The sequence below is a fragment of the Lupinus angustifolius genome, chromosome LG18 (assembly GCF_001865875.1).
Source record: "Lupinus angustifolius cultivar Tanjil chromosome LG18, LupAngTanjil_v1.0, whole genome shotgun sequence".
In the NCBI taxonomy this organism is placed as follows: Eukaryota; Viridiplantae; Streptophyta; class Magnoliopsida; order Fabales; family Fabaceae; genus Lupinus; species Lupinus angustifolius.
In genome coordinates, this window is record NC_032026.1 from 15,181,401 (window position 1) to 15,296,535 (window position 115,135).

A 115,135-nucleotide genomic window follows, 5' to 3' on the forward strand; every position below is an offset into this window, starting at 1 on the left:
TATATATATATATATATATATATATATATATATATATATATATATATATATATATATATATATATATATATATATATATATATATATATATATATATATATATATATATATATATATATATATAATATAAGGTCTAATGAGTAAGTTTTTTTAGTTAGGTACATCTTAGCATTATATATTATCAAAGTTGGACAAAAACACAGCTTAATATTTATGTTAATATTATTGAGTAGTATTAAAAATGATATTTTTGTAAGTTACTATTCTAAAAATTAAAAAATATGAAATTATTATTGTCTCAGCCCTCCATCTTCTCCCCTTTCAGTCACCATCTCAAGCAAAATTGTAAGAAAAAATAAAAAAAAATTAATATATATATTGTTGGTGTAAAGTTTTTTATACACACAATATATTATCTACATTGAGAGTCTATAATACTAAATATATGAATTATGAATGATGTATTAATAATGTAAGAAACAATTACATTAAGAATGTATACATATTAATCATTAAAAAAATAGCTCGTGATGTTAAAATAAAATGTAAGAAACGATTTCTTAAAATAAATCCATCTTCTATTGTGCAATAAGATTAGGAATGGCAACGGGGCGGGGGTGAGTTTGCACATACCCAAACTTGAAACCAAAATTCAAAATCTGAACCAAATTCAACGGGTTGAAAATAAAAATATAATCTCCGAACCTGTCGAGTTTCTGCTAACCCGAACCCGAAAAAAACCCAAAAATTATAAAGTATTAAGGAAACTATGATATTATTTTCGTGTAATTTTTTCTAACATTTATATTTTCTCTTGTATTATTTCATTTATTTTATATTTGAAAATCTAATAGTATATAAAGTAAAATTAGAAATTAAAAATAATGGGCACATGATAGAAATTTCGATTTTAAATTGAATTACATTACTCCGGGACAAATTCGGGTTAGGGTCTTTGCTATACCAAACTGGACCCGAAATTTAAACCCAGGTAAAACCCGAACCCAATCACATCGAGTTTCCCCTGCTAAATTTGGGTGCTGTTCAGGCGGGTACCCATGTGTTCGGTTTTTATTGTCCTCCCTAAATAAGATTAGCCAATTTATGTGCTTAACATTTTGTGCAATTTAATTAAAGATAATAAAATATCTCTTTATATCATAATATAATTTATTTCCTTTACTTGGTAAAATATGACATGTGTACTGTTTTGTTTAATTTTATAAATATTTTTATAAAAAATAATTAAATGTGACACATATCTTAATTTTATTAGATGAAGGGGATAACTTATTTCCCCATACAAATAGTTAAATTATTCTATATATATATATTCAGATGATGAAATAGAATAGGTGTGGAAGTAGAGGAGAGCTGAGGGACAAGGCACACATGGTCATTAAATTTGGGGCCATAACGGCTATAACTGTGAGGTAAACTGTAGGTATAGAAATTGAATGTAAGAATAAGATTAAATACGGTCGTGTCACTCATATTGCTCATGTCCATTTACGTACACGTGGGTCACAGAGATATATTGCGAGGACAATGTAAATAAATATTTACATTTTTTCAAAAATACAATAAAGTTCTTGCTTCACACTTTCTTTCTCATTTTAGTTGCATTTCTACGCTCTATCCAAATTTCATACATTGTGTGCTTGCTTAGGTGTAGGTCTTTTTTTGGAATAATATGGATTACTGAAAATGAAAATGAAAATGATGCTAACATTTTTCTGTGATAATGATAGAAGGGTTGAAGGGCTCCTTGCGCTCCTCATACACATTTTATTTATTAATAAAATATATACAAAATATTCTCTTCATTTTTTATTTTGGATAAAGAGAACAAGTATCACTATCAACTATGAAAAATAATTTTTAAGCGTATCTAATTTTTGACAATTTTAACATTACTAATTATATTAACTAACTCTCTAAATTCACATAAAAATAAATTTAATTATACAAACAAAAGATACCTTAATAGAAAATAGAAGAATGTCAGATTGAGTAGTACAATTAGGCAAGATGGATATCAATATTACCCCAATTGAGAAAGACATAAAAGGGGATGATTCCACTTTGAATATTTTCTAAGAGAGAAATAGAATTAACAAATTAATATATTATATATCATTCATGTTACTATTTTTATTTAAGAATAAATAATAGTTAACAAGTAAGTAAAAATTGATGTGTGGAATTTTTAAAAACTCTTATATTATCAATAAATATTAAACCCTATAATTAAATTACTTTGCTATTTTAGTGAATGTTTGTATGTTTTGATCAAATTAAAGGTTACATAACATTATAATTACAATCCCTTTAAATCAAAGGTGATATATCTGTAAAGTAATGTTCCCGTGAGGATTAATAAAGTGAATGGACAAGGGAAGTTGATATCTAACCTTAGTTTAAAGAGTGGGCACAGAAAGCTATAATATATTTTCTAATTTCTTATGGTTTAGGTTTTGGGTGCCACTCATTGCCTTCATTATATGGCTGACAATTAACTTTATTCTGAAAGTGCTTTTTTCTAGTACACTTTAATTGAGAGTGAGCGCGCTGATTGAAGCACTATAGTCCAACCGTGGCCCAATTAAATTAGACAGTAATTCCACGCAAGAAAAGTGCTTTTCTGCTGCTGTTTTTCCCGTTTCAGCCACGCTTTCCAAGTAGACCAATTCCGTTGGTCCGTGGATCCCATGCACCACGTTAAGGTAATCTTCACTATCAACGATAATGATTAGGGATTTTGGGTAAACTTATTTGAAATAAATTATTAAAACATAGTTATTTAATTGGAAAATTCTAACTGTAACTTTTAAGAATCAAACTTGCAGTTTTTTTTATTATCAACGGTGTTAGTTCAATTAGTACATGATTCCTCTTAACTAAAGTTTCGGATCCGAGTCTTGGAAAAAATATCCGTCAAAAAAGTTAGTTTCATATACCTGCAGATATTCCCAGCTCGGATATAATTGCCTTCAGTACGAGTATAACTATGGGAAACCAATATGGTGGGCTAACATTAGACCAATTTCTTATTTGTGTGCTATTGTACATAAATGACTCTGGCTATTATTCTTTTGCCCCGTTTTATCTTCACCTTTTTAGTTTGAAGCTTTCATCCGATTAATGTTCCTAACAAAATAATGGACCTTTTAATATTAGTAACAATTAGCATTTCATAAACCAAATATACAAAAAAAAAATACAAACTAATGGACTTTTTAAGACGGGGATATATTTGTAACGATAGGGACAAAAACCTCGAATAATTTATTGACAATAATTAAAATGTCCCTAAAATCAGTTCTAAAAAGGCCAATTTAATCATTTTTAATTTTTTTTTCTAATACCATTTAAGTTTTCTCATTTTGTAGTGTCAAAAAAATGTTTCTTAAAAGTTTGGGCACAAATTTAGTTTCTTTTTTCCTTCTAATATTAAATCATCAAAACAAAAAGGATGTCTTATATTTCTTTAGAAACTAATACAAAAATCAACTAAAAAATTATGGATAGACAAGATTCAATGTCAAAGCTACAACACTATATAGGCAGGTAGTGGATCCAACACTAAATAAAGAAATTCCACCAAAAGAAATTTTTCAGCAAAATTGGAATGAGTAGTTTATAAGCCTCATCATGGTTGCAATCCAAACAGCCATAAATCTTCAAGTTCTGTGCAATTTCATCATGATGCTGGTCAGTGTAAAGAGAGAGAAAGGCTTGAGAACAAAAGCAAATTGAAGAATCTCACCAAGGTTCTGGAGCAGTTAATTGATTGTGTTCAAAACGAGATGAGAAATTTAAGGTGTGTGAAGGCTTCAGGGGAATGATTCCATTCATGTCCAAGACATGTTTGTTATGTTAGTGCTGAAATGGTCCTCTTATTTTCTAAAAGCATCTATCTCCCTTTCTAGGTTAGAGATTAGAGTCAGAGTCAGAAGTGTTATTTTCTAAAGGACCCCCCCTCTCTATCTCTTTGCACTTTTTAAAGTTACCAACTTTTGTGGCATATGGCTTTTCCTACTTTTTTAAAGTCGTGAGAAAATATTGATCCCATGTACAAATCACAATTCAGCTATGGGTGTCTACTTGCTTATGTTCCCACACTTTGGTTTGAAAGTTGAAATTTTTTGCCTTACCTTGATGTCTTCATCGAGTTTTAAACGGACTCTATGGTGCCATGGGTCATTAATGGAGTGGTCAATAGGGTCAAGGGCTCAAGGTGGACCTCATGATTTAATGATGAGCACTTACATAAGTTCTCATATTGCCACAAAGAATGGGGATCAAGTGTCCCCAAATAGTAATATATAAGATTAGTTCACACATCATACACATATAATAGGAGTTATAAGATGGTGAAGAGAGAACATAAGGAATGAAGTGTAGGAGGTTGTAGGTTCAAGTCCCACCATCAATAAAAAGAAGAAGAGTTATAAGATGGTTTGATGGCGAGTGTGAAGAATGTTGAGGGTGAAGAGTTTCATCCACTACAAAAATATTAACTTAATTAATAATTTTACATAGTATACATACATATAATTTTAAACTCTACAATATAACTTACAGGTTAGAGGAGGAGTCTCTTCCATAAATAAATAAAAAGTTCCCCAAAGAGTTTATGTATAAAACGAGTGAGTAATGATGTATGTAAATTACCCACACAAAAAACACTGATAGTGTATACATATATCTTTTAGTTCCATGATGATCTCAACATACTCGGCTAAAGCCTAAAAGTAACTCTATTATCTTGGAATTGGACTTATGCAATTATTACTCTCAATTCAAATTCAGGTGATCATTACAAACTCACAATGTAGGTATCAGAAATGTTTGTATCATTAGATATCAACCTGTTATTGAGAATATTATTTTAATATTTTAAAAATAATGCCCTAAACTGGTTATAAATAGAAAAGAAAGATGAAGTTATAGAAGAAGAAAGATTCACATGATCGGATCATCTTTTGTTTTTAATTAATTGGAGTAAGCTTTTGGGTCTATTGTCACTATCTTTCGCTTTATCAACGGAATCTCATATAAATATATTTAGTTTGCATAATTATTTGTTTTTGGCTTTTTGATATAGGCCTAGGACTTTTGGTGATTATTTGGCTATAATTAGCCAACCGATCAATATCAGAAACTGAACTTATCTACTTGTAAGTTGTAACAATATTCCAAATAATGCCTAATAATAAGTTGGCAAATTTCTACAACCAAATAATAGTCCTAATAATAAGCTGTGTATGCTAAGTATTGAAAATGCTATGACGAGCTAGCCATTCGATTCAATTTATGATACATTTATTGACCTAGTAACAGCAGAAAATGCAGAACATACACAGTATGAGATGATTGAGGAGCAGTAGGGTAGTGCGTGGACTTTTGTGCACTCTCATTCATTACAATTTGCAAGTGCGTTGTAGTACTGGTGAAGGAAGAAGAAGACAGATGCTAACTACAGAAGGTTCAGAAACTAACACAATACGCGCGATCCAATTCTCTGATGATGCTCAACTTTGGCATCATTATTAATGCTCAGGTTCTGTTCCTCTCCATCTTTTTAATTACTTATTTTATTAACCGTATTATTTAATTTCAACTATTTTATTTTAGATGTACACAGATATGACTTTATGTCAGAACTAGTCTATTGAATTTAGTTTTTTTCTTAATAGAAAATAAGTATACTATAGTAGAGGTGATCATGATATGTGAACATTAGAAAGTTACTCGTGATTGATTTGTTCCATTTTCATGAAAATATATCAACATGGGGTAAGATTAATTTTCTTATATGCAAGCAGAGGAAGAAAGAATGAGAAGATGGAGATAGAGATGAGAATAGAAACATTATGAAGTGCTTTCAGATGGTGTGTCGCCGTCAAAGCAGACGTAAAAACTGTAAGCACGTTACTGCTAGTTATGCCACGCTCTTACATTCCAACGCGTGGTGTCGACCATCAACTACTGAAAAAGATAGAACAACTATGCAAAATTGCAAATTGACATAAAAGCTAAAATTCATCAAATTATACATGACTTTTAGTTTCTTAGTTCACATTTTCAAATTTATATATCACATGGCCGTATTAAATTTAATTATTGTCATATGTACTAATGATATATTCTATAAAAGCCTCCTACACTGAAAGAAATTAACATATATAACTTATAAATCAATCATTTAACTTGAAGAGAAAAAGAGATACAAATAAGTGAGTTGGTTCAAAAGTGAATACATGAAATGAGGATCTACTATCCCATTTTTTTACATCTTATTATGTCCCGAACTAATTGAAAGTTGACAACTATTTATGAAAAAAAATTAATATTTTCATACTATTTGATGTGATATGATTGGTTTGAAAGAAACGAACACTCCAACACATGGTAAGTGTAATAGGACCAATCCCAAAAAGAGTGGAGCCCACAAAGTATGAAAGTGGACATTGGATTCCAAAATTTGTCGCCACCAAAGCAAGCCATGGTTTGGAAAATCGACCAGTCATCGTGAAATGGGCTTGGCCGCATTTTAGGCTGGGGGACCCTTAAGTCAATTATAAAAATGAAACGCAGTGATGTTCACGAAGCCTCGCTTAACTCACAGTGACTCGCAGCACCAATTTTATATTCAGAATATTGTCGTTTAGTGTTGCCATGCCATGCTAATACTGCTATTGATTTGACGCATGAAAGAAGATACTCAGCATTATACCCTTTCGGTTTTCAATGGGAAATTGTCTTCAAGCCAACACAGGTTTTGATTTGTTTCTCTTTTGTCTTCCTCTCATTTTATTCTGCAATTTAATTCATTTCTCGTTATCATGTACATTTTTAATTATATCTTTCTTTCGTTATTTTTTGTTGAATATTACTATTTTTTAGTATATGTTATTATTAGGTGTTGAGGTAATATAATATATGACCACATGGTGATACAGACAACAACTAAACGACGTTTTTTCATGCGTGAAGCAACAAAACGACATTGCCGTGATAAGGCTGAGATACATTCATGCATTCAGTAAAATATTTATATTATATTGCATATACTAAACCAGAATGCAAGGCAGAGAAAAACGGCGTTGTTCTTGTTGTGTGTTTCAGCGTGCACATGCAAGCCTTTTGAATTGAACAACTTTACAATCATTGTCTTTTTAAGAGCTCAAAATAATATGCAGATTCATTAGCATATTTTAACATTGGGGCATCTTTTCCTCACTCTCTAAAGTTTGTTTTGAAACTTGAAAGTGAAGAATAAGCATTGGGTTGATCTAGATGAAATGGGCCCGAGTTGTATAAGTATGTGGTCATAGGTTTGATTAGTCTATATCATTATCAATTGAGAAAGAATTTGGGAAATAAAACTAAAAGGGTGGAACAAAAGTCAAGAGTATGTATGTTTTACATCACGGATTGACATTTTTATATACTTTGATTTAGGACTATATGTGGCTTGGTTTGGTTAGATTTTTAAGGGAAAATAAAACCACGGTAAACAATACCAGTTGATTTGATTAAATGTCATTTAGATCTCCAAGTCCAAACTAGCTTGTAGTTGATTCAGTTGGTTTGGGTAGGTATATTGGTTCTAATTTCTAAACATACACAAAAATAGAGTTGAAAAGTTCCATAATTATAATAAATAAGAACTCATAATATGTGTTGGAGATTCGGAACACAAATATAAAACATAATAAACATAGATAAGATAATGATTAAACAACATAGAGTGCAAAACAGAGGAAAACGAAATGCATAGCATTAAACGTAAACTAACAGAAGAAGTTCATACTATCATTTGTGTTGAAGTGTTGGTAACGCGAAAGAAAAGGAAATACGAGCTTGCCGATATAGAAAATAGCAATAAAATTCATACTATCGATAGTTTCACCATGTAAAGGTAGAGTTTATGTGTGTAACTTTTAAAAAACAATTGAGTTCAAATTTTATATTTTACGGATCCAAAAACTTTTCTCCCTTGATTTAGTTGCTCACACGGGCCACAATTTGGGCCCAAATGTCAACTTATTTCCATCTTCATATTTTACTTTTTTTTCTTCTCTTTTTTTCGTCACATGAAGTAAACATGTTTCGGTGCAGTTATCTCGATCACTTTCTAGCGTAACCAATCTCTTATTTAATATGAAGTATATATACTATCTATATTACTCAACATTGCAAATTTCCATGTTTAGCAAAGGCTTGCAGCACAGATTCTTCAGTATGTCGAGGGGATTTCCTTAATTTGTATTGCGGATCAGGGCCCTCATTTTATGCATTTTAATCAACCATGGAAGCTCAAGTTCAAACAGATTTAGAATAATTTTTTTATGCTACAAAAACTAGAATGAGAGGGGGAGCTTTGATGGTTCCTTCCTCTGGCATACATTAATGTGATTTTCTTGTGTAAATCATCCTCCAAGGTAGGTTTTTTTTATATCACTGACAGTGACTTTCTTTTTCATGTGCCTAATAAATTTTACAGAACCAATGTTGAGTATGGGCAGCATCAATTATGTTATATGGAATGACAATTGGACAGTTGTGGCGGAAGATGGATCTTTCAGCACAGTTTGAACACACCATAATGATAATCCCTGATGGGGTTGAAACTATGACTCAATGCTGATAGATGCAACTGTGAATTTTTATGGATAACCCACCTAATGAACCTTTATTATTGAAGCACTTCCAGATCAAAAAGATCATGCTGGAAATCACCTCAAAGAAGAAAATAAGTACTCGCTGAAGGAGGAGCTCCATTTTTGTTGATATTGTCTCTTCTCTCTTGTATTGCTTCTGCACTCTGCAGTTTATTTTATACCATCTTCCGTGCCCCAATTAATAATTGATATTTAAGCTAGTTCTGTAAAGCAAAGACTAAATTCATATTTGAAGTGAAAAAAAAATTCTCTGTGGTACCCATGATACATATTCTTTACATTGGCGTTATTTTATGAGGACAAGATGAGAAGAGAGAGTTTTCATTTTTCCCAGTCCAATTTGAATTTTCTTTTTCTCTTGTTTGGTAATAGAAGGGTAAGAATTGGAATTTAAAAATATAATTTCGCCTTTACTTGCTCAATCAAATCAAAGAATTAGAAAAACATATAATAACATAAAGTCTTGTTCTATGTGCGCTTAGATATGTCAAAATCGGCTACCGAGATGGGTTCGGGCTAGCCTACATCGGGATTGGGTTAACCTACATTGGGGTTGGATTAAATCGGGTTGGACTAAAAAGCTCATATACAATTTATGCATATCAAATTGTAGCCAAAATCCGCCCCAAGTGAGTTGAGGGTTGTGGTGGAGCAGCCCGTATAATATTAAAAAAATTATTTAAATTTTAACTTATTTAATATATTTATAATTTGATATTAATGTATAACTTTTTAACACACTTCCTATGCCTAATACAACCAAACTTGTAGATTTAATGTCTTGATTTTGAGTTAAGACGTGAAGTTCACATATATAATTTTTAACGTAACTCATTTATTGAATATCTCATTTTTATTTGACTCACTCTATAACACAATATAATTTAGAATTTATTATAATATATAAACATTTAGACACTACCAAATATATTATCCTTTGTATGTTCTTTATCAACACTTTTATTATGAACTATTATATTAAATTTGGTTGTGTGAATTCTCTACGAGAAAAATTATGTTTCTTTTAGTTTTGTTGCAAAAATTATTTTCTTTGTAAATATTTATGGTATAGACATTACTCTATTTTTTATTCAAAGTTCATAAAATAATATTTATTATCTATTTTTTTTATTATAAATTATTTTGTAAAATAATTTTTACATAAGGCTTATTACCAAGCCAAAGGTTCCAAAAATAAAATTAAAAAATAAGGAAAAGCGGGTAGCCCGAGCTCGCCCGGGTAAGCCCGTCCCAAGCTCGGTTTTCATACAGCTCGGGCAGAGCGGGCTAAAAAGCCCGGACGCAATAAAAAGCGTCTAACATAATACTTAAGCCCTATAAATTTTCGGGCTTTGGCGGACTGGCCCAACCAGGCAGGTCCATTTTGACACCTCTATATGCGCTACCGTGCTAGCACGTATCCAGAAAATTTACACAGATGGTATAGTTTGACCACCTAACTACCATTATAGTATAGATTTTAAATTATTTACGGAAATAGTGTAACTTTAGCGGAATTGTGGATGCCATCCACGAGTTTGGAGAAGTCGTGAACCAGAAATGCGACTCCCTAGGGAAGTCGTGATTCCCATGCACCAGTTCCACTTTTTAGAAGTCATGTTCCTTAAATACGATTCACATTGTTCCAAAAAAATGGAACTCGTACATGGGAAACACGACTTCCTTGGAGAGTCACATTGCTGGTCCACGACTTCTCCAAACTCATGAATAACATCCACGATTCCCCTAAAAGTTGCACTACTAGTAATTAGGTTCGCCTAATATCCTTATTTTTCTTTTTTAAAATTATATTATGGTTATTATTTTAATTAAATTTTAAAATTAAGGAAGTGTTCCACAAAAAATATTTGATTATTCAAAATTCCAGTTTGAAAATAGTAATTAGATCTATACTTGAAAGGCAAATTTATTCTGGTAGTATAGTTTGACTTTAAAATTATCGTAGTAGTGTAACTTTATTTTTATTTATCAAAGTAGTATACTTTTGTTGAAAACGCCTACCACATTGCCGATTTGTATTTTTTTCCCGATCCCACCAAAATCGGCAGTGGAGTTTGTTTTTTTTATTAAGTTTTTTAGTAATGGGCAGCCATGGTGGAGTTTTCCACTTTTATTTATATTTTATTTTAGGTTGACAAAATCGGCATCAACAAAAGAGTTTTCAATTTGTTTAAATTTTTTTCCCGCTAAAGAACTCGACAATCTTGTAGGAGTTTTCATTTTGTTTCATTTTTAGTGTTTTTACTATTTTTAGTAGTTTTACTCGAACACCCTGATCAACAACAATAATTCATTAAAGCTTTTTAGGATCTATGAATGATATCATTGTCATTAAACCAAAAAACTTTAAAATATAACACTAACAATATTTAACTAACCATTTATTTGGATAAGAATTTGATGAATGATATCATTGTCATTAAACCAAAGTCAACTGATCTGTTCCAAATTTGCTTATTTGTTAACTCCTCTGTCTTGGGTTCTGACTTCTTTGCCTCTCCACTCATTCTTCATTCATGTTACAGCACCGCCACTACAGACGGCTGATTTATTTTATTATTTTAATAAGATTTAATTAACTTCATACTTTAAGATACTATTTTCATTTTCTTGAACAATCAATTTCATATTCTAAAAAATAGTATCAGAAAACGAAAAGTATTTGGTATTTTACTTTTTTAGAGAAAAAGAGAATTAGGAAAGAAGAGTCACAGCTTCTTCTGGTTTGGTTTTCAAAGCTGAGCTCTTTCTTGTGTACCCTTTCTCTCACTTGTTCTGTTTACAGAATAGCAATGGTAGAGGACACGTGTTTCTTCTGCAAGGTATTACATTTTCCAAATCACTCTCTTTCTAATGCTCCTCTTATTTTTTAACAATGTGCTTCTTCTTTTACTTCCCTCAAACAATTTTTTTGCCTCCCATTGTATAAATGTTGCAACTTTGAAGCAAAATAGGGACTTTTCTCTCTTTTCTAATTTGTTCCCTTGTGTTTAATCTTGGTTGTTTATCCTCAACTGTGACTGAAATAGGGGGAAATGGTCAATAGGGTTTAAAGAAGAATGATTTGAGATAGGGGAAGAAGAATTAGTGACAATGTTATTATGCTATGAAAAATGAATCCATTTAGCTACTGTATATGCTTCGATCTGAGTTATTATATGAGTTTGGGGGGTTCATTCTTCATCATCATGTATATGTTTATTATCAGTCATCAAGGGTTTATGGGGTTGTATATGTCAGCTCTGGCTGAGCTATAGTGAGGACCAAAAGTTCAAACCTTGGCGAAATCGATTGTTAGGACTTGGGAGTGAGTTCTTATTGTCACATTGCCATACAGGTTAATGTTATAGCATTCAATGAGATACCGTAACTGTGTGTCAATTGTGTTGGCTGAGTGCTGGCCTCAATGGAAATAAAAGGGCAGTTCAATGCGCAAGGCTCCCATATGATGGATTCCGGGGAGGGTAGAGACACATGCTGCCTTAATTGCTTTGAACTGAATCTTACCATCATGACAAGACTTACCGTCGTCTTATTGGAACTAATACTTATAAAAGGTGTCTACTAATATCTTTATATAGCTAGGTTAATATCTAACTGCTTTATTAATTTGTGTGTGTGTGGTGGTGGGGGGGGTAGTTCTAATTACTCAATATAAATTTTAGTAGTCTCCTAAATGTCCTTTCCGATTCATGTTTTGATTTTTTCCGCCGGTTTATGCATTTGAAGCCCTTCCTAGCATTGAAAGTTGCCCCATTATTGGCATTCTAGTAATTTAGCTCTTTCCTCATACTTGGGTTGCAGGATATTCTTGTGGTAAAGCCTCTAAAGAAATCACGAATGTTATTAAGAACAGCAGTCTTAATGTTTTCAATGGCCTGCAGCATTTTTATCTTCTCAGAATGTCTAAAGCAGATAAGCACCCACGCTAGGACTAAATTTTTGGAGTTGAATGTCATTGAGTTTGACCACCTAACTACCATTATAGTATAGATTTTAAATTATTTACGGAAATAGTGTAACTTTAGCGGAATTGTGGATGCCATCCACGAGTTTGGAGAAGTCGTGAACCAGAAATGCGACTCCCTAGGGAAGTCGTGATTCCCATGCACCAGTTCCACTTTTTAGAAGTCATGTTCCTTAAATACGATTCACATTGTTCCAAAAAAATGGAACTCGTACATGGGAAACACGACTTCCTTGGAGAGTCACATTGCTGGTCCACGACTTCTCCAAACTCATGAATAACATCCACGATTCCCCTAAAAGTTGCACTACTAGTAATTAGGTTCGCCTAATATCCTTATTTTTCTTTTTTAAAATTATATTATGGTTATTATTTTAATTAAATTTTAAAATTAAGGAAGTGTTCCACAAAAAATATTTGATTATTCAAAATTCCAGTTTGAAAATAGTAATTAGATCTATACTTGAAAGGCAAATTTATTCTGGTAGTATAGTTTGACTTTAAAATTATCGTAGTAGTGTAACTTTATTTTTATTTATCAAAGTAGTATACTTTTGTTGAAAACGCCTACCACATTGCCGATTTGTATTTTTTTCCCGATCCCACCAAAATCGGCAGTGGAGTTTGTTTTTTTTATTAAGTTTTTTAGTAATGGGCAGCCATGGTGGAGTTTTCCACTTTTATTTATATTTTATTTTAGGTTGACAAAATCGGCATCAACAAAAGAGTTTTCAATTTGTTTAAATTTTTTTCCCGCTAAAGAACTCGACAATCTTGTAGGAGTTTTCATTTTGTTTCATTTTTAGTGTTTTTACTATTTTTAGTAGTTTTACTCGAACACCCTGATCAACAACAATAATTCATTAAAGCTTTTTAGGATCTATGAATGATATCATTGTCATTAAACCAAAAAACTTTAAAATATAACACTAACAATATTTAACTAACCATTTATTTGGATAAGAATTTGATGAATGATATCATTGTCATTAAACCAAAGTCAACTGATCTGTTCCAAATTTGCTTATTTGTTAACTCCTCTGTCTTGGGTTCTGACTTCTTTGCCTCTCCACTCATTCTTCATTCATGTTACAGCACCGCCACTACAGACGGCTGATTTATTTTATTATTTTAATAAGATTTAATTAACTTCATACTTTAAGATACTATTTTCATTTTCTTGAACAATCAATTTCATATTCTAAAAAATAGTATCAGAAAACGAAAAGTATTTGGTATTTTACTTTTTTAGAGAAAAAGAGAATTAGGAAAGAAGAGTCACAGCTTCTTCTGGTTTGGTTTTCAAAGCTGAGCTCTTTCTTGTGTACCCTTTCTCTCACTTGTTCTGTTTACAGAATAGCAATGGTAGAGGACACGTGTTTCTTCTGCAAGGTATTACATTTTCCAAATCACTCTCTTTCTAATGCTCCTCTTATTTTTTAACAATGTGCTTCTTCTTTTACTTCCCTCAAACAATTTTTTTGCCTCCCATTGTATAAATGTTGCAACTTTGAAGCAAAATAGGGACTTTTCTCTCTTTTCTAATTTGTTCCCTTGTGTTTAATCTTGGTTGTTTATCCTCAACTGTGACTGAAATAGGGGGAAATGGTCAATAGGGTTTAAAGAAGAATGATTTGAGATAGGGGAAGAAGAATTAGTGACAATGTTATTATGCTATGAAAAATGAATCCATTTAGCTACTGTATATGCTTCGATCTGAGTTATTATATGAGTTTGGGGGGTTCATTCTTCATCATCATGTATATGTTTATTATCAGTCATCAAGGGTTTATGGGGTTGTATATGTCAGCTCTGGCTGAGCTATAGTGAGGACCAAAAGTTCAAACCTTGGCGAAATCGATTGTTAGGACTTGGGAGTGAGTTCTTATTGTCACATTGCCATACAGGTTAATGTTATAGCATTCAATGAGATACCGTAACTGTGTGTCAATTGTGTTGGCTGAGTGCTGGCCTCAATGGAAATAAAAGGGCAGTTCAATGCGCAAGGCTCCCATATGATGGATTCCGGGGAGGGTAGAGACACATGCTGCCTTAATTGCTTTGAACTGAATCTTACCATCATGACAAGACTTACCGTCGTCTTATTGGAACTAATACTTATAAAAGGTGTCTACTAATATCTTTATATAGCTAGGTTAATATCTAACTGCTTTATTAATTTGTGTGTGTGTGGTGGTGGGGGGGGTAGTTCTAATTACTCAATATAAATTTTAGTAGTCTCCTAAATGTCCTTTCCGATTCATGTTTTGATTTTTTCCGCCGGTTTATGCATTTGAAGCCCTTCCTAGCATTGAAAGTTGCCCCATTATTGGCATTCTAGTAATTTAGCTCTTTCCTCATACTTGGGTTGCAGGATATTCTTGTGGTAAAGCCTCTAAAGAAATCACGAATGTTATTAAGAACAGCAGTCTTAATGTTTTCAATGGCCTGCAGCATTTTTATCTTCTCAGAATGTCTAAAGCAGATAAGCACCCACGCTAGGACTAAATTTTTGGAGTTGAATGTCATTGAGAAGCCTTCTCAGAGTATAGTGATTCCTTACCTACATTATCCTGAACCTGTATCCTTTAGCAGGTAATGACAAGTTTCTGTTAATCATTATCAGTTGGCTTTGATTAGGACTTGCTGATTTCCTTGTTCATTGCCAGGAAGGAATGTGCTCGTAATCCTGTACTATTCTTTGTCATATTGTCAAATCAGAGATCAGGCAGTGGGTGGTTCGAGACCCTTTTGAATAGCCACATTAATGTTAGCTCAAATGGAGAGATATTTTCTGTTATCAGGAGAAGGAAAAATGCTTCTTCAATTTTACATACTTTAGATAAAGTTTACAATTTGGACTGGCTCAATAGTGCTTCGAAGAATGAGTGCTCTGCTGCAGTTGGCTTAAAGTGGATGCTTAATCAGGTACAAGTTTGTTTGTTAAGTTCTCTTCAACATGTCGTCAACACACTTACCCACACATTTATTGTTGTTAATGTCAGTCCAAAGGCTTATGGAATTTTGTGGCCTTTCTGCAGAAGAGTTCGTTATGAGACTTTGCTTCATTATATAGTCTCTAGGGATTGTTTAAATTTTATTCTGTTGTGTTTATGCATTAAGTTTTGTAGTTGTACATATATTTGTGTGAGTGATTCTCTAGTTTTTCATTGAACTTTTCAAAAGTCATTCCCTCCTACCACCTCAAATCGATACTGGCATATCACATGTCAATCATAAAATTAGTTCTGGACCTTAACTGACAGATTAAAACTAAAGAATGTCTCTGAAGTTCTCTCGAGCTTCTGTTTTTTGTTATAGATGATTCAACACTAAGTAGAAAAAACATGGTTATGATTATTTACATGGGTTTTGTTACCCTCAGACCTTAGGGCTGAGTTTAAGGAACCCAGAAATGGAAATGCTACCTAGGGAACTGATGTATTTAAAAAAGTAAAAGCTGATGTACTTAGTTTTCAAACACAGCATATCCCTTAATGGTTTTTTAAACTCAGCCCCAAGGGTTGAGGATAGCAAAATCCTTTATATATTAGCCGGCATAATATCTAGTTATTTTTTTGTGTTCGGGAGGATTTATTATCCTCTTATAACTTTCTCCCTTCTATTCAAATAATTTCTTTTTTCTCACCAAAAAAGTATTAGAAGGCATAGTCACCCTCTGCATTAGGCTTAGTCCACAGTGTAATTAAACACCATGTACAGACTTCCTTATGTTTCTGATGGAGCATTCAAGTAAGTTAACCTGAGGATGCTTAGCTTCAGGGACACATTTTCTTACCCAGTCTCATGAATAAATCATGCCTCTCATTTTATCACTGCAAGTTGTGATAATTGACTAAAATAGAGCGACATTAACATAGAACAACAGCCAATCTTTTTTCCACTGAGTGGGGTCGGCTACATGGATCAAACAAAGCCATGATGTTATATCATAAATCATGTCCATAGATAAACTATTGACCTCTTCTGGTTGGACATTAACATAAACCTGCGAAATTTGCAGTGCAAGTATTATGTTTGATATGACCAGTTACAAGTTTTACCAGAAGGAAATGAAATAAATTCAATTGTAATATTAATAAGTAAATCATAATAAGATGGGGGTACAATATCATGTAAGTATGGTTAAAGATCTGTGTCAATATCCTTCCTAAAGTACAACAAATATAGCTACTTGCAAATGGAATGGAGGTCGAAAAATTTATTCTCAAAATTTCCTCACTTGCGTATCAGAATTGGTTGAATTTGGCGTGTTGTAGTCCCCTCCTTTTCTGTTCACACCCATCAGGATCATGTTGATGTTAGTTCCGAGTATTATGAGTTAGTACAAATCAAGACATTCTCTGGTTCTATGCAGGGATTACTGGAGCACCATAAGGAAATAGCAGAGTACTTTGACCATAAACGAGTTTCTATTATATTTCTTTTTCGGAGAAACTTACTACGCAGGATGGTATCACTTCTTGCCAACTCCTATGATCGTTACGCAAAGCTATTGAATGGAACTCATAAGTCGCACGTACACTCTGCAGAGGAGGTATCTCCATCCCTCTTTCCTTTAATTTCTCTCAAGTGAATAAAATGTAACTCATTTTTCATTTCTTTTAGGCTGACATTCTTTCAAAATACAAGCCTACCATAAATACTACATCGTTGCTGGATGACTTGAAGGATATGGAGATGAGAGCTGCAAAGGTTTTAGAATACTTCAACAGCACTCGGCATATAATCCTGTACTATGAGGATCTTGTGAGGAATCCCAATGTAAGGGTCCTAAATCTTTCACTAAAGCTTCAATAAATTTTCTTTCCAAATGTAATGCAATCACCATTTATGATTGGTAAATGATATATCCTCCTACCCACAATAAAGTGACATATGTCAAAAGATGATACCTTATTTGTTGATGATTGGTTTCCAAGTGACGTCTGTTACATTTTTGTGGGTAAGAAGATTAGTAGGAGGATATAGCATTACTCCTAAAGGGGTATACTATTTTTCCCAAATTTTACCAATGAAATTCTATCTTTTGTAGATTCCACATCTTTCCCAAAAAAGTTGTGCACTTTGAAGTTTGAACTATATATAAAGAGGGAAATGTTAACCAACGCCCTAGTTAAGGATTCAAAAATAGAAAATATGCGTTGAAAAGTGGTACACTCAATTATTTGAAAGTTCAAGCATTGCACTATAAAAACTGTCTTTATCTCTTAAGTTTACATTCCTTAACAAGTAAAGAGAAAGTGAGAAAAGAGGGAACGAGAAAACAGTGCAAGTAAATGAGAGAATCTGATAATTATAATTGCATTAATGAGAATTGTTGATAGTTCATTAAGTTTACAGTACTTATATCTCAGTACATTCAATGATTCCAGCTGGAACTAAGGTTGAGTACATTCAGTTGGGATTTCTAACTAATTTACAACTAACTGCCACATCTTCATAACTAACTGCCACATCTTCATAACTAACTAATAACAATGCATATTCAGCACCTAGCTTATAAGGGTACATGTAGAAGAGCCTGTTTTATTTCCTCTTAGGTTTCACTTTTCAAAACATCATATGGGGTTTACTGTTTGTGTTTCTTGCAGATGCTAAAAGATGTTCAACAGTTTTTAGGATTGCCACAGATGGAGTTAACGAGTCGTCAGGTTAAGATACATAGAGGACCCTTGTCAGATCACATACAGAACTGGGATGATGTTAACAAGGCGCTGAAAGGAACCGTTTATGAAAGTTTCCTTGAAGCTGACTATTAGTCCTAACCGTTGGAAAGTTGTAAATAACAACTTCACTGATCTTTCCGTGGCAAAGCCTCGGGCGTTTGAAGTTTGAAGGTTTTGGTTTTGGTTCTGGTTTGGGAACACTTACTCGGTGTTCCGATTCCAATTTTGGTGACCCGCACCACCTTCTAATTAAATGAACTCATTTTGATAGTGCCTTCTGTTCATTGCAGTAGTTTGTTCTAATTTTCTTTGTTGAGTAAACATGTATATGCCATTAATTGGCACCTTATTACTTTTAAGTAAAGATGAGCATTTGTTTCACACTCAAAATGATTCAATGAAGCCAATCAGTTTTCAGCAATTATTATAATCACTTGGATGGAATATTTCTCCATGAAGCTATTTATTTCACTAATACATATTAATCAAATTTGGTGTTAACAATATATATGACATTGATTTCTTGAAGACGAGTTGTGAAATTTGATGTAACCCGGTGGATACCTGTCATGTCATAGTACTGGGAAGTATAAAAAATATTTACACTGTCAGTGTATACATATTAAATCTAAATTTAAAAGTATAATAGTAATATTGTTTAAATCTCAAGGGAAAATGCAACGAAGGTTAATAACTAGGGGGATTCTTTGTTTAAATGTTGTGTTTAATATACTAAGAAGTGTTGGTTTTTGGTATCAATATTCTTAAGACAGTGGTTAACAGGAACTTAATAATAACTAATTCAGTTGCAATAACTGACAAATCTAAGGAAGGGTATTTTAGCATTGCACGTGCCTACTGTAAAAAGCTGCACTGACGGCCCAAGCAACTTGCAACTACAGCACAAAAACAATGAAAGTAGCAAGATGTTATTTAAACATTAGTGTAATATACTAACATTTATATCTGTAAAAATTTATACAGAGTCACTATATTATTTATTACTCATTTGAATTATTATTTTTTAATAGACAATAATAATTAGATATAAATAGTAAATGATATAGTGACAATATATATATTTTATTTAAACATTAGGACTACCGTACATGATTTACATTATGCGTTGTTTTGTGTGTTAAAATATATTTTATCGGAGACATTGAAAGTTGCAATCTAGTTGGAAAGCCCAGGTTTCTGAAATTTGTCTCCCGAATTTTCCTTTTCAAGTAATTTTGGTCCAGCCAAATTTGAGGGACAAAAAATACATCTAAACCTAAAAGATTGATAAAATAATCTTGATATACACACAAAAAGTCACATATGTATTATAAATTATAATTGTGCTTAATTTGTTATCAAAATATATATATATATATATATAAATAACATAATGTTTCTTAAAGTTAGATTAATTGATAGAAATGTATGACATGGTATAAATATAAATCTTAGAAATACGCTTTCCAACAATAAAACAAAAGTGGCCATACACCATTACTTTTGACAGCCCAAATTTCCTTTAAGATTTTTCTCAGTCACTTGCCATGTTACAAAATCTCATATTAATTAGATGAGGAAGAATATACTCAACTTAAGTGAACCCATGACTTAAAAATTAAAAGTGACAAATTGTAACGAATGTCAATATTTAAAATTAAATAATAAGCCCATCAAATTGCTTCCACATTCCTCTGTCGCATCAAAATAGTTCTAAAATTAGACTCCACTTGTGTTCCAAATGGCCAATTTGATTACTATAGTAGGGAAGTTGAGGCCAAACCTACACCCTACATTTTAATACTTATATAATTATACCTTTTCAGCATGTGACCCCCATATACAGTAGCGACTTAACATTCAACAGCTTGGATTGTCACAGAATCTCTTGAATACCCACGAATTGCTTTCAGGTCATGTGAATTGCTTTTGTTAAGGTTTAAACTATCGAGATATTGAATAAGCAAAATGACAATAAAATAAGAAAAAAGATGTGTCTACAACGAGGAAGAGATTTTTATATTATTATTGTATCATTTATCATTCATATTTAATTATAAATTACTCTATTACATAGTTATATATAAGTAAGACAAATAAATGACTGAAAATATATTGAATACTTATAAATCTTTACACTAATAATACATATACAATAATATATATTCATATTGATTAAAAAATTGGGTGATGGGCCTAATATAACAAACAATTCCATCAAAGAAAATATAACAAACAAAAGCTTAAAGACTTCACTTCCCACTACATAGGAAAAGACATAGATAGGACCCACTCTCACTATTCCTTGATCTCTATAAATGAGTCCATGCCAAACCAACTCAAATACATGCTTCCTAATTGATACCTATACAATCTAGTTGCTTGCTTAGAAAATTTTAGTTCAACATATTCCTTGTTCTTTGGTTGTTTATTTGCTTGCTCAAACAACCTTAACGAATATGGCCCAAGATAACAAGTCCTTTTCCTTTGTGATTTTGCTTGCATTGATTATTTTCTACCAAGGATTCTATTCCATTGAGGGAAGATATTTGAAGTCTGAAAACGTGCATGGTGGTGTTTCAACAACAAATGAAGATACGCTTACACAAGTGTCTCCACCAACACTGCCCAGCATGGTGGATGGTGCAACAACGGTGGCGCCGCCTCCCGGTCACGGCATAGATGGTTTTAGACCCACAGTACCTGGTCACAGTCCCGGTGTTGGGCACTCCGTTCACAACTAAACTAAGCCATGAGTTTAGGTGTCATTATTGGCTAGCTAGTTAGCGATATAATATGGTCTATTTGTGGTTTATTTTCAATACATATGTTTCTTAATCGAAGATGTTGTATTCAATTTTCATATTGTTTAAAACACAAAATGCTTCCTTCATTTTTTGTGTTTTGCTCTCTTCATTTATTTTAGTATCCAGTATTTAACTGCGCAGATTCTCCATAGTCTTTTTAAGTTTTTTAGTTAATAAAGGGAGACCCTAAAGAACAAAAAGACATCTTATGTGTGCTGTAAGAACTGAAATAAATATATAGTTCACAATATATTGACTTGAATAAAGTTTCTTTTCAATTTTAGACAAGACAGACTGAAAAAGTGTACGAATAAAATATAAACTCTCAACTTAATCTGTTTGTTGAAGTTGTTTGCAAATCATGTTCTTCATACAAAAAGGTTTCTTAATTAATGCAGGGGCGAAATTTAAAAATTCCATTTTTTATACATCAAATTTTGATATTTTTTTCTTAGAACAAATTAAATAATTTTTATCTTTCGTTATTTGTTTATAATACTAAGGACAAGCATTGGTTAAGAAAACATACGAGTATTTTTTTTTATGGAATTCATGCAAAGATTATACACGGTAAGATTTTTTAATAGTAAGACTTAATTACTCTTGATGCTTCTAAGTTCTAAGTGTGGTTCGTGCATCATAAATGCACCAATACATAAACGCAACATCAACCTCGTTAGAATTTCACATGCCTTTATGGTTCTAAATTCCAAAATATATAGAGTACAAATTACGGTCGGACTAAATCTAGGAAGTGAGCTAGTTTCCGGATTTTCTTCTGATCTTGGAATTAAGCACAACGCAATAAATTACTTAGAGTTATAGCAATCTAGATTAAAGGAACAAGATTATTTCTATTAATACAGAGACAAACAAGTGTATATATTTTTGTTTGATTTTAATGGTGAAAGTGTAATTTTATTGTAACTGAAAGAATAAACGTATCACTAAAAGTTATATTTCCTTCATTTTTAGAAGTACTTGTATCTTTATTAATGGAGATGAACCTTACTCAAGAATGAAGATTAGTTGTCCTCAACCTTGACTATCCAATCAATTTTTGACATTATTAAAAAAATGAAGTAGCTAGTATGAAACAAAGTAAAAATTATATATTACTTTTTATTCTGTGTCAAAAGTTAATTGAATGAGATAAAGTTAGGGACACAATTTAGCCATAGCTAATCTTCATTTAGTGGTGCATATTTATTACTCCATTCTTTACATTTTTTTTTCATGAGCAAAAGTTAATTTTAATAAAAAAAAAACTCCATTCTTTACATGCCTAGCTATTCTATAGTGTAAGTGCAACTAATGTTTGTAACTCGTACGTATTCTTTTTATGTGAAATCTCCTACTTCCCACTAAATATTCTTAACCTCCTAATAATAACTCAATACCTCCCCCACTTTCTCCATGGCAGAAGAGAGAGAATAAGAAAATGAAATATTGGCATTATTACTTGAATGTCATTCTAATCAAACGTCCATGGTGTATTTACTTTTTACTTTGTAATAAAGTTACATGTGCATAGAAACTTAACTTTGTTAACTTTTTTGTGTTGTTTTTACATTCTTCTTTCACATAGACATCGTGCTTGCATTCGAAATTGAGAATATGGTAATGGAATCTTCTGGGGTGCTTGGTAAATGATTCTTTTCCGTCTCTGTTTATTTATATTTTTAATCGTCCCTCAGTGTTTGGAGCACATGCACGCTTCTCCTTTTCTTTTGCATGCTACTTTTTAACCCTTAACTATTTTTAGTTAATTTTATTTAATCATTCACTATGGCAAATTTTACTCTCATTTACTTGATATTTGCACTCTTGTTTATGTGTGTGCTTTGCGTGTGTTGGACCAGACTGCGACTGGGGAGCCTCCAACCAAGTTCCATTGTTAAATGGGTATGAGAAGAATGAAGAGTCACAAGTGAGACACCACGTCTTGAACCAAAACATAAGGCATTAGTTTCATAGGCCTTTCCTTCTTATCAATTCTTGCACTCCTCCCCGCATATCTAATGTGGGACTTCACACTTGAATATACCCAACAGCATGAAAAAGGAAGATTTCATTAATTTTCTAGGATTGCAAGAAACTAACTCACTATATTCAAATAAACAGTATAGTCCTATATGTCTCATTTGCAATATATGATTGGATACAAAAATCTATATATTCTCAGCAAAAGAAGATGTGTTGTTTAATGTAGTAAGCGAATTGATAGGTTATTCCTGCAGCATCAGGAGCCGCTTGTTGCAATGTTAGGTTTGCCAATGGGGCATGGACAGGACAATGTTTTGTAAAGTAAACCAAAATAAATGGTAGGTCAACAAGTAATACTTAGTTTATGTGTGCATTCATTCCAAAAAAAATGTATTAAGTACTAGTATTAACCTATGGTTTATGGGCACATACAGCGAATCCCACGTGAAAAACCCTAATGAATATCTTTTCAAGTAGAGACTATTAAGTGGGATAGTGCATGTGGAGGGAACAATATCAAAAGTACAATTCCTTGTTAGTTCCAAAATTTATAGTTTAGGAGCAGCCTTTCAGTTGTATCAAGGGGCAAAAGTCATCAACTGAATCCCATAACCATAAACTTACTAGTTAAACAAACACCTAATAGATTAATTTCATACAAGATGCAAGCACATGGGAATGGAATTTTTTTGTTTTATGTTTTGTCATGGAGTCATTTGTAGTAAAGAAATATATATTTGATATAAAATTTGTTACAAAAAAGTATAATATTTATATCTATCTTTCTCCTCCATGTAATTACATGACAGGAGAGGGCAAGAGAAAATCTCTTCATTAAATGACATGAGTTAGGTTTCTAGTACAATAAAGCAGGGGTATTATTTGATGCCATTTTGCTTCTTTCTTTTTTTAAGTATTTTTAAAATACCTGCATAACAAAGAAAATGAATATAAGTACGAGATTATAATAAATGTATAACATATTAAATAGGATATTTAAAACCTGAGGTAAGGATAACCACACTTAAATAACATATGCCTAAATATCCGTTGTGTTAACTAGAGCAGATTTTGGTAAATCCCAAGTCTAACGTTAGACTAGTTATTAACGGAATTTCTTTATTATAAGACATTTTTATTTGAATTATTATACATCTCAATAAACATAATTAGTTTTCTTCATTTTTTAAAAATGTATTATAAGATTACAATTTTATCCTTGTAAGTCTCATTAAAAAGTTCACAATTATCTTCTTATTTCTCATTAATGAACAACCAAGAAACATATATAGTTAAAGTCGTTATTAAGATAAAAAAGATGAAAATAATAAATGTTACATATGAAATATAAAACATCTTAAAAAAAATACCAAAATCGTCTAAATATTGCCTTGTGAGAATGATTAGAGGACTAATTAATAGTTTTTACTAAATAATCTTAAATGTTCACAGAAAAATTGTTTAATATTTTCTAAAATATTAATTAAATATTTCCTTTAAAATAATTTTATGTGTAAAATAGCAAGTAATAGCAAATTTATCCTTTTTGATGAGTTAGGACTTTTATTATTATTATTACTAGTATGTTGACCGGCACTCTGTGCTGATCGACCCACATTCTTATTTTTTATGATACAGAATGTATCATATTCATGTTATACTATTTAATAAAAATAATTTAAATATAAGAAATGCAATATATGAACTCAATGAATAGTGAAAATATAAATAAAAAAATGTGTGGAAGATTAATGATATATTAATATACAAAATGGAGGTAATATGTTAAAGTTTATAGTAGTTATTAATAAGAGATGTGCCAAAGGATAAATTTGTAATATAAAAATTAAGTCAATATAATGATTATTACTTGTTTGGACTTTATTAAGATTTATTATATTATATATTAAATTATATATGTCCTTACTTTCAGGTCATACTTGTTTAAAGGAGTTTTTTTTTTCCAATCTACATTTTTTTTTGGTTATTTTTCCCATCTACATTGATTAAGGCAGTTTTTAACAAATTTCTAAATAAATAAAAAAAGAAATGAAATCTTTCATCTATCATTAATATGTGTGATATATAAGGCCGTAGAGAGACAAGAAGAACAATAGAACTAAACAAGGGAAACAAGATAGAAGCGCTTTTAATTTACTCGAGAGGTTGGGCTTAAACAGTTAATACCCGCCATCCACTATTTTTCATAGGTTCTCTCTACGGAATCTTTTCCCACCGATGAGGAATGAAAGACATCACATGCCATGGTCGAAACATTAATAATAAAATCATATTCACTTTTTAGTTTATAATAACTTGTACTATAAATATCAACCTATATGTACTAGCTTTCAGTATCACCTACCTATATCTTTCATCTTTCACTACCCTCTTGGAAGTAGTTACGTCACACTCACACCCTTTTCCATTTCTCTCATCGTATATCCTCATTTAGAATCACGTTAAGTTCCTCTTCATGGCAAACACTAACCAAATCAAACTAGCATGTGTTTTTCTTTTGATTTTGATTTTACACCATCAAGATCTCTATGTCCAAGGGAGGCATTTGAGATCTCATAGGTTGTGTAGAGAGTGCTCCAAAACTCACGGAAACATGAAGAACGTGGCAGCTTATAGTGGTGTTGGTGTTCATGGAACCAATGTTGTACACAAAGAAACAAGAAGAAGAAAAGAATATGAAGTGGACGATTTTAGACCCACTTCTCCAGGTCATAGTCCAGGTGTTGGTCACTCTATCAACAATTAAGGGTGAAGTGTGAAGTGTATTAGCACTTTATTTATAAGAATCCATGCAACTAGTAATTGATACTTTTCGTGGAGTTGCTAGCCAAATTGTTATAGAGAAGAAAAAAAGAAGTTAGATTAGATTGAGAAAAATGGAGTTTATCTTTTAAATGTATTGTTGCTGCTTATAGAATTTGTATCTCGCGTTTCATTTAATTTCAATGTTTATAATTAGTCATTTTAGAGGAATTGGATGTCACCTGATACCAAAATAAAACAAAAGTAATCAAACTAAAGAAAATATGATGTGAGGAATTTGATCCTCAAATTCCATTTGATGATCAATACATTTTTAAAGGAGATTAATTTGCAAAGGAAACCATTGATATTCACACATACTAAAAGGAAAAACTTAAGTCCATGACATCCACTAGCTTAACAAATCCATCAAGGGCCAATTTCACTTCACCACTATCTAGCTACTTAAACATCCCCTTTATTCTCTTGGATACTTTTTCAGTTTTTCCTCATATTGAATGGTCTATATGTCTTGCGAAAGTTTATCATTCCTACTTATCTAGAATATATCCCAGGTTAGAAATCAAATTGTGTTTGAAAATAAGAACTTTTACATGAACCAAGTAATGAAATTAATTTACTTCAATTCATGGAGCCAAGTAAGATATGAGTGATTTATTTATTCTTACATTGAGTGTGTGTTAAACCCCGAAACTTATATCACTTTAAGTTAGACTTTTGGTAGATTTAACCATCACTTATTATCCTCAATAGTGAGATATCACTCAATTAATTTTACACCACTCTTCACTGGATTGGGTTCTTCTTTGGTCATGGACACTCAATATTAGAATGTGGAGAGAAATTAGATTTTGCAATTTCTTAAATTATATAATTCAATAGTTAATAAAATTTGGACCTTTCAAATTTGTTTTTATCACTTCTTATTCAGGAGAGGGTATGAACCCTTATTTATTGTATGTGTTTTGTTAACATTAGCTCTTAAAATAACGTTTTAATATATATAGATATAAGGTTTTTAAATCATTTATCACATTTTTCTATTTTTTATGTAATAAATATGAAAATGATACATTTCACCTTAACATTTTTGTGTAATATCTCACTTTTCCTAGTATATTGGAAGATTTATAGGTCACTTTTATATACAAATATATGCATTTATATTATGTTAGTTAAAGCTGAAGTCAAACATATGTAGAATGGGGCCCACAAGCATCCTCCTTTTCAAGAATGATCATGATGGTTAAGAGGACGTAGTTAAAGTAAGGAAGCAAACGTGATATGGGTTCCAACTTAGTATGTAACAAATTTAAAAATAAAATAAAAAGAAAATTATAAGTCGGTTTAATAGTTAGAGGTGAAGTAAAAGAGATTAATGATTAAAGTCTAACTCATAATAAATACTAATATACTAACAATTTGGATTAAAAAACATTAAATAACTATTAAATTTAGAACTGCCAGAAGTGCAATCTAGGCTAGCTGTTTTGTATATGTTTTCTATTAAACGGGACAAGTACTTTGGTATGCCTCTTCTAAAATGCTGCACACATGCACCACTCTAATTTTTGTTTGCTTCATTTGTGAAATCCCTATTTATCTTTATTATCTTATTTTTTTTATCATTTTACCCATGCTTCAATGATTTTATCCACAGCGGAAAATATTTCAATTTGATAATGGTCACTTAGTTACCTGGCTGTGAGCATAGGTACCTAGTCTTGAATCACTTAAACAAAATTTCCCTTATCTTCAACCATAAATCATATAATATTAGCGTGGTGATCAATTTTTAGATCCATATTATACCCTAAAAATGAGCGATCAAAGTAGGTACCAAATGAAGTCTAAATTTTTTTAATCATAAAGTACCATGTTGAGTAGTAGTGAAGGTGATGAAGTAAAGGAAAAAGGGTAAAAAAAGATATAAAAGGGTATTTTCACAGGTTAAGTAAACAAAAGTAGAGTTTGCTAATTTGCTTTACTAAAAAAATTAGAGTGCTGCATGTGAACAGCACTTGAGAGGGGTTGTAATAATGAAGTAGCCATTGAAACAAATCCTTGTATATTTTTAGGGATGGTTGTACACTGGAACAAACACTCGTGGCTTCAACTTATAAAATTTGCAAGTTGAAGCATGCGCTGTGTAAGGTCTACAATTTAGTTAAATATATACTCTTAAAAAGAAGAATATGCTTATAAAATTGTTTGTTTACATTGTACGGGGAAAATTTTGTTTTGTTTACTAGTTCATAATAGTAGTACTTTTTAACACTTCTTGATCGTACTTTACTTATACCAACTCAATCTCACTATCTCACCACGGATCTGAATATAATATAATTGATCACTTCACAACATTCTTGAAACAGTATATACTAAGAATATGCAAAAGGGTCTTGACACTTGACGGCTTTTTGTGTGTTTTAATATTAGAAATATATGGTGTGCTACTGTGCTCTATTAAAGTACTGATACAATTCTTTTGTCTATAAAAAATATTAGAAATACAAATATAATTGTCATATTTATTCTTTTTCGTAATATAATTAAAGATATGGTTTTAACCCAGATCTTAACGAACTTCTTGATAGCACTGCTTAAACAATGTTCATTGTGCAAGGGATGCATAGTGCATCAAAATATGAATCGTGTCTCAGCAATATCAAATCAGGGTATTAGATAACAACTATATTAAAAAACTTAAATCATATATTGGCTCTTGGCTTGTATAAAAGTAAATTATATTTAGAGGGCACTCAAGAGTAGGATTGTGTGTGTGGCTGGGTTGGTTTTATAAGTTGATTTGGTTCCAAACAAAGCCGAAATTAAGAACCAAATCAAACCAACCCAAAAAAAATATGATTTGAATTCAGTTCAGTTCAGTTGCTTGGTTTTTATGGTTCTGGCCGAAACATGAGTTTGGAGCCCTACTCAAAAGTTAAAAAAAACATTAAGCCTTATCTATTAAACTAAGATATGAAACATGTCATAAATCATTTACTGATTTACCTTTTTTCTCACTTTTTATATATCTTCTATTTTGAAATTGTCTTAATATCATACAATACATTATTAACTGAGAAAATGATGTATACACCTAGTGAAACAGTTTTTTACATTGTCACTCCATTATCTACTATTTATTTTCAATTATTTTTTATTTTTCACAAAAATAATCCAAATTAATAATGGATGATGCACTGGTTGTGCATAATTCTTTACATTGTCAGTGCATCAATATTACACTCTTATTAATTTATTATAAGGGAAAACGGGTTGGCACACTCACAAGGAAGAATTGCGAGAACTCAAGTGAGAAGGAGCAGTAACAATTTAAACACAAAACTAGATGAAGAAATGAAGCAACAGATTCACCACCATTTCAATTTTCCCGTGGGCTGAATTGGTCTTCAGTGCGTATTAATTGGGCTCAAGTTGTCCTATATGCAGAGTCCAGAGTCTGATAACTTTGGACCAACCAAAATTCTTGGTACAGCTTAGAACTTCATGTGGATTGGGGAGCCCTTTTTTCTTTAGTAAAAAAGTTTTTCTAGATGCAAACATGTTAAAATACACAAATGTATTGTAGTGAAATTTTATAATTATATTTTTGTATATTTCTTATTATTAATTATATTTTTAAAAGAAAAATAAACAAAATATTATTGTACTACTATTATTTTAGTTTTCTCAGATCTAAATTTCAAGCTGTCAATAGAGAGGTTTGTTTTCCTTTCTTTTCATTTATTTTGATCCATTATCATTACATATTAATATCTCATTCATTTTTCTCTCATAACTCCCAAACATTACATAATGATTTTTAGAATTACATGCTAATGTAGAATTACTTGTGAAATATGGCATTATGGGCAAATATGAATCATTATATAAAAAAGTGATTGTTGTAACTTTCTCATTCCTTGATGGAGATGTTGAGTGGTACCATTTGTACCGACAGAATGCCTTAAATTTCAACCTTTACAATGAATGATTGAAGACTGAATTTCGTAATTTCTTCTATCTCATCAAGCACATCACCATAAGGACGTTCATGAATGATTAAAGACTGAATTTCGTAATTTCTTCCATCTCATCATGCACATCACCATAAGGACGTTCATGGCTACATTTATCTTCCTTCACTCATCATAATGACGTTCATTTTGAAAATCTTGTAACCCTTGTTCATTTTTTTTCTCTTTATATAATTTTCCTTTGCCGATAAAAAAAACTCACCCTAAGTAACAAAGAGATAGTGTGAAAAACGTAAAGGAATCTTACACAAGCATGTGAAATCATTTAAGTGTTAGCCCCCATTATTTCGAGTAAGACTCCTCTCAAGTAATGGAGAGACAAGTGACTTTTTCCTTTGTATTTTAAGGGTAAAAATATAATATTATTTTAAATAAAAGGGATATGAATGTAATGCATATTGTCTTTTCTTTACTTTTACATAGCACTTGCCTCTCCGGAGATGAGTCTTACTCCATTATTTCGGTCTCAAAGCTGTATCCAACCACACTTATTTTCGTTGAGGGGCATACACATATTGAATAGGTGCTATTGAAGTACACCCTGTCCCTTCCTTTCCACATTCACTAGGATATCTTGACCTTGAGAAGTGCTAATAACGAATGTGTGACGTGTTTAGCTTGCTAAAGGATAAAGTTTTCTTATATGTTGAAAATGACAAGACTTACGACTTACATGTATATTCTTTTACATCTTTATTTTCTTTATCAGCAATGAAAACTTTATTAATCAAGAGATAAAATATTATGGGAACAAGTGGTACTCCTATCCACTGAATCTTTGAAATTAACAAAAAGAAAGACAAGTTAATTGATGTCTCATCCAATCAATGTAAGAGTAAGAGAAGAAAGGAAAGCGTACAATAATAAGGTTCCAGGAATGCAGAAAAGTAAGCTCCACCATCTCCTCTATTTGGAACCTCATTTCTCTAAGCTTTGGTGTTGCATCAAGTGGTACGGGTAAAATTAGTGTAAGGACATTCCAATCATCAATGAATGATTAAAACATTTCAAAGATAAGCTTAGTCCATAAGAAAGAAAGGAAGGACAATGAGTAATGAGTGGGGAGGGGAGTGGTTGTTGTATGGGAAACAATGATTGGGACAACTTGTCTCACAGCTTTTAAACTGCTCTTATTGGAGATGTGAAGTATAATACTTTGGAATAAAACAAGTAATAGTTAATTTTTATTTGAACCTTCGAAATTTAAATATTTCATATTTGATTTTTTTTCTCTATCTCTCAGCATGCAACACTCCATCTTGACCTTCACTAGAATCAGCACCACCATATGCATTTCATTTCCTTTGTTTCAGTTGATTGAATTATTATTCATCATAATATTATGCACCTTTCACTATTTACAAAATATAATTTTTTCTTATTACAATCTTTTAATATGGAGGATATCGGGTTGGAACTCTGGAATCCGTGCAAGATGTTGTTTAAGTACATGACATATTTGAAAACTAGGATAAAATAGAGTTCGTCCTAAATCTTTAGAAACACTCTTTTCTTCACTTCCTCCAATATAGTATGAATTTTGTTGATTTAATATTAATGATCATATTAAGGAAGGACAAAAACAACAAAGGTCAAATCTAAAATTTTAGTATATAATAATTGAATGATAATTACACAATTACTTTTCTTACACCCTATAATTTAAACAAAGGTATTGTAAAAGGTGTCAGTCTCATGATGTCTCCAACAACACCTACCCTATTCACTTTCCACTGTTAAATTAAATCAACCTCTCTACCCATCACTCCTTCTATCATATCCCTCTCTTTTTGTATCACAATTTCGTTCATTCTTAGCTTGATTCACAGTATATCATAGTTGGAGTTGGAGATGATGATGAGAAGCATGACAAGCTCTGCCACTTCCTCATCACGAGGCATTGCAGCTATAGTAGGGGTTGGTCCCAATCTTGGTAGATCCATTGCCCGCAAGTTCGCTCACGAAGGCTACACCGTTGCCATTCTTGCTCGTGACCTAGGCACGATCCTATCTATAATAACATATATTTTACCTAATTATTTGTGTTTTATTTTGATTGTCTCTATAATATTATTATTATTACATAATGATATGATCAGAGAGGTTGTCAAGATTGGCGGAAGAGATAGCAAGGGAAAAGATGTCACAAGTGTTTGCAATACGTATCGATTGCTCAGATACCAAAAGTGTAAGGGAAGCATTTGAATCAGTTCTTTCACTGGGATTCGTTGAGGTTCTTGTTTACAATGCTTACCATCAACCTCTCTCTAATAATTGTTGGAACCCAATCTCCTTCCAACATCTCACTCTCGATAATTTCCAAAAATCTCTCGCTGTTTCATCCCTCGGTGCCTTCCACTGCGCTCAACGAGTAATATCACTTACCTAATATTTCTTGTACATATATTAACATACAACAGTGACTATATGCTTTCTTAATTTGAACGGAATGAAGGTATTGCCGGCCATGGTGGAAAGAGGAAAGGGCACGATTCTCTTCACGGGTTGTTCTGCTTCGCTAAATGGCATTACCGGATACTCTCAACTATGTAAATTAATACACATATATGCAATTCTTTGTACTGTATTATTTTGAAAATCGAATTCGGTAATTAAGTTTATATGGGGCAGGCTGTGGGAAATTTGCGTTGAGAGCTTTAGCACAATGCTTAGCTAGCGAATTTCAACCTCAAGGAGTGCACATAGCGCATGTTATAATCGACGGCGTTGTTGGTCCACCCAGGTCTGTAATTCCTTGTTTCTACTTCTATATATTGCAGTTGAATTTCCTATTCTTTTTCTAACTAGGTTCCCATTCAGTCCATGTATATATGTACATGCGTGTACACACACCAAGAAAAGGAAGCCAACTTCAACATGCATGTAAATTATTATATCAGTGGCAGTGATCTAAGCTAATCATATTAACTACAAATTATTATTAATAAGGTTAACTTGTATGTTGTGGAGGTGCAGGCAAAGAGGTTCAATTGGTGATAAGCAAAGTAGTGAAGGAACAATGGACCCAGATGCGGTGGCTCAAACCTACTGGCAATTGCACGTTCAACATCCAAACGCTTGGACCCAAGAGATCGATCTTCGTTCCTCCGTATCTAGATTCCTTTAGCTGCTTAATAAGCTACCTCTTCTTTAATTTGTTACGTTCTCTGGTATCTTCTCTATTGAACTAAACTATGGTTATCTTTGTTGTAAGCGTGTTTGGTAGTAAAGGAAAAGAAAAGAATAAATGAATCCTTCAATTTATGTAAAAAAATTTGGTCCAACCAGACATTTGCATTGACAAAGTTGTGATTAATTAATAGAAGCATATCTGTATGAAAAAAATTGATCTTATTCTTAACAAATTTACTAAGCTAGGAAGGTTCTCAACTCAAATTTCATCAGCCACATGAGGATCTCATTCGTGGGTAATATAAAGTACATTAATAAACACTTATAAAGTTATGAGAGTCGATGGGTAATTTATGATTTATAAGTATATTTGTCAAGTGTCAAGTTGATAAAGTTGCAAGGTCTATCATGAGAATGATTATTAGTAACCAAGTTACCTAAACTTCATAAATACAAAATCAATAGCACACGGTACTATTAATTGTACTGTCATTTTATTTTATTATTATTTTATTCTAATTCAATGAATCTCATACTCCAACCATAAAACTTTTAAAAAAAGTTGATCAAATAATATGAATTTTATGTTGTAATATCATTAATTGTTTTTGGAGTCACACACATAATAAAATATATAGAGACTATTTTACTGTGTCATTTGCTTGGCCATGCAATGCAACTATTGCACACTTCGCGGTATGTTTTTTTTACTATTAAACCATGTAGATCTTTGCGTTATAGTTGTACAGAAGTGTCATTAAAGATATTCACTCTTTTATTCAACACGTACAAAATAAACTCTATGTGTAACCTTAATTAAATATGCTCTACAGCATTTGCAATTGGAGTTGCATTCATTGTGCAATAGTTCTGCAAAGATTATATTGAGACTTACATAGGCAAACCACTGTGGTTGCATAAATTTTTATGGGATCCACGTACTGTGGTTGATAAAATGCTTAAGTTACATGAAAAGAGAAAAACGAGGTCCTCGAAAAAAATATGAGGTCGCATGCTGGACCAAGTAAGTAACAAAATTCATGATTAAATAGTAGGTAATGGGTCAAGTTGTATTGGATAAAGAAAAGGGGGACCAAAAAGTGAATGTGGACGAACATTGAAAAAGATAAAGGGAGCTAACTAGGAACAAGGCAACAAGGTTGCATGGATGGAAACAGGACTTCGTGTTCTATTCTACCACACATAAACTCTCTATTTGATTGAACCTCCCAAGCCTTTTAGTTGAAGCAAATATTGTCATTTCCCCATATTTTTTCTCTTTAATTATTAAATAAATGTTCGTTAAATTTTATGGAAAATTATATATTCTCTACTAAATCATCTTACTAATCATCTTACCTCACAAGAAAATAACATATGTCAATATAGTGATATTTTATTTATTAATGATTGATTTATAAGTTACATGTGTCACTTTCTTATAAATAGAGAAATTGATATGAAATTTTAGTAAAAAGATATAATTTTACTCAAATTTTATATAAGAAGTATTATATCTAAATTTCAAACAAGAACCCACTTTATCTAAATTTTGAATTTTTTTTGAGCAAGTTTAATGTAATATTTGATTTTAGGAATAAGAAATGATAAGTGAATGTATTTATTGAGTCTTTATAGAAACATTGAAATTTTGGGATATGAATTCATCTAATTGACTGCTTATGTAGCTAAAACGAGCAAAGCACCACTGCTTTATTGAAAATGGATATGAACTAGTGATCTATAATAGATGAGAAATATGAAGCACACATGCTTCAAAATTTGAAGCCCAACTACCAGAAATCAAAACCCTATCAATAAGAAACACAGTTGTATATGTTTTAGCTACTATGACGAGCCTTGTAGGTTTTAAGCATAGTTTTTCTTCCTTCTTTTCCATTTTTATGAAATGTTTCGGACTCTAACGCATCGGTATATCCAATTCACTGAGTTATAAAATTAGTATTGTAATATATTTTCTTAGTGTAAAGTGTAAACTATCCATTATGCAACACAATGATCAAAATGAGTTATTTGAATATGGCTAGGGTACACACAATCAACCAATATTTCATGATCTCTACTACCAACCCTAACCGGACCTTGGTCCATTGAATGTCATTCTTAATTTTCACAGGCTAATCTTTTTATTGGGCTATAAGACTGGGCTTCAATGAACCCAAAATTCAATAGTGATAATTGAATATGAGTAAATTAAGAAGGTCCTTCCTCTATTCAATAGTCTATAACCTTCGTCCATTCAATAATCAATTACAACTCCAAGGGTGTGGATTCTAAATTAATAAATTATCTCACAATTTATACAAATAATTGCAATAACTATTGAATATGATGAATAAATAAAATTATTGTATCTTAGATAATAAGTTTATATCAGAATTTAGTTCAGATAAATGAAATTTAGATATTGTACTTCATAGGAACCTCAACCCAATTCTAGTTCGTTCTAAAAATCAAAATTGTGTTCAATGATTATACTTGAAAATTCATTAATGGTATCAATAAATAAGATGGTAATTAAATTAAAAAATAAATTCAAAACTCAATCGGAATCCTCAGTTCTGTACGAAATTAATCATAAGTAATCGATTGAATAAAATATTAATTAAAACTGATTTTAGATTTTTTATAAGGGGTTTCATACGAACACCACTCCTATTAAACGTGGTAATCTCAGTTACCAACAAGCTGGTTACCCATTCCTTTTGGGGTAGATAGGTAAAGGCTTTGATTTAATTAAAGAGCAGAGTCAATGACTCTAGATAATGGGGGAGAAAGTACACTTTTCTTTTCTACATCTTTTTAACTTTCTTCTTTAAAAAATAAGGGGAGGGATGCACTCAGTTGTTTTGTAACTTATTTCTCATTACGAATTCAAAGAAAATTCAATGGTTTGAATTAATCAGTAGATCTAAACTATTTTTCTAGAATTAATAGTTAGGATGTGGAGTAAGTTTAAAAAAATTAAACTTAGAATAAGTGGATCCCCACCCAAAAAATAATTATTTTCATGTTTTATTCTTTCTTTATAAAAAGAAAATCAAGAGAAAATAGTTATTGGTTTAAAAATCTAATATGAAATATAAATATAGATAGATAAATTGACACTTAGTAAAATACTTCAAGTAAATTTTAAAGCATAAGAAATGTAATTTATATTTGTTTTTGTTGAATTAATATAAAATACACGCTATGTATCCTCTATATATTAATGGTTTTTTCATTATTTATTGTTAAGACTAATGAGTAAAGATAAGACATGATTATGAGGCAGGTAGAGATGAAAGAGGTTATGGTTGGAACAAAAAGGAAGTAATAGCTGACAACGCAGTAGAGACTAGGTCAGGGGACTTATTGATAGTATCAGAATATTCATGTCATTCATTTAATAGTAATAATGATGACAATAAAGTTTCCTTCCTATTCATTCCATCATGTCAAATCCATGCACGTGATGGACTCCCTAGTTCTTCTCAACACCTTAACCACTATCCCCATTTTCAAAGTCAACAACGACAAAAAGCATAATAAGGAAAAAGGGAAATAACAAGGAGAATTTTCAAGTTACAATCTTCCAAGTTTTCGAAAATAATTGAGTTTGAGGCATATAAGACAAAACCCACTGTTGCGCAACCACCTGATCAATTTCACACTCACCCGTTATAATCAAATCCCTCTTCCTTAACAAAAATCATATAATATCATTATCACATGTCATTATGTGCTGCAATATATAAGCTAACATAAACTTCATTAGAAAGAAAAACCTTACTTCAATATTTCAAGTGTGCAAATTAGAACATTTGCGGGGTTCTTCATTCTCTTTCAGACTTTCTTAACCCCTCCTGTCACTAATCCTCCTTTTAAAACATATGGTAGCCTTCCCTTATGAAAAAAAGTTTAATCAATAGGTTGAACAATAAGAAAAAGTAATTATATTTCATCAAATTAAAATGCCAAAAAACATTATTTTTTACATTTACTCTTTCCCTCATTAATTTATAATTGAAGGAAAAAAGTTAACACTTTCTTGAGTCCCTAAAAGAAAATGTATATAAATATAAACAAAAACCTTTTTAAAAAGGAACAACAATGGGAGAGAGGATAAAAAATGGTTAATTGGTTTAGAAATAGAAAAGAAGATAAAGAAATTGTAGAGGGGGGAACAGATAAGGACGAAAGGAAAAAGATGAAAAGACAATGATCGAAAGTAAGAGTATGAAATTGTAGCTGAGCAAATACATTTAATGAGAAGAGTCCCTCTGTACGCAATTGCTCACCAACACACTGAGTCACTGCACCCTCTGGTCTGGTCTGGTCTGGTCTGGTCCTGGTTGATGCAGTCACTGTGACTCACCACCATCATTCTTCCTTCCTTTTGCCCCCCTGGGATCCCTCCTATTTTTTTCACCATTTAACCTCTCACTATTTTTCATTTTCTTTTCTTTCACCTATTCAAAATGTGTGATTAAACAAGACCAAGGAAAGTGACATGGTCTTAATTTTCAACACTGCATCTTACTTTACTTTCATCCCTAAAAAAGTGAAAGGGTGTTAGTTTTTGTTGGTCTCAACGGCATTTATTCCTTTGTACTGAAATTGTTTCTAAGGATTGGGCACAAACATTTGAAATTGAAAATTTAGTTTGACCATTCATTGATTCGTTACCCTATTTGAAACACCAAAATAATCAAACACCTCAAATTATAAACTTTTTTTTTTAAAAGCTAACCTAAAATTATAAACTTTAAAGATGATGTTTCATTGTTTCAGTTCAGCAACCAAGATTTGAAGTTAGTTTTAATTTTGAAAACTTTCTAAATCAAAATTCATTCAGCTAGGAGTATTAGAATCATATCATTAATACTTCTCATTTCCCCATCCTTGCAAATTATCTTTATTATAAGACATAATTTAAAAGATTTTTCATGGTATTTGTATCAAATGTTTTGTATTTTTCATGCAACGTTTATTATTATTTTTCTCTTCGCCACATATTTAAAGTTTTGATTAACTCTATTTTTTCAATAAGACTATTAATTAAGAAACAATAGTAAAACTGAATGAAATTGTATTCTTGTAATATTTTTTACAAAATAAACATAAGTAATCAGTTTAATTGATATGTAGAATTTAATAAAAATATCTTAAACATAAGATCAAAAGATTAATGTTTATGGATCTAATCATAAGTTGGATCACAACTGCTTTGCTTTTTCTACCATTACTAAACTGTTAATACAAATAGGAATATGAACATGTTTTTTATTTATCTATCTTATTAAAAAAAAAACTATCAGAGTATTGATTTATATGACAATGTTCTTTTTCCTAATATAGATTTTTCCTTCTATGATCATTATTTGTTTTGACTACTTAGTTAATAATTTTTTTTTAAATAATAGCAAGCATGAAAAATCACAATTAATGATATTCTTAAACTCCTTAGTGTGCCACGGATGAAAACAAAAATATAAATAGAAACAAATGTAATACTACATAAAGTCATTTCAAATACACATGACTCGTTATTGTGTTCTGCTTTTAGAAAAAATATTTATATTTAAGTATGGTTCTCAATGTTTAAAACAATATGAATTATTTTTATCAATTATACTAATGGTGGAAAACTAATTAAGTCTTTTGTTAATTACAAACAAATATTTTTGATAAATTTCCTCTTTATGTTTAACCGGTTCACATAGATTAAAGGATATATGTAAAAATTAGTTGTTACTGTCAAAATTATCAAAAATTATGTCTAACATTCTAAAATGACCATTCTATTATGTATAAAATTAGGAAGTACATCTGTTGTCCCACACTTTATGCGATTTTATGGACCATAAATTTTTGATTGGTTAGAAAATATTTAATAATTAAATTTTAACTTAAATATATAAATGTGTACCCTAAAATTATGTCTAACATTCAATCTCAATCTAATTTAATAATCACTAGAATAACGGAAAGCGAAAGGGTCTTAGTAATAATAAAGGTAGATTCAAATTATTATGAGTATATCAATAAAATGTTGATTTAATAATGTAAGATATTCCTAAATTTTAGAATGATTATAAGATAAAATGTTTGATTCATGAGAGTAATATTTGTTTATAAATGATTTAATACTATCATCTTGATTATAAAATGACTTCTATTCCGGGAAAGAAAATCCAGTAAATATGACTTAGAAATTATAATAAAAGCAAAATTAAGTGGAAAAGAGCAGCAAACTAAGGAGGGAATGGGATCCTTTCTTACTTGGGGTTCTCGTTCCAAGTGTCCCAGCCGAATCACTCTTTCCTAACAAATAAAAATAACATATTATTTTAATTTTATTTTATAAAAATAAAATATTAAATTCGTGTATTTAAATATAAATAATACAGACATGATTGAAGACACGAAGTTGAGACAAATGATCACGCACTATTAATAAAAAACGAGAGGCTAAAGAAGCCATTAATGAAGATGGCTCAAAAACTGAGCAGTGGCGGCTGAGATGGGATGGCAATGCGGTGGAACAGAACAGTTATTTACGGGGTAGCTTAAGGTTTTGTCACTTCATAAAAAGTGAATGAATGAGTGTGATAACACCCAAAAGCTGGTAACAAGTCAATCAAAACGACTGTGTTGCATGTGCGCTCAGTGTTCAGTAATAGAGCTCAACAAGATAAGGAACAATGGAGGAGTAGTAGGAAGAAGAAGAAGAAGTATTGTTGTTTGGGTGTTTCAGTACGGACTTTGACCGGGAATAACAGGTCATACTCAATTCTCCTTCTCCCTCGTGCATCGTGCTGCCCAGGCCCTATCGTTTTTGTTCTTTGTTTTTGTCTATGTGTGTGCAGGCCTAGTGGTGGAAACAAGAATGATGATGGTGAGATTACCACAATGCCCCAATCAAATATACAAGGAATACTTCATATTTAATACATCATACTTACATATAATTCAAAATATTATATTATTCTACGATTGAGGACTAGAATGCGGAATAAGTTTAAAAAATTTACTAAATATCATTGATATAAAGTATATAAGAGTAGGGTAGGGGTGTAATAGGGTTGACGCGCACGGTACACGGACGTGAGGTGCAGGTTGGCAGTGCATAAAGAAATAGAATCATGATTGCGTTTAGCAGCAAAAGCCTGATCTACAACTTAACTATCAATGAAACTTTCCCCTTTCCCTGTCCCCCATCCTTTTTATTTTCCGGAGGAGAACTACAAGTCTCTTTTGCATATAAACATCATCAATTATTTCTCTTTAAATTTATCGTTAAATTCTATCTTTCTGAAAAAACGATTCTAATATAAAGTTAATGTTAAACTACTAATATGTTAGGAATGAGTATATTATAGTGCTAGTTAGCAAGTGTTTATGATTAGCGAAAACTCATTAAAATAAAAATTAGTTGAAAAAGTAGATAATATAAAAATTCTATATTATTATATTTCGGGCAATAGTTCTTTGGGTGTCGGGATGAGGTCGATTTGGTCTCACCGATGGATTTGATAGACTTATACTCTGTGTATAGTTGATTTATAACTTGTGGCATAACTGATAGTTGTATTGCAGTATGTCTTTGTTGTGTGGCATGAGGATAAATGGGTTTGCAGGTGGCATGACAGTACATTGTTGACAGCGTGTTAGGTGAGAGTGATCTCAGTTTTTACTTAGTATGTCAGGTCAAAGGTGATGAATCCGGTTAAGCTCCTAGGTTGATTATGATCGACTTTTTATCGGTTTTGAAAGAGACCATTCTGTGAAACCGAGATGTCCGGTTAACCGGGATGGAACAATATGATGTCCATGGATCTAACAATTTTAGTCTCTTTAATATAGGAGTAATTACTTGAAAGAGAAACTTTTGTAAATTAATATTGACCAGCTGTTAATTTCACATTCTAAACTGGTATTAATATTGAATATCTTAAGCTATTTTTAGTTGAGTTGGAGGTTTTCAATAATAATAATGATAATAAAGTTTATCACGTGAAGTTTTAAGAAAAAAATAGGTGGAATTCCTTAAAATATCAAATTTAATTTAACTTGTAATAATTTTTTTAATTAAAATACTTAATTTATTTATAAGGAGTAATTTCAAATTTAAAAAAATCGTATAATATATGCAATGTTGAGATAAAGATTTATATATATAGTTAATATATTATTTATACTCATTTGTATTGTTTTTATATGATAGTGAATTATGATTAAATTTTAAAAAAAAATTGTGAATGTATTCAGCCTAGAGATTAGAGAAACTTCTGATAAGCATCACAAGAATAATATTATTTCTTTCAAAAAGAATATTTTTATTTCTGTAAAATCAACCTCCTAGTGTTGACAAAGCTACAAATCCTATAATCATTTGGTGATAGAAACGGAACTAACTCACATCATCAAAATATTCGACGGATGGATTCATTGAAACGCGAAAAGGACTTTGATGAATATACGTTTTCTTTATTTAATTTGTCTTGTTTGTCCCAAGACTAATCAACATATATATAATTTTTTGAAAAGGAGACTATACAAGATATTAATTTCCACTACTAGGTAATACTAACTAATATATATTGAAATGAAGAGTAACATCATCAAGAAACTTCTAATATTAAAAAAAAAACTTTGGGCATTGCGCCCTTATCTTAAAAAAGAAGAAGGATTTAGAAAATAATCATGATAATTAACAAAAAAAAAAAATATTAAATAACTAATGAGAGTTGACTATAAGATAGGGTTAGTTGCAATGAGAATATAAGGATTTACCAAGAAGGCTAATCCCAATATTATTAATACCTTAGTGATAATCAAATTGATTAGGATATCAGTATAGTAGTATAATGATTCAACCGATAGTTCACTAATTAAATTGCATACCGGCAAAATTAGATATACATATATAATATATTAATATTAATGTTGAAAAATCAATAAAGATGAATATTTTTCTTATTTTCATTAAAAATTAATTTTAAAAAATCCGGTCATAGTACGGTTCAATTTAAAACTGACCGATATAACCAGTTTTGATGAATGTAATTACATGATCGATATAATTATTATACTGTATCAATATTGAGATTAATTTACTCATTTACTGGTTGAACCAACCGGTATGTAAGGGTTTTAAAAACACTTTCCCTAATCTTGAAAGTGAAAGCTCTTTGCTTGAGCTTGTGGCAATACTCAAGAAATTAAAGAAACCAAAAGAAGAAAAGGGTCTATCTCTCCTATATATATAATTTTAATATTTTAGTTTGCGTTATTCACTCTCAACCCTCAATCAACACCAACATCCCGTCAACAAATTCTAACATACGCCTCCATTCACAATATCACTGTAAGCTTCCAATATCTTTCTATACTTCCTTTTCTCAAGAATTTGAATCTTGACCCACTGATATATATATAGTTAGATCTCTCACCCGAAACCTTTGGATTTGTTTTTTCAACTTTCATCACCACGACGACGCCGTATCCGGATCCGCCGGTGCAATTTATTTAACATCATTTTTTCTGCATTCAATATCTCTTCATTATGTTTTTTTGGCAAGATATATTATTTACTTTTTGTTTAGCATTTAAGAAAATTGCAATCATAATAGTTTATTGTCTTATTTGGTGTCGGTTAATTTCTTCTGAAAAAAGGACAGAAGCTTTGATTAGGAGACAATTTTAATGAGGTAGATTATTTTAATAAATTTCCATCTTTGATATTCTTAATCCACGATCACGAATTGGGAGAGTATGTGAACCTTCCTTCTATCAACTATTCTACGTTTCCTCAATTTCCATGCTTCTCTATTTATTTACACCTATCACTATCTGCTTCTCTCTCTCTCTCTTCATTCTTTGTTTGTGTAGAAAATTGAAATCATGGTACTGCAGTGTTGTGAAAGCTAGATAATCAGATCGCTGATTTTGAAGAAAGAGAAACAATAGCACTGATATTTATTAGGGCTTCAATTTAATACTGATTTGATTAATTATTGTTATATTATTTAATTAACCGCAGAAACCGCTTTGCTGAGTTTGAGAGAGAAAGGAGAGAGAAAGAGATCGGAGAAGATGTCATCATCGAATTCTCCGTGCGCGGCGTGCAAGTTTCTGCGGCGGAAGTGCACGCAAGAATGCGTGTTCGCGCCGTATTTTCCACCGGACAACCCTCAAAGATTCGCGTACGTGCACAAGGTTTTCGGCGCCAGCAACGTGGCAAAGCTTCTCAACGAACTCAGCGCGGCGCAACGAGACGACGCCGTTAAGTCGCTGGCTTACGAAGCGGAGGCGCGTCTCCGTGACCCCGTATATGGGTGCGTGGGTCTAATCTCCGTTCTTCAACACAGGCTCAAGCAGATCCAAGGTGAGCTCACTAATGCAAAGAAGGAACTCGCTACTTATATTGGACCCCAAGCTCTTCAGGGCATTCCCCCAGCCGCAGTTTTTCAACACCTCCACGCCGCCGCCGCCAACCCTTTTGGCCCCTCCGTGTTTGCTTCCATGCCCTCTACTCACGGTGGCCAAATGGTGATGCGTGACCCCCAGCCTTCACCACAACAGGTGCATGAGTAGTTTTTATTTGAATGCTCTTTCCGTCTTTGAAATGACTATGTATTCAAACAATAAAAAAATTCTATTAAAAATCATAACTTTTGGATAGAAATTTTGTATTCATTCATAAATGGTGTAAGTATTCCGATGTGTTTCTTTTTTTTAATTCGTACATTTTTTAGATTACTGAGATGACTCTGATGTACAAATATTTGAATACATTATTTTCTGAACAAAGTTTCTATTGTTAATCTCTATGATAGGAAAAAAAAAATCAATTTTGAAAGCTCTCTTATTAATTTGAACGTAAAATATGCTAATATGAGCCCATATTAGATGTTTGGGGATCCGCAATTGGCTGCAGCTGTAGCTGCAAGAGAGCAACGAGATATGCTTCGGGGTTTTGAGCATCAACAACAACAGCTGCAACAACAGCAGCACCAACAAGAGTTTTTGAGGTTCAATAGTGGTGGGTTCGATTTGGGCACGGTTCCTGATGATGGGTTCTGCCAGCATGTTTCTCCGTCTGCTCCTGTTTCTCAGAACCTCATTGGTTTATCTCCTTCATTGGCTTTGGGGTCTTTTGAGAACCATTTTCATCATATGCAGCAACAACATCAAGGAGAACCTCATGCTAATAATGCTCATGTTCATTCTCATCATATTCCACTTGAGGCTCAGCTACTTCTCACACCTCGGCAGGAAAAACAGGCGCAACAACAAACTCAGCAGCCACAATTGTCACACCATCACCAACAACAACACTTGGATAGGAAGGAGCGTGGTCTACCTTGTTGATTCTCTAGTTTTTTCATCAAACAAATTTTAGACTAGGTATGCTGTTCTTCTCCCAGTTCTATAAGTTTTGGGATTCCTTTTTTTGATTTATCTTAATATATGGCTCTTGATTTAGGCCTGTCCTCTTGGGTTTTAATGGTTCCTAATTTCATGTGCATTTTGTGAATGTGATCGTAATTATTTGCTATCTTTTTTCATAACTGGGTCAATCTAGTTTGTAGCTAGGGAGCAGAATGCTAGGATCTCTCTTCATGGTTGTAAGCAAATTGGAGCAAATCAGTTGTCATCTACTCCATACATTCCTCCTTTTCTTATTGGCCAGGAAACATTTATATGTTAGTAACACATTTATATTGTTTTCTTTTATCTTCCCATCATTCCAATTGATAAAAATTGTAAAACGATGAGGTGTCTTAGTTTTTCTCCCCAATTATTAAAAAACTTTAAATTTCCATAAAGTAACATATGCATTTTTTGTTGAAAAAATAAATATATACAATGACGGTATAAATTTATATAATATGATTGTATCATCATTGATTTTTGAACAAAAAAAATACATATTGAATAATATAAAATGAAATTTTTTCCGTAAAAGTATTCTACATATATGTGATTGAGTGTTACGATGAACTAATGTTTGAAAGTTGTTCATCAAAAACATGAAGAAAAAAAATTTAATTGTTGATTTAACAACAAAAAAATCGTAGCCACTATAGATTTCAAAGCACTATTGGTATGCTGTGTAACAAAAAGAAATTTTCACATATAGGGGGAATTTGAAAAATGTTGATACTATGCTCTGAAGTCAAGTAATGTTACTGTATGGGTGTCAGTGGAATTCGGCAATCTATCTATTCAAGAACTTTGGCTTTCGCAATCTGATTAGCTTTTTGTTTAAATAATGACGTTAGCCTTATTGTGATTATTCATGTTTACCTAATGAAAGGAGATTTATAAGCTTTGTCTCATCTGAAAGGGAATTCGTGGAAACCTACATGCAAGCCAATAAACTTTGTTGTAAATTACAAATGTATATCCAATTACGGTTTCAATTGGTTTGGTCTGCTTCTGCGGCATTTTTGACATCCTCAAATAGTAATCAGAATATACTTACGTTTTGTGTCATGAAACCTTTCATACTAAAATTGGAAAACCCTATATTCTTTTGACATGAATATTGCATAAATTGTTTGAAGTCAATGTTGAGAGAAGAAGGCTTTGACTAATATACAGAAAGATGGTATATAAGAGAAAAAATGTATGCACCCAATGTTATGAGTTTTAGATACTATTAGTTCATTATTCATGTTTTATTATCGTTGATTCTTCAACAAAAAAAAGTAATACAATGAATAATAAATAATTGTATATAAATGTTTATACTGACATTACATAGACAGTAGACTTAATGAGTAAGGTTAGGGAACATATTATATTTTGTGCAACATATTGAATTAAAAAATGTACAAACATGTAAGTCTATAATCGTTGCATCTCTATTTTGTTGTATATATGCAGTATCCTAGTCGCTATTCACATGCCTTGTGTTGAAGTTGCTGGTGTTGACTTTTAAGTAGAGACTACCAAGGTAGATACAATTGAAAAGGCATGGTCTTGGAGATCTTATTTTTGTTCAATTTGATTTAAAGCAGTACTTCTTTACCTCCTTTTTTTGGGTCAAAAACTAAATTGTAAATCAGTGAATTCAAGAAGCTTTTCAAGGCTTAAGTTTTAGGTCCACCTTTTTGTTAATCCATTTCTATCATAAACTCATTCATTTATAGCTGTAACCTCTGTAGATAATTATATTGGTGATGGTTTTGTGGATGGTAGTTGAATATATATAAAAATGCGACACAGATTCATGTTTGAAATACAAAAAAATTAAGGAGAATCCATTGAAATAAAAAATAAATCGCCGTCTGTGGGAATCGAACCCACGACCACGTGGTTAAAAGCCACGCGCTCTACCAGCTGAGCTAAGACGGCTACACATTTTTACTTGTATTTGCTCATATATCTTTTTATTTACATACCCGACAATGAATAAGTTCAAATATAAAAGGCTATTCTCACTGGGAATACTTGTTTTATCGACCTTTCGTTCAGGATAATTTGGAGTTTTTCCTAAACATAGTGTGGGATCTGGAAAAATAAGACTTGCAATATTAGTCTTAAGAACAACGTTAACATATATTCTAATGATAAAGTCTAACAAAGGATTTTATTATGTAGTTAAGACTCAAAATATGGTTGTTGTATGTTTATTTTTCCGTGATAAACTAAAGAACCGTCATTCTTGGACATAGAAATTTCAGTGTACTAGACTTCCATCAAGTTCGTAGGACTGAAGAAGATTCTAATCCACTAGTCACTATTTCAATTTATGCACAAATGGAATAACAAATATAAAGGTTTCCTATGCAAAGGTTAGGTTTTAAGTATGTCAAAATACAATAACTTATTCTTACATTTTTCATATATTGTAGTCTATCTGAATTACCTAATGCTACCACCACATTGTTCAGTAGAATATGAAGGCACCGTCTCCATGCAGCTTCAAAAACAATAAATTTACAAAAACAATCAAGATATTCAGAAAACAAAATAAAAAGGTCGCACATCTTTAAATTCTTCAAGAAAAATTACTGAAAATTTATCATTTTACTATTTATTTCCCATGTTGGCCCATGAAGCCCAAAAGATACATAAGACCTATACTTTGAGAGACAAAATTCCTTAAATTTCTCATGATTGACAACAACAGTGCACAAGCAATTCAATGCTATGACGTCTTTATAAAATGAGGAGCTAACAGTTTTGTAAATGTGAAGCCCATTGAAATCGGGTATATTCAAATAATATAGTGATTTATTTTTAATTCATTATAATATAGTGATTTAAAAAATATTTTCTTAGAAATCTGATGCATTTTATAAAAAACAAAAAATATCATAGAATTATTGACTCTTATACTTGACAATATATCATATTTTGTTTAACTTAATTTCACAATCATTAATTTTTGTTTAAAAAATCGTACTTATTTCTCGTACATGAGTAGTTAGTATAATGCATATATATAATTAGGAGTAGTTTGTGCAGATACAAAAAAGATAATTTATATAATTTTAGTAAATCCCAATGTCCACATAATTTACTCTATTAACTTCCCATGTGGCACTGTCACCTTAATTTAAATATTTATACTATATATAAAGGCAAAACTTGAAATAACTTTCATTATGGTGTAATTTTCATTTCCTATATTACCTTTAACATTAATTAATTTTTACAAAAAAAACTATATATCCTAAGCAACTACCACCAATACATTAATTAACCACATGTCTCACCTTAAATTAAACATTATCGTAAAAAACAAAAACAAAAATTAATATAAATTACACCGAACATAAAAATACATTTTAATTCAATAAAATGAAATATATAAAAATGGAATATGTAGTATCACACAATATTCGTCGACAGACACTAACACTAGTTATAATAAAATAAAAAAATTATAGTATAAATGTATTCACTATATATATTAGAATTATAATATACTTATGTCTATCAACAAGATAGGTTAAGTAATGTATTATCCCAATATTGTTTGGGCCAATAAGTGTCCCATTAGATTTGTATTGGCTTGACCCAACGATCTGGGTCAATATTAACAAATAGTTTGATTTTTCCCACAATATAAATAAATGGATGGTGGACATGTATTTAAAGAGTAAATAATTGCAAATACATGATATCAATATTGTTATTGGTGGGATGGAAATATATATTTTTTAAGCCATTGGCGCAGAAATAATTTTGTCATAATTAATCATTAAATACTCTCAAATCTTAATACATAAAAAAACATCAACTAACAAATATTTAATTCGGAGAGGCTTATCCCAAATTGATACACCAATCCAAATTAATTATTAATTACTTACAAACAATGCACAACTTGCTCAATTTTATGAACCAAACAACATTATTTTAATTTCTGTAGACAACGAAGCAACATTATTATTACTTTAATTAAAGGTAAAAAAATGATAAATTGAAAAAATTAAAAAAAATAATCCCACATGCATAGAAAAAAAGAGAGAGAGAAAGGCGACAATGTTGCTTAGCGCCGGCGTTATCTCGTACAGAAACACTCACATACGACGTCGTTTATTCCATCTCCATTCCTAAAAAGTCTTGTGTGAGAAAACGATCTCTGATTTCTCTTCATCTCATCGGAAACAACCACCGTGCATCGATGGACACGCTCATCGTCCACGACAGTGACAGATACGATTTCGTTCGTGATATCGGTTCCGGCAATTTCGGCATCGCAAGGCTTATGAGAGATAAACACACCAAAGAACTCGTTGCTGTCAAGTATATCCAACGCGGTGATAAGGTTAGATTCTATATCGGTTAGAGGAAGAAGAAATAGAAATTGACATGTTTACTGAGAGATATTTATTTATGCTGACGTGTTACACTGCTTTGTAGTCAGATAATTGGGGGTTTCTATTTTTGGTGTTCCAAATCATACTTTTCATTCAACTATGGTCTTTTTAGATCAACCTTTATTTTGCAATTTTTGTTTCCATTTTATTTTATTTTTTATAATTATTGTTGATAGAGAGCTGGACTCATATTTTTCTTATGATGTTATTGTGTGTTGCAGATTGATGAAAATGTAAAGAGAGAAATTATTAATCACAGCTCTCTTAGACATCCTAACATTGTTAGGTTTAAAGAGGTTTGTTATGTTTGTTTTTATATTTTGTAATATTCAGAATATGTAGGAGACTCGTGCACTGAGTCATTTTATAATATATTTCGGGTAATAATTGCGGTTATGGAAATATTTTGTATAAATTTCACTCAGGTCATTTTGACACCTACTCATTTGGCCATTGTCATGGAATATGCATCTGGAGGAGAACTATTTGAGCGAATCTCCAATGCAGGGCGTTTTACTGAGGACGAGGTTGTCACACAACTACTTTACCTTTTCTAACACTTACCGTTGATTGTGATAAGAACTTTGCAATTTTGATCTGTTATTATGTTTTGTATGTCAATTGTTAATCCGTTGCTACATTTGTTGCAGGCTCGTTACTTCTTTCAACAACTCATATCTGGGGTCAGCTATTGCCATGCAATGGTAATTAAACTCCTTAATTTTCTCCACTGTCCAAATTTTAATTGCATTTAAGCCAGATTATAATGTAATAATATAGGTGATGTGTCAATATTCTGTGTATTATATATGTATTAGTCTTATGCATAATATGTTTCCTCATGAAGCAAGTATGTCACCGTGACTTAAAGTTGGAAAACACTTTGTTGGATGGAAGCTCAGAACCTCGTTTAAAGATATGTGATTTTGGATACTCTAAGGTAAGGGTTTGTTTATCTCACTAGATTTTTCATGGTGTAAGTTCTATGCTTATATATTTTAGTTGGACGTGTGTGCGATCAGATGCGCATGACTGTTCATTGTGAATTTTGATAAGCTGAAATATTTAATAAGCTCTACTTTCATATGTAGCCCATAATGAAAATCTAATGTTTTGTCAACTATTAAGCCATGCATTAGGTAACAATCCATTTTAAAAGAGCCCAATTTGAAATACAGATGAACACTGCCATTCCTCTACTCTATTCCAATCATTGAGTTTGCTGCAGCTTGTGTTTATGTTTCAGTATTTCTCATATTAGGTGGACAACAAAAAACTATAAAATGTTTTATGGTGCTTTTGAGGTATATCATTTGTCTGTCACACACCTTTATGCTGTTGTTAAGACAATTCAACTCGTACCTGTGTTGTGTGTGATATGGTACATAGCGATTAAGATAGAGTACAGGCTAATGACACCTTGAGGTCTTGAATTTTTATGTCATCCTTTTTATTTATAAGTTCATTTTACTTCTGGCTTGTAAGCATCTAAATATTTGTTTTTTCCAATCTAATTTGGAACTTTTCAAGTACAAATTATTAATTTGTTTGCTTATATAATTAGTTTCTTAGATCAATTACCACATCCTACAAATCTAATAGACTTTGTTATTGGCAGTCTTCAGTGCTTCATTCACAGCCAAAATCAACTGTGGGAACTCCAGCATATATAGCTCCTGAAGTATTGCTCAAGCAAGAGTATGATGGCAAGGTAGATCACTTAATAGTTTCATGGTCTCTCTTTTCTGTGCAAGTATTACTGTCACTTTTGGCTGAATGAAGAAGTTCTGTTGTCAAAATTTACGGGCTGGTGACTTCTTGACTTATCTTGGTGTAAGGAGCTACAGAAATTATAACTGTGATAGTCGTTCTGTTCTCACTCATCTTGTCCTGTGGTACTTCTTGTCTGGACTCCAAACAGACTATATTTCTTTTATGGTTGTCATCTTCATGCAGTTCATTTCTTCTTGGCAATAGTTGAACATAACTTAGTTTACTACTGTTTTAAATCTCTACTGCTATTAATAAGTGAAAGAAAACAAAATGTAAATTTTTATCCTGCACCTTCTCTCTTTAAAGTTCAGAAGGTCAATATTTTGCAAACATTTTTTCTTTGGTAGATTGGTAGACAAATATGATGTTCCAAATGCAAGTAAATGATAAAATTAGTTGTCATTTTTACCATATGACTTTCTCCCTCCACCACTTATTGCATACCCAATCTTTCTCTCATGTTCTCTCTTTTTAATCTTTATTTAATTTAATTTTTAGTTTGTACACATGTAATTGTTTTCCCACTTTTAGTAACTTATGGTTGTCAAATTGCTTTGTCATATTTTAAATATAAAATATCACTAGTGAATCACTGATTGACCTAAAGATAAATCTTGACCCCGACCTACTTTTATTATTGGTGTAGTGAAATTGGATTGGACTCCAAGCAAACATTTCACTTTTTAACCCTGGTAGTTTGTATGTTGGGATCTTAATGGGTTTCATTTATGTTGTCATTCAAATTATCAGATTGCAGATGTCTGGTCATGTGGAGTAACCTTGTATGTGATGCTAGTTGGAACATATCCTTTTGAAGATCCTAGAGAACCCAAGGATTACCGAAAGACAATTCAGGTTGTTCAGATATTTAGATATGAGAATTTGCATGTTTTATTTATGATCTTATGTTTGTGTGAGCATAACATGATTTGATTGGTTTTTTGCAGAGGGTTCTCAGTGTCCAGTATTCCATCCCAGATTTTGTTCATATATCTTCCGAGTGTCGCCACCTTATCTCAAGGATCTTTGTTTTTGACCCTGCAGAGGTAATTTCTGTTTTGTAATAACTGACCTACTTATACATATGTATAATGACATAATCTCTTTTTTCTGGAGATGCTTGTTTATAAACTAGCACTAGAAAAGGTTGAAAGTCTTGTGAGAAGGATTTTTTTAAACTACTGAGAACTTCAGCAATATTTATTGGTCCACCTTGTGAATGGATAACCTGTATCTACTGTTTTGACTCTGAAGGTACTTGTTGGATGAGATGAAGTTGAGGGAAAAATTTGGATGAGATAAAAGTTGTTTTAGGTTTACTCTGAAATGGTTGGAAAACTTGATTAAATTGTTACAAATAACAACTGGTAAACACAGTTTTTGAAGAAGCTGGACCTTTTAGCATTATGATTATTAAGCTTTCTGGTTATTTTTAAAGTAATCTCATTTTCCGGTACTTTCTCAGTTCAAAACCACCAAACATATATTATTGATCTAAATAAATTTTATTATATTTCTTATTTGACTACACATATAATCAATTATTAAAATAAACTATTTTTCACAGCTAATTCAAACACATTCTAGGTGTGTTGGCTCAATGGAGGCCTCTGCTCTTGAAGTAATATTTAATAGTTTTCGTTTTCGTTTTCGTTTTCGTTTTCGTTTTCTAGGTCGTCAACTGCTTGGTTTCTATATCTAGCATTGGTAGGATTATCTACAGTTTTGACATTTTAATATGAATTCTGATATTTGAACATCCAGACTATGAACTCCTGACTCCACTCATATCTGCATACATCTCTTTTAGCTATACACATTATATATGACACTAATGTAGCCACTCATTCTTCTTAGCTCGTAAATCTAGCATTGGTTAGAATATTTTGTATGCAGTAGGCACACCTGCCTCTTGTAATTATAAAATAAGAGATTGTGATTATAGAACAGGAAAAGTTTTTGATCACATAATATGAATCTAACTCTTGAATTTAAAGATAGGGATTAACTTCTACTCTTACTAGTTTGTTCATCTATTTGAACCTTTTGTCTTTGGAAATCTATGTGACAGAGAATCACCATTCCTGAAATATTGAAAAATGAATGGTTTATGAAGAATCGTTCTGCTGAAATGATGGATGAGAAGATGACGAGTAACGAGTTTGAAGAGCCAGATCAGCCCATGCAGAGCATTGATACAATCATGCAGATAATTTCAGAAGCTACCATACCTGCAGCTGGGACCTATTCTTTAGACCAGTTTATGGCTGATAACATGTATATGGATGATGACATGGATGATTTAGACTCTGATTTTGAGCTTGACGTAGATAGCAGCGGGGAGATAGTGTATGCTGACGTGCCATATAGTTGATCAATATAATCATCATCTGCATTTGAATGAAGAGCATCTTAATATTCTGCTTCAAGGCCATCATCAAGGAAAGAGAAATGTGTGGAAACTATATATCTTGTAAATTGGATGTGATAAATACAACTTTGGAAACTTATTGTACAATAGTGTGTACTATAATGGACTGAACGACTTTGGGGTTTCATTTCCTGAATTGAGATTGAGGTTATTCCTCATTGTATAATTCTCTGCTTCTCATTCCCTCCTTAAATTGCCTTATTCTAGTTGATGGCAATTTTTATGTGTATAGTGAAAGGCCTATTCTTCCTTTTGTTTTATGTGTAGAATAATTTTGATTACCAATTTTATGTAAAGTTTAATCACCGAATTTGGTACATGATTTGTTTGAAAGTTGAAACCAGGAAGGTGATAGAAAATACAAAGAGAAAAAACCAGGAAGTAATCTCATTTCTGAACTTGCTTCTTAAAAGTTATAGAAAATACAATGCCATAAATGTGATAGAAATTATCTTTTAACATTTTTTATTTATAGTTTTTGGTTGTTTCTGTTTTCTTTGGTTTTTTATAACTATTGATATCCCCATTTTATGGGTGACCCTTTCATAGATGTATGACCAATTCCTCCCAACTAATCCCTTTAAGTTGTTTATTTTTTTGGGTTAGAAATATTAATATTTAAGTATCTTTGATGTAAAGTTTTTAACAACATCTATATTCTAATAATAAATAACAACATTGAATAATACGTCCTAAAGAAAACACTTACTGTGCTTGTTAGAACAATGATATAATATACATCAACCCAAATTATATGATTAATTGTGTTAAATTAGAAAACTCTTACGTGGTTTGGTTCTTGTTCTTTAGATGCTTGTAATGTTTTTTCTAACGTAGGAATATCAAACATCTTAACAAGAACAAGGAATATCCAGTTATTATGATATAATATACATCAACCCAAATTATTAGTTTTGTAGTGTAGTGAAATGCAGTAGGTCACTTGTCCCATAATTTTTCAGTTCTCATGTTCCAAACCAATCAAATTTCATGAAATAATATTAAAATATTAATTTTTGTTTTTATAATTTTCTTTTTTAAATGAATAAAGTTTTCTCATTGACTTGTGATAACAAATGAGACACAATTAAAGACAGGTGATGTCATCCGTGAAATGGATACCTTATTTACATTAGTGGAACAGTACCAAATTTCAGAAGCTCTTGCCTTAGAATGCTGCTATTTTGGTTTGGTTATGCAAGCTTGGGGGAAATATCTTCTCTGTCACTGTCTCAAAAACGCCCAACTTGAAGACTATTGTAAAGACACTATTTTTTATACTGTGGTTGTCGGGTGCCTGAGTTTCAAAGTGATGAAGATGCAACTAACCAATTGGGAATGCTGCTGAAGCATACTGGGAGAAATCTAATATTTTTTATCCTTGATGATATTTGGCCTAAGTCAGAAAAGGACTTATTGAAAAGTTTAAATTTCAGATGTAAGATTATAAGATTTTGGTGATTTCAAGGGTTGCATTCAGAAGATTTGGAACCCATGCCAATTGGAATGAATGAATGAATGAAACTCCCTACAAGGGACACGACTTCCATATAGAAGAACTAGATAAATACCTGATAGGGTTGTTTTATAATATCCAAAAAACGGGATTGAACCCGACGTGAATCGAACACGCAACCTTCTGATCTGGAGTCAGACGCGCTACCATTGCGCCACGGATCCACTGTTGATGTTTTCCATGATTGTATTTACAAATATCAGTGTAAGAGAGAATCATTATTCTTGGCTGTCACAAAAATAACTATAACATTTATCGATAACAAATAACAATGTTGCACTTACAACAATACATATTGGACTGATATACTTCAATCAAAATCCATGTTGTGGTTGCCACTATAAAATCACTTGCACTTAGTGTCTAAGTCCTTCTAATCTATATGACTGTCTAAGTCCTTCACTCGGTCATTGCCTCCTCCTCGTGCATCATAGGAACGTATACATATATATTGAGTCAAATTAATAGTTTTCATATATTGCTACAAATAATGAGCTAGCATAGAGCACAATCAAATAATGAATTGCCTGAGGAGTAAAGGTTATAACAAAATATGTACAGCTACATGTATTTGGTTTCCAAATGTTATAGCAAAATAGGTACATGTGTTTCTCATGTTTTAACCTTTCTTTCTCTATCTTTCAACTTTGTTTAACTTTTCTACATTTCATTTTGGTTCTAATTTTGTATCTGCTTATAGAGCAACCATTGTTACCATTTCTACAAGCCTTATCTACACTTGAATACAACAACAATTGTTATCAATTTTAGGGCATTATACCCTAAAAATCTCAGTATTAGAAAAAATTCCAAAGCTTTTGTGAGTTGAGTCGTGGCACCGAACAATAACATCATACTTATTTCCATACCAATTAAGGCAATAATTCAATTTACAGGTTTTAAGGTGAATGTCTAATTTGTTCTTGTCACCATCTGAATATATATATAGAGAGAGAGGTTAGATAGGGTCACATTACTGCTTAGTATCGAGACATATGAGTAGTCAGAGTAGACAACAAGTTATCTAGCTTGGTAGAAATATTGTCTGTGTTAGAAATGATTCTGGTACATACTTTTACAATTATTGTTGCAGCAATGTAGAATATATATTGAATTCTTTACCCTTCTCAACACTTGCTTTTCTTTGTTCTCTTATTCTTTTGTCAATGGAATGAGACACCATTTAAATTGTCTATCTCTTTATTAATTATGTTGATAAAATAAATTATTAGTAAGATTTAATTAAAACAAAGCTAAATTACAGCAACTAAATACAAATTTCCTTTATTAATAAGTAAGAATAAATAAATATATAGAGAAAATTATATGCACTCAGCTTATATTGCATCAAACACTATTCAAGTTTTATCATCATTGACTCTTAAAAATAATACAAATAAATGACGAATGATATATTAATTGTGTATAAATTTTTACACTAACACTGCCTAGCTACCATACTTATATATAGTTAGTGTTTCATAATTTTTCAATAATATGTGGCGAATGGAGAAATTAGTGCAATGACAAGGATGTGACATGTTCAATTGATAGAAATAACCTTTTCATTTGAGGGATGAATTGGTGTATATTTACCTTTCATAAACCTCACTAAATGAGAATCTTATATACATGGTTGTGCTTTAAAAAGGAAAATTTGACACAACTATAAGATTATTGCTTATTAAATAATTCCTACTAAGTATGAGTTTGATGCTAACAAAATTTTCTAACAAATTGATAGAGGAGAAAATGTGATTGTTGTTGTTTAACTCAAGCACACACTTAATATCGGATAGCTCCACTAATTAAGTTTGCGCTTAAGGGCTATTATATATACTACTTAAGAATATGAAATTACAAAAATGACATAACTAGGGAAATTAATAACACACTTTTCTACTACTATTTATAGATAAAAATTAATAATCAAAACTCCATACAATACACATGTAAAAGTATTAGTATTGCTTATTTTAAGTTTAGAGTTAACATGGAAAATATGATCAGGGAGTTACAAAGTAGTCTGATAGTGAAGAGGGTGCTCGTAAGGAATAGAGTGCAGGAGATTGATGGTAAGGTATAGGAGGTTGAGGGCGAAGTCTCACCCATAACAAAATATTAACATACTAACAACTAACATATTAACGATTGCCGATAAAAAAACGTGGAAAAAATGATTAGGGGTCACATTCTAGAGAAATAAATGGGCAACTTATATAACTTTTAACAAAAAGAAAATCAACTGAACCTGTAGCGTTTTTATTAGTAGTCTGCATTTATGCAGGACTTGTAGAAGTGTGCACCAATGTAATTGCCTACTTAGATGTGCAAAAGGAAAGTTTATAGAAACAGTACACATGAAAATAAATAAGTAAAAAATGAAGTTAATGAGTGTCGTAATGAGGAAAGTATGTAAATGTATTAATATATTGAAGTGTTACTAAATTTAACTTCTGAAAACAAAATTTCCTTTTCTTGATTGCTTAACTTGGTAATGAAACCCACAAATAAAATCAGGGCAACAATGGAGAAACTGTGTCAGGCATTGGTATTCACTCTTGAGTGTAATGCTGTGTGTGAAGGATCAAGTGCAGGTGGATTCCTCACAAGTCACAACCAACGTCAAAGAATCTAATACTGTTTGAGGAAACTCGTCCCAAAAAGCTGCTTTTGCATTAGATTCATCCATTTATAGTAACAAAACAAGATCTTGCATTTGCATATGCTACCCACCACGCCTCCACCATCTCCACTTCTTAATACACACATGACAATGAAACCCTAAAGTTTTTTAGCTTACCAATAAGATCATATATTTTATACTCTAGATCAGCTCTACTTTATTTTTTTTAATCTTATAGAATGTATAAGTTAGCTCTTGTCTCTGTCTTTGATATAACGTTAACACACCCCAAATCTTTACATTCTGATGCCTATCATTGTAAATTATTTTCTTCTCTGGAGAACCCACACATTTTAGCCACTAAGCTACTGCAGAGAATCCACAATATTTTGTATTGTGCACGGGAAATCTTTATCTCGCTACTTTTTTTATCCAATACACTTTTTACATCTAAAGAATAAGACACATATTTTTTTAATCCAATATACACATCTTAGCCATTAAGCTACGTTTTTTTTATCCAGTTCACAATTTATATCTTCAAATATGATTTCCCTGATGGGGTGAGATAACTTATTCATAGTTTTATAGTTATGGTTACTATTATTTTAATGGTCAAGTATATAGACAGAAAAGAATTGAAATGAAGAACTAATACGAAGGATTTGAGAACTAATACATTTTCATTGACTCCAAATTCTCTGGTCCTTGGATAGTGTTTGAGAATTAAGCTAAACACAACATTAACCAAACACACAAATAGAACCAAATGATAGAAAGATCAAAAGTGAGAGAGAAGAAACGAAACTAACTCTAGTTATCCATGTTCATATACCACCCCAAAGCATGCAAACGACCACAAAATAATAGACTCTAAAGTACAGCTATAAAAACTAAAAAAATACAAATTAAGTACTAATAAACTAAGGAATAGAAAAATTGATGAGCGCAGAACCTAAAAGAGAAGTGATGTCACTGCGGTTAAGGATATGCACCATTGGTTGTTGGAAGATCCGACCAAGAAAGGTTCGGAGTCCAGCTCCCCAATTCAACCCCAGCAGTTGAATTGGACTCCAAAATGTTGGATAAAGATGATGAAGAAGCCATGTTGCCTAGAAACATGGCTTGGTTATTATCGCTGGAATAATTACCTGATGATGATGACCTGAGCTTGTGGTAAAGTTCTTGAATTCCACTCATGTTTTGATGTTCGCCAACTACAAAATTGCTATTATGTTGTTGATTTTGATTATTGCTTCTACAAAATGTACTGCCAAAACCCAATGAAGGAACTTGTCCAACACAATCATACCCTAGGGTTCGAGGATTCAAATTTGTCATCAATGGCTCAGTCATCAAGTGGGACTGATATCCCATTAAGTTCCCTTCTCTGATCCCAACATCATTGAAAGACATGGAACTAGGGTTAGGGTTTTGGTTTTGGTTTTGTGGACTAGGTTTGAGTAAAGCCAAAAGATGAGTATTTTGTGGAGAACCCCATAAGTTTGGACTTGTTGGTAGCTCATGAACAAACCCTGCAGGACCAAGACATGACCTTCCAAGCTCTGATGCCACTGCCTTCATCTTTGTGGTGGCGTCCTTCGCTGCCGAGTTTGACACGGCCACGTTCTTGCTTTTCCGGCAGCCACCTCCGATTGGTACATTCCTGAGAGCACCCCCTTTGGTCCAGTAGCGGCGACATGTCTTGCAGAAGTGGCGAGGTTGAGTGAGATTGTAGTTGTTGTAGTAACAGAACTTTGTGTTTGGTGAATCACATCGTGGACACCTCAAATTTTGGTTCTCTGTGGCCACAGTGGTGGGGGTAACGGTTGTTGTGGAATTGGAAGGAGATTGTGATGAAGAGTGAGAAGTACAAGGTGGTACTGTGGGTGGAAGTAGAACTCCTCCTCCATTAATGGAGTTTTTCCTTTCTCTTGCTATGAGACTAGCACCACCCAACAGTTCTTGGATCATATTCTTTATTACTTGAAGCCCTACAATAATCCAAAAATGCACCAAAAGCAAAAGGGTGAGTGACTTGTGAGTCTTTTAGTGATAGTGGAGGATAAAAGCAAAAGAAAGTAGAATGGAGTAAAGCCAAAAGAGTAAACTCACTCACCTTTGGGAATTCAATTGGGGTTGCTTCGTTGTTTTAACTTTTATGCTAGAAGCACAGCTTCCTTGTCGGTCAGGTCCTTGTTTTTGTTGCAAAAGAATATATAGAATTGGAGTCTGCCAAAGAGCATATATACAATATTTTGTAGAGTCTGTGTCAGAGAAAGATAGACATAGTTCATGAGCTCTCATCTATGCATCATAAACAGCTCTCTAATATTGGAATTTGAATAGAATCTAGGTATTACAGAGAACCAGTTGGATAAGCAACATGCATCTAAAGGACTGGTGGGAAGTTGTTTGACTCATATATTGTTATTTGACATGAACATGATTGTCTCCATGAAAAATATATATATAGTTCATACCAAAATAAAAAATAAAAACATCTAAAAGTGACAAAGGGGTAAAGGATTCTCCAACTTATATATTAGGGGTCATGGGTTTTTGGGACAAGTGTGTATTATGTAGCTTAACACAACTCATCCAATTATGATCGATTGAAGATCATATTTCTCAATTTGGTGTTCCTAACTTTATCTTATCCAATGATATAGTATCTTGTTTAGCTTAATCACAATCTATCCTAATTATAATGAGATGAAGATCATTTGTATTAATTTGGTGTCCTCAACTCTATCATATCCAATGATATAGCATTATGTTATTTAAAATTCCGACATGTCATTATGCGAGTAAAAAATACTCATTAATATGTAACATTTCCTTCCCCCAGATGAAACAAAACAAAACAGTTACATAACACTATATTATTAGGCGGGATAAGATTGAGTGACTGATTTAACCAACTGGGTTATTCTGGATTCACCTAGTCAAACTCAATTAGACTGGATTTCACGCGATCAAAATGGCATGGTAGAGCTCCCGAACTATTGGGTGGTATGTGACAACCCATACTTTCTGGTGACAATCGTACTGCATGTCTAGTCCTCATAACCATAGTGTGTTCAACATAAGTGTACTTCGATAATGATGTATGGTTTTGAAAGGTAAAATGGGGGTGGGTGTTGTTTGAAACAAAGGAAATCTTGATTAGGGATTTGTATGCTCTTGTTCAGCATCATGGTTGCAAAAAGAATATTGAGGGCAAGTGGAGATGGAGTTTAGCTTCATCCATGAATTATGTTGTCAAATTCCCAACCTCGTTCAAGTGGATCAAAGTTTTTTGTCGTTAGATAATATTTTAAAAAAGTGTTGGATCAACTATGTGCCCTCAAAATTTTCTTGTTTTGTTTGGAAACTCATTAGACAAGGACTCCCACAAAGGTTAAGATATTCAAAAGACAAGTTATCCATAGTGTTGTTGAATTCAATTGTGTCATTTACTTGAATTATGAGCAATCTATTGAACATTTATTTCTTTGTTGTGAGTTTTCCTCCTTGATGTGGGAAGACTTATATTCATGGCTACAAGTCTCTACTTCAATCCCTCAACTTTATTAGATTTGTGGAACATGCATGAAAATCTTAGAATCAACTTTAAAGGGTTAAACTTGGGAGGATGTTGTGGTTTGTTGTTGTGTGGTTTATTTGGATTATGAAGAATGAGTTGATATTCTCAAGTAAGGAGTGAGTTATGTTCATATCTTGGATTTGATCCAAGCTAGTTCTTGAACTTAGTTTTTGTCAAAAATTGCTTTAACTCCCTTAGTTTTTGCTAATTGATAAAATGACCCAATAATTTGTATTTTTTATTCTCTTAAAAGATCTTTTTTTTATCCTTGTCTTGTATTTCTGATTTTAGTACATTTTGTTTAGCAAAAAAATTAATCAATGCCATGTCTAATCAATATAACGCTCATCAAGTGGGAGAGTAGATCGAACTGGATACATGATGGACTCTACACAAGTAATCAAGTTTTCTAAAATAATGTACTTTCTTGTGAGGGAAGGAATTATGGATTTCCTAGATGATGATTCTCCCAACTCGAAAACCATCATTACATGTTCAAAGATACTATATGAGAGGGCTAATCGCGTGGAAAGACGTGTAAAGCTGATTGTCCCTACAACTATACTATAAAAAATAATTAAGCAACTTGAATTTGGTAGTGCATGTCACAATGTAATATTTATTGATTATTATATTTATCCATTGCCATTATAAATATTTATTTATATTCAATATATCTTATACTATTTATTTGTATTATTTTCTAAAAATTCAATAATTACTAAATATGAATAATATGTTATGCAGTGATAATGTATAAAACTCATAAACTATTAGTAATACATTTTATATATATTATATTTATTTGGTTTAGTGAATATAAAAAATCATATATAATCAATGCATTATTTATTATATATTTCTATTTAAAATTTAATGATTATTAATTATGAATAATAGAATGATAGTATGAAAATTTCTTACATTGTCAATATATATTGGTGGTGGAAGGATTTTTTTATTTTGAGATAACTACGTTAATGAGAAAAGGGGAAAGAATGTTAGAGATGAGGTGAAGGGTGAGTTATAAATTTGAGTTTGTTTCAGTCACTTAAAAATTCACGAGCACTAATTAAGCCAAACTTAAATTAAAAAAATAGTTCATATTAAACTGGACTCAAAATTTAAGTATTCAACCCAAACCTTAGTTACACCTATGTTCATTTTTTACCTATTTTTTGAGTTAATTAGATTTGTTCTTATTTATATATTTATTTAGAAAACCAACACAACGTTAGTGATTATTTTTACAATTGTATTTCTACCTAATTAATAATGAGATGAACTGAGTTGAATTAGAGTTTCTTTCGGTTCAACTCAATAAGGATTGGTTCATCTCGAAAATCGACTCGAGTTCAATATGAATTATTTTTTTAGTTCAAGTTCAATTCGGTTAAAGTTCTTGAACTGTTTGGCCCAGTTCGAATTTGTTCATTAACTCAAATAATTAATTTTTTTAAAGAAATAATATTTATATATATATAAATATAACCTTGTTTATATATATAATAACAATAAATATAAAAAATAATGCATGAATCATAATAAATATAAAAATTAGCTTACATAAATATATACATATATATCGAGCTAGCTCGTGAACCTAACGAGTCGAACTGTATTCAACTCAAGTTCGGCTTATTTATTTAACGAACTCAATTTCCAGCTCAAATTCGACTCATTTGGTTTATGAAACAAGTTTTTCGAACTAAATAATGAATCAAATTTCGAACGAATATCAAGTTGTTTCGGTTCATTGTCAGCCCTATTAACAATTGTGAATAAATGAAAATGAATTAGTATAATTATTATAGATAGATAGATAAAAGATAAAATAATTCATATTAAATAAATTTAATAAGAAAAAAGATATATACACTGATAGTGTAAAAGTTTTTTATATTGTATCATCCACAATTTATTTTTAATTATCATTGAATATAACAATTTTCAATGGAGTCTCGAATACCTTTAACATTTCCCTATAATTAAATAGAGAAACTAAATAAGAAAGTTATGCAATAAAAGAAGAGAGATAGATGCAGAAGGCAGTAGAACAAAAAAGAAACTGCAAATGAGTCAATTATTGGGATCCATAATTCCTAAGGGCGATGTGATATGTACAATACAACAACACTGTATCGTGTAAAGAATGAGTAGTAGAGTGAGCGCGCGTGCTGTGCGGAGATGGAGACTATGAGAATTGAGTACGATGCATGGGTTTAGTGTTCATAATTGTTGCATTATACTCCATCTCTTTCTTATCATAATACATAATCCATAACATTTCATGGTTTTTATATGTGATTTTATATTTTTTTTTATATAATATTGTTTTTACAATTCACTCTTATTAAAAGCTTTTACCATCTCTATTTTTTAAAATTAATTTCGATATGACTATTTAATTAAAAATAATATTAAATGAAGGTAATCGGTTTTATACAATTTAAGTAAAATGTCTTAGAAATAAGAATGATAGCAAAATAAAGGGAAAGAGACAGTGGGTGAGTGAGTGAGTGCTGCTGTGTTATATAGTTATGTGTTGAGTTATAGGGCAAACTTTATTCCCTAAACAATCAAAAGTGTGGGGTGTTGGGCAACGTGGGCAGTGCGGGCACATTCATATTCATATTCATATTATCTATCTATATCTGTTGTCGCAGTCAAGGGCCCCTTCCCATTGCTATTACTGCCTTCTATTCTATTCTGCCACTCATTTTGTTTTCTTATTTTCATACTCTTCTTTCTCTTTTTTCTTTCTTTAATGTTTATCATTTTTGGTTTTTTACATAAGTATAATTGTAAAGATATTCTTGAGTTAAGTGTTGATTAGGTAAAGTCTGGCTCAAAATATCAACTCTAGAACTTGAAAGAATATATAAGATATAAAACATTAAATCTTTTTAGCAAATTAATATATAATCAATATATTATTCATCACTCATTTATATATAATCAATATATTATTCATCACTCATTTATAGTACTTTTTGAAAAGTGAATGACTATGTATACATTTTTATAAAATGAAGAGTGACTTTTGGAATATGAAGACAAGAAAAGTAGTAGGTGGGATAGGGTTATGAAAGGACATAACCACAATGCATGAGAAGTGATACAAACCCACATTCCCATAGGCCATAATACATGGGTCATGGGTCCCTACTCATGTCCCTCCTTATCCAGGCACTACAGCTTTCTCAGGTCTCCTCCCATTTCTTCTTTACTCCTATTTTTCTCCTTTATCTCTCTAGCTTTTTTTTCTCCCCCTTTCTCGTTAGCTGTGATGAATTACGATACTTGGTACATGAGTTTCTAATCCCTCACGGTGGCAAAGCAATCAAATGTAGCATTTGTAATTTTCTTAGTGCCATATGTACAAACAGCTTATTTTTTTGGGATGTAGAGGAAGTCATTAATCTTTCAAAGGAGATCAAAATATGAGTGAAGGGTTCTAACTTTTAAGTTGTAGCTTTTCTTCACCATTACATTGAATGGTCCCTAGTTCCTGTGCCTTAAAGCAGTAAAACATGCATAGGTAGGTCATCCACATTTCACAAGATTATTGAGAAGTGAGAATTCCAACCAAGGGTTCAAAAGCTGACAAAAGTTATTGTACTGTTGAACGAGATTCTTTAAGTTGGAAAATACTATTATTAAAATACCATAGTTCACCCCATGTTATTGATTACAGCAGTGAATGGCAGTTTTGTATTTAAATAGGTTGAATTCCTTAAATTATATTTATTTATACCTTCTAACACTTTAAAACAGAAGTATTTGGTTAGAGTGAAGTAGAATTCTCAACGAGCCAACTTCAACATTGGTTACAAAAAATATTATTTTAATGTTGTGAACACATGATTAACCCTTCAAATTTCAGAACGAAGTACAGCGTTAACAAAATATACAAATGTTATTAAGGGGTTAAGAACCGCAGAAGTTTGCCGCTGAGATACTCTAATTGAAGTTGCAAGTAACCTAGACGAGGAATTCCTGAGAACCAAATTAGAACTCACAAAGATCCATGAGGAACAAAAGTTTATCAGAGAATTTTCAATTTGCTGTTACCAAGGATATCAACCACTTGTTTTTTTCTTGGGGCTTTGAATACTACTTAAGCAGTCTTTATTAGGAAATTATTGGTGAGTTACTAGGAATAATTAATTAAAGCCTTCTTTGTGATTATATAATAAATAGCTCAATTTCCATGCTAATTTTAATTCTTGGTCTGCAAATCAAGATTTGGTACCAGAGATGTGGTCTGCAGCTTTTGTCAGATGTTTTAGTTTAAACTTTTATGTGTAAACAAACGAATTTCCTTCTTTTTCTGGGCTTCAATATGACCTGTGTGGGGAAAAAAGAAATTGATGCAAAAAAATGTAATTAATTTTTCTTAGGCATGCATGAGACAGAGAGTATGGTCCATGAAATTCCAGATTCCAACTGCAATAATGCTCACGGGTTTAATAATGATTTGGATCATAATGATTGTCACAAAAAAGAAAAAAATGATCAATCTTGGACTATCTGATCTTTTTGCTTTGGGGATGTTGATCATATACTTATATCACAGTAGAATTTTGGTAAGCTAGAGACACATTAATTGGCATCATGTAGAGAAAACTAATACTAACAGAAGCTACAGTTTCCCTTCCAAGCAAAGGAGAAGGGTACAACCCATTTTCTTTTATTTACCTGTAAGTGTGGATTTGATTATCTCTAATTAGTATTGTTGGGTGAAAATGGTCCTTTCAGATATTCTTGTGAATATGAGCTTGCTTGTGTACATAATCCTTTGCATGGATAGCTCTTAATTGTAATTTGAGATGGGTATGGCCATCTCCATTTTTTTTAAAAAAAATTATCACTTTACTTGATTAGGTGCTCTTGTAGTTATGTCAATACTACCGTAGAACATTTTGAATCTTGTGTCTCATCATTAAATCAATACCTTGTTGGTATTACTAATTATATTTTGTAACATGATTATTCTGCTTCTTAAAAAAACTTACTTATATTTTCATTGTTTGTGTGCTTTTTTTGTTTTCCACCTGCTTCATAACTAATTTAGAAAGATTCGTCCAGTTCATGGAGGTGTATTGTTTCGATGTTGTCTGTTTCCATGATAATCCTAGTTTCCAGGTACTGGCTTTGCTACTAGGCTGCAGATAGATATGCAGGTAGGCATTTGAACAAATTTGAAGCTATAAAAGCAAATTCTACCACAATAATCATGGTTTATTTTGCAAAAATTCGAAATAAGTAGTAGGAACAAGTTCAAAGATTCTTTATAAATGTAGTGGTCCATGATTAGTGTTATTCACATTTTATTGGCTTAAGTAAGTTTTGTAAAAAAAATCCACCGGTAGTGTATGTAAGTCTTTGTGAATTTGCATTTTTGTGTAGCATCGTTGTTGTTCGAACGACCAAAAATAATATATGCAAATGGACCAAAGCCCATAAGAGAAAGAGAGAAGATATTCCCCAATGAAAGTTGTTTCTTTACCAAGCAAAAAATATAGGTTTTAAATATTTGTAGCCATTACAAACAATTTCCAAAACACAATCAATGGAAAATTTAAGTTGATAGGTAAATAGCTAATAATAGGTGTTTGCGATATCTTGAAGATGAGAAAAAAGGTGATGTGGTTTAGAGAACATAGGCATGTGATCAGCATCAGGAATCACTTTAACATCGTTAGTTGGGTTTCGTTCAATCATTGACACTTGAAAATTGGGCTTCAGCACTTTGTCTTGTTCGCACACTACATACACTTTCGCCACTGTCCCGTACTTCTCCCTTGTAACTCTAGTTTCCTCTTCTACCCGTTCTTCATCACCAAATATGCGAGTGGGTCTCACCAATGACATTGCAAGGGTCAGGTCCTAGTTCCCAAATTCTTTTCAAAGTAAGATGCAAAAATAACTTGTAGGATACTTTAGATAATGGTTAATATAAAACTATAATGAAAAAAATGGTGATATGAAATAAAATAACACGCCTGAGATAATTACTTCATTTTTGGGGTCATAACTCATAATCTATAAAGATCCTTTTTTATCTACAACGACGTACCTCAAGTGGAGATAGTTGATACAAGTTGGAAGCCAAGAATTGGGGCCCAAAAATGTAAGATCCATTTGGATGATCGTTGTGGCCCTCATCAAACATAGTCTCTGTATCCAAGTTAGACTCCAAGCTTTGACTATACTGGAGTTTGCAAAATTAAAATTAAGATACCAATACCATAAATTGACAATTGGCAACATAGAAACAGAGACACAAAGAGCCACCCACCCGGTTTGAGTCGGGCCGTTTTGGTTCGACCCGAACGCGCCGCTAAGTAACTTGTTTTGAAACCTCTAGTTTTTACTTATATCAATCAGCTTGTGAAGTAATGTGATCGAATTGTTTTAATTTCATTATGAGGTAATTTTTAGCTTACAGTTGGCTTAAAATAAACTTCAAATTCACTGAGTTGTTAAACATATAGGAGGAAATAGGAGAAAATACTCAAATTCGTCCCTAACTTTTTAAAAAAAAATTGCCATAGCAAATTTGGAGACAATTAGATAAATTGATTCCTGAAAATTTTGACAATTTTAAAGAACCAAATTATCACATGTAAAAATTTAGGCACTATTTGGTGATTTTATTTTCTGAAGGATCAAATTGTCGGACAAAAAAATTCAAACACTATTTTAATACTTTATTTTTATGAAATTAAATAAAGAAACCATGCAAAATATATTAAATAATCTTATGTTCACTAAAATAAAATAAAAAATTATCATCACAATTTTTTTACATATAGATTGAAATAAAATGTGAGACAAAATATGTGAATATATTAAACATGCATTTAAAAGATGCTTCAGCACTTTTTTGTCCCTCTAAATATGTCAAATCATGTGATTAAATAAGTGTTTTAGACTATTTTGTCCTTATAAAGTTATAATAATTGATATTCACCCTTCCATATGAAGTTATAATGAATTTGATGATTTATAAAAAAAATATTTAAAATTAAATTTTGTGGAAGGACGTGTGTCATCCACGTTGAAGATAGAGAGCCATAGAGATGTTGACATGGACTATAGTGAGCCATGCATGTATGTCATGGCATCATGATAAAAGATGATCTCTTAGTGAATACGGTGGTCGTAAGGAATGGAGTGCAGGAGGTTGTGAGTTCGAGTGCCACCATCAATAAAAAAGGAGTTATAAGATGGTTAGATGATAGATTGTAAGAGGTTGAGAGTGGAGTTTCACCTACAACAAAATATTAACATACTAGCCATAAAAAAATTTGAAGACAAATTGGGAGAGATCAATACTTAGAAAGACTAATTATAAAATCTAAGCCATAAAAATACCATAATAAAGCTAAAAAACAGTAATTGGTACCTCATGGACGAGATTCTGAAAACTTAGATTGTGAGCAGGCATGAAAGCAGTGACAAAGACCGCAACTGCAATCTTGTTGGAGAACATTTCCATGGCTAAGGATATGCATACCCCACCCATGCTATGACCCACCAAGATTATTCGTTCCTCTTGTGCCAAAGAGGCCAAAAATTGTATCAATGGTTGGAAATATTGTTTGATTGAATTCAACTCTTGCACCTGCTTTGCATGGATGCCAGAAGCAGCCATGTCTAGTGCTGTGACTTGGTGTCCAGCTGATTTCAGTAGAGAAGCCACCTTGTACCAACACCATGCACCGTGGCAAGATCCATGAACCAATACGAAATGCCTCTTCTCCTTTTCCATCTTCCTTAGCTACTCTTTTTCTCTCTCTCCCTCTCTTATTAACTCTAAATAGATTTAGGCTAGTCCAGAACCTTCCTATGAGCCACGTGTTCATCTGTCTGAAAGTGTTTATCACTACTCCACTTATCACATATTTTCATGGAGTTGGAAAACCAAAACCCAAATTAAATATATAATAGTTTTATATTTTATATTCCGGCTTTCACTAATACATATTCTGAGAGTTTTATTTTAGAGGAAAAAAATTATGCACGGGATAGCGAATGAGTTTTATACATTGTCATTGCATTATTTATCATTGACTTTTTTAAAAGTATAATTCAAATGAACGGTAGATGATTAAATGCATATGTATAAATCTTTACACATGAATGTATAAATTTTACACTATTTATTTTAAGTCAATTTACTTTATTTGAGATTTTTTATGGAGAGTGGTTGGGTTTTCACGAAGAAAAAAACAATACTAATATATTTTAATTTCTATACATGTATTGTGTTAGAAAATGTAAATATTTATTATAAAAGAACAAATAGTAAAACTGATATAAAATATTCTAAATATGAATGTCACTGAAATAAGAGTCATTTATTGCAAATTAATGTTTTTTATTCTTTTCTTTACATTAGGAAAGCTCTCTTCTGTAGGTTTGATTAATCAACGACTATTATACTAATGTGAACATATTTCCCTAAACGCGATTGATTATAAATTTTTCCATGATCCACAAAATTTCAAGCAAATTATCTCAAAATCTAGAACTTCTCAGTATCATACTTACTCTACAATGAGCCATTTGTCCTATATTTAAACTTTATATAATAGTAAATAAACTTTAACATATTCGACTAATTCTGGATTTTGGTCCATCTATAATCAACTCAACATCAGCCAAATTAATTTATTAATAATGAAATTGGAAATAATAGTAATTAAGGAGTAAGCAAATGAATAAAACAAAACCAGCTCCTTTATGAATGAAACGAATATGAACTAGATAATACAAATTTACAATTTAGATATAAGCAATAGCTAATACACTTGAAACAGCACAACAAACCTATTCTATTTTCGAAATTTACTTAAGAGATTAAAGCTAATTTTGAAATTATTCAAATATACTAATAAAAGCTATTTTCAAAGTATAAAGCGGTTGATTTATTAGAAATAGATGACTTGATTTTACTTCATTGCTTTTTAATTATTTCAGTTAAATAATTTAAATTATAAATATAATCGACTGAATAATGAATTTAATACCTTCCTTCATTATTCTCCCACTTTTTCTTTCTCATTACATAACTCTATTTGTATTTACACCGAGTTTATTTTTTCTTAAACATTAAGCATCAAATTCTCATTCTCTCTCTTTCTCTAAAAACATTTGTGTGTATGTGTATGTAATGTAACTATTACTATATTATTTTTTTCTCGCATTAGATTTTTTTGATACTAGGACTGTTATACTCCACTTTTGTGAACAAATGTCTATAATCTACCGATTTTTACACCACTGTAACAATTCGAGGAGGCATTAGATGGAAAATGATGTTTACACGTGAAAAACACATAACGATAAAGTAGTACGGATTCTTCTTTCTATAATTATTTTCTAAAAACAAAGAACGCAACTTAATTTACTATCTTCTATGCAACAAGTTCATGCATATGAAGAAGGTAGCTTATTCTGTAGCAGAGGCTCACGCGCTGTCTTTGTCTCTGGTGCAAAAATGCAGCACTGCAACCTCTCTGAGAGAGGCGCGTCAAATCCACGCCCTCATATTAACATCCACCGTCTTCGTCTCCCATTCTCCTTTTGTGTACAACAACATCATCACCATGTACGCACGTTGTGGTTCACTCAGAGACTCTCACCACGTGTTCGACAAAATGCCTCACAGAACTCTTGTTTCTTATAATACCCTTATTGCATCTTACTCTCGAGTATCACACTATGCCATTTCCGCCCTCAAACTTTATGCCCAGATGGAAACTAGGGGCATCAGACCCAGCAGCAGTACTTTCACAAGCTTGTTGCAAGCATCTTCGTTGCTTCAAGATTGGTGTGTTGGGTCTTTGCTTCATGCTCAGGGCCTCAAGTTTGGTTTTTTAAATGAAATTTGTGTCCTAACCTCTTTGCTTAATATGTACTCGAATTGTGGGGATTTGGGTTCTGCTAAAATGGTTTTTGAGGATATGGCTTATACCGACAGAGACTATGTTGCTTGGAATTCTTTGATTGTAGGATATTTGAAGAATAATAAGATCAAGGAAGGTCTTGGTCTCTTTAGTTCTATGGTGTGGGTTGGTTTTGCTCCTACCCAATTCACATATTGTATGGTGTTAAATGCATGTAGTCGTCTGAAAGATTATCATCTTGGGAGGTTGATTCATGCCCAAATGATTGTTAGGAATGTGGTGCCCGATTTGCATCTGAAAAATGCTTTGCTTGATATGTACTGCAATAATGGCAATACACAAACAGCATATAGGGTTTTTAGTGGAATTGAATACCCGGATTTAGTTTCTTGGAATTCAATGATTGCCGGTTATTTTGAGAATGGGGATGGAAAGAAGGCTATGAATTTATTTGTCCAGTTGCTGGAGTTGTGCTTTCCTAAACCAGATGAGTACACTTATGCTGGCATTATATCTGCAACTGGTTCATTCTCATCTTCCTATTGGGGAAGACCTCTTCATGCTCAGGTTATTAAAGCAGGGTTTGAGAGAAGTGTGTTTGTAGGAAGCACTCTAGTGTCTATGTATTTTAAAAATAGTGAAACTGAAGCCGCTCAGATAGTATTTTATTCAATCCCAGGGAAGGATGTCGTTATCTGGACTGAAATGATCACTGGTTATGCTAAAATGACGGATGAGATGGGTGCAATTAGATGCTTCTTTGAAATGTTTCATGAAGCCCATGAGATCGATGACTATGTTCTTAGTGCAGTTTTAAGTGCATGTGCTGACCTTGCAATGTTAAGACAAGGTGAAATAATTCATTGTTGTGCTGTTAAATTGGGTTATGATATTGAAATGTCTGTTTCTGGGAGTCTAATTGATATGTATGCCAAAAATGGTAGCCTTGAAGCTGCATATCTGGTATTTTCTCAAGTTCCAGACCCAGATTTGATGTGTTGGAACTCAATGCTTGGAGGATATAGTCGGCATGGAATGGTGGAGGAGGCGTTGAAGCTTTTTCAGGAGATTCTTGAAAAGGGTCTGGTTCCAAATGAAGTGACATTCTTGTCTCTGTTGTCTGCATGCACCCACAGCAGGTTGGTTGAGCAAGGGAAATTTATCTGGAATTACATGAACATCGTTGGTTTAGTTCCTGGTCCTAAGCACTACTCTTGCATGATAACTTTGTTAAGTCGGGCAGCATTACTGGAAGAAGCAGAAGAACTTATCACTAAATCACCTACTGAAAATAATGTAGAACTATGGAGAACTTTACTGAGTGCATGTGTGATCAATAAAAATTTGAAAGTGGGAGTTCATGCAGCTGAGGAAGTTTTAAGATTGGATGCAGAAGATGGTCCAACACTTGTCTTGCTTTCTAATCTTTACGCTACTGCAGGGAGATGGGATGAAGTTGCAGAAATAAGAAGGAATATGAGGGGATTGATGGTGGAGAAAGATCCAGGGTTAAGTTGGATTGAGGCCAAAAAAGACATTCACGTGTTCTCTTCTGGAGATATATCACACCCTATGGCTGATGAGGTGCAGGCTGAACTGCATAGGCTAAAAAGAAATATGATTAGAACTAAAAGTGATGGCAGTGAGATACAAAAGGCATGCTACTAAGTTTTACAGGCTAAGCAGCTTATCAGTGTATGTCCAAGATGTGGAATTAAATTAAAATTGAGGTCACTTGAACTATACAAGTCCTGGATAAGTCTGAGGTTAAGAGTGCGTATATATATCATCTGCAAACTCATTAGGTGGAAAACTCGTGTATTGTCCCGTCCTTTTATACACTTTATATCGGGTCTGAAGATTTAGAGGAAATTCTGCATAAATTTGCAGAATTCAAGTTAACAATCACATTTGATTTATGGATAGGTTTTAAAATAATAATAATGTAATTAGCTAAGTGCTGCCACTAAAGTGTTTCAAGTTTATGCAAGAGTTTCTGTTTAGCAGTTAATAGAGAATGACCAAAATCGTATCTTCTGGGCTTCTGAATGTTCTCACATCTCTCAAATTAAGTTCAAGACTTAAAGGCTTTCATGCAGAGAGATTGACATGCTTTATCACATGACTCAATCTCATTGTTTTTTTTTTCTTAATGAGGATTGTTTATCCTCTTTATCTGTACTTCTCTCTTCTAGGTTGATAAAAGTTTCTATATATAGAGAAAGAGAAAATCCCATATATTTGGCTAACAGCCATACACTACTGTTAGGTGACTGGCGAAATATCAAAAGCTCATAGATCCTGTGTTACTGAGGTCATGTGCCCAGACTAAATGAACTGACTTAACTGATATGCAACCTTTATGAGGTAACAAGGCCTAAAACATAAGTCAGTTGTCAACTAATTTTGCTAAAATGTCTGCACCATATCACCTTTTAAACACTGAGATACAGAAATCTAAATCATATATAGAAATCAACTTAAGCACAACAATATTTGCTCTTTTGACAGAGCAACTTAAGCACATAGTGCGTGGTTTAAATTGCCAACCCTTAAACTCTGCTCCACTGATTTGAGAAAACAGATTTCGAGCAAGAAGAGGAGGAAGAAGGATTCTGCAGTTGGTCTTTTTGTGTTCCCAGTTCAATCAAGAGTAACTGGGGCTAAGTATTCTTACCAGCGGATGGCGCTAGCACAGCAGAATAACTGGCATGTCTTACTTGATGCTGGTTCATTGGGGCCTAAGGACATGGACTCACTTGGTCTTTCTCTATTCCGACCAGATTTTATAATTACATCATTTTACAGAGTATTTGGGTATGATCCCACTGGTTTTGGGTGTCTCCTGATCAAGAAATCTGTTATGGCAAGCCTTCAAAATCAGCCTGGGAGTATTGGTTCTGGAATGGTGAAGCTTACACCCGAATTTCCATTGTATTTGAGCGATCCTGGAGATGCTTTAGATAAATTGGTTGGGATTGAAGATGATGAAGATACTGGTGATGGTGATAAGACTTCTGAAACTCGTCAACCGTCATAGTTGCCTGCCTTTCTGGTGCATACACATCTGCTCAGGTTAGAGATGTATTTGAAACTGAAATGGATCATGGCAGTTCTGAAAGAGATAGAACTAGCACCATATTTGAGGAGACTGAGAGTGTTTCTGTTGGTGAGGTGATGAAGAGCCCTGTGTTCAGTGAGGATGAGTCATGAGATAACTCTTTTTGTATTGATTTGGGTCACAGTCCATTGGGGTCTGACAATGCAAGTCAATCAACTAAACAGAAGATAGCTTCTCCCCTACCTTCCTTCTGGTTCAGTGGGATGAAGAACCAAAAGCGACATTCTCCCCTACCTTCCTCATGATGGCCATCACCATGTGCTGTCATTTGATGTTGCTGTGCTATCAGTGTCACAGGAACTAGACCATGTCAAAGAGGTCCCAGAAGAGCATGGTGCTGAAATTGATCAATATTCAGGAAATGGTAATGGATCAGGTCATGTTTATCTCAATGAGATTCAGGAAGAACCTGGAACCATCAAAGCAGTTAATGCTGGATCTGTTGCTTGGAAAGGAAATCGGCTCAACGATTCAACCTTTGTTGATCAGCATCACTGCTTAGACAATGGCTCCACATCTGAAATATATTCTGAGGTTAGAGAGAGTGCCATAAGAAGAGAAACTGGAGGTGAATTTAGGTTGTTGGGTAGAAGGGAAGGGAGTCGATGTGGTGGTAGGTTTTTTGGTTTGGAGGAGAACGAATCAAATAGCAGGGGAAGAAGAGTGTCCTTAAGTATGGAAGATAGTCATAAAGAGTACTCGGGCCATACCCTGGAGCCAGGGGATGTAACTAGCTTTGATGAAGAAGAGGTCACAAGTTATGGAGAATATGATGATGGCCTGGATTGGGGTAGGAGGGAACCAGAGATATCAAGTCGGCATCTTGATCATGTTAATATGCTTGGTCTCAACAAGACTTCACTTAGACTTCCTTTTTTGATAAATTGGCTTGTTACCTCATTACTGCAACTGAAGTTAACAGCTTCTAATGGAGATGACAAAGTAAGTCATTTATGGTCCAAAAATTAAATATGAAAGAGGTGCGGTTGTGGCATTCAATGTCAGGGACGGAAACTGAGGGTTAATCAATCCAGAGATTATTCAAAAGCTGGCTGAAAAAGAAGGAATCTCTCTTGGCATTGGTTTCCTTAGTCATGTACGGTTACTTGATAACTCAAGACAGCTTCGTAGAGCTATCAATCTTCAAGATACTACTCTTTGCAGGCCAATGGAAAATGGTCGTTATGATGAAAAATGTGGCTTTGTAAGGGTTGAAGTTCTCACTGCTTCATTGAGCTTTCTGACTAATTTTGAAGATGTGTATAAATTGTGGGCTTTTGTGGCAAAGTTTCTAAACCCTGCATTTATCAGAGAAGGTACTCTTCCTACTGTTCAAGAAGGCTCTGAGACCTAAGGTCAAATACAAAACAGTCACTGGTAACTTTTTTAATTTTAGAAAGTTGACATGTAAGATTATTCATGAGAAGTTCCCAAAAAGGGTAGTAGCCTTAAGGAGAAGGATATGCTGTCCCCAAGCATATCCCAAGCCAATTACAATATACCACATCAGTTAAAAAAATTAAATATTCATGACTTTATCTATTTTTGCTTCATTATGATTGGTTTTGGACAGACTTGGGACAACAGATCCCCATCCAGTAGCCTAAAGCTGCTGGAAAGCTTTGTATGCTACCAAATTGACAGATACTCATTATCTCTCTACTTTGGAGCCATACAAAGCAAGCTGGTGAATTTGTTAATTCAGTTTTTTGTTGCTCAACCTTTTCATTTTCCTCTACGAGCTTTTTGTTAGGTTGGATTTATAGATTTGTTACACATTGGAAAGTTATGGTGTACTTGCTGTAGATTGTATGGGTAGAAGTAGAACTTCTGTTGATAAAGTACTTTGTTTCTGTTGCATGAAAGGATTTCCAAAATTTGTAAAACGTTCTTTCATGTTCTAGTGTACAAAACTTGAATTGATACAAAATACCAAACCTATTGTGCAGGGATAAAATGAGAAGAAAAGGAAAAAGAATAGTTAAGCAAAAACAAACCATTGGCACTGACTATATTGTATTAAAAGTAGTCAAACAAGTTGGAAACTGTCTCTGCATTCATATCCAATAATCAATTGGAAATGGATTTCATGAACATACTTGTTATGGCAGTGGCTGCAACATCTTGAAGCAGAATGCAGATGGAGAGAAGTGATCAAATTGAGTGGTACTCGAAGAAAAATCTTTATAATTTAAAAGCTAGATCCTTGAACTGCTAAAAGTAGAACGTTGTTTGGGTATCAGATTATACATGCAAATAAGTATGAATTATATTAAATTATACTTATTGGAATGCTTTCATGCTTTTTTCATTTTCCTAACGTTCTAGTATGCATTTTACACAATAAATCATCTTACCCAGTGCCTAATACATTCATCTTTAACAAAATCAGAGTGAAAAGAGAAAAGAAAGTCATCACAATTCACAACCCCCATGCCTCCAAATTAACATGAACAATTGTCAAACATCATTAGATCCCTTTGTGCACAAACACTAATAAGTAATAACTAATGAATCTATATACGTACACTTGCACTTTGAACATGAGAAGTAAGCACCATGTAACCTTTTTAGCACTATTAGCACCATACCTTGTGTGCATGTAAGTTAACCATAGAGACCCTAGTATCTTCTTGACCCCATTTTTCGTAAAGACGAAACTCGTGGCAATTCTCTTGTGTAACTATCAACACTAAGACGCGGGGCTAGGTGGTTGTTGTGGCCACCGTGTCCGGTGGCTGCATTTTCTGATACCTTCCAAACCTTCACGCTCTTATCCAAACTCCCACTATACAAAATCCACCTTCTCTCATTACACATTGCATCATGATCCTTTTCCACAGCGAGGCACTTCACTGGTCCAGTGTGTCCACTCAAAACATTAATACAAGTGTGTTCATTGTTCAATGTTGATCTCTTCCACACACATATCCCCATATCAGCTGAACCACTAAACACCAAATTTCCGGCGGTGGCTAAACAAAGAACCGCTAGCTTATGTCCCCTCAAAACACCACCATGTTCAAGATTTGTGTCCCTAACCCAAAAGTTTACCAACCCATCAGAAGAGCCACAATATAAAAATGACCCTTCCTCGTTTATAACTAATGCTGTCACGGCACATTCTTGTTTTAACAATGTTTGCGAGAAGAAATGTTTTGTACCTTTGCCTTGCACCTCACGCCGCCAAATCTTAACCGTGCCATCAGCTGAGCCTGTGAAAACCAACCCATCAAACCCCACCACGAGCGCGTTAACGGCATCATCGTGAGCCGTCATGGATTCTAAACACTTGAAATTTGATGTTCTCCAAACTTTGAAGGTTTTATCCCATGAAGCTGAGTATATAAGAGAATGGTCTTCCGTTAAGCTTAAGCATGAGATTGCGTCGTAGTGCTTAATCCACAAAACTTGACGATGACGTTTCACTTCAACGTAATTGCTTGGTTTCATTGAACATTTTATGAAGTTTCTTAGCGTTGGCAACGTGGCTACACGCTTGTGTACTGTTTCATTCTTCGTAGATACTTTCCAAACCCTAATTTTTCCATCTTGATGGCCTGTTAGAATTTTCTCTCCTGCAATCACAATCGCTTTAACCAAACCGCTGTTGGACTTGAACCCCGCGAACTCCTTCTGATTCTTCCATACCCTAATGTTCTTGCTATCGGAACCGGTGTATAACAAGTCTTTGGTTGCAGCAAGAGAGTAAATGTGGCCTTCTTCGCGGACTAGTGAACCGACGAGAGCTTCGTTGTTGGATGTGGAACTTTCTTCGTTCATGTGAGAGGACCATGGAGACTTGGATGATGGAGAAAGAGTTGAGTCGTATGGAGAATTATCAGCAATCATTTGAGGATCCAAGTGTGGTGCATCCATTGTCATGACAGGACTATTTTTTCTAGGATTGTTATCAGAGTTGTAACCATCAAAATCGTCTTTCTCCTTCTTTAACTTTCCATACCTTCGTACATTAACACTATTTTCATCTGTGAATACAAGCCCTTTTCTTGATGAACCTGTGATTATTCCTTCCATGCTATCATGCAAAGTGAAAAGCTACCTTGAAGGTGGAAAGAACAATCAAATTAGAGAAAAAGGTCTTAATTGAAGGAAGTGTTTTGTTGGAAGGTTAATAAAGTTAAAGATGGATGCAATGTTTAGGGAGAAAGGAATGACAAACTTTCATTAGGTGAACTTGCCAAAACATTGAATCTCAATTTGTTGTAGTCATTCCAAACTTGCAAACATTGTTTGGTATTGGGATTTCACAAGGTGCTTTTTTTGTGTGTATGTCGTTAATTAATGTAAGTTGTATCCGTGTGGCATTAGCTATGTCTAATTGTGTTATTTATGTCATGTCCCAAGTTTATGTGGGTCATCATATCCCATGCTAAGCTGATGAAAATGGATAATGCATGATTAGGAAGGATCATAAGATTAGATGAGAGAGAAATATGCATGTAATGATTAATTAGATCATATTCATATCCCTAATTTAAGGTCTTGAACTAGTAAACGGGATGGTTTGACTTTTCTTGTTGCCAATCAAAAAACACGTTTGATTTAGTCAATACACCTAAAATTGGAGCTATTTCTTCTCGACAAAAAATCTCATGTTTTTCTCCTTCTCAACTAGCTAAGGCATGAAAACCTGTATAGAATATTGGCATTAGTATTAATATTGATAGTGACAACATATCGTCACAGTGTACAAAAACTATAGAACTTTGTTATTAATAATACAATTTAATTTGTACAATAAAATGATACAGTTTTTGTATGGTCTCATAATTTCTCACTTTTTGTTATAACACAACTGTTTCACAGCGAATAAGAAAGAGAAGTTGTGGGTCCTTATTTTTTTAACAAAAAACGTTTTAATGAAAGAAAAATTGAGGAAAAAATGAATAAATATCTTGTCCAAAAAGTTTTCAACTTTAATTATATAAATAACAGTCGATTTGTATGTTTAAACACCAACCTATAAGATAGTGTTCGGCATAATGAATGTTTTGACATGCTAATTGAGATGGTGAAATTCCTTCCATGCTTTGAAGATTTAGAAAAAATGTTCCGGAAAACATTACTATAAGTACTGTTAAATTGTGAAGGGCGTGAGAATGCTCATCTCTTTGTGGGAAGGTCTGTCAAATAAAACATTCAAACATTGGATCAAAACAAAGCTTGTTTTTGTCATCGTCAAGCATATGGTTATTTAGTACATAAGAAATGTCGAAAGTGAACTCCCCTCCTATTCATGGACTATAAATAAGGAAAAATAAATCACAAAATATATGATTGACAAAAATGTTATTCCATAATCCATAGACTAAAGCACTTACAGGTTTGAGGAGGGTGATCCATGCGGCACTAACATCTCATTTTAATGTTACAATTTGGTCCAGAAGACAAATACCACAAAAGATGACAGGCTATAACTTAAATATAAATCTTGCAACACTAACATCTCATTTTCATGGCCCGACAAAAGAATCTCATTTTCGACCTAGAACTCCTGAACTAGAAAGGAGACGCAATGCTCGGCTGGAATTGTTCAAAACTGAAGATTTCTCGACAAAAAATCTCATGTTTTTCTCCTTCTCAACTAGCTAAGGCATGAAAACCTGTATAGAATATTGGCATTAGTATTAATATTGATAGTGACAACATATCGTCACAGTGTACAAAAACTATAGAACTTTGTTATTAATAATACAATTTAATTTGTACAATAAAATGATACAGTTTTTGTATGGTCTCATAATTTCTCACTTTTTGTTATAACACAACTGTTTCACAGCGAATAAGAAAGAGAAGTTGTGGGTCCTTATTTTTTTAACAAAAAACGTTTTAATGAAAGAAAAATTGAGGAAAAAATGAATAAATATCTTGTCCAAAAAGTTTTCAACTTTAATTATATAAATAACAGTCGATTTGTATGTTTAAACACCAACCTATAAGATAGTGTTCGGCATAATGAATGTTTTGACATGCTAATTGAGATGGTGAAATTCCTTCCATGCTTTGAAGATTTAGAAAAAATGTTCCGGAAAACATTACTATAAGTACTGTTAAATTGTGAAGGGCGTGAGAATGCTCATCTCTTTGTGGGAAGGTCTGTCAAATAAAACATTCAAACATTGGATCAAAACAAAGCTTGTTTTTGTCATCGTCAAGCATATGGTTATTTAGTACATAAGAAATGTCGAAAGTGAACTCCCCTCCTATTCATGGACTATAAATAAGGAAAAATAAATCACAAAATATATGATTGACAAAAATGTTATTCCATAATCCATAGACTAAAGCACTTACAGGTTTGAGGAGGGTGATCCATGCGGCACTAACATCTCATTTTAATGTTACAATTTGGTCCAGAAGACAAATACCACAAAAGATGACAGGCTATAACTTAAATATAAATCTTGCAACACTAACATCTCATTTTCATGGCCCGACAAAAGAATCTCATTTTCGACCTAGAACTCCTGAACTAGAAAGGAGACGCAATGCTCGGCTGGAATTGTTCAAAACTGAAGATGATCTTGGAACTGACCTTTTCCTTTCTCTCAAGAAGTCTAAGGCACTGTGTAAGCATTGAGGAGGACCTATTTCGCTCAAAATAACAGGTTCCAAACTGCATATCACAATTGAAATCAAACTACACGTTAAAAACTGAAAGGCAACATGTTAAAATTACCGAGGGATTAAAGAATTTAAAAGGAAGCATAAATGCATCATTTTTTTTGAATAAATGGAAGCCCTTACTCTGTCTTCTTTGATTTTCTCTTCCTTGAAGTGGTACTCTTTTTTACATCTATCTCCTCATTAGTGTCAGAAACAAAAACTTTTCTGCAGAAGAGGTGTAGCCTCTTAGAGACTTGTCTACATTCATGACATTTTTTCACAAGAGAAAAAGAGAGTTCATACATACTTTTCACGAGCTGCAAGCATTTGGACAATGTTGTCGGGAAGAAAACCTGCAGTTTTATTTGATTCTTGCTGAGGTTCAGTCCCTGTTACATCTCGAGAATTTTTAACTGCTTTCGATGGACGAGGTGTTAGCTTTTGAGCCCATTGCCTTCGACGTTCTTTTCCTTCACGAACAACCCTGTGAGGCAAAGTCATATTTCAGGCATCACTGAATTTCGTTTATTTTGCATGCATCCAAAAAAAAATCCTACATGTAACTTGAACAAAGATGAACTGCATGTGAGTGCAATATTAAATAAACAGAATGTCAGATTATTTCATCTTTTAAGCTAACAATCACAAAAACATTATACCATTTTTTTGTGGAGAATCGCTGTTGGAAATCCTAAACAAACAGAACTTAAGAGTCTAAGACATGAATCTGTTAACTATCATTCACAAATTTGAAGAATGTTGTTTAAACAAATTATTGAAAGTCAAGAAAGACACCTTGTTCCAGCTATATGATAGAAATCTAGCCTCGAATAATTCAAGTTTCAACCAAAGAAACTTACAGAATATATTCAAATGTGGATTAAAACAATCAACTTTGATTCTCAATAATATAAAATAATGAACTGAAGCTCAAACCTAAGTAAACAACTAACCACAATTGGATAAGATTGACAAAGAAGAAAGCAACACAAACCTGGCCTTGTTTTCTCTTTGAATTTTTTGAATCTCCTCGTCTAGTTGTACTCCCTGAGAAATGCACGATTCCATTAAGTCTAATTTGCACAAATTAATTCTACTTAATTTTGTTCCACGCACAAAAATACGTAGAATTTGATTTTAAATATGATTTGATTAAAATTGAAACAGAAATAAGAAAATAGAAAGATACCTGCTGAGCTGTGAATTCCTCAGGAGCGTCCGAATCGTTATCTTCTCTATCAGACATTGACGTAATTCTCGCTTTCTCTCTCTAGGGTTTAAGCGGCGTCGCACAGGTTTTTCTTTATCTTTTCTGCCATAGCCAGAAATGTGAAGTGACAAAGGAAAATTGTTATTTGGGCCGATGGGCTTATCACGTGACTTATAAACACCATTGGGCTTATCACGTGACTTATAAACCCAATTTCATTCCACTTGTTCCCTTCTTTTTCAATAATATTTTATTTCATTTCATCATCCTACGGCTTCTCAAATACAACATAAATATTATATACGTAATTATTGAAATAAAATTTAGTCATTGAATAACATTAACTCATTCTCCCAATAAATTCATCAGTAGATAATCTTAATTAATAATAAATAAAAGTTATTATATGCATACAAAATGATTTGGCATTAATTAGATTAAATTTATGAATTGAAGAATAATATTCTCAACAAACCATTGGCGATACTTAATAATCTATATGAGTGTACCTCTAAAATAGAAAATAAGCATCTTCCTAGTCACATTGGTTGCGAGCTAGTAGTCTAATATTCCCATTCCATTCCATTTCGGCAGAATCAGTAATCAATTTTATTGTTAGAAATCTCCCACTTGTAGTAAAAATTGCATCAACTTGAACTGGGACCTGAAAATGAAAGCAATTTTGTATTGTGTGGATGACCTAACATGCATATAAACTAATTTATAACCTATCTCATCGTTGATTAGTTGGAAATAGTGGAAGGTGATTATTGATCGTTGTACTGGTCACTTTGGAATGCTTTTATCTAATCACCACATAGACCTCTTTTGGCCTCTCTTATAACTGTGAAAATAATAAAAAACAAATTTATAATCCAAAAAAAAATATTGTTAATATTTCATTCATACTATGCTGTGTTATTATCATCAACTTTACTTAACCCTTTACAACATACAACTTTACTTTTAATTTGAAGATATCTCAGATACATGATATGTAATTTTATGCAGAGAACAGGGATATTTTTATAAAAAATAGACGCAGACGTCACAGAACAAGAGGGTCTCTATGCTTATGCCTCTCCTTCTTCATTCTCAATATAGTTCTTTTTTCTTCATAAAGATGTGGTGATTGATGAACTATACTCTCCTTCAATTGCTAGGCTATTAATTTCAAGCAGAACCTTAAGGTATGCATATTTATTATGGCTCAAAAGTCACACAACAATTACTTCAAATTAAAATTAATTTCACTTTTTTTTTAACAAATTTTATTGTTGGTTCTCCTCAATTAGCCAGCATTTATTGATATTAATGCTTGCCCAACTGCATCCACCACAAGCTTTAATTTCTCATTTAGTCCATCATCTAATGTTCATCAATATATTACGATGATTTTCTACTTTCTGAAAATATCAAAGTTTGAAAAATTGAACTTATAACTTTCTTCATCTTTGTTGCAGAAGGGTGATAATTCATAAGTACCTTGTTCCCTAAAATCACAGTTCAATTTGCATGCAAAAATGTTTCTTCATCAACAAACCAACCTTGCTATTGTTCTTACAATCTTGATGGTATACACAATAAGAGCTCAAAAGTGCGATCACCATTGTGGTGAACAAACCCTTCAATATCCTATTGGCTTCTCTGAAGGTTGTGGAGTACAACTAAACTGCACCAACAACCGAATCCACCTTGGTGAATTTGATATCCAAAATGTAACAGCTAATAGCATATTCATCAATCTTCCTTCAAAATGCAACCGTAGCATGCAATCAATTGCTCCACTTTTCAGTAACAACTTTGCTCCCACATGGAACAATAGTTTTCTGGTTCAAGATTGTTCAACTCCTCTTGGTGACTGCGTTATTCCAACCTCAATTTTCTTGGGAAACCAGGTTGAGGTGGAAAACTGTGACAACAAAAGTGGTAACATAAGTTGTTTTACGAGGTCACAGAAACAACATGAAGAATTGGATGTTGTGGCATATGAGGATTTGGACCAAAGTTCGTGTAAGTTTTTGTTCTCAGCAATTGCAATTGGGCAGAAAATCGAGTTTCAGATTGTTGAGTTAGGGTGGTGGCTTCAAGGTTCGTGTGGTCAATGTTCTTTCAACACTACCTGCACAACGGTTAATCTTCAAGGAGGGGGGTTCGGGTTCAGGTGCCAGTGTTTTGAAGGTTTCGTCGGAGATGGTTTCATCAACGGCACTGGTTGCAGCAAAGGTGAGTTTTCAATTCAGCTATCTCATGAATTAAAGTTTATGACGTTTCTTTAAGCTCCTTTTAGTTTATTTCATGAGGTTTATTTAAAATGTTATTACTATAATTTGATTCCTATTGATGATCCTCAATTATGTTTAGTTGACAAGTTTGTTATAGATTAGGAGGATAATTCATTGACTGTAATTGTGACTGAGGAATAAGGATCAGAGAGTGTGCATATCATCTATAAAACTAACATGAAAATTGCAATTCGTGTAGTGAAGAAATGAGGATTGAACCTATTAGCTTTATCTATTCACCATCAATCAATTCCATTAGTAGAAAAAAGAAGAAAAAAAAGTGGATTTTTTGCTTTGTAGTTTGGGAATGGTCAAAAGATTGGTTTGTGCTTTATCAAGGGGCCATAACCGCAAGATATGTTTTGTCGGGTGCACATGAGTCATATCAACTTTTCCTATATGATAAGCATTATGTTCATTATTTGATTCTTGTAGTCTTGTATACCATGATGAGGACCCTCTTAGTTTTGCAGAGATATGAAAGTAGAGTAACAATTTTTGCTTTGTTGTTTTGTTCCTGTTGCAATTTTATGCACAGTAATTTTGATGCCCCTCCTAATGAATCCATTTTGAACGAAATTGACAAGGGCTATGTGAAATGGATGTGTTCTTTTTTTGAATTTTTTAGCTATTGTGCCTACTTACTTTGAATGACAACTATCATTAGAAAGAATCATTCAAAAGTCATGATGTGCTGGCAGCACATGTTTGGTCTGATAGATTTGAATCTTTCTTTCTATTACATTATTAGTAGTGGTCAAAGTGAAGAGATTGGTGACAATCCATTCACAGTGAGAGTGAATAGAAAATGAGTAAATGATACTGTATCAATGTAATTACAAGCATCCGGACATCACTGGAAATTTGGTTACCATTCCATGTTTTGTTGATAATGGAAATTGAATTGAGTGTATCTGAGTTATTGCTATAGTAAAGCTCTGTTTTGACCCAATCAACACATTCCATACACTTCAGATCCAGGTCATCCAAATCTGTAGTTGAATACATATAATAATCACTGAATGGTGATTAATATATATTTCTTCTTCCTTGAATGAAGCTATATAAGGTGTAAAAAAATCAAGGTTTGTTTTCATTGCATCGTCTGTTGAAATTATATGATACATATAGTCAATTAGGGAAATTATATAGATTAGAAAATATTTAGAGATTAATCTTTTATAAAAAACATAATCAATAATAACAGTATAAGTATGACATGGTTCGATCTATATAATTGATCACAGTCACACTAAAGTCTGATTGTTGTAAATGAGCCTAGTATAAAAACCTGCTGTGCTTACTATTTCTGGGTTTTTTTCTTTCTAACGGGCCTTTTTTAAACATATTATCATATAATTTGATTCGATCTACCTGGATGAATATATAATAACAGTAGAAGTCACAAAATTATAATATTGTGATTGAGATACTTCAATTTTTTACCACAATATTCAACACCATATGAGTCAGATACTTTCACGTTAATGCAGTTTGATACTGCGGCATATCAGTGGGAGCCAAATCAGGGTATTAAACGAGATAATTCTTTCTAATAGCCAAGGAAGAAAGAATCTGTCGTTATTTACTTGGAGACTACACTTTTATTTTGATTTTTAAATAATGTTTTTTCTTGCCATTTCAAAACAAAATAATGTTATTTTTCTAATGTTTGCCATGTTTCTATGCAGTTATCTCGTCATCGAGTTGCAGTGCTTCAACACTAACGTCTGGGGTGTGTGGGAAATCAACCAAAATTGGTGTTCTTGTTGGAGGTATAACAATTATACTATAACCTTACATCTTTGTAACGAGTATATATTATTATTGAATGCATTTTACCCTTGCTTCAATTCTTTATTATTCTTCTTCCCCTTCCCAATGATCAAGATACAAACATGCATACAAAAATATACTTTATGAAGAATTTTGATTAATGGTTCATGATTGTTCACACATGACAGTGATCATAGCTGGAGCTGTGGTGGTGGTTGTCCTTGCTCTAGTATGCTACTGTGCTAGGCGACGTTCAACTTGGTTGCGAAAACATACAAGAGCAAAGCACCTAATACATGAAGCTGCAGGAAACTCTAGTGTACCTTTATACCCTTACAAAGAAATAGAAAGAGCCACAAACTCTTTCTCTGAGAAGCAGATGCTAGGAACTGGTGCTTTTGGTACAGTTTATGCTGGAAAGCTTCACAACGATGAGTGGGTTGCTATAAAAAAGATCAGGCATAGAGATACTAACAGTGTTGGGCAAGTCATGAATGAGATAAAACTAATTTCTTCAGTGAGTCACCCGAATTTAGTACGCCTCCTAGGTTGCTGCATAGAGGGAGGAGAGCAGATTCTTGTCTATGAGTATATGCCTAATGGAACATTATCTGAGCATTTGCAAAGAGAGAGGAGTAAAGGTCTTCCATGGACAATAAGACTTACAATTGCTACTGAAACTGCTAATGCTATAGCTTATCTACATTCTGCAATTCATCCTCCAATTTACCACAGAGACATAAAATCCACAAACATACTGTTGGATTATAGCTACAAATCTAAAGTAGCTGATTTTGGACTTTCTAGGCTAGGCATGACAGAAACATCACATATCTCAACTGCACCACAAGGTACTCCAGGCTATGTTGATCCCCAATACCACCAGAACTTCCATCTTTCTGATAAAAGTGATGTGTACAGTTTCGGAGTGGTGTTGGTCGAGATAATAACTGCCAAGAAAGTGGTCGATTTTGCTAGACCTCAGAGTGAGGTTAATTTGGCTGCACTTGCTGCTGATAGGATTAGGAGTGGTTCTATCGATGAGATCATAGATCCCTTCCTTGAACCAAATAGAGATGCTTGGACACTGTATTCTATTCATAAGGTGGCTGAGCTTGCATTTAGATGCCTTGCTTTTCACAGTGACATGAGGCCTACTATGACGGAAGTGGCAGAGGAGCTAGAACACATCAGACGCAGTGGATGGGCAACTATGGAGGAAAATATATGCACAGCTTCGTCATTCGGATCTGTGAGTTCATCACCACTGCGCAATGGAAGTGAGAGATCTCTGAGTGGTATTAATCTTAAGAGAGCAGGGAAAGGGAGCGAGAGATTGATTGTCCCACAAAAGGCAGAGAGTATTTTGCAAATTGTGGAGGAGAAGGACAACTCTCCCATATCAGTGCACGATCCTTGGTCAAGTGGACATAGTTCACCTTCAACAAACAGCTTGCTGGAAAATGTAGTTCAGTGACATTTACGTACTCTGGGTGGAACACTTCCAGCAATGTGAATAATACTAAAGGCATAAAACAGTAATCAGTATACTTAGTTTCTTTAGCAGTTATTGCTATAGCTATTTTCATGCATGATTGTCAGTAGGATTCTGCTTTACTAACAACCTCCAAGAGAGTAATATTATTAAACTGTCATTAATCAATACACAGAATTCAGTATGCATACAGATACAGGAAGAAAACTATGAATGATTTATTATGCATAATTATGGCTGGAAATAACCAACACCTTAGGCTATAATTGTCTTGTTATTATATCAATCAAGTGATGCAGTTGGAGAAATTCATCACAATAAGCTCAGCAATAGATTGAAACGTGCAAAATTACAGGGCTTTGTGCTTAAAACAGCACTTGATGGCATAAGACTATATGGTGTAGTTGGTAACGTGTCTTTGCATTAACTAATGAGATTAAGGTTTGGTTGTAGTTATATTTGGTGTTGTGAGTGAGCCTAATTATGCATCCTTTGGCTATGCCATGTATTAATGATATGACTCTCCATGCCAATGTGCCATGCCCTATTTTTGCTGGTTGTTTTGGTTTTTAATTTATTTTCCAACAAAAGAATGCTTCTCTTGTGCGGATGATGAATCTGCACCATATGATAGTTTTGTTGTAATATTTGATCTGAACCATATATTCCACTCTTAAAATAAGACATGCATCGTGACACCATTGAAGTTTTTAAGCGAAAGCAATCTGTTAACAGGTGAACAAGAAAAAGAACTTTGCGGGTTCATCCCTTTCAATTCCCGTAATTATCAACTCCAAATTAAATTGACAAAAGCAAGTTAATATTAACTTTCAAACTAATAAATCAATAGTGGACATGAAAACAAGGTGATTGGAATTGCATGTCAGATTCAGTCTTATTTCTTAAAACACCACCACATTCATAGTTTCATAAAATATAACATGATCACAAATCTACAAAGATTACACAATAGGATCAATATTCACACAGATATATCCTACTGAATGCTTAACAAAATGATACGTAAGAACATAGTTTCTCAGTCAAGATTCATGACCTCTGAGCTTCCGATCCCAAAATACCATTCGCCACCGCTAATGCAACCAAAACGCCCAATAACTCAGCTCCAGCCACCACTCCCGCCTGCGCCAAACCGCCAAAGTTCACCGCAGACGACACCTCCTTCTCCACCGTCTCTATCCCTCGCTCAGCCGTTTTCAGCCCTTTCTCAGCCGTTTCCAGCCCCTTGTCCGCAGCTTCAAAGCCCTCCTTCACAATCTCCTCAGCCTGTTTCTCCACTTTCTTCAAACTCTTCCGTATCCCAAATAAGGGAATATCCTGAGCCAGAGTAACCGCTTCCCGCGACGTCAACGCCGTAGACGCCGTCAGCAAAAACAGCAACTGCCTCCGCCCTGAAGGGACGGTAGCTTGCAATGCTGATACTCTGTCGGGTTTGGTAGACGACGTCGTATTGCGCACAATGAGACGTTGAGTTTGGATGAACGGTGGTGAGATTGCACAAACCATAGCTCCAATATTCATCATCATCATCATCGTGATCTTCTACGTGTGGCTAATGCTCACTTCAGTTTTTAAAGAACTTTCTTTAAATTACCAAAAAATCCTCCAATTCGATTGACACGTATACATCGCAATTCAGAAAACGGTTCGGGTAAAATGTCCAATCTGAAATCGGGTTTTTGTTTTCATTTTTTTCCCACATTAAAAACCCAAACTCAAACCCTCGCACACTTTAATTATGAGTGCAACTTATTGGATCAAGAAAGAGCTTGTTCCCCAAGGAGCTTGTTGCCCAAGAAAGAATAACTTCAATGGCGGCTTAAAGATATAAATATGGAAAAGTTTGAGTTTTTTGACCAAAAAAATGTTGAATGTGACACGTAACAGTGAACACAATTTCCCATTAGCCAAACTTTCCCTTGCTCCACAAGCTCAAACTTTCCCTTGGTCCAAACGCTTAATGGCAGTAGTCGTGAAAAAGTTTTCTTCAATAGAAGTATTGGATAAGAATTATTTTAGATTTCCTTTAAACTGAATAAATTAAATTGATAGCATTAAATGACCTAAGTATTGGAAAAACACGGCAAGGGTTAGAAAAATAAGAGATCAGATAAATGTAAAAAAGAAAGATCTATATATGTCTAATTCATCTTACCTTCTTTTTATAATAATTCATCTAAACTTTAACTATATGTAATACTCAATATAAATACCTCATTACGTACTCAATTTAAATACATGGTGCGTCTAAAAGGTTTAAATTCCAACGCAACCTTTTTTTTATCATAACCAAAATATTTAGAGCAATGGTTAGAATGATCGTTTTCAAAATGTTAGCTTATAAACAATTATTCGAGTAGAGAATGATGGAAATAAATAACATTAATTACAATCTAAAAGTTAATTACTCTCAACTAAAACTTATTAAAGTAATTTTTTCAATCATTTTGGTTAGAACCAATTTGATTTACTTTTTGGTCTAGTAATATAATGTTTCACTATATTCGTATATAGATCAAAAGGTTAAATATTCAATTCTTGAAAACAACACTCGTTAAGAAAGACAATCATACATTCCGAAAAATATTAGTTCCTTACGCATGAGATAAGGAATATCTTGATTATACAAAAGCTTTGATTTATTTGTCTTGATTTTATACAAAAACAATTTGGAGCATAAACAATTTGATTTATTTGTCTTGAATTTAATCATAAACATAAAATAGTTTTCATCATTAACAAATAGTAAATTATATATATAATTAACTACTAGTATAAATTTGGATTTGCATATAATGATATCTTAAAAAACTAAGTGACAAAAATGCCTATGTACTAAAAAGACTATCATTCGATGTACAAGTTGAAAATTTGAATGTCCGAAATTGATCAATTAAGGGACTAATGTTGAACAATAATAGAAGAATAAAAAATGGAGAACAAAAGTACAATTAAACGTAAAATCAATACAAACCTGTAAGCTGACTAATGGTCAACGGAACTTGGTTGCCTATAAAACCGAAACAAGTTCTGAAGTCACATTCATCAACTATGGCAAACACTTTTTATTTTATCAAAATAATTATATGACCACTCCAATCTCTTTTCCAATCTCAACAACATTGACGATAAACAAAGGCATTTCTCTATAGAATTCCACTTCTTTCTTCAATCCTTATCATGTTTTTAGTTTTTTAAAACTAAAAAATACAAATAAATTTAAGGTCTTTTTTGCTTTGCATGTGTTGATGGTTTATTATGTTTTGGAAGGTTGTATAGCATGATGGTAGAAATATGAAGTTAATTGTCATCTTACAATAACATCCTTTTACTCTTTCTAAATGCCTATTTTAGTTTCAGTTATAGTTTCTTATACATCATGAAAGAGAGAAAGATTATAAGGTGGCTGTGATGAAAGTGACATGCTGACATCGGTTGAGTATTTATCATGATGATCAAACACTTCTGAGCTACTCTATCTTTCTTTTCCTCAAACTATCTCACTAAAGTGTCACATATGCACCATGTAAACCAGCTATGCACAACTACAAATGACTCTTTGGATTTTCTGTAGACAAAATTACTCGTTTCTTAAGCTTCAAAAATAAATTTGTCATTTTTGTTGTTCTCCTTACCTTAACTAACTCATATATGAGATTTTTAAAGTGAACTAGTTCTAAAAGTAGTTTTAGCTTACTTACCATTCTAAACACAGTTTCAATTACAAGCCATTTATTTTGTATTTAGAAAAATAATATATTCTTATACTAAATCATAAATTATTTTATTAATCATGTTGCAAACAAGAAAGTGACATATGTCACAAGTGATATTTGATATTTTATTCAGTAGTAATTGGTTTACAAGTAACATGTGTCACTTTCTTGTAAGTATGAGGATTTAGCATTACTCTTGTGTTTATATTGTTTAATTTAGTTGACTTTATAGTTTGAGGGAATCACTTACCTTAAGAAAAAGTTTTTTAAAAATATTTTGCATCTTATCTATCAATTTTAAGAAAATCCAATTATTTGAATTTTTAAGTTTATTTAAACCATTATATTTTATTCAATTAATGGTTATGATTGAAAATAAATTTAAACGGATTGTCTATTGACCCGGTTACTTTTCGTTTCCACAGTCACGTGGGAGAGATTTTCATCCTATATTCAGTATTTAATTCATAATCATAGCACTATGATGATAATTTTTTGTAGGCCCATTTCCAATGTTGGCCCAATAAGTTCGGGTCAAGCCTCTATCAAACCCTAAAATTAACACAAAACCCTAGCCTCTCTCTGACGGATCTGATCGGCTATAAAATCAAAGCATGTTCAGCTGCAATAGCCACCGCTTCTTTACATCACAAACTTGCTTCCTGTTTTCTCTGTTTTTTTTATATCTTTATTAGCGAGTTATGGTTTCATTATAATTCTTGTAGTTTTTACTTTGTCTATAATTGTTTTTTGAGTAGTCTTTAATCCAAGAAGTGGAAGGTTTTTAAGTTGTGGATTTCTCTGTGATGATGAACAACGATGACGAGTCCGATCCATTCTTAACAATGTGACGACAATTCGAGGCATTTGTCTGAGAGGTTTCCACTCCTTATAGTTTTTGCACTAGATTTTCTAAAATCACTTAAACGAATTGTTTTAATCTGTTTTCTTTGTTTTTTCGTATCTGTTTGTTCTGTTGATTTTGGTTTTCTTATTCTGATTATTGGCATGGTGAAGATATGTTTATTGTCATCTGATATTTCTCATGACGAATATAACACCTCCTACTCATTCTGAATGCCTATTTCATTTTCAATTAATTTTTTTGTTTATTTCGCATTAGAGAAAGATTACAAGGTGGCTGTGATGAGATTTACTTTTTATTTCCGTTGAGAATTAACGATGATTTTGTTTCAAGCACTTTTGAGCTACTTTTTCTTTCTCTTCTCAATCTTTTACATTAATGATTATTTCGCTATTTGTTTAAATTCTTTATTTTTCTTCAGCTTGTCATTAATTGTACAAGTCGCTTGTTAACTTTGGCAGTCGATGAATTTGTGGGTTATGTTTGTATTTATGTTTTTGTTTTTGAAAATTATCACGGAGTAATTTTTGACATGGATTTTACGTGATTAGGTCCTTCATTGTAGATTGCATTTTTACGCTTGTTAACACATTATTATTTTTAAAATGAAATGCGAATACCTTGTAGGATTGTTGAATTAGTTGTTGTCTTAATTTTCTGTTTGTTTGATGCACGTTTTATAAACCTATATACATAGCAGGTTTGGGCTGTTATTCATTCTTGAGTGTAATATTTATTACTTATGCACTCTCTACTTACAACATATATATAAGCTAAGAAAAAAGTTATTTTTATAAGAATCAGGTTTGAATCATGTAACTTTTGGACCCTATTATTGATCATGCATTGGCAGTCAAATCTGTGCGATAGGCAAGGGGATTGAAAGGAAGTGCAGCTATGATTATAATTCTGGAAGGACTGTTACATTTGATCACTTTTATCTAAATTTTAGTATTTCATTCACTTAAAAAATGTATGTATCTGATATTGTTAAGTTTGAAGTACTTATTCTACGTGTTGATTAGTTATTCTTGTTAGTCTTGGTTGGATATGTATTAAATTTTTATGATCTCTTTTCTGGAGAGCAACTGTATGTTGATATATTGATATTTAAAAAATTAGTAAAATCTACCTTGTACGAAATTTGAAAGCGGTACTTGATTGTATCGGCATGCCGTTACCAAAACATTAATAGAACGATGAAATATTATTTATTTCTTGTTTGATTGGATGAAATTGACAGTGTTGTGAAATTTTACGACAACAGAGTTGAAATCCAAGTATCCGAATCCCCAACCGGAATCGCGACAATGAAACGCATTCTGCGTAGATCACAGCGACATGATTAAAAGAAAAAGCACTTCCCTATTCGCGACAATGAAACACATTCTTTTCCAACTTCACTATTATTTGTACAGATAAAATAAAATTGACAATTGATTGAGTCACGGTGTTATACTTCACAATCTTACCTTCCATTTCTTTCTATATCCATTTATTTATTCCTCACTCTACCAGGTTCCTATCTCTACTTGACATTGTTTGACGTTGGATGAGTCAATAACGACTGGGGATTATTTTGGCATAAGTGTGTGATGAGATGATGGTGATAGTGCAAGGTTCATTTGGCACAAGCACCAGTTTTGCCCTCCGTTTTGGACTAACTGTTTTGTTCTCCTCTTCCCTTCAATTCCTATGCTATCATCTTGATTTTTACCCCTTCACTTCTTTCTGATAGCTAATTCAATTCAATTTCGTATCTGTACTTTCCTCTTCACAAACCCTTCTCTCTAGTTCTGATGGCTAGTCCTTCAAATATTCAAAGTTTATAAATTTATCAGTTGTATCTTCGAATGGTCAATTTTTTCAAGACAGGCTACAACTAAATTATTGTTCCCATATTTTGAGTTGTGATATAGACTTTGGAATGATTGATTTTGCAAATTATATATTGGGGCTAGGTTTTAGTTGTTTTGTTATACCAATGTGCTATTGTGATAAATGTGACTTACTGTATACAATTGGATATCTTGATTGAACAGTTAAGATTAAAATGACATGCACGTGTCTATCATGTGACTAATAACTAATTTTTTTAATCCTAACCATTCATGATCGGTTGTAAGACCCAAATTTATTATTCTTACAATTTTTATACTACAACTGTTCCCACCTTCCATGTATGTATATGTATATATCTACTCATGCGCCGCATCATTGGCATGGTACTTTCATGGAGTCTGAAATTGAGTCTCAGCGACAAGAGTCTGAAGTTGTATCTTAGTAAGAGAAATGTTGATATAACAGAGTGTGAAGAGTCTTTGTGATATAGGTTTCTGATTTATTGTTGAATGGAAAGAGAATTTACATTGTATTGGCCTATTACCAAATTGCTCACTTCAAAGATCCAGAAAGCTAGACGACATTTCAGAAATGTAGTAGAAATTAAGAAAGTGGACAAGGATAATTTCTGTTATTTTTAACAAAACAGGAACCTTTGACTAATTGAGGTAATTAGAAACTTAGGAGTTGCCAGCATCTTGTACATTCTCTACTTAAGCATATTTTTTCCTTCTTTTTAGTGTAGTTATTGAAAAGTGGAATTCATGGGATGATGGTAAAGAAGGGGAGCAGAGGCGGAGGTTCCGAGGGACAGGTGGGGGCCTGAAATTTTTTAAAAAATTAGAAAATTAGTAATATTATTAAAATATGTTTGACCTAAACTTGGGTGTTTAAATTAAATCCTAATTTCTTATTTTGGACGGTACACAAAAGTCACACATTATCACTTTTATCATTATTCTATTCAGTATTCACACAACAACACAATATAGAACCAACATCTCACTATCCTACTTAATATTCATCACTATTCATGCTATAGCAAAAGCTGTACAGAAACAGTCCATAACAACAATAATTTGCAGGTGCGTTTTTTCACCAATATTTTCTTTATGTTATATTCATATTTCCTCAATTGATGATTAATATTGCAATCTCATTACTCCATATTGGGGCATAATTATTGACATTGTTGATACATTTAGCATTTTTGTTATGACAAACACAATGTTTTTTATAGCCACACTCAGATTCTCTAATAATTTGATTTTCTAATGATTAATTATATGATTAATTTCAGGTTAATGAAATTACTTAAAAACGTAAAATGTCTAAGCATAAAAAAATTGATTAATTTCAGGTTATTGATAATTATTATGTTATTTTGAAACTTCAAAATAATTATATATGTTTTTTATATTTTATTTACTGAATTAATTTTAATCGTAAATTATAATTAAATATTGTTGTCCCCTCTAGATTTTTAATCAAGATCCGCCACGGAAGGGGAGGGTTTTCAATGTCTCAATTTTGTTGTGTTGCTACTTGCTAGAATCTTATTGTGACATGATTTGATTTTCATAACTCAAATTATACTACCATCTTGCGATCTATGGTACATGTATATGCTTCATTTCTGATGCTATTCTCAGCCTTTTGGTATAGAATTTAAAGTACATGAATGTAAAGTTTGGCATAGAATTTTTGTTTCCCTGTAAATAACCAATAGTTCATATAGTGATATAATTGCTCTTTCAATGAAAGTGAAACATACAGAAATTACTTGTTTCTGAGCTGCTTCATGCTTTTGTTTTTCTTTCCTCTAATCTCTCATCTGAATTGTGTTTCCTAATCATAGTAAAGACATTGAGCAGAAATTTAATTTCCTGCAATGTTTGGATGATTTATACGATACTGCTATTATATACTATAACAAGATTTTTAAGTGCTTCTCTAAAATGTAGTTGCAAATACCTAAAATCTTGGCAGTTTCCATATTTCAGTTTTAAGTAACAGAAAATGTAACTTTTGGCATTGCCAGTTGAACTTAGGAGCTAATATCGTGTTTGAGAGTTAAGTTTTGAATGAGTACTACGGATGGAATGAAAAGTGTCGGGAATTCGGGATCACGTTATGTACGCTACAAATTTTGTATACTAAACCAATGAAGTTTTGGCTTTGAAGTGCTATCACTACCCTCATCCCTAATTCATAAAGGATAAATAGATAAAAGTATATGAAAGTTATGCAATGATAGTGAAGACTAAACATATGGTGTGCATCTCTAGTTTTAATGAGAAAATGGAGTAGGAAGGGGTGAGATGTGATATATGAATCTAAGAGATGAGCATTGTGTACGATCCTTTTTTTGGGTACATTGGAATTGTGTACTATGTTTGGACAAATAATAATTATTGAGAAATTTTGTTTAAGTGACACAAACATAACATCTGCATCTGCTCTTCCAATAATGTATCTTTCATAATAGGCCAATTATTCATAGATACCATAATCTAGCAGCATGTTGGGTAAGTTAATTGGACTAGGATGCACACCAGTGTTGGCAATGCGAATAATCAACTCCACCAACCGGCATCAACACATTCAACTTTAAAATACGCTAATGTATTTAGACTTGAGACATAGTTTTGATACTCATGGGTTGTGTCTGGACATCTCAGTAAGGCAAAATTTATGTTGAAGGCATGGGATATAATCAGTCAATTCTCATTGTATCTTTTAGTTTACTTTCTATTGTGCAAACTCATTCATTAACATTTCGTACAAGCCAGTGATTATAACATTTATGTCCCAATAGATACAGCTAATTCATTCAATATATTTTGTAAGAAAGTTAATTTCAAATAAAACGAAGTAATTTTAAGTGTAAAAAACTTCTTTGGCAATGGATCAACACAAATGTTAACTATAATATTGTAGAAGTAAAGAATGGAATCGGGAAAACAAAACTAATCTTTCAATAAACTTTAATACTTTTAACGATGTTATTAGTTTCTTTTGTTAGATTCTTTTTAATAAACTCGATTCTGGACATAAATCAAGATCAGCAATATTATAATACCCACAAAAAATTCAAATCTTTATGAGATTCCGATAAACAATACTTTTTCATCCATATTTACCCCAAGTTTTATATTGACGTGATTCCAATAAAAATCAAAACAGTTTCATATTCTAAAAAGTATTCAACTTGTTTCCCAATTATTTACTTCGTATACATATAATCAATACTTTTAAATAAAAAATATCAATTGACCTTATGTATTTTTTACTAAACTTTACTCTTTTCTATTTCAAAAATTACATACAATCCTTCTTTAATGATTAAAGGTCATAGCAGAGGGGAAGGGGATAGTGAAAAAGTTTCATGGTAGGGTTTGAGGGGTGGGTCAGTTAGATCATTATTCACTCATAACAACCATATATTATAATGGTAGAGAAAAACATTTTTCTGAACAATGTCATGGACCTTGAATTTAAATACATAATAAATGGTGGCCTCACTTTAGTTCCCCACCCTCCCTGAACCCTCCACTAAGAGCCAGTTAAAGGAGGCATTGGTGTACCTTCTCTTCTCTTTGAAGAATTTCCTTAGATTATTTAACTGTCCTTCTTTGATGGTTATGTTTGTTTTTACAGTTTAACTAGTTCAATGGGATCTAACTGTCATTGATCCTCATTGTATGATTGGAAAGAGTAAAAAAGGTTTATTTGATGAGTTAGTTTTGGATAGATTGTTGTTCAAGAATATTTAAGGAGGTTGTTAACTTAAAAAAAATCAATTGTTTCTTGAACATGATTGAGTTTCTTTATAAATTATTATAATTACATTATTGGTTAAGGTTATACTAATAAATCACAATATTTAATTTTATAGTGCTAATTACATATGTAGAATCAGTACATACATATTAACTTTATAGTCAGATTATCCTATATATATATTTTTTCCAGGTTTTGTCAATATTAGAGGGTGACAAACGAATAGAACATGAGTACTCTTAGATTTTTTGAATGACCAAAATATTAAAAGTTTGATTATTGTGAGCTACCTGTTTCCTATGAGTCTCTAACATTTATGACAATAATTTATTATCTCCCTTACAACTTTCAATCAAATAATATGATGAGAGTTAGAAAACAACCTATCAGAAAACCTTAACTACTATAATTTAAAAGTCAACGAGCTCAATTGTATAGATAGTTTAAAAACATACTTACAAAACAATTCAGCAGAAATTAGAAGAAAAAACATTTGGAGTATTTTATTACAATCTTACTTGTGTTTCACTAAAGAAACAGGTTCCGATGCCTATGCGCTTCTTCTGGGTTGGTGTCAGGAGTTGAACCCTGATCACTTACGCCAGTTTCTGTCGGAGTGTTATTTTATTATTATCAATTATTGGTGCTTCTTTCGGGATCTCATACTCTTAAAAAATGTTGTCTCCATATATTAAGTTAATCAAATCTCATCAAATAATATAAAAATTACTTTATATTTTTATAATTTTTTATTTTAAATATATGGTAACTTGAGTTGGGATATGATGTGATATAAAAAGTAGGACAATTAATTATCATTCTCACGTTTTCCCGTCGTTTTCTGCACGTGGGTCCTCAACACACTGCAGCGAAGCACCATGGACTTCTTTTCATGCCACGTCCTCCTCTTGCACCACTCACCACACATTTTGTTACCCTTTCCCTATGTGCTACAAAAAGATCTCCGAATATCAGAGAGATCAATTGTGATTTTATGTATACATTTTAGATAACAATATCATATAATTATATGTAAGGACTAATAATATTAGATCATTCTAAATTTTTTTGATATATATTTAAATAGTCTTAGAGACAAATATTCTTAAAATATAAAGAAAAGTATAATGGCAATTGTGTCTTTTTTGAAATTATATTTTTATTATTATAACTTCTCTTAACAATATTGGAGAGGATTGTTCCATACTTCCTTTAGTAGTTAAATAAATGAGTTTTTTATTCAGCGTACACATACTCACCCCATGTACACAAGTTAACAAATTTGTCAACAATAATATTTTAATTCAAACGCTCATTCTGAATGTATAAAAAAGCAACTAACCATTTTTTCTAACATTGATTGATCTCAAAACAAGTAAACGACAAAAAGAAAAGGAAGCCATAATTAATCTATTAAGTTGCTATCCAATTATGCATCAAATAAGGCTTATGGTTTTGTTGGAGTTTGTAATTTTATACATGCATTTTTTGGATTATATTTTCTAAAAATTCAACAATAATTAAAAATTAATAGTAGATAATACAATGATAATGTAAAAAATATATACACTGTCAATGATACATATTTTACTATTTGTTGAAAGCAATTGCCTTTACTAAAAAAATATATTATTACTAAATCATTTTTGTCCATCTCTTATGTAAATATAAATGTTATGATTTAAGTTGGCTCAAATCTAAATATTTAATAATTAATAAAACATTGATTTAATGATATAAGGTCCAACTAATTCACAAACAAATAAGTAACCAATAATATTAAAAAGAATCGGTATATGCTAGTATTAGCGACATTTACTCTTTCAATTAAAAACAAATAGGCGAGGTGGAATAAAATTTGTTTGATGTGATGGAAATTAATAGTTGTTATATGTGGCAGCAGTAGGTAGTAGCTGAAGATATGAATGTTGAATCGAACCCCTATCACTTTCTTTTCGTGCTAAGGTGGCCTTCCCAAATTCTGCAAACCTTTACCATCACACTTTATTATTACTCTCAGCTTTCAACCCAACCCTTAATTTGGAACTACCGAGTCATTTCATAATCATCGTTGATTAAATCAACGCTTCAAAGTTCACGGGTCTTCACGTGATCGATATGCTTTCTTGTGAACATTTTGTAATAGTGGTCCAAAATTCCATCCCAGTGGCAGGAACCGTATTTTACTCTATCCGTTAAGGAAAATTTTGTTTTTTATTTGACTATTATTCGTAGCTCATAAGGATGGATCCACTTACTTGAAGAACAATATTAAAAAATTTAATCACATCTCAGTCATAAATTTTAGAAAAGTATAATGATTTAAATTAATAAGTAGATATAAATTATTAGATTTTCTTAATATTAATATGTAGGACATGAAATAATTTTTTTAAACTTATTCAAATAATTCCTTCTCTATTTATAAAGGTATTAATTATAGCATATTCTTATTATTGTGGGCAGAGAACATACAGAAAACTGAGAAATTTAAAATATAATAAAAAGGCAAATAATATAAAGAAAATTGATATTTTCCTTTCTTCATGTAAACAAATTAAGACAATAATCATTAAAAAAACAGGGGGAGAATTATCTCCAAAAGAAATGAGAGTGATAACCAAAAAAGAAAAAGAAAAGAGAGTGAGGTTCCCTCTCATAGTCTCATTTATAGAAAGGAATAACTGGATTGCATATCCTTTATACCATGCACCCTACTATTTCCTTTTTCATCATAAAAAACAATCCAATTATTCCAAATTCTAATATTTTAATTTATTTTTTTAAAGTTATTTGAAAGACTAATAATATATAACAATAGGTACAAAAATATATATTAATATAATAGTGTAAAGTTCTGTTAGATATTTAATGAGTTAAATTTTGTGAACGATACTTGTGAGAAGAAACAACCAAACATCCCACAAGAAAAAAAATTAATTAGTTCCTTACTTTAAAAAATGATTTATATTCTAGTACCAAAAATATATATAACTATGGGCAGATATTATTTCTGTGGGAGTCAGATTGACGAATGCAGGGAGCATCAATTTTTAATATTATATTTCTGTCTAGGACTGATGTTATATTAATGATTTATTTTTATAAAAACAAAAAATAATAAAAACTAACATTTTGATTGACTCGTGGATAATGAATGAGACATCATTAGACCATGCGATTTCTTCGGGTATAGAACCTATCTCTCAACAAATTACAAATTACAGGCTGGATAGCCATTCCCACGGTTTAAAATAACACAATTTTCATTTACATGCAAATATTCCACAAGGGTATCTTCCTATATATATTTTTTCTCCACTGTCTTTCTTTTGTATACAGCTCATACCATTTTTTCTTTCCAAAACCGAGTCCCAACCGATTCGAACTCACTGAGTCATCATGGGAAATTGCAGTTCCTGCGGTTCAACACAGGTTATCACAGCAAAACTCGTTCATGAAGACGGAAGGTTACAAGAATTTCCGTATCCGGTTAAAGTATCGTATCTCTTGCAAGAACACCCCACGTGTTTTATATGCAACTCAGATGAAATGGACTTCGACGACGTCGTTTCAGCGGTTCATGAAAACGACGTGTTGCAACCCGGGCAGTTATATTTCGCTCTGCCGTTAAGCCGGTTGGGTCAGCCTTTGCAACCAGCTGAGATGGCTGCATTGGCTGTAAAAGCCAGCTCCGCTCTCATGAAATACGGTGGCGCCGATAGAAAATATTGTTGTCGCCGGAAACATCTTGCGTTCTCCGAAGAAGAGTATTCTAAGCCTCATCGGAGTGTTCCTCCGGCAATCCGTACCGGCGCCGTTACGTTTCATAGGTCAAGGAAAGGAAGGTCGATGGACGGTAGCGACAGAAGGGGGGAGTTTTCAGCGTTGTTGAGTATCATACCGGAGTAGGGGTAGTTTCGGAATAAAAAATATGCGCCGGTGATTTTGTTTTCTTCACTGTACATTTAAAAAATACATCATTTGAACATTGTAGAGAGCTGTTCTAGAGAACAATAGAACTGATTAGATTCTTCAAGAGTTAGATCCAGACTCATTGGATATTATTACGTTCTTTTTGTTTCTTTTTTTTAGATTCATTGTTCCATTTTATAAAACCCAGATTCATTATTCGGTGTAGTACTGTTTTTATTGTTGAAAAGACATGAAACTAATTATGTACTGTTACATAAAGGGTCCAACAAACATAAACAGATGATATAAACAACAAAGAGTAGCGGTTGTTGATATCTATTGATTGGAACTGCAATTGTGTCATGTACAGTGTAATCTCTAGCTAGCATTCTACATTTGGATCTTTACTTCTTTTTTTCATTGCATAAAGTATTTGATGAAAGGAACAAATAGTTATATACAATTATTAAATTGAATATATTTTACAAGCAAATGATGAATAAACCTTAGTTAAATGTGGAAGAAAACAACATCAAAAACAGAATTGAAGCAAAATATGAAAATGACCATTTTGGATCCATTACTGAAGTGTTAAATAACCAACCAAGTACCTGCAGAGAATACATAGTTGAGTTAGTAAGAAATTTGGTTTTCTCCATCATAAATTCACGGTCAAATCAGAAGAAAAGAGAGCAACGTTATGATTTTTTTTTGCAAAATTAACTTACGTGGACTTTGTCTCAGTGATAAATAATTAATGTTTTAATACTTTATTGTTAAAAATGTTTTTGGTTGAGTGAATTTATTTGATTTGTGTCCACCAAATATATTTTTAGACATTTAATTAAAAAATTGACGAATGATATGATGGTTAATTTATCTTCAAAATAATTAGACTATTTTTTGAAATTTTAAATTGTTTAGTGTGTTTTTCAAATGAATTCAGATATATAAGAGACTAGTGTGACGACAAATATTTCATGCATGTCAGCCCACATTTATATTTTTTAATGTAAAATATTTAAGTTTTATATATTTTATTTTGGTGAATCAGAATATTTTTTATATTAAATGTAATTTATATTATAATTTTTATTTGGTGCATTTATATTATATATATTTTTGTCTTTATTTTAATTGTCAAAGTAAGGTGAGAGTGGTTAATATATTAGTGATGATTACATATAATTGTATATTTTAAGTTACACTAATTACACTTTACTATTTTTTATATACATATAAATAAGAGTTTGTATTGAAATTCTATTCAACGCTTTACAAAGATGTTCAAGTGGAATAAGATTTATATACGGGCCAATTCATATTTATTGTTCCACTTTAGGTTTAGGCTATATGTGGAGATTATGGAGTAGTCTGCATTTCCAGAGAATGACAAGATGTTCAGATGATTATATCCAATGATGATATTTTGGATGATGAGAATCAACTATATCATACACCTCGTACATGCCATATTTATCTATTTGTTTTTAATGTATTCTGGACATCTTAAAATTTCCATTTTTTAATTTTTAATATATGTATTTGACCACATTAGGGTCAAACATATGACTAGAGATGAAATCCTTTTGTTATGGGCCTATTTGCACATGTATATTGATATCTAGTTGGCATGAAAATTTCAAATTGAAGTGTTGAAGTTGGTCTATTCCTTTAAACTTTGATTAGTAATGAGACATTGTCGAAGTGTTTGCTTCATTTGTTCAATTAATTGGTAAATAGATTTAACAAGGGAGACACCAACCTCGTAGTCTCACCATATTTCATACCCAGAAATTTAGCTCAGAAATCTCATAAGTAAAAGAGATAAAAGATCTTACAATCTACAATACCATAGTCATTTAATAGAACAGAGGCTATTAAGTATGGGAAAATGGAAGCCATTAGCGAGTAACGAAAACTGAATAATCTATATGGGTTGGTGGCACAAACCACCTCTGTTGAAATTAACCTCTCCTAAGCATTTTTCATTGGCTGAATTTACCCCTTAGAATACTTAAAACTAAAACAAAAAATAGATAGATTTTGAATTAAATACGTTATGTTGCAAACATTATGAACTAGTGCTATAGAGCTCCAATTAATGAAGGAAAACAAAAAATGAAAAGCAAAAATAAATTGATCACATTTGTTGTTTCTGTGATTTCAAATATTTATGGTAGGAGGAGGGGCCATCATGCAATTCAGCTTTTCTGAGGAACTGTTTTCAATGGTGCATTATATATATAGAAGAAAGGAACCCATCAAAGGTAAGTGGATAAGAAGAAGGTCGCAGAGCAATTCAGGGTCAGAGAGAGGGGCCACATGAACCTTTGGATGATAGACAAAATATGTGATACGTTGCAGGCAATAGGGCATGCCCAACATTTGTGGGTCATAACCAATCCCTTGTCTACTTAAGCTCCATGTTTCCCATATTGTTTCTCATGGTGGAGAGTTTCTTACATACATCATTGTGATTTAATGGTCTAGGTTCTTTCATCTATCTTGATGGGATATCATACACCAATTTCCTTAAACTAGTCAAGTTAGTCTTAATTCTCATGTATCATTCAATATTTTAACTGAAATTTGATGTTTTTAGGTACTAAGGTCAAAATCTAATTTTTAGAGCCTGAATAGAACCATTTTTTTTTCAGAAATGAAATTGTGTATTTATTCATCACATCTAATTTTGGGACTACTAATTAAGTAGCTGGTAAGCTACCGCAGGAAAAGTGACTCGAAAGTGGGCCAAAGCCAACAGTCCCAGGCCAGCAGAGGCCACTTAGCATGTGATTGAATGATACTTATTGTTGATCAGAAAACAACACGTTCCCATGTTTCTATTCACTCTTGTGTAATTTCGTAAAAGGGTCAAGTCAAAAATTCAAATTTTCTTGAATATGTTGTCCTTTTGTGCCTTGGCCTTTTTCTATTCACTGCAATAGTATAAAGCAACTTACCTTAGTTAATTCATAGCTACCCATGTAGATATATACATGTTTTAAATTGTGGTTGCGGGTCACGGATACTTTAGTCCCAAGTATAATTCAATGATCAATCAAATCTGGATACATCTTCGGATGGTAAAAGGGCTACCATAGTGGTGCCCATGACTCTTATCGCCATAATTCCATTTTCCTAGATGATGACAATTGTGGTACAAACTCATCTTTCAACGTTGTGGGACATTAACATCAATGAGATACTAAATGGAGCATTATAAACATGTGGTGGAGAGATAAGTTTGCGATGTTAAAGAGGTTGAAAAACTATTCAAACATCTTCTACCCTCTAATATCAGAAAATTTCAATCGTAATGAATGTGCTTAATTACTGGATTTATATATCTTCCATCCTATCACCCACTATAAAGAAAAAGATATGCTAAAAAGTCAAACTTCTCTTGACATTACATTGAATTTGTCATTAAAATTGAGTTTCAATAAAGGAGGTAGTTGACGCAATAAGAGGCTGATAGTAAAAAAGTGCAGGCATCATCCATTTCAATGTCTTCAAAAATTAAAGCCATGGGTATTGCTCATGAATAACTTATGGTTCAAATCATGAGAGATATGAACTAAATGGCTTTCAGGGTACGTCATTCTCCATCTCAATAAGTATATTCTGACTCGATTCAGTTAATCACTCTTCATAGACCAAAAGAAGGGGGAAGGGCATGGAATTTGGATAATACATGGCAAAGTAAACAATGAATTTGAAAATGGATATAGAAGCTAATGGACTTTTAAGTTACTCACCCTTACAAAACAAAACAAGGTCAATATAATGCAATCACTGAAGTAGATTCATATATCAATGCTATTTGGGGTTTGGATTTAGGACCATCCATCGTTTTCATGTTTATATCCATCCTCCCATAAATTCAATGAGCAACTGCCACTGTCAATATAAAACAACATCCAAAAAAATATAACCTACTTAACAACTTTCTGCTATCTATCTTCTATCAATCTCAATATTTCCTTCTACCTTAATTTACATTGAAAATATTAGCCACATTTCTCTTTTTTCTTCTTACATCTCTCATAAATAAATATGATTAATGAGAGTAATAATAATTAATAAGATTGAAGGTCATATGTGAATGTATTATTTCAGTTTGACACTGAAGGAACCAAAAAAATGTAAGTACTTATTATTAGTCTCTTAGTTTTGTCTTTATTCTTTTATTATGGTTAGAGAATACACAAAACCAATAAATATTTATTAGTCTCTTACGCTTTACTCCACTCTGCATGAGTAGGTGACAACCATGGCCACTCCAGCCTTGAAAATCCAACGAAGGCCCCTAAAAGCAAAGAATCCCACAATATTATAGGGACAAAAATATAATTAAAAAAACACTAACAACTGTCCAATGTTTAAGAAATCGAAAATAGTTATTTTGTATTAAAAAAGGACAAGTTTAATGAAGATCCGATTAAGTTAATATTCCAAGGACAGCAAGGAAAAAATAGAAATGGGAGCCAAACCTGGTGCCTATGTAATTGTTGAGTTGTGCATAGATAGAATTAATATAAGAAAAACAGAATAGAAAAATGATTATTAAAATAATATTTTTCATTGGAGAGAATTGAAATGATATAGTCCTAGCATATTTTTAAGATCCCTTCATGTGTGACACAATTTTAACAGGTTAAGAATGTGTTATTTTATTCAATAAAATTGGTAAAGAGATGATGCAAATAAATCCAGAGACCCGAAATCATGAAAAAGCATGGAACTGATAATAAAGAAGAAAAAAGTAAAGTAAGAAAAACAACTCATGGCCCATAATCCATTCCTCCATTCCATTCCTTCACCCTTTTTCTTTGCTTTCTTAGTTGTCTTGACAGTGGTGTTATCTGCTTTACAAAATTAAAGAAAGATCACAATTCACACTACACTCATTATTATTCTTCTCTGCAACTCTTTGTAAAGTGGTTCCCTTGATGGTCAACACTGTAGCTCAAGTTCAATCATTTTTCACGCTCTCTGTGAGATTCAGATATAAAGCATTAACACAGGCTTTTGAGAGTTTTCTCATGTGACCACTTCTCTGTAAGTTTTATGCTTTTGCCCTTTACTAATGACTAGTGTCCAGAGAGAGAGAAAAAGGGTCATTTTCTGTGTATGCTGATCTGTAGTTAACTGTGAAGTCAGAAATAGAACTTCAAGGTTATATACATTTAAAAAATTTAAATTTACATTCTACTGCATATTTTTTCTTACCATTCTGCTTTGTTTTCAAATCCTTTATTTCCCAATTTGAGAAAAAATATCCAATTTTTCAGGGCCGTTGGAGTTTGAATATTCCTTATGTTCTATGCAATTAATTGCAATATCTCTTTTTGGGGTAAGTAGATCAACTTCAAAGATCGAAACTTTGCATATCCTTTATTTCCATTCAATACGAGGGAAAAGCGGCGCTGTATAGTTCAAGGGAAAAACTGAGCTTCGAAGAAAAAGGAGCAAAATTAGCAAGATATTTGTACCCTTGACTTGCCAATTCAACAATACATAGGAAAACAAGAACTTGTTTCTCTCCCTCACCAAAATTTCTCTCTCTGTGTGTGATGCTATATATTGTTTCATATTAGTTTGTGAATCCTTGTCAATTGTTACATATGGCAGATATTAGGCTTAACAGGGTGAATCAAGGTCCAACCAAGATTAAGAATGTTCCAATTGCTGTCACCCCTGAAGGGTTTTGGTGTTGTCCTTCTCCTGTTGTGTTTCAGAAAAGTTTCAAGGCTCAACATCCTTTGAATAAGCCCAAACCCTCTTCACCACCATCAAAGACTAGCAGTGCTCAGAAAAAATCAGTGTCAGTGAGTGAGAGAAAAACAGTGCCTACCCCATCAAGATTAGGGGTTTCAGATTCTCAACAATGTAGTGATCCAGAAAGAGATCCAGCTAGCACATCTGTGGTGGCTACAGAGAGAACCCCTGGGCCCAAAATAGAAACTTTGCCTAAGAAGTTGGCTGTTGAGTTTGGTGAACCTGGAACGTGTAATGTGAAGGTGATTTTATTGGGAAAGCAGGGATTTTGTGTGAAGCTAAGTGTTCACAGGGATGTTCTAACTGAGAAGAGTAGCTTCTTTGCTGATAAACTTTCTGAACAATCTGGTTTGTCTTCTTTTCAAATTGATGATTGTGAGGATGTTGAAATATATGTGGAAACTGTTGGGCTTATGTACTGCAATGAAATGAAACAACGCCTTATGAAGCAAAATGTTTCTCGCGTTCTTCGAATACTGAAGGTAATTTTCTTACTGTTGCATGCTTAGGAGCATATTAATTCCTACTGCATTAATTAAATTCTGTTGAATAAGCCAATTCTGGAGAAGAGATGCAGGAGATTCTATAACACCATACATAAGTGATAAGTCTATATGTACCTGGGTTTTAATAAAGTTTACTGTCACTACTTAAACTGCCCTTTAAACCCAAGTAAAATCCAGCCCACACTCTATCTTCTTTCAGTGCCAGCAAAGCATTCACATCCTAACCCAAAAACCTCGCACCCGCAAATCTAAGGCCATGAAAATATTTGATTTGATGGTTTACAAGAACTGTTTGCCAACATTGTAACATATAACTTGATAATTCTCCGGTGGTGTAAAATTAAAGACTTGATAAGGCTATCTCTCTTGTATGAAATGGTTAATAAAGGACCGCGCCTGGATGTTGTCACTTGGACCATTTTACTTCACATTACTTTATCCATTTCTGTAAACATTATCAAGATCCAGATTAATGTTCTCCATTTTACTTCGCAATCGCATTATCAAGATCCAGATTAATGCTGCATATGAACTATGAAGTAAAATGTGCCCTGATTTTGAACTGTTATTGATTATGATAAAGTAATCCTTGTGTCATATGGGGATCATTAGAGTTAGTCCCACATACCTGTGGGAAACCAAACAAAATATGCGGGTCATTTTTATAAATTATTATGGTTACCTAGTATATACATGTGTACTCTCCACAAGTAACATACTGTTGACATGGCAAGATCAAAAGTTGTATTCAAGAGTGGAATTTGATATGAATGAGAATTGTGGTGATGATCATGATATAACATGTCGTGCTACATGGTTTTTTCCTGTGACAAAAATAGTAAGGTTATCTAGTTTGAGCTAGTCCCCTATTCCCACTTTCCCATAAGATCATAATATTTTTCATGGATCAAAATACTCCTACTTGTTCTCTACACGGCTTAATTATGAAGGTGGCACTAAAACCTTAGTCATAACTTGTTTTTACTAGTCTCCATTCCAAATCATTCTCCTCTTTGCTAGGAATGGACTATTTGATTGATGAAACACCTATCCAAGACTTTAAGTACGGATGTGGCATGTAGCATACATTTTTTACTTGGATGTACAATTTGATTGATTTACATATCATTCCCATCTACTGATATTTGTGAAAGAATGTGAGGTTATTTGAGTGGAATTTTTACGATATGCATAACCGTAGACTTTGTATGCTTGTTTAACTGAGCCTTTATTCAAGTGGAAATATTATAAGCATTACTTGGTAGTTGTTATTTGAGGATATGCATGTTAGAAATTCTTTAAAAAACTTGAAAGAAACTATTCTGCAGGTCGCAGAATCCCTTGGCTTTAGCTCATGTATCCAATCATGTTTGGAGCACTTGGAGGCAGTCCCTTGGGTTGGAGACGAAGAAGAAGAAAAGGTGGTCTCAACTGTACTACAACTCCAAGGAGAAGGAATCAGGGTGAACCCCGTGCTGAAACGAGTTTCTTCTGATATTTCTAATACCTCAAACGATACTCTATCCCAAATTTTTGAACTTGTTCTGAAAAGCAATGAGGAGAGAAGTCGGCGAGAGATGAGATCCATAGTTCTAAAGCTCCTTCGGGAGAAAAACAGTCTTTGTAGCTCTACAGGTTCACCTGACATCTGTGATGAAATGATTTATAGATCATGCAGAAGCTGCTTGGATTCTTTATTGTCATTGTTCAAGCAAGCTACAGAGCCAGACTCCGGGGACATACCTAATGGTAGCAGAGAACATGTTGTAAAACATATAGCTCTTGAAGCCGATAACCTGTCATGGTTGTTAGAGATTTTAGTTGACAAACAAGCTGCTGATGAATTTGCACTGATGTGGGCAAATCAGCAGGAATTGGCCACCTTACACGGAAAGCTGCCTGTTGTATCGCGTTATCATATCAGCTGCATTTCAGGAAGACTATATGTCGGCATTGGAAAAGGGGAATTGTTGCCATCAAAGAACACTCGCCAGTTGTTGTTGCAGACATGGTTGCAGCCTCTGATCAATGATTACAACTGGTTGCAGCATGGATGCAGATCATTTGATAGAAAACTTGTGGAGGAAGGTATCGGGAGGACGATTCTCACCTTGCCTTTGGAAGATCAACGAAGTATTTTGCTTTCATGGGTTGGTAGTTTCTTGAAAAGTGGTGATGGCTGTCCCAATCTTCAGAGAGCTTTCGAGGTCTGGTGGCGGAGAACTTTTATTAGACCCTATGTGGAAAGCCAAGGTAACGGCACATCAGATAATTGAATATTGTCAAAGCAGCATGTGACATGTTCATGGATATCTTATGTTTTGGAATTTCACTTTTTAATTTGAGGAGTTTAAGGAATTATATAACATATATTGATTTGAGAATGTGGTTTGCCTCCAGCAGCTAACAAGTACTAAGATGTATATAATGGCATAAAAGCATGAATTGACTAAGGGGTGCTGAGGAAAATTGACAACATGTGTACACAAATCACTCATTGGATTGTAACATTCAGCAATTACTGTTTATTTAAGCTCTTCAAAGGAATGGAAACGTGGAATTGAGTTTTTAGTTTCATAATTAATGAGCAGTTTTAGTGTCACTCATGTTTGTTTTCCTAGTACTTAATGTCCAAAGTACAAACACTCTGATTTACAAGATCGTTATAATTTGGAGGACATGTGAAAATAGATATATGTGGATCTGCAATGAAGCCAATTTTACTTGTTGTGCAAGGTTCTGATTCCACTAAGATCGACCATCTTGTGACTAGGTTGAAGTCATTTGGGGAGTGTGTAGATACACACCACATGATAGAGAAAATAATTTAAAGTCAATATTTATTAATTGCCTCATTAACCCTCTCCCTATTTTTAAAACATATTAGGATATTTATCCGTAATAATTAAGATCATAATAATTTGTGTTTCTTTTTAAAGAAAAATTATAGTTTGAGATTGTAATTTTCGTTAATTTAATCTCTTTTGGTTAGAGAAACATCAAGTATAAGAATAGACATAGGAAAGATTTTACAATTTTTCAATACTTGTGCCATTGTGGGCTCATGGTTAGATTATGATCCTCCTAAAATGGGCTTAACCCCTTCAGCCCATTATTACTATTTCTGTACGAGCGGGCTGTAGCCAGGCCCACGTCAAGATTATGAAACTCACATGCCCAGAGCCTCAGTGGTGAGTGCTGAATTTCGCATCATATTTTTTTAACTTCAATACATTTTTTAATCGTTTAGAAATTATGATACATTTATATTGAATGACATATTTTATGGGATGACAAATATACTCTCCTCTCATGGATTCCATTAATGAAGTGGCCACACCACATGATCATGAGGAGTGTAAGAATAAATTGGATATTTAGATTTGACGAGCAAAGTCAAACATATTATGTTTAAGCTCAATACTCAACATCCACCAACCCATGCATGTTTGTTAAAGTTGTGAGGAGATTTAGTCTCTTAAGTAAGATTTTGAATTCAATCTTTGTAAATGAAGACTTATACAAAATTTCATCCTTCTTTTAGTGATCCAGAATTGATTTAGATTGATCATGATCTAACAAGATTACTAATCATCTGGCAAGATTTTGGATATGGAGGTATGAGACAAAACAATATTTAATACTTAAATCCAATAACTATATGGTATAAGTGAATAAATATATTTAAAAATATTTTGAACTATATATTAGTGAATTTTCAAGTTTAACTTTTATCCTTCTAAATATCTTTTACAGTATATTATTAGCTTAATAACATGTTGCCAAGCACAACTAAAAGAATTTAACTAATATATCAACCGTTCCACAAATCATATTTTCTTGCTTTGCTATGTTGGGTATTTCAAATGTGAATAAAGAAGTTAAAGAATATATAAGTTGATGAACCCATATACGTAATGTCTTAAGGTTTTGGGTTAAGATGTAGTGTTAAGCCCACTTCTATGTTTCTTTCACTTAGCTCATGGAGGAATGTTGTAACTCATGGATGAAGATCTCACAACAAGTCGTATCAGAGGCGATGATTCAATGACTAAACAGAGTATTGAAGCGACAAGTGGTTGATAAATCCATGAGAGACCCTTGTGTCGAAAGTCTTCCTAGCGAGAGGTCAAGGCAACGTGTTCAGTTGATGAAAGGATAAGCCAACAACGGCGCAAGTAGATAAAGAGCTAGCTCTAGTGTATCCAATACTCGAAAGAGAACTCACACCTCAGGGGATGTTGGGTATTTCAAATGTGAATCAAGAAGTCCCACATTGAGCAAAAATGGATGAGTTAAAGAGCATATAAGTGGATGAACTCATATACCTAATGCCTTAAGGTTTTTGGTCAAGACCAAGTCAATTTCTATACTTCTTTCACTTAGCCCATGAAAAAATGTTGTAACCCATTAATGAAGATTTACAATAAGACATGTTTTTTTTTACCGAGGGAGCCAAAGAGCAAAGAAGAATGAGATCTTCAAAAAGAATGTTGAATGAAGAATTATAAAAACATATTTGACATCACATTTTAAGATACAAGATCTCAGACTTTTGTTATTGATACACACTTCAATATATTCGTCATTTTTCAATGAGAGATTTCTTTTATCACATATTACTCACGTGCATAACTTTAATAAAAAAATTACTTTCTGAAAATCTTATATATAAATTAAACATTTCCAAGAAAATGAAAGAAAAAACAAAAACTCTCTAGTCTGTACAAGTGAGTCATGACAATATATAATTTACCATAGAAAAATGAGTAACTACTTACTGTCTATCAGCTACCAACATCATTATGAGTTTAAAAAAATGTGGAGACAAAAATATATATACTCGGATCTACTTTTGATATACTTCCATCTTTCGCTAGGTTATATAGCAGCATTTCTGAATTTGAAAGTACAATTACAATACAAGTTATACAACATCACCAGTTCACGACCAACACCAACATTTTCCCATGTGGTCGTTGTGCCTCTATAATTAACTGATATACTTTCACGGTCTCACCAAGTGTTTGTTTTCATTTTCATGTGTCCTACTCGCACCTACATCTGTCTTGACACCCTCAAAATAAAACATGGGAGAGAGAGAGAGAGAGAGAGAGAGAGATTCATTTCAAGTCAGCATCATACATGCATCTAGCAGATAAATGAAAACTACTTTTACTCTCCTTCTGAGACAATGAAATCATTATCTCCTGGGGATTCCAAAAGATACCCACACCCCATTTCTTGAAAGTTTCTTATTATCATAACATGAATTTTGGGATACTGACAAAAATGTAGGGAAATTACATTTTCACTCGCACAGATATTAATATTCAAAGTTCAAACATGGTCCTCCTCTACTTTATCTATGCATGTTTCTTGTTTTTTTGTTTTTATGAGTGAAAGCGAAATTGTTACTCTTGTCTTACTCTCCTGGCCCCCCTCCTTCTAGAGCAAAATTCTCGTGCAAATAATCTTAAGTATAATGAAAGCTTATATGAGAGTGGAAAAACCAAAGATATTAAATGATACCAAAAAAAGATTAATGTTATGGTGAGATAGAGGATGGACTAAAATATATCGTTTCTGCTATCTAAGTTTCTGTCTGTTTGTAACTTTCTACCGCGAAGACTTAATTCTTTATTTAGCACTTTTAATAATCTAACTAGGTTCTCTCTGCATATATATATATATAGTCACAATACCATCAAACTATTGAAAGAAATTTTAATTGATACTACAAATTAAACATGATCTTATTACGCTACTGATATATAAATAAATGAAATATATATATATATATATATAGTAATATTTAAGAGGGCTTTTTCAGCTGAGGACTTGAATGGGTAGTGGTCCTGAACCAATTACCAAGCTAGGGACCATTGCTAGATGAATGTGAGCTTTGTATAAGTATACTGCCAATTTGTTTGCAGGCCCTTAGTTCAGCTTCTTTTTCGAAAAATGAATTATGCATCATAACTCATGCTTGTATGTTAATATGGAATTTTACCATGACTGCAAAAAACTTACTCCAAATTCCACATATTCTAATATAAATAAATAAAATATATAAATAATATTCAATAAAAAGTTTAAAAAATAATAACAGAAGATATGATACTTATTTTAAAAGTTATACTATTTTAATATTAATTTTAGCTTTAAAAAATGTCTGTCCAACATCGTGTTATGGTAGTTACGTTTCACTTCATTTAGTACAGCTGTGATTAGTCAAATTATAAAAAATATTTAGTTGATAATTTAAAAGAAAATAGTTTCTTAATTGATAATAAATTTATGGAATATAAACTGAGCTATCTAATTTCCACCATGTTGTTAAGTTGCTTATCCCAATTAGCAATTAGTAGCACCATATGGCTGATTTTACCAAAGCCTATTAATTTTATTTAAGGCCCGCTCCCTTTAGTGGGTCACCAATGGGCCCCGCCCAAAATTGTGAGCATCATCAAAAGGTGTGGCCTTTGTTTAAACGTCGATATGCACACTTACTCACCCAAAAAAGATTAATTAGAGTGGAGACCATAATTTTAATCAAAGTTTAAACTCATAAAACCTTACTATTATGGTTACAACCTAATTTAAAAATGAGTTGAAAATTACCTATTATATTTTTTTTATGTCTCATTATATCTCAATTCAATTAAAAATAATAAAAAATAAATTAAATTTTTTATATTACTTGATTTTTTATCCTTCTTCACAACTTAAACGTTCAAGGGTACAATATACCGAATGAGTTATATAAACTCAAACCCAAAACCTTAATTAATTAGGTAAGTTGGAAAAATCATGAAACAATCTGTACAGTTTTCAATAGACACCATAGAGATGGAAAATGTACACATGTGGTGCACCTTGACCGAAAAATTACGGTTTTGGTGCACCTTTTAAAAAAATTACCAAACTAGTATAACTTTTTAGAAATCGGCAATGGGATTGCCGATTTCTGTAAAAAAAATTCTCTCTCCTCCCCAAAATCGGCACTGGGGAGGGAGTTTTATTAGGATATAATTTTTTTTTTTAAACTCCCCCCTAAATCGTCAATAGGGGGGGAGTTTTATATTTTTTATTTTTTTTTTATTTTTTTTCTATCCCTTAAATCGGCAACCGGAGAGTTTTTGATTTTTTTTTTAACTTGCAGGAGTTATATTATTAGTTTTAGGGTTTAACTTTTCAAACACAAATCCTAACAACACATAAGATAATAAATTTTGTCAACCCTAACCCTAATAACAGAACACAATAATGAAAAACACACATAATATTCACATAATATTTTATAAAATATTATGTGTGTTTTTCATTATTGTGTTCTGTTATTAGGGTTAGGGTT

The 115,135-nt window shown here is 32.5% G+C and overlaps 12 protein-coding genes, 1 long non-coding RNA gene and 2 other non-coding genes across 22 annotated transcripts; 8 read left to right on the forward strand and 7 right to left on the reverse strand.

Annotated features, from left to right (window-relative positions):
* Window positions 13,927-18,753, forward strand: LOC109333486. Of its 3 annotated transcripts, none has more exons than XM_019568987.1 (7): window positions 13,929-14,073; window positions 15,056-15,067; window positions 15,164-15,276; window positions 15,351-15,609; window positions 17,060-17,239; window positions 17,311-17,466; window positions 18,297-18,753. In XM_019568987.1, the coding sequence occupies exons 1-7, from the start codon at window positions 14,044-14,046 to the stop codon at window positions 18,462-18,464; spliced, it is 918 nt and encodes a 305-aa protein (XP_019424532.1). In that variant the 5' UTR covers window positions 13,929-14,043; the 3' UTR covers window positions 18,465-18,753. The 3 variants fall into 3 exon arrangements, with proteins under 3 accessions (XP_019424534.1, XP_019424532.1, XP_019424533.1); XM_019568988.1 differs by having other exon boundaries at window positions 15,056-15,064; XM_019568989.1 differs by having other exon boundaries at window positions 13,927-14,073; window positions 15,056-15,276.
* LOC109332393 (3-ketodihydrosphingosine reductase-like) lies at window positions 31,715-33,259 on the forward strand. Its single transcript, XM_019567365.1, has 5 exons — window positions 31,715-31,990; window positions 32,091-32,362; window positions 32,447-32,540; window positions 32,623-32,734; window positions 32,968-33,259. Exons 1-5 carry the CDS (start codon window positions 31,843-31,845, stop codon window positions 33,116-33,118), a joined length of 777 nt encoding a protein of 258 aa, XP_019422910.1. The 5' UTR covers window positions 31,715-31,842; the 3' UTR covers window positions 33,119-33,259.
* LOC109332229 (LOB domain-containing protein 36-like) lies at window positions 42,318-44,864 on the forward strand. Of its 3 annotated transcripts, XM_019567139.1 has the most exons (4): window positions 42,319-42,496; window positions 43,172-43,713; window positions 44,041-44,538; window positions 44,717-44,864. In XM_019567139.1, the coding sequence occupies exons 2-3, from the start codon at window positions 43,225-43,227 to the stop codon at window positions 44,500-44,502; spliced, it is 951 nt and encodes a 316-aa protein (XP_019422684.1). In that variant the 5' UTR covers window positions 42,319-42,496; window positions 43,172-43,224; the 3' UTR covers window positions 44,503-44,538; window positions 44,717-44,864. The 3 variants fall into 3 exon arrangements, with proteins under 3 accessions (XP_019422683.1, XP_019422684.1, XP_019422682.1); XM_019567138.1 differs by having other exon boundaries at window positions 42,318-42,496; window positions 43,021-43,713; window positions 44,041-44,864; XM_019567137.1 differs by having other exon boundaries at window positions 44,041-44,864.
* Window positions 46,422-46,494, reverse strand: TRNAK-UUU. The gene has a single exon. It is a non-coding gene; the product is annotated as a tRNA-Lys (tRNA).
* LOC109333302 (serine/threonine-protein kinase SRK2I-like) lies at window positions 48,576-53,435 on the forward strand. Its single transcript, XM_019568713.1, has 9 exons — window positions 48,576-48,919; window positions 49,193-49,267; window positions 49,397-49,498; window positions 49,622-49,675; window positions 49,819-49,911; window positions 50,590-50,682; window positions 51,495-51,599; window positions 51,692-51,790; window positions 52,816-53,435. The coding sequence occupies exons 1-9, from the start codon at window positions 48,776-48,778 to the stop codon at window positions 53,116-53,118; spliced, it is 1,068 nt and encodes a 355-aa protein (XP_019424258.1). The 5' UTR covers window positions 48,576-48,775; the 3' UTR covers window positions 53,119-53,435.
* On the reverse strand, window positions 54,784-54,855 carry TRNAW-CCA. The gene has a single exon. It is a non-coding gene; the product is annotated as a tRNA-Trp (tRNA).
* LOC109333431 lies at window positions 56,700-68,304 on the forward strand. The gene is made up of 3 exons (XR_002106010.1): window positions 56,700-56,712; window positions 63,411-63,413; window positions 68,063-68,304. It is a non-coding gene; the product is annotated as an uncharacterized LOC109333431 (long non-coding RNA).
* On the reverse strand, window positions 57,973-59,724 carry LOC109333429 (dof zinc finger protein DOF1.1-like). The gene is made up of 2 exons (XM_019568913.1): window positions 59,437-59,724; window positions 57,973-59,311 (listed from the first exon to the last, which is right to left on the reverse strand). Exon 2 carries the CDS (start codon window positions 59,289-59,291, stop codon window positions 58,299-58,301), a length of 993 nt encoding a protein of 330 aa, XP_019424458.1. The 5' UTR covers window positions 59,292-59,311; window positions 59,437-59,724; the 3' UTR covers window positions 57,973-58,298.
* Window positions 66,414-68,756, reverse strand: LOC109333430 (methylesterase 3-like). The gene is made up of 3 exons (XM_019568914.1): window positions 68,321-68,756; window positions 66,989-67,123; window positions 66,414-66,798 (listed from the first exon to the last, which is right to left on the reverse strand). Exons 1-3 carry the CDS (start codon window positions 68,684-68,686, stop codon window positions 66,511-66,513), a joined length of 789 nt encoding a protein of 262 aa, XP_019424459.1. The 5' UTR covers window positions 68,687-68,756; the 3' UTR covers window positions 66,414-66,510.
* LOC109333417 (COMPASS-like H3K4 histone methylase component WDR5A) lies at window positions 75,660-78,561 on the reverse strand. Its single transcript, XM_019568897.1, has one exon. The coding sequence runs from the start codon at window positions 77,983-77,985 to the stop codon at window positions 76,570-76,572; it is 1,416 nt and encodes a 471-aa protein (XP_019424442.1). The 5' UTR covers window positions 77,986-78,561; the 3' UTR covers window positions 75,660-76,569.
* On the reverse strand, window positions 79,181-81,907 carry LOC109332351. 2 transcript variants are annotated; one of them, XM_019567306.1, is made up of 6 exons: window positions 81,767-81,907; window positions 81,572-81,624; window positions 80,885-81,061; window positions 80,719-80,802; window positions 80,492-80,587; window positions 79,181-79,518 (listed from the first exon to the last, which is right to left on the reverse strand). In XM_019567306.1, the coding sequence occupies exons 1-6, from the start codon at window positions 81,821-81,823 to the stop codon at window positions 79,446-79,448; spliced, it is 540 nt and encodes a 179-aa protein (XP_019422851.1). In that variant the 5' UTR covers window positions 81,824-81,907; the 3' UTR covers window positions 79,181-79,445. The 2 variants fall into 2 exon arrangements, with proteins under 2 accessions (XP_019422851.1, XP_019422850.1); XM_019567305.1 differs by lacking the exon at window positions 79,181-79,518 and having other exon boundaries at window positions 80,154-80,587; window positions 81,767-81,906.
* Window positions 82,852-87,341, forward strand: LOC109333076 (wall-associated receptor kinase-like 14). Of its 2 annotated transcripts, none has more exons than XM_019568334.1 (4): window positions 82,852-82,977; window positions 83,254-84,013; window positions 85,764-85,847; window positions 86,037-87,341. In XM_019568334.1, exons 2-4 carry the CDS (start codon window positions 83,311-83,313, stop codon window positions 87,323-87,325), a joined length of 2,076 nt encoding a protein of 691 aa, XP_019423879.1. In that variant the 5' UTR covers window positions 82,852-82,977; window positions 83,254-83,310; the 3' UTR covers window positions 87,326-87,341. The 2 variants fall into 2 exon arrangements, with proteins under 2 accessions (XP_019423879.1, XP_019423878.1); XM_019568333.1 differs by having other exon boundaries at window positions 82,853-82,977; window positions 83,251-84,013.
* LOC109333077 lies at window positions 88,206-88,962 on the reverse strand. Its single transcript, XM_019568336.1, has one exon. The coding sequence runs from the start codon at window positions 88,895-88,897 to the stop codon at window positions 88,394-88,396; it is 504 nt and encodes a 167-aa protein (XP_019423881.1). The 5' UTR covers window positions 88,898-88,962; the 3' UTR covers window positions 88,206-88,393.
* On the forward strand, window positions 100,886-101,692 carry LOC109332631. The gene has a single exon (XM_019567640.1). The coding sequence runs from the start codon at window positions 100,973-100,975 to the stop codon at window positions 101,480-101,482; it is 510 nt and encodes a 169-aa protein (XP_019423185.1). The 5' UTR covers window positions 100,886-100,972; the 3' UTR covers window positions 101,483-101,692.
* LOC109333246 (BTB/POZ domain-containing protein At3g50780-like) lies at window positions 106,940-110,380 on the forward strand. Of its 2 annotated transcripts, XM_019568622.1 has the most exons (3): window positions 106,940-107,754; window positions 109,107-110,098; window positions 110,143-110,380. In XM_019568622.1, exons 1-2 carry the CDS (start codon window positions 107,119-107,121, stop codon window positions 110,052-110,054), a joined length of 1,584 nt encoding a protein of 527 aa, XP_019424167.1. In that variant the 5' UTR covers window positions 106,940-107,118; the 3' UTR covers window positions 110,055-110,098; window positions 110,143-110,380. The 2 variants fall into 2 exon arrangements, with proteins under 2 accessions (XP_019424167.1, XP_019424166.1); XM_019568621.1 differs by having other exon boundaries at window positions 109,107-110,380.

What these genes read in the sequence shown, in the direction of transcription:
- LOC109333486 (XM_019568989.1), top strand. Translation starts at nt 14,044, where the DNA reads ATGGTAGAGGACACGTGTTTCTTCTGCAAG. An exon ending in GAACCTGTATCCTTTAGCAG is followed by an intron (nt 15,277 to 15,350) that starts GTAATGACAAGT and finishes GTTCATTGCCAG; the next exon opens with GAAGGAATGTGCTCGTAATC. An exon ending in TAAAGTGGATGCTTAATCAG is followed by an intron (nt 15,610 to 17,059) that starts GTACAAGTTTGT and finishes GGTTCTATGCAG; the next exon opens with GGATTACTGGAGCACCATAA.
- LOC109332393 (XM_019567365.1), top strand. Translation starts at nt 31,843, where the DNA reads ATGATGATGAGAAGCATGACAAGCTCTGCCACTTCCTCATCACGAGGC. An exon ending in TACCGGATACTCTCAACTAT is followed by an intron (nt 32,541 to 32,622) that starts GTAAATTAATAC and finishes TATATGGGGCAG; the next exon opens with GCTGTGGGAAATTTGCGTTG. An exon ending in GGCGTTGTTGGTCCACCCAG is followed by an intron (nt 32,735 to 32,967) that starts GTCTGTAATTCC and finishes GTGGAGGTGCAG; the next exon opens with GCAAAGAGGTTCAATTGGTG.
- LOC109332229 (XM_019567138.1), top strand. Translation starts at nt 43,225, where the DNA reads ATGTCATCATCGAATTCTCCGTGCGCGGCGTGCAAGTTTCTGCGGCGG. An exon ending in CCCAGCCTTCACCACAACAG is followed by an intron (nt 43,714 to 44,040) that starts GTGCATGAGTAG and finishes AGCCCATATTAG; the next exon opens with ATGTTTGGGGATCCGCAATT.
- LOC109333302 (XM_019568713.1), top strand. Translation starts at nt 48,776, where the DNA reads ATGGACACGCTCATCGTCCACGACAGTGACAGATACGATTTCGTTCGT. An exon ending in ACATTGTTAGGTTTAAAGAG is followed by an intron (nt 49,268 to 49,396) that starts GTTTGTTATGTT and finishes AATTTCACTCAG; the next exon opens with GTCATTTTGACACCTACTCA. An exon ending in GTGATTTTGGATACTCTAAG is followed by an intron (nt 49,912 to 50,589) that starts GTAAGGGTTTGT and finishes TGTTATTGGCAG; the next exon opens with TCTTCAGTGCTTCATTCACA.
- LOC109333429 (XM_019568913.1), bottom strand. Translation starts at nt 59,291, where the DNA reads ATGATCCAAGAACTGTTGGGTGGTGCTAGTCTCATAGCAAGAGAAAGG.
- LOC109333430 (XM_019568914.1), bottom strand. Translation starts at nt 68,686, where the DNA reads ATGGAAAAGGAGAAGAGGCATTTCGTATTGGTTCATGGATCTTGCCAC. An exon ending in TTCAGAATCTCGTCCATGAG is followed by an intron (nt 67,124 to 68,320) that starts GTACCAATTACT and finishes TGCAAACTCCAG; the next exon opens with TATAGTCAAAGCTTGGAGTC. An exon ending in ATCAACTATCTCCACTTGAG is followed by an intron (nt 66,799 to 66,988) that starts GTACGTCGTTGT and finishes TTTGGGAACTAG; the next exon opens with GACCTGACCCTTGCAATGTC.
- LOC109333417 (XM_019568897.1), bottom strand. Translation starts at nt 77,985, where the DNA reads ATGGAAGGAATAATCACAGGTTCATCAAGAAAAGGGCTTGTATTCACA.
- LOC109332351 (XM_019567306.1), bottom strand. Translation starts at nt 81,823, where the DNA reads ATGTCTGATAGAGAAGATAACGATTCGGACGCTCCTGAGGAATTCACA. An exon ending in CAAAGAGAAAACAAGGCCAG is followed by an intron (nt 81,062 to 81,571) that starts GTTTGTGTTGCT and finishes TTTGCCTCACAG; the next exon opens with GGTTGTTCGTGAAGGAAAAG. An exon ending in ATGCTTGCAGCTCGTGAAAA is followed by an intron (nt 80,803 to 80,884) that starts GTATGTATGAAC and finishes CCTCTTCTGCAG; the next exon opens with AAAAGTTTTTGTTTCTGACA.
- LOC109333076 (XM_019568334.1), top strand. Translation starts at nt 83,311, where the DNA reads ATGTTTCTTCATCAACAAACCAACCTTGCTATTGTTCTTACAATCTTG. An exon ending in CGGCACTGGTTGCAGCAAAG is followed by an intron (nt 84,014 to 85,763) that starts GTGAGTTTTCAA and finishes GTTTCTATGCAG; the next exon opens with TTATCTCGTCATCGAGTTGC. An exon ending in AATTGGTGTTCTTGTTGGAG is followed by an intron (nt 85,848 to 86,036) that starts GTATAACAATTA and finishes CACACATGACAG; the next exon opens with TGATCATAGCTGGAGCTGTG.
- LOC109333077 (XM_019568336.1), bottom strand. Translation starts at nt 88,897, where the DNA reads ATGATGATGATGATGAATATTGGAGCTATGGTTTGTGCAATCTCACCA.
- LOC109332631 (XM_019567640.1), top strand. Translation starts at nt 100,973, where the DNA reads ATGGGAAATTGCAGTTCCTGCGGTTCAACACAGGTTATCACAGCAAAA.
- LOC109333246 (XM_019568621.1), top strand. Translation starts at nt 107,119, where the DNA reads ATGGCAGATATTAGGCTTAACAGGGTGAATCAAGGTCCAACCAAGATT. An exon ending in GCGTTCTTCGAATACTGAAG is followed by an intron (nt 107,755 to 109,106) that starts GTAATTTTCTTA and finishes ACTATTCTGCAG; the next exon opens with GTCGCAGAATCCCTTGGCTT.